The sequence below is a fragment of the Gorilla gorilla genome, chromosome 2 (assembly GCF_029281585.2).
Source record: "Gorilla gorilla gorilla isolate KB3781 chromosome 2, NHGRI_mGorGor1-v2.1_pri, whole genome shotgun sequence".
Taxonomy (NCBI): domain Eukaryota; kingdom Metazoa; phylum Chordata; class Mammalia; order Primates; family Hominidae; genus Gorilla; species Gorilla gorilla.
This window is the reverse complement of record NC_086017.1, coordinates 132,889,210-133,026,856: the sequence shown is the minus strand read 5'-3', so window position 1 is coordinate 133,026,856 and position 137,647 is coordinate 132,889,210. Positions and strand designations below refer to the sequence as shown.

Below are 137,647 nucleotides of genomic sequence, written 5' to 3'. Positions count from 1 at the left end.
TGTGTCCATGTGCTCTCACCATTCAGCTCCAACTTATAAGTGAGAACATGCAGTGTTTGGTTTTCTGTTCCTGCATTAGTTTGCTGAGGATACTGGCTTCCAACTCCATCCAGGTTCCTGCAAAGGAGATGATCCTTTTCCTTTTTATGGCTGCATAATATTCCATGGTGTATATCTACCACATGTTCTCTATCCAGTCTATCATTGATGGGCATTTAGGTTGAATCCATGTCTTTGCTATTGTAAATAGTGCTGCAATGAACATATGTGTACATGTATCTTTATAACAGAATAATTTATATTTCTTTGGGTATATACCCAGTAATGGGATTGCTGGGTTAAATGATATTTCTGCCTCTCAATCTTTGAGGAATTGCCACACTGTCTTCCACAATGGTTGAACTAATTTACACCCCCACCAACAGTGTAAAAGCGTTCCTTTTTCTCCGCAACCTCTCCAGCATCTATTGTCTTTTAACTTTTAATAATCGCCTTTCTGACTGGTATGAGACAGTATCTCATTGTGGTTTTGACTGGCATTTCTCTAAAGATAGTGATGTTGAGTTTTTTTCATGTTTGTTGGCCACATGTATATCTTCTTTTGAGAAGTGTCTGTTCATATCCTTTGCCCACTTTTTAATGTTTTTTTTTCTTGTAAATTTGCTTAAGTTCTTTGTAGATTCTGGATATCAGACCTTTGTCAGATGGATAGATTGCAAAAGTTTTCTCCCATTCTGTAGGTTGTCTGTTCACTCTGATGATAGTTTCTTTTGCTGTGCAGAAGCTCTTTCATTTAGTTAGATCCCATTTGTCAATTTTTGCTTTTGTCACAATTGCTTTTGGCGCTTTTGTCATGAAATCTTTGCCTGTGCCTATGTCCTGAATGGTATTGCCTAGATTTTCTTCTAGGGTTTTGATACTTTAGGGTTTTACATTTAGGTATTTAATCCATCTTGAGTTAATTTTTGTATAAGGTGTAAGGAAGGGGTCCAGTTTCAATTTTCTGCATCTGTCTAGCCAGTTCTCCCAGCACCATTTATTAAATAGGGAATCCTTTCCCCATTGTTTTTGTCAGGTTTTTCAAAGATCAGATGGTTGTAGGTATGTGGTCTTATTTCTGCATTCTCTATTCTGTTCCATTGGTCTATGTGTCTGTTTTGTACCAGTGTCATACAGTGTGGTTACTGTAACCTTGTAGTATAGTTTGAAGTGGCACAAGGCTGCTCATCAGCTCTCTCCCAGCAGCATTTACTTCCCAAAGCCAAACACTTCAGTTCTTTCAGTAGTCCTTTCCTCATATGGCAAGAATCTCTCTCGTCATATTATCTGCTTCCCTTAGTAGATGGCTCTGCTTTGCCAATGTTTCTTTTTCAATTTGAACTCCCCGAAGTTATTTGGCTAATGCATATGTTAAAGTTAGACTATTCCTTGCCTAAGCTGGCCCGCTTTTATTTACTGTCATACTATTAATGTACAGGAAGATTGTGATTGAAGAAAATTCCCCTGACTTTTTTTTAACACAAGTGTCTCAAAGTCAGGCTCTCTTCATCCTCTATTTTAAAAATAAAATTTAATTATTTTAACATAAATGTAGAACTTTTGCCAGAGGTAGCTATACTCTGAAGCTAATAAAGCTCAAGCTTCGGGGTCTTTCATTCGTATGGCCTCTGTGAATGCTGAGAGATTCTGGGACTTGTAGAGTGTTCTAGGTGGGGAATAAAAATTACATTATAATCAAGAAATATTTTAAAGTAAGCTTCTCTGAATAAAGGGACATAACTCCAAGACTGGTGATTTCTTTCCCATGCTAATAAATATTTACTTTTGTACTGGATTCTTTTTTGTCGTTATTCATAATGTTGTATTTTGTTGTTGTTAAAGAGGGGGTTTCAAATTCTATAGGCTTCAGGCCCTATACAACTTGAATTGGTTCCTGCTAAATTTTGTGGGATTTTTGTTTGTTTGTTTTAGAGATAGGGTCTTGCTAAGTTGTCCTGGCTGGAGTGCAGTGGCTATTTGTAGGTGCGATCGTTGTGCAAACTCCTTGGCTCCATCGATCATCCTGCCTCAACCTCTACAGTAGCTGCAACTACAGGCATGCATCACTGTACCCAGCTTGAACCTGCTGGTATCTTAGCTAGATATCCTAGCACCCCAGTTCATTGAAATCACTTTGAGTCCTGACCACTGTGGTTCATTTTATTGAGCGTGTGCTCGCTTCATGTTTTTATGTCACATTTTGGCAATTCACACAGTATTTCAAACTTTTTCATTATTATTATATCTGTTACACTAATCTGTGATCAGTGGTCTTTGATGTTATGATTGTAAATTTTGGGGGGTGCCATAAATCTTGTCCATATAAGATGGCAAACTTAACCAATAAATGTTGTGTGTGTTCTGACTGCTCCTCCAACTCGTCCTTTCCCTATCTCTCCACCTGTCCTTCTTATTCCCTGAGACACAAAAATATTGAAATTAAACCAAATAATAAACCTGCTATGTCCTCCAAGTGCTCCAGTGAAAGGAAAAGCCACACATCTCTCACTTGAAATCAAAAGCTAGAAATGATGAAGCTTAGAGAGGAAGCCATGTCAAAAGCCAACACAGGCTGGAACTAGGGCTCTTGCACCCATTAGCTAAACTGGGAATGCAAAGGAAAAGTTCTTGAAGGAAATTAAAAGTGCTACTCTGGTAAACATATGAATGATAAGAAAGTGAAACAGCCTTGTTGCTGATATGTAGAAAGTTTTAGTGGTCTAGATAAATCAAACCAACCACAACATTACCTTAAGCCAAAACCTAATCCAGAGCGAGGCCCTAACTCTCTTTAATTCTATGAAGGCTGAGAAAGGTAAGTAAGCTGCAGGAGAAAATTTTGAAGCTAGGAGCTTGGTTCATGAGGTTTAAGTAAAGAAGCTGTCTTCATAATATATTAGTGCAACCAGGAAGTGGTAATATAGAAGCTGCAACAAATTATCCAGCTAAGATAATTGATAAAGTGGCCACACTAAATAGATTTTCAGTGTAGATGAAATAGTCATATGTTGGAAGATTTCATCTGGGACTCTCATAACTAGAGAGAAGTCAGTGTCTAGCTTCAAAGCTGTGAAGGACAGACTGACTCTCATGTTAGGGGCTAATGCAGCTGGTGACTTTAAGTGGAAACCCACGCTCATTTACCATTCCAAAAATCCTAGGGCTCTTAAGAATTATGTTATATCTATGCTACCTGTGCCCTATAAATTGAACAAGAAAGCCTGGATGACAGTACATTTGTTCACAGCATGGATTAATAAATATTTTAAGTCCACTGTTGAGACCTACTGCTCAGAAAAAAGGATTCCTTTCAAAATATTACTGCTCACTGACAATGCACCTAGTCACCCAAGAGCTCTGATGGAGATGTTCAAGAAGATGAATATTGTTTTCAGGCCCACTAAACATCCATTCTGCAGTTCATGGATCAAGAGTAATTTTAAAGTCTTATTATTTAAAAAATACACTTTGTAAGGCTATAGCTGCTATTGATAGTGGTTTCTCTTATGGATGTGGGCAAAGTAAATTGAAAATTTTCTGGAAAAGATTCACCATTTTAGATGTCATGGGAGGAGGTCAAAATATCAACAATAATAGGAGTTTGGAAGAAGCTGATTCCAACCCTCATAGATGACTTTGAGGCCTTCAAGGCTTCAGTAGAGGGAGTATCTGCAGATGTGGTAGATGTAGCAAGAAAGCTAGAATTAGAAGTGAAGCCTGAACATGTGATGAAATTGCTGAAATCTCATAATAAAACTTGAACAGATGAGGTGTTGCTTTTTATGGATGAGCAAAGAAAGTGGTTTCTTGAGATGAAAACTACTTCTGGCAAAGATGCTGTGACGATTGTTGAAATGACAGCAAAGGATTTAGAATATTATATGAACTTAGTTGAAAAAGCAGCAGCTGGGTTTGAGAGTACTGATTCTAGTTCTGACATAAGTTCTACTGTGGGTGAAATGCTATCAAATAGCATCACATGTTACAGAGGAGTCTTTTGTGAAAGATCCAATCTATATGATAAACATAATTGCTGTCTTACTTTAAGAAATTGTCACAGCCACTTCAACCTTCAGCAACAACCTCATTGATCAGTCAGCAGCCATTAACAGCAGGCAAGACTCTCCACCAGCAAAAAGAAAACGATTCACTGAAGGCTCAGGTGATCATTAGAATTTTTTAGCAATAAAGTATTTTAAAATTAAGGTATGTATATGTTTTAGGCAGAATATATTGCACACAAAATAGATTACTGTTTAATGTAAACATAACTTTTGTATGCATTGGGAAACAAAAAAATTCATGTGACTCACTTTACTGAGATATTCACTTTATTGGGGTGGTCCGGAGCTAAACCTGCAATATCTCCAAAGTATACCTGCATTTAGTCTGAGATAGTAAAAACTAGCTATTAAAACATCATAATTCTTGCAAATCTATTACATAGCTTAGGGACTGTAATACATCATAAGTTAGGTTTGTGAAATGCAGGCATGTACAACTCAAAACATTCAACTCTAATATTGAATTTTATTTTCTTCTGTTTTCTTTTCTGTAGCAGTTTTCCTCCCTTGAGGCAAGAAAGATCTAAGGTCTGGTTTGAAGGGAGGAAGAAAAATCGGGAAAGAAGACATTACCAAGAGCAAAAAGCACATAGATAATATACCAAAAATTATCTTGAAACATAGAAAATTTATTGGAAGAACAAAGATAATTATCAGATTAACATTCATAAAAGGGGAATTAAGACATCTTTTTAAAGAAATTAAAAGATTGGGTAGATAAAAAATGAATAAGAACATAGAGTACATGGACAACACGATTAAGACTGATGAAACATTCACATATATGTACAACACTGTATTCAACATAGAATAGTTCTTTCAGCCTCTGAGCCCAAGCTAAGCCATCATATCTCCTGTGACCTGCATGTATACATCCAGATGACCTGAAGCAACTGTAGAATCACAAAAGAAGTGAAAATGTCTGGTTCCTGCCTTAACTGATGACTTCACCTTGTGAAATTCCTTCTCCTGGCTCAGAAACTCTCCCACTGAATACCTTGTGACTCCTGCCCCTGCCTGCCAGAGAACAACCCCTTTGACTGTAATTTTCCATTACTTACCCAAATCCTATAAAACTGCCCCACCCCTATCTCCCTTTGCTGACTCTCTTTTTGGACTCAGCCCACCTGCACCCAGGTGATTAAAAAGCTTTATTGCTCACACAAAGCCTGTTTGATGATCTCTTCACACAGATGTGCATGACAAGTTCTTTTTTGATCACCTCTAGAATGTATTTTTTAAATTGTCCATGTATTACAAAAAACCAAACACCGCATGTTCTCACTCATAGGTGGGAATTGAACAATGAGAACACATGGACACAGGAAGGGGAACATCACACACCGGGGCCTGTTGTGGGGTGGGGGAAGGGGGAAGGGATAGCATTAGGAGATATACCTAATGTTAAATGACGAGTTAATGGGTGTAGCACACCAACATGGCACAGGTATACATATGTAACAAACGTGCATGTTGTGCACATGTACCCTAAAACTTAAGGTATAATAAAAATAAATAAAAAAATAAATTGTCCATGTATTAGACTACATAGAAGACAACACATTCTCCAAAGTAGACCTCATAAAAGTCACATTTTAAAAATTATTTATTCTAATTACAATAACTAATTATAAGTATGTGCACACTGCAATTTAAAATCTCTACACTTGAATGTTAACAAAAAGTATTCTAAATAATTCCTATGTTAAAGAAGAAGAAATCAAATTGACATTATAGATGATCTAGCAATAAGCACATATAAAAACCTGTTGAATTTAGCCAAAGCATTATTCAAAGAAAAATTTGTAGTCTTAAATTTACTCCTTGGAAAAAAATAAGTACTACATAAAGTAGGCAAATATTTAAGTCAAAAAAAGAACAATACATAAGCCTAAAAACATAGAAGACAGAAATCAATAGAAGTTAAAGACTGAAATTAATAAAATAAAAACATATAAAAAATCCAGTGCTTCAATAAACAACTAGTATTCTTCCAAGAAAACAATAAAATGGAAAAATTTTGCCAAGTCAAAAAACACAAGAAGAGATAAGTCACAAATGTCATTAGAAACAAAAAAGTACGCATAATTATATTAATAGAAGAAATAAAATTCATTATGTTAATATATTTGGCAATGTAAAGTGGAAAAATCAATAGAAAAATATAAATAATCAAAATTTAATCACGCACTTGACTTCTGGGGAGGAGGAGCAAATGGCAAAATGGAAGCCTCCGCTGATCATCCTCCCTGCAAGAACACTCAATTGAACTGTTGCAGGCTGAAGGAGTGAGGATCGTGATCAACTCAGTATACCACTGGAGGCTATATGAGTAAACAGCAAACTGTTCTCATGAAAGCAGCATGTTGGAAAACTGACAAACTGTGTCTGTCACCCAGAAGGAATGCTGAGGGCAGTCACGCCCCAGGCACAAGTGTTTCTTGTGATTAAGCACATCTGAAGCCTGTTAGCAACAATGTGAACCTATGATCAATTAAACAGCTGATCAATCATTATTTCCTCCTCCCTACTCTTTCTACCCAATAAATACGAAGGGCTGTAGAGGTTCAGGTGGCTGCCTTTGCTCACTAGAAGCAGGGAGCCCTCTTCTTCTCTCTTCTTCTTCCACATGTTACCTTTCCTTTAAAATAGTGACTTTTGTCTTAAGTTTTCATTTCTGCATACGTCCCCCTTCATTCAGTCTTGTAATGATGGTCTTAAGTAGTAACAGTAGTAACTGTCATAGTGATGGTCTCAAGCAGTAACTGTGGCAGTCAGCCACATTCAACAACTACCTACACTAAAATATCACCTTCATAAGAACTAAAAATCATGTGAACAAAAACAGTACCTGGTTTTAACTTCATGTCACTGAAAGAGGCACTGAGGAGGGTAGGATAGACAGTCTTGAATTGCTGATGTCACCCTTCTCCCATCCTCACAGTGGCTGTGTACCATGAAGACTCTGTGCACTTGGAGGAGGGAGAGTGCAGCAATTATGGGACTTTGCATTGGAACTCAGTACTACCCAGTCACAGTGGAAAGCAACACAGCGCAGAACTTAGCTGGTGCCCATGGAGGGAGCATTTAAACCAGTCCTAGCCAGATGGGAACCACTCATCTGAGTGGTTGGAACTTGAGTTCCAGCAAGCCTCACCACTCTGGACTAAAGTGCTCTGGGGTTCTAAATAAACTTGAAAGGCAGTCCAGGCCACAAGGACTGCAACTCCTAGGCAAGTCTTAATGCTGTGTTAGGCTCAGAGCCAGTGGACTTCACGGACACAGGACCTAGTGAAACACTAGTCAGGGTGGATAAGGAAGTGCTTGTGCTACCCTTCACCGAACCCCAGGCAGTGTAGCTCACGGCACCGAAAGACTTTTTCCTTCCACGTGAGGAGAGGGAAGAGTAAATAAAACTTTGTCTTGTATCTTGGTTACCAGCTAAGCCACAGTAGGCTAGGGCACTGGGCAGAGTTGTAAGTCTCCTATTCTTGGCCCTAGCACCTGGACAATGCTTCTGGACACACTCTGGGCCCAAGAAATCTTGCTGCCATGAAGAAAAGGACCCAGTCTTGCCAGGATTCATCACGTGCTGACTAAAGAGCCCTTGTGCCCTGAATAATCAGGGGCAGTAGCCAGGTAGCACATGCCATGGTCCTTGGGTGAGACGCTGAGATGTGCTGGCTTTAGGTATGACCTACTACATTCCAACATGGCTATGAGGAGAGACTCCTTCTGCTTGAGAAAAGCAGGGGTAAGAGTAAAGGGGACTTTGCCTGTAATCCCAGCACTTTGGGAGGCCAAGGTGGGTGGATCACCTGAGGTCAGAAGTTTGAGACCAGCCTGGCCAACATGGTGAAACCCCATCTCCACAAAAAATATGAAAATTAGCCAGACGTGGTGGTAGGTGCTTGTAGTCTCAGCTACTCGGGAGGCTGAGGCAGGAGAATTGCTGGAACCCGGGAGGCGGAGGTTGCAGTGAGCCAAGATCACACCATTGCACTCCAGCCCAGTGGACAAAAGCAAGACTCCTCAAAAAAAAAAAAAAAAAAAAAAAAAAAAGAATAAAGGGGACTTTGTCTTGTGCTTCAGGTACCAGCTCAGCCACAGTGGGGTGGAGAACCAAGCAGGCTCTTGGGGGTCCCCAATTCCAGACCTTGCCTCTTGGATGCCATTTCTAAGCCTGCCCTGGGCAATCTACAAAAATAACACTTCACCTACATAGACACACATAGACTGAAAGTGAATCTACCCCAGGGGAAGACCGGTGCCTTGAAGGGCGAGTCCTAGACCTGGCAGCATTCACCACAAGCTGACTGAGGAGGCTTGGGCTTTAAGTGAACATTGGCGGTGGCCCGTCAGAACTCCTACTGGACCAGTGGTGGTGGTAGCCACTGGGAGAGGCTCCTCTGACTGTGGTAAGTTAAGGGTGCAAGGGGAAGGGCCTTGTCTTGTGGTTTGAGGGACAGCTTAGATGCAGTAGAATAGAATACCAGATAGATTTCTGAAGTTTTTGATTCAAATCCTGGGCTCCCAACTGCATTTCTAGACCTGCCCAGGGCCTGGGTGGGGGGGGAATTTGCTGCCCTTAAGGGAAGAACACAAGCCTGGTTGGCTTCTTCACCTGCTGATTGCAGAGCCCTAGGGCATTGAGGAAACATAGACAGTAGCCAGGCAGTGGTTACATCAGGACTTGGGCAAGACAAAGTGCTGCGCTGGCTTCAGGTCTGACCCAGCACAGTCCCAATGGTGGTGGCCACAAGGGTGCTTGTGTCATCCCTTCCTCAGCTCCAGGCAGCTCAGCCAAGAGAGAGACTGCATTTGTTTGGGGGAAATAAGGGACAAGAACAGGGTCTCTGCCTGGTAATTCAGATAATTCTGGATCTTAATCAAGACCATCAAGACTGTACCTCTACGAGTCTCCAAGAGCACTACTGAGTTCTGGGTGCTCACTAATGCAGATATGGCTGTAGTGACACAAAAACATAGATTACAACACTCAGGTCCCTGCAAATACTTGGGAAACCTTCCCAAGAAGGATGGGTACAAACAAGCACAAACTACAGAGACTACAATAGATACCTAACTCTTTAATACCCAGACACTGACAAACATCCACAAGCATTAAGACCATCCAGTAAAACATGACCTTACTAAATGAACTAAATAAGACGCCAAGGACCAATCCTGGAGACACAGGAAAATGTGGCCTTTCAGACACAGAATTTAAAATACTTGATTTGAGGAAACTCAATGAAATTTAAGACACACAGAGAAGGAAACTAGAATTTTATCAGATAAATTTAGCAAAGAGATTGAAATTAAAAAGAATCAGGCAGAAATTCTGGAGTTGAAAAATGCAATTGACATACTGAAGAATGCAACAGAGTCTCTTAATAGCAAAATTGATTGAGCAGAAGAAAGACTTAGTGAGCGTGAAGATACACTATTTTAAAATACACGGTCAAAGGAGACACAAGAAAAAAGAATAAAAAGGAATGAAGTACATCTATAATATCTAGAAAATAGCCCCAAATGAGCAAATCTCAGAGTTATGGCCTTAAAGAAGAGATAGAGAGGGGGACAGGAGTGGAAAGTTTATTCAAAGGGACAATAACAGAGAACATCCTAATCCTAGAGAAAGATATCAATATCAAAGTATAAGAATGTGATAGAACACCAAGCAGATTTAATCCAAAGAAGACTACCTCAAGGTATTTGATAATCGAACTCCCAAAAGTCAAGGATAAAGAAGGAATCCTAAAAGCAGTAAGAGAAAAGAAACAAATAATGGCTTACTTTGGGAGGCTGAGGCACATGGATCACTTGAGGTCAGGAGTTTGAGACCAGCCTGGCCAACATGGTGAAACCCCATCTCTACCAAAAATACAAAAAATGACCAGGAGTGGTGGTGCACTCCTGTAGTCCCAGCTACTTGGGAGTCTGAGACAGGGGAATTGCTTGAACCCGGGAGGTGGAGGTTGCAGTGATCCGAGATTGCACCACTGCACTCCAGCCTGGGCGACAAAGAAGACTCCATCTCAAACAAAACAAAACAAAAACACACACACACACACACAATCATACAATGGAGCTTCAATATGTCTGGCAGCAGACTTATCAGTGGAAACCTTATAAGCCAGGGGAGACTGGGATGACATATTTAAAGTGCTAAAGGGGCCAGGTGCAGTGGCTCACGCCTGTAATACCAGCACTTTGGGGGCTGAGGTGGGTGAATCGCTTGAGGCCAGGAGTTCAAGACCAGACTGGGCAACATGGCGAAACCCCATCTCTACTAAAAATACAAAAATTAGCTAGGTGTGGTGGTGTGTACCTGTGGTCCCACCTACTTGGGAGGCTGAGGCACAAGAATCATTGGAACCCAGGAGGTGGAGGTTGCAATGAGCCAATATCATGCCACTGCACTCCAGCCTGGGCAACAGAGTGAGACTCTGTCTCAAAAATAAATAAATAAATAAATACATAAATAAAATAAACAAATAGTGCTAAAGGAAGATGTTTTTTAAACCCTAGAATAGAATACCTGATGAAAACATCCTTTAAACATGAAGGATAAATAAAGACTTTCGAGACACACAAAAGCTATGGGATTTCATCAACACCAGGATAAGAAATTCTAAAGAGAGGTTTAAATCTGAAAGAAATTGATGTTAATGAGCAAAAAGAAATCATCTGAAGGTACAAAACTCACTGGTAATAGTAAGTACTCAGAGAAACACAGAATATTATAACACCATAATTGTGGTGCATAACCTACTCATATCTTGTGTAGAAAGACTAAAAGATGAACTGATCAAAAATAATTACTACAACAACTTTTCAAGACATACATAGTACAGCAAGATATAAATAGAAACAACAAAAATTTAAAATGCAGGGGGATAAAGATAAAGTATAGAGTTTTTTATTAGTTTTATCTTTGCTTGTTTGCTAGCTGCTGTGTTTGTTTATGTGATTAGTGTTAAGTTGTCATCAGTTTAAAATAATAGATTATAAGATATTATTTTAAACCTGACAATAACCTCAAATCAAAAAGCATACAATGAATGCACAAAACATAAAAAGCAAGAAATTAAAGCATACCACCAGAGAAAATTGCCTTTGTTTAAAGGATGATAAGAACAAAAGGAAGAAGGAAGTGAAGACCACAACCAGAAAACAAATAAGAAAATGGCAGGAGTAAGTTTTTATTTTCAATAATAACATTGAATGTAGTTGGACTAAACTCACCAATCAAAGACATAAAATGACCAAATGGATAAAAAATAAGACTGAACAATCTACAAAAACAACATGTTACCTATATAGACACAAGTAGACTGAAAATAAAGCAATGGAAAAATATTTTATGCTAGTGGAAATCAAAAAAGAGTAGGAGTGGCTATGCTTATATAAGATAAAATAGATTTCAAGACAAAAACTATAAAAAGGGCAGAGGAAGTCATTATATAATGATAAATGGGTCAATTCAGAAAGAAGATATAACAATTTTAAATATCTGTGCACTCAACTATGGAGCACCCAGATGTATAAAGCAAATATTGTTAGAGCTAGAGAGAGAGATAGACCCCAATACAATAATAGCTGGAGACCGCAATATTCCACTTTCAGCATTGGATACATCTTCCAGACAGAAAATTAACAAAGAAAAATCAGAGTTAATCTGCACTACTGACCAAATGAACCTGTAGATATTTGTAGAATATTTCACCCAATGGTTGCAGAATACACATTCTTCTCTGCAGCACATGAATCATTCTCAAGGATAAACCATATGTTAGGCCACAAAATAAGTCTTAAAACATTCAAAAAAATTGAAATAATATCAAGCATCTTCTCTGACCACAATGGAATAAAACTAGAAATCAAAAATGGGAGGAATTTTGGAAACTATACTAACACATAAAAATTAACAATATGCTCCTCAATGACCAGTGGGTCAATAAAGAAATTAAAAAGGGAATTTAAAAATTTTGTAAAACAAATGATAGTGGAAACACAACATACCAAATCCTAAAGGATACAGAGAAAGCACCACTGAGAGGGAAGTTTATAGCGATATGAACCTAGATCAAAAAAGTAGAATACTTCAAATAAACAACCTAACAATACATCTTAAAGAACTAGAAGAGCAAGAGCTAACCAAACCCAAAATTAGTAGAAGAAAATGAGTAATAAAGATTGAGCAGAAATAAAGGAAATTGAGATACAGAGAACAATTTTTAAAATCAATGAAATGAAAAGTTGGTTTTTTGAAAAGATAAACTGAATTGACAAAGCTTTAGCCAGACTAAGAAAAAAAGAGAAAAACCCAAATAAATAAAATCAGACATTAAAAAAGAGATATTATGACAACTATAACAGTAATACAAAGGATGTTAATGGCTACTGTGAGCAACTATATGCCAATAAATTGGAAAACATAGAAGAAGCCAATAAATTCTGAGATACATACATTGTACGAGAAAGAAATTCAAAATCTGAACAGGTCAATAACAAGTAATGAGGTCAAAGCCATAATAAAAAGTCTTCCAGCAAAGCCAAGCTCAGGACCTGATAGCTTTGCTACTGAATTTTACCAAACATTTAAAGAGCTAATGCCATTTCTACTGTAACTATTCCAAAAAATAGAGGAGGAGGGAATACTCCTGAATTCATTCTACAAGGCCAGTGGTACTGATACCAAAACCAGACAAAGACATATCAAAAAAAGAAAACTACAGGCCAATATCCATGATAAATATTGATGCAAAAACCCTCAACAAACTACTAGCAATCTGAATTCAACAACACATTAAAAAGATCATTCATCATGACCAAGAGTGATTTATCCCAGGGATGCAAGGATGGTTCAACATATGCAAATCAATTGACATGATCTATCATATCAACAAAATGAAAGACAAAAACTATATGATCATTTCAACTGATGATGAAAAAGAATCTGATAAAATTCAACATCCCTTCATGATAAAAATCCCTCAAAAAACTGGATATAAAAGAAATATAACTCAACATAATAAAAGCCATATGTGACAGACCCACAGCTAGCATAATACTGAATAGGAAAAAACTGAAAGTTTTTCCTCTAAGTCATGGAACACAACACAGACGCCCACTTTCACCACTGTTATTCAGCATAGTACTGGAAGTCCTAGCTAAAGCAATCAAATAAGAGAAAGAAATAAAGGGCACCCAAATTGGAAAGGAAGAAGTTAAATTACCCTTGTTTGCAGATGATATGATATTATATTTGGAAAAACCTAAAGAGTCTGCCAAAAAGTTATTATAACAGATAAAAAGTTCAATAAAATTGCAGAATACAAAATCAACATACAAAATTCAGTAGCATTTCTATATGCCAACAGTAAATAATCTGAAAAGGAAACAACAAAGTAATCCTATTTTCAATAGCTACAAATTAAATAAAATACCTTGGAATTAGCCAAAGAAGTATAAGATCTGTACACTGAAAACTATAAAACACTGATGAAAGAAATTGAAGAGGACACACAAAAAATAGAAAGATACTCTATGTTCATGGATTGGGAGAATCAATATTGTTAAAATGTTTATACTTCCCAAAGCAATCTACAGATTCGATGCAATTCCTATCAAAATTCCAATGACATTCTTCACAGAAATAGAAAAAAACCACTAAAATTTATATGGAACCACAAAAGACTCAGAATAGCCAAAGCTACCCTGAGCAAAAAGAACAAAACTGGAGGAATTACATTACCTGGCTTCAAATTATACTACAGAACTATAGTAACCAAAACAGCATGATACTGGAAAAAAAAAAACGGACACATAGACCAACGGAATAGAATAAAGAACCCAGAAACAAATCCATACACCCATAGTGAATTCATTTTCCACAAAGGTGCTAAGAACATACTTTGGGGAAAGGGCAGTCTCTTCAATAAGTGGTGCTGGGAAAACTGGATATCCATACGCAGAAGAATGAAACTAGATCCCTATCTCTCACGATGTAAAAAATCAAATCAAAATGGATTAAAGACTTAAATCTAGGATCTCAAACTATGAAACTACTAAACAACAACATTGAGGAACCTCTCCAGGACATTGGACTGGAAAAAGATTTCTTGAGCATATGCCCCACAAGCATAGGCAACCAAAACAAAAATAGATAAATGGGATCACATCAAATTAAAAAGCTTCTGTACAGGAAAGGATGCATCAATAAAGTGAGGAGACAACCCACTGAATGGGAGAAAATATATGCAAAATACTCATCTGACTAGGGACTAATAAGCAGAATATATAAAGAACTCCAACAACCTTGGCCAGGCGTAGTGGCTCACACCTGTAATCCCAGCACTTTGGGAGGCCAAGGTGGGTGGATTACTTGAGGTAAGGAGTTTGAAACCAGCCTGGCCAACGTGGTGAAACCCTGTCTCTACTAAAAATACAAAAATTAGCCGGGCATGGTGGTGTGTGCCTGTAATCCCAGCTACTAGGGAGGCTGAGGCATGAGAATCACTTCAACCCAGGAGGCAGAGGCTGCAGTGAGCCAAGATCAAGCCAATTCACTCCAGCCTGGGTGACAGAGCGAAACTCTGTCTCAAAAAAAAAAAAAAAAAAAAAAAAAAGAACTCCAATAACTCTATAGGAAAAATCTAAAATTTGGTTAAAATATGGGAAAAAAAATCTGAATAGACCTTTCTCAAAAGAAGTCGTGCAAATGGAAAACAGGTATATGAAAAGGTGCTCAACACCACTGATTATCAGAGAAATGCAATCAAAACTACAGTGAGATATCATCTCACCCTCATTAAAATGACTTTTATCCAAAAGACAACCAATAACATATGCAGGTGAGAATGTGCAGAAAAAGTGACACTTGTATAGATTTGATGAGAATGTAAATTAGTACAACCACTTTGGGGAACAGTTTGGAGGCTCATCAAAAAACTAAAATTAGAGTTACCATGTGATCCAGTAATCCTACTGCTAGGTATATATACCGAAGAAAGGAAATCAGTATATCAAAGAAATATCTGCACTCCCATGTTTATTTCAGCACTATTCACAATAGCCAAGATTTGGAAACAAACTAAGGGCCCATCAGCAGATGAATGGATAAAGAAAATGTGTACATATACACAACAGAGTATTGTTTAGTGATAAAAATGAATGAAAGTCTGTCATTTGCCACAGCATGGATGGAACTGGAGGTCATTATGCTATGTGAAATAAGCCAGGCACAGAAAGACACATTTCACATCTTTTGACAATTATGAAACTAAGAATTAAAACAACTGAAATCATGGAGATAGAGAGTAGAAGGATGGTTACCAGATACTGGGAAGTGTAGTGGGGGTGCATTGTGGGGAAATGGGAATTGTTAATGGTGACTAAAAACAGTGAGAATGAACAAGATCTAGTATTTGATAGGAGAACAGGGTGACAGGGTGACTACAGTCAATAATAATTTAATTGTACATTTCAAAATAGCTAAAAGTAAATAATTGGATTGTTTGTAACACAAAGAATAAATGTTGAGGTGATGGATACTCCATTTACTCTGATGTGATTATGCATTGTATGCCTGTATCAAAGTATCTCATGTACCCCATAAATATTGCACCTTTTATGTTACTACAAAAAATAAGAATTTTAAAAAGTTCACAACTTAAAAGAAAAACTTGACTTCTGGAATGGCACAGTAAGGACTTCTGCAATAAAAGTAATTCTTCTCTTCTAAAAAAGCAATTTGAATGCTGGCAAAAAACCGTCGGGTGGGAGCAATAGCTCACGCCTGTAATCCCAGCACTTTGGAAGGCTGAGGCAGGCGGATCACCTGAGGTCAGGAGTTTGAGACAAGCCTGGCCAACATGGTGCAACCCTGTCTCTTCTAAAAATACAAAAATTAGCTGGGCATGGTGGTGGGCGCCTGTAATCCCAGCTACTTGGGAGGCTGAGGCAGGAGAATCGCTTGAACCTGGGAGGCGGAGGGTGCAGTCAGCCGAGATCGTGCCATTGCACTCCAGCCTGGGAGACAAGAATGAAACTCCATCTCAAAAACAAACAAACAAACAAACAAACAGTCAAAACCAAGACTTTTAGAACTCTGGAAATTCGAGGTTTGTAACAATCAGAAAAGTGTTTATTCAAGAAAACTGGCTGAACCTCAGTAGAAACTGCAGGCCTTGTGGCATTTCAACTTGCTTTAATTCTATTATAACTTCCTTTTCCCAGTTCTGTGTAAACCTTGAAAGCCAAGAGTCATACAATTATGGTCATTATGAAAACCAGCAGCCTTAGAAATCACTGGAGGACACAGAAGGATATTGGAGTTCCCCAAATTTTCATCTCTAGAGAATAATTACTGTTTTATTTCCCAAAACACATTAAAAAAACTCCATTCTCATGGTTTGTCTTATTCCACCCGACTCATAGCTCACCTTGAACAACTATACACTAACAAAGTGGACAAATTTCTGGAGACATACAAGCTACCAAGATTGAATCAGGAAGAAATAGAAAACCTGAATAGACCAACGAGTAACGAAATCAAATCAGTAATAAAAAGCCTCCCAAAAAAGAATGTCCAGGACCATATGGCTTCACTGCCAAATTTTACCAAACATTCAAAGAATTAACACCAATTCTAATCAAATTCTTCCAAAAAATTGAAGAAATGAGAATTATTCCTAACTCATTCTTTGAAGCCAACATTACCCTGATACCAAAACAAGACAAGGATACAAGAAAGAAAGAAAACTACAGGCCAATATCCCTGATGAACATTATGCAAAAATTATCAGTAAAATACTAGCAACAGCTTATCAAAAATAATAAGAATACACTGTGATCAAGTGGGATTTATTCCAGCGATGTGAGGATCATTCAACATATGCAAGTTGGTAAATGTGATACATCACAATAGAATGAAGGACAAAAATCATATGGTCACCTCATAGATGCAGAAAAAAGCACTGGACAAAACTCAATATCTCTTCATGATAAAAACACTAGGCCAGGCGTGGTGGCTCACACCTACAATCCCAGCACTTTTGGAGGCTGAGTTGGGTGGATCACTTGAACTCAGGAGTTCAAGACCTGCCTGGGCAACATAGTGAAACCCTGTCTCTACAAAAAACACAAAAATTAGCCGGGTACCGTGGTGTGCATCTGTAGTTCCAGCTACTCAGGAGATTGAGGCAGGAGAATCACTTGAGCCCGGGAGGCAGAGGTTGCAAGATCATGCCACTATACTCCAGCCTGGGCAATGGGAGTGATACCTTGTCCCAAAAACAAAAATGAAAACAAAAACAAAAAAACTCTCAACAAACTAGACATAGAAGAAACACACCTCACGTGGTAGTCCATTTCCATTGCTATTAAAAAAAATACCTTAGCCTTGGTAACTGAAAAAGAAAAGAGGTTTATTTGGCTGATGGTTCTGCAGATTATACATGAAGCATAATGAGGATCTCAGGAAACTTACAACCATGGCAGAAGGTGAAGGGGAGCCAGCATATCACATGGTGAGAGAGGGGGATTGTATGGTAGCTCTAATTTTAGTTTTTTGATGAGCCTCCAAACTGTTCTCCATAGTGGTTGTATTAATTTATATTCTAGTTTTCCAGTTTGTTAGTGTATAGTTGCTCATAATGTTCTCTAATGATCTATTATATTATTGCACTGGAATCTATTTCTCCCTTTGTAGCTAATAATATTTGCTTTATATATCTGGGTGCTCTGGTATTGGGTACATATATGTTTAGAATAGTTACATCATCTTGCTGAATTGATCCCATTATTATATAATGACCTTATTTGTCTCTTTTTAAGATCTTTGACTTAAAGTTTATTTTATCTAATGTGAATATAGCTACTGATGCTTGCTTTGGTTTTTATTTGCTTGAAATAGAATCTTTTTCAATCCCTTTACTTTCAGTTGTCTGTGTCTTTATAGGTGAGATGAGTTTCTCATAGGCAGCATATAGTTGGGTCATAATTTTTTATCTATTTGGCCAGCCTATATCTTTTATATTATATATGTGAGGGCTTATTCCCATAATTTTAGTAACTGATTTCTAATTGTTCTTTTCTCTTTTATTGTTTATCATTGTGGTTTGGCAGTATTCTGTGGTGGTAACATTTGAGTCTTTCCTTGCTTGTGTATTAGCTCTACCAGTGGTTTTTATTTTTGTGTGTGTTTTTGTGATGGTAGATACCATTCTTTCACTTCTGGGTGTAGGTCTTACTTAAACATTTCTTGTAGGTCTGGTCTAGTAGTGATGCATTCCCTCAGCTTTTGCTTGCCTGGAAAATACTTTATTTTTTCTTTATTCATGAAGGATAACTTTGCTGGGTGTAATACTAGTGCCCACAGTTTTTTTTTCTTTCTTTCAGTACTTTGGATATATTATTCCATTCTCTCCTGGACTGTAGGATTTCTGCTGAGAAATCTGCTGTTACTCTGATGAGGATTCCTTTATAAATGCCCAGATGCTTTTCTCTTGCTGATTTTAGAATTCTTCTTTTTGTCTTTGGTTTTGACAGTTTGACTATAATGTGCTGTGGAGAAGACCTTCTTGAATTGTGTCTATTTGAAGACCTCTGAGCCTCCTGTATCTGGATATCTAAATCTCTTGCTAGACTTGCAAAGTTTTCATCTATTATTTTATTAAATAGCTTTTCTAATTCTTTTGTTTTTTTTCTTTGCTTTCTAGGACACAAAAAATCCAAATATTTGGTCACTTTATGGTGTCCCATATGTCACATAGGCTTTGCTCATTCTTTTTCCTTTATTTTCATCTGACTGAGTTATTTCAAAAGACCTATCTTCAATTTCTAAGATTCTTTCTTCTGCTTGATCTAGTTGTTCTGCTTGATCTATTGTTGAAGATTTCATATGTATTTTGTATTTCATTATATAAATTCTTCATTTCCAGAATTTCTATGTGGTTCTTTTTTACTATATCTATCTCTTTGGTAAATTTTCCATTCATATCCTGAATTGTTTTTCTGATTCCATTGTATTTTTTTCTCTTGTCTGTCACTGAGTTTCTTTAAAATCAATATTTTGAATTTTGGGGGGATTTCATAAATTCATAAATTTCTTTTTGATTGAGATCAGTTGCTGGAGAATTATGCTGTTCCTTTGGAGGTTTCATATTTCCTTGCTTTTTCATGTTTCTTATATCCTTACATTCATATCTGCATATCTGGTAACAGTCTCCAGATAGCTTCCTGTGTAACAGTTGCTTCTTCCAGTTTTCTGAGTTTGCTTTCAGAGGGAAGGGCATTTTTCTTTCTTTTTTGAGACAGAGTCTCACTCTGTCACCCAGGCTGGAGTGCAGTGGCCTAATCTCGGGTCACTGCAAGCTCTGGGAAGGACATTTTTCTAAAGATGTATCTATAGTGTTGGTTGGGTAGGGTGCTTTGGCTTTGATTGTGGGTACACGTGATAGTCTAGCCTCTGTGTGATTTCTTCAGCTGTAGACAAGGTCAGTGGTATCTGCGATTTCCTCTTTGGCTTAGGGTGTGGTTCTTAGTGGAGGCTGTGATGAAGTTTTGCTGGGGACTGGAATGCCATGGCCAGTCCTTTGGCCCCATTGTTGGCAGCAGCAGTCTGAGCATGCCTGTCTTTGGGCACCAGAGCAGCATGTACTCACGCTAGTGTTGGTAAGTCCAGATGGGTTGATTCTTGGACCTCCAGGTGCCTTGCTTGGGTGCCAGGAGTGGCAGCAGTAGTCTGGGTGGTTAGGTAGATTCTTGGGGCCCCTGGGCAGCAGGAAGTGTGGGTTATGGCAGTAGCAATGGTGGGACAACCCTCTGGGACCCAAGTGTTCTTGGTCCATGTTAAGGTGTGACTGGCTAAGTGGGCCAGTCCCCAGGCCTGCAGGTGGCACATGGGGTTGGGTGCCAGCTGTGGTTGTCGTAGCAGTTTGGGTAGGCCTGACTTCAGAACCTGGGAGGAATGCTCAAGTACCAATGGTAGTGGACAGGGCTGGGCAATTCCCAGGCACCTGAATGGCATGCTTGAGTATTTAGGGGATGAAGCTGGGCTGGGCAGACCTGTCCTGAGGCCTCTACTGGTGCATGCAGGAACTTGCTCTGCTATGCTGTGGCAGGGTGATCTCCTAGGCACCAGTGGAATGGTTAGATTGTGTCAGCAGTAGCTATACTGCAGCCCTGCTACTAGGGAGTACAGGATTGCTTTCAGTGAGAACAGCTATAGGCAGGCAGCCGGGGGGCACACACTTTACTTACACTTCAGCCTCACAGCAGCCCGCAGCTGCAGAAATTGTGGATTGTGGAATTTGTCCTTGGGGCATGTGAAGATGCTTGGCCACTCCTTTCCTGGGGGTGTGGGGTTGCTGCCAATGGCTCCTGACTCAACCCTGGCAGTAGTGGCTACAGATAGAAAATGTCAACTGGGCTCCGAAGATGTGGAGATGCAAGGGCTATTGGTCCCCAGGGCAGGAAGCATTCTAATAGATATTGGGCTCCAAAAATGATGCCATGCTACAGCTACTTAGTACTCAGGGGTTTGTAGGCCTCAGCATGAGCTCCCTCTCTGGAGCAATGCCATTGCAGTCTCCAGACAGCTCCCTGTGTTAGTCTCAGGTCCTGTATGGGTTGAGGTGCTCTCTTGTGGTTAGACTTGTTGGAGTCCAGGTGGGAGTTTGGGCCACTAGGGTCTCTTACTGACCCTTCACGGCATTAGGGAGCCTCTCCAGGCTTCCAGTTGATCCCGGCTGAGTAGGCCACTGCACTTTCCTCTTCTTCCTTGGATTTGGTGCTTCCCATCAATTCTCTGTTGAATTCCAGTGCTTTCTCCTAGACAAAGTATTCAAAGTGTGATTATCCACTCACCATTTTGGTTTTTCTCCATGGAAGAGGTAAGTAACAGATGCATCTAGTCAGCCATCTTGAAGCCCCTTCCTTTTGCACTAACCACTCCTATTCAACATTATTCTGGAGGTTGTAGCAAGGGCAGTTAGGCAAGAAAAGAAATAAAAAGAATTCCAATTAGAAAGAAAAAAATAAAACAATCTCCATGGCATGATCTTATATATACAAAATTCTAATAAATACAAAAAAATTAGAACAAATAAATGAGTTTATCAAGGTTGCAGAATACACAATCAATATACAAAAACCAAGTGACCTATGTACACAAAAAACAATCTGAAAATGAAGTTCAGAAAAATTTTGATTTACGATAGTATCAAAAAGTGAATTACTTAGCAATAAATTGAACAAAACAAGTGCAAGACTTGTATTCTAAAAATGACAAAACATACATGAAAGAAATTAAAGAAACCTGAAATAAGCAAAAAGACATTTCCTGCTCATGAATCAGAAGAGTTAATATTGTTAATATGGCAACACTTCCCAAATTTATCTGCAGATTCAATTCAATCCCTATCAGAAATCCAGCTGAGTTCATTTAGAAATTGAAGAACTGATTAGAAAATTCTTATGAAGTTGCAAGGCACTCAGAATAGTCAAAACAATATTGAAAAAAAAGAACAAATTTGAGAACTCACACTTCTTGATTTCAAAACTTACTACAAAGATATAGTCATCAAGATTATGTAGTACTGGCGTAAGGACAGATATATAGATCAATGAAGTAGAATGGAGAGTTCATAAATAAACCTATGCATCTATGATCAACTGATTTTTGACATGGGTACCAAGACCACTCAAGGGGCAGGGGAAGAATCATCTTTTCAGTGCATGATACTGGGAAAACAGGATGGCCATATACAAAAAAAAAAAAAAAAAGATAGACCCCCCACCTCATTCCATATACAAAAATAAATAAATGTAGGTTATAGACATAAATATAAGAGCTAGAACTACAAAGCTCTCAGAAGAAAACATAGAAGTAAATAGTCAACAGGCACCTAAAAAGATGCTCAACATCATTAGTCATTTGGGAAATAAAAATTAAAACCACAATGAGAAATAACTTCGTAGTCACTGAGATGGCTGTAATTAAAACAAGAAGTCTTAGTGAAGGTGTGGAGAAATTGGGATCCTCATAAATTGCTGGCGGGAATATGAAATAGTATACCCACTTTGCAAGTTTGGAAAATTTAGCAGTTCCTCAAAATGTTATAGAGTTATCATATGACCCATTACTTCCAGGTATATATAGGAATAGATTTAAGTATGTATATCTATGTCCTACATATATACCCAACAGAATTAAAAACATGGCTAAGAAAAACTTGTACACAAATATTCATAGCAGTATTATTCATAATAACCTAAAAGCAGAAACAACCCAATGTCCATCAACTGAAGAATGGATAAACAAAATGTGACAGTCATAAAATGAAATATTATCTTGCCATAAAAGTAAGTTAAGTTTTAGTAATATTCTACAGCATAGATAAACATTGAAATAATTATGTTAAGTGAAAGAAGCCAGACATAAATGGCCACATGTATGAATCATGCATAGCAGTATGACTTCATTTATATGAAATCTCCAGGATAGGCAAATTCATAGAGATAAGAAATAGATTAGTAGTTGCCAGAGGCTAGGGCAAGGAGGAAATGGGGAATGATTGCTAACAGATACGTGGTTTCCCTTTGGAGTGATTAAAATCTTCTGGAATTAGATAGCAGTGATCAATGCACATCCCTGGGAATATACTAAATACCACTGAATTATACATTTTTTTAAAAGCGAACTTTATGGTATGTGAATTGTATCCTAATAAAGCTATTATTAAAAATTTAATCAAGATAAGGTGAAAAATTTGAAGATATCAATAAAAATAGAACAGAAAAGTAGTCCAATAAATCAATAAATGGAGAGTAATGTGATTTTCTTCATAGAAAGATTTAGTATTATAAAGTTACAAAAGCATAATGTGTTCACAAATTAATAGGTAAATTCAGTGTAATCTCAATGAAAATTAATAACTTTGAAAAATAATCCCCTTCAAAATGATTCTAAAGTTCATCTGGAACAATAAATGGACAAGAATAACCAACACAATTTTGAAACAAGATAAATAAGAGTAGCTTGCTTCACCAGAACAAAACCTATTATGAAGTTAATGACTAGAGAGTAGAAAACTGGATCCAAGAAGACTATAATTATTTCATGATAAATGAACAATTGCTAAAGTTTTGGGACAAAATCATACCTCACAACATATGCAAAGCTAAATTCCATATAAATTAAATAAATACAAAAAACAAGACTATTAGAACAAAACATTGGAGAATATTTTTATAACCTTGGGATAGTTAAAACCCTCCTAAACTAGATTAAAAACAGGTGTAAAATGGGAAAAACAGATGTATCTAAATATATACAAATTAAAATTTTCTGTCCAATAAAAGGCACTAGAATAAACAAAGAAAATGCGGGAAATATTTGCAATGTACATAACAGGCAATATATTTTGGTAAGAGACCACTTCTTTTCTTTTTCTTTTTTTTTTTTTTTGAGATGGAATTTCGCTCTTGGCACCAAGGCTGGAGTGCAATGGCGTGATCTCGGCTCACCGCAACCTCTGCCTCCTGGGGTCAAGCGATTCTTCTGCCTCAGCCTACTGAGTAGCTGGGATTACAGGCGCTGGCCACCATGGCTGGCTACTGTTTTTTTGTATTTTTAGTACAGATGGGGTTTCACCATGTTGGCCAGGCTGGTCTTGAACTCCTGACCTCAGGTGGTCGACCCGCCTCGACCTCCCAAAGTGCTGGGATTACAGGTGTGAGCCACTGCGCCTGGCCGGCAATAGACCACTTCTACAAATCAGTAAGTAAAATAGGAACAAACTAAGAATAATGAGCAAGATATATGAACAAGCAATTCACAGATAAAAAAACACAGGTAGCTAATAATATGAAAAGACATTTAGCCTCTCTAGGCATTGTGGAAATGCATATTAAAATAATGAGATATTTTTGATATTGGATTGACTAAAAAGTGTTATTTTAAGTTTGATACAACCCATGGTTGGAGATAGTGTGGAGGAATGAGTATTTTCATACATGGTTGATAGAAGTTTAAATGATATAGCCTATTTAGATGGTAATTTGACATTATCTACCGAAAGTTCAAATATGCATACTTTTTGACTTAGTAATTTTTACCTTTAAGAATGTAGCCTCTAAAAATACATGTCAATCTTAAGAACATCTCCCTCCAGAGAATAAGTGGTATTTAATAGTTTCCCTTGTGCAGAGAAACTGAGATTCCCAGGTGCAGAGAAACTAGGATCCTTATCAGTATTGATGGAAATGAAAACCACTTTATCACTATTTATCAAAAGTTCAAAAATTTCATGCTATCTAACCCAGTGAACTTCATTGCTGGGAATTCATCATGAGGAAGTTATCCTAATTGTGGTAAAAGCTTTCTGTCTAAAGATGTTCATAACACCATTATCCTTAATAGCTAAACATTTGAATTTATTTAAAAGTCCAAAATAGGGAAACATTAAATAAACCATGGCAAATCTGCTCAATAGACTATTATGACACCACTGAAAATGATGTTTACGATATTATTCACATAGAAAATGCTTCTGAGATTATATTTTGCAAAATGTCAGCATATTAGATTACACATGAGTTATCATTGCAGATGTCTTGGGCAAATATTCATTGAATTCAAATGTCTACCACTTGGAAAGCCCTTTTCATATATCAGAACCAAGGCAGTCTACCCCTTTTGGCTGTTTCCCCATTCCCTGCCCCTGTCAGCAAGCTTTCTCCTGTGTCTGCATTTCCGAGTTTGCCCACACTGCCATCTGTTTCTTTGCTGTTTCTTGGCTTCTACCATTTCTTCCAGCATCTGCAGTGGCTCTCCTCTCTCACACCATCTTTGCCTTCATTCCCCAAGGCTTCAGGATACTAGGATACTAGACTTTTACTGAGCATTTAGAGATAATGGAGTGGAGGGTTGAAAATGGCACTGAAAGGAGTATCAGAATGAATGTACATTACTGTTGCTAGAACTCACTGTTCTCTCCCCTCAGTGGGATTCTGGTGCCAACTGTCAAAATAGTAATGTGTTTTTTCCTCCCAGTGAAAAAAATCATATGCATCTTGAACTGAGGAAGTATATGATGGTTTCAATCAGTCATGCCTTCATGAGTGATTAAACAGCCAACAGCTCTGTTCTCTGAAGTTGGGCCCAGGTTCAGCTAGAAGGATTAGCACTGTCTGCTGCAGCCTGGGGAGCATCTCAAGTCAGTCATCTTAGTCAGATTAGTGTTAACATTCTGTGATTAAATAGGGCTATATGCTGAGCCCATTTCCACAGGCCAGAGAGGAAATCAAATTCTTCAGCCTTAGAATAGGGACAGCTTGTGTTGTGCCAGAACCATATTAGACAAAATAAAACAAAATTGTGTTTGCTTTTCTGCGAAATGATGCTGCCCTCATATCCACGTGCTGGAAGAAAGATGAGTCTTGTGGCTCTGTGCCCTGGTCAGCCATGTCCACAGGCTGCAGCCAGTGATCAAGGACAGGACAGGAAATGACCTTAAGATGCCCACCACAGTTTGCTGCTGGAGAGGAGAGCCGCCAGTGTCTTCAGGATATTTAAAGGGGCTGCAATCTTATTAAGCTCCTGTTAATAAGCACAACTTCCTTATTTATTAGGATAAAGTGGCCTGGGATTAGAGAGAGAACCTAGTCTTTAGCACTCAGCAAATAGAAAAATAGAAAAAACATTTTTTTTTCTGAATTATCCCACAGCTGTGAACCCAGGATTAACTATTTTACTGTCACAGTATTGACTTCAACTGTGATGTACCAAGCTCATTTCTGAGTGTTTATTTCTGTCTCAATTCTTGATTTTTAAAATTGTTGCTAACTGATTATTGAGAAAACCGTAGTTGCAAATATCAAACTTCCTTTCCAAATAGTGGCTTAGGCACATTTGAGAAGAAAAATTCCACCCTCATTTTTCTTTGTGGTAGAAAGCAAATGTCCTTGGATTTTAGAAGATCTATTGATTGAGTCCATCACATTTTCTAGCCTTTTCTAGGATGAAGCTTACCCTTTCTGGTAGAAAAGCCTGAAGAATGTCTCTCTTCTTCCCTGAGAATCCCTGTTTATTCCTTGTCACAGCCTGGTTTGGGACTGAGTGCGAGTCAGAGTGAGACCTCTTTCACCCCAGGGGCCAGGTCCCCGTGAACAGAGTTCCCCTGCAGAGCTTAAATTAGCAGTAAACACTCAGGGAGACAGCCAGAGGTAGTGGCCCTGCAGGCAGGCACCACCCCATCATCGGACAGTTCATGATTTGGCATATTGTGGCTGGGGAGGTGAAGCAGGTAACAGAATAGAAGAGCGAATTTCTGCAGCTCAATTGGGAGAGGCAAAACATGTGAGCTGACTCAGACCGTCAGAGCGTGGGATAGAGCTCTGGTCAGGAAAGAGAGCTCCAGATTTGAGTGTGGGGCCTGGTGCCAGGTTCGTGGCCTGCTAGGGAAAGCTAATGCCATGCAAACTTGTGTGCTGAGCAGTTGGTAGTGAAGCCTCTACAGCCAGCATGAGTTTTCCTTTTTGCTGAACATGTCTAAGAAAATACTCATAAGTATTACTTAGTACTTATTTATTTATTTAAACAAAGAATATCCAAATTGCTCTCTACCTAGGAAGGTGGAAGGACAATAGGTCCAGCAAGGAACTTGGGCCAGGTAAATGGAGGAACTTATTTCCTTTCCATGCCTGGAGGGCTTAGCTGGGCTTGGCTGTCTTGGAATGCCTCCAAGTCCGAGGTGGCAATTTGCAGAACATATTGACAGGCTCAGTGCTGAAAAAATTATACATTATAAAATTATAATGCCCATCATGTATTAAGCACTCAAAAAGACTCTAGGAGGCCCATTATTTATTCACATTTTACACGTGAGAAAACTGAGGCAGAGACAATGAGGTAAACCACCTGCCTAACATTATACAGCTGGTGGAGCAGAGAGTTGGCTGTAGATGCCAGGCCTCAAGTGCAAGGAAGACAGTGGGAGGCCCGTTCCTGCCTTTTCAGGGTTTCTTCTAAGATCTTGAAACCCTGAGGGTGTAATGGCTGATTTTCCAGATGGCAGTGACAGGGAAAATGTGGATTCATTGGCTCCATGTTCTATCTTCTGTTTTTTTTCATAGTCCAAATTTTATAGTTTGGTTCTGTGACAACATCTCCATTGTTACTATGAGGGCCTTTCTCAAGGTATAGAAGGTATTTACACATCACTGTTTCAAACAGTACTCAAAATGCACTTTTATTTAGTTTGCTATCTGATTGTTCATCCAAGCCCAGAGTATTTATCTGGATCAGGTTCATCTGACAACTCCAGAGTGATTTTTCCACCCCTACGTGCTCCAAATCCCTTACGCTAGGAGTTTTATTTTTCTGTCACCTGTTTGTTGGCTCAGTTTTCTCAGAACTTTGTTTCTCAGAGCAAGAGTGACTCATGCTATGCTAAGTCAGCAGAGCAGCAAGAGAGAGGCAGGCATAGTCAAACCTGGAGTCTGGCCCTGTCAGGGAAGATGGCTCTGGGGAAACTGGTGTCAGACAAACAATGTGTGGGGCCCATGGTATGAAAGCCACAGGGATCGGAAAATTAGAATACAGTATGATGCAAGCTGTCATGGAGGTCAGCTCAGCACAGTGGAAGTTCCAAAACCCACTCTCTCTCATAGCACCCTATGCTTTTCTTTCTTCATACTTGACAGTATGTGATGAATATACATGTTTAATGATTTGTTAAATGTATGTTGTTTTCATTAGACTGTGAACTCAATGAGGGCAAAAATCTTGTCTGCTTTATTCACAGCTGTATAACCAAGGCCTAGCACTGTGCCTGGCATATGATAACTAAAGAGTATTAATTGAATAAATAAATGAATGAATGGCAACCATTCTACCCTGTGAAGTCCCAAGGACTGCCTCTCACAGAAGATGTGCTAAATGTTGTAGGGTGGATAGTAAAGATCAGGTGGATCAGGTGGGAAGAGAGAGTCAGTAAGGGATTTATAGGCAAGGGAAGTCACAAGTGGCTTCTGATTTCTGCGCAATAAATTTATATTTAGTAGAGAATCTTGTATTTTCAATATAAGATACTAAAATGAAGTAAAGGAAAAGATCAGTGAATTTGACTATACCAAAATGAAAAACGTTGGTATTTTACATTGTGCCATAAACAAAAGACACAACACATTGGAAGTAAACGATTACAATGTGTATAATAGGTAAATGACTTGTATTATATATATGTATAAAATAATTCTTAATAAAACAATTCTTACAAGTCAGTAAGTAAGAGACAAACAACTTACTAAAAAAATGGTTGAGAGGCCAGGCATGTTGGCAGCACACCTGTAATTCCAGCACTTTGGGAGGCCAAGGCAGGAGGATCACTTGAGGCCAGGAGTTTGAGACTAGCCTGAGAAACATAGCAGGACCCCGTCTCTATAAAAAATTAAAGAATTAGCCAAGCATAATGAAATCAGCTATAAGGCAGGCTAAGGCAGGAAGATCCCTTGAGCTTAGGAATTCAAGGCTGCAGTGAGCTATGATTATGCCACTGCACTCCAGCCTGGGTGACAGAGCATGACTTTGTCTCAAATTTTAAAATAAAATAATAAAATAAAAATAAATTTATTTGAAAACTGAGTGGGAGAGGTAACATTAGTGATCACTGAAAATGGAAAAAAAAGTGCCTCTTTAGTAATAATCAGGGAATTGAAAATTAAAACAACGAGATACCATTTTCCTTTTTTTGGAATAAAAATTGTTAAAAGATTGTTAATGTTCAGTGTTACTGAGGGCCTAAGGAGACAGGTACTGTCATACACTACTTGAAGAAGTGTAAATTGGTGCAATCACTTTAAGAAGTAATTTGGCAGTACCTATTAAAAAATTAAAAGTTCCATCTCGCAATTCCACTTCTCAAAAGCTAATAGTCAAGAAATACTCCTGTGCCAATGAGGCAGATGCAAAGGTAGTCATTAACAATATTTGTATTAGTAAACAACCTACAGGTTCACCTGTGAAAGAATGAAATAGAATGAAGTGGATTTATAGTACTGACATGATTAGAAATCCAATGTACACTGTTGAGTGGGGGAAAAGTGACTAATAGAAATACTGAAATTTTTATATAAAGAGCAATTTGTACAAAATAATACTTTATACTAGATATTTTCTATACATACATACGCAAATGCAAAGAAGTAATCAAAGAATGTACCAAATTGCTAACTGTGATCACGTCTGGAGAGGGAAAGAGGACTAGGAATGAAGATGGTAGTCAAAGGAGACTTTTCACTTCTCTATAATGTTTCAGCTTTAAAAAAAATTATATGCATTACTTGAGGTATTAAATACTTAAAAATATACTTATCTGCCATAAGCATTTCATTGTCCTGTGTCCATTTGGAAGTGGGATATCCTTACATCAAAGCAGGGGTTTTGATCAGAGTTCTCATCTTTTTAGGAAGATGGCAACATTACTTCCTTTGTTTGGTTGAACATCAAAATACATTCCAGGTTCTTGTGAGAAAATAGAACTTTGAGTTCTTCATCAGCCAATTCTTATTGAAAATTTAATTTTGAGAGATAACAGTCACAGAACATTGCATAGAAGACATACAAGCCATCTATTCTTCAGATGGTTTGTATTTTATTCTTAGCTCTAGTTTGATAATCAGAGCACTTATCCTGGATCACATTGTTTTTGCCTATGTAAAGGTGCTTCAGTTTTTGTCATTGTTCGCTAGTGAGGTCATGGAATTTATGATTGTATCTACTACTGGGTTGTTATTAAAGACACTATCTGATACACTTCATGATCATCCCCTTTTAAAACCTTGGGAAAATTGTTTTCCTGTCTCAGTAACAAAACCAGAATTTGCTTCCCCAGAGCAGTTGGTTTATGAATATTTTACCTGATTGTGTTCTTAACTTTGCCTTACCAGCTATGAAGCACAGATTCAAATTGTAGCCTTCTTCTGGCACCCAAATTAATTCACATTTGCATGCATTTTGTGAATTAATTTACTTTTGATTTAAAACTTATTTTGCCTGCCTTGATTTTCCTTTTATTCTAGTTTCATCACCTATAGTAAACTATTCTGTAGACTATTTTAAAAGTGCATTTTTAGAAACTGCTTTAATGTTTTTGTGTTTTTAAAATTAAACAGAAGGATAAAATGAATAAAATAAAACCTCTCTTTTATTGGAACCATAAAAATAATCTAAAAAATTAGCACATTGCTGTTAGACAAAACAAACACACAACCACAAAAAACACCAATGTGAATAGGAACTGATTTGATAACTTTTCAAAGATCTCACAATTTTGTGTTCATCCACATATACTGGTTATGGGTCTTGGTTTCTATTAGAAATAGCTCAAATTCAGTAGATGTTCCTCTTCCTCAACCCAAGTTTTTTTTTTTGTTTTTTTTTTTTAAGGAGGCCAATCACTGGAGAAGAACAACGATAAGTGTAGTGGATTGAATGGCAGCCTCCAAAAAGATTGAATGGCTGACATAAATGGAAATGAAGAAGAGACACTAAAACACTGACTCAAGAAGCTTAATAAAGCCCAAACAACATAAATAAAAAGAAATCCATATCTACACACATTATCATGTAACTTTAGAATTTCAAAGACAAAGAGAAGATTTTAAAAGAAGCCAGAGGCCAGGTGCAGTGGCTCACACCTGTAATCCCAACACGTTGGGAGGCTGAGGCAGGCAGAACACGAAGTCAGGAGATCAAGATCGTCCTGGCCAACATGGTGAAACCCCATCTCTACTAAAAATACAAAAATTAGCGGGGCGTGGCAGCGCATGCCTGTAGTCCCAGCTACTTGAGAGGCTGAGGCAGGAGAGTTGCTTGAAACGGGGAGGCAGAGGCTGCAGTGAGCCAAGATTTCACCACTGCACTCTAGCCCGGGTGACAGAGCGAGACTCCATCTCAAAAAAAAAAACAGAGGGTGGAGCCAAGATGGCTGAATAGGAACAGCTCCAGTCTACAGCTCCCAGCGTGAGCGATGCAGAAGACGGGTGATTTCTGCATTTCCAGCTGAGGTACCGGGTTCATCTCACTGGGGAGTGCCGGACAGTGGGTGCAGTGCATCGTGCATGAGCCGAAGCAGGGCGAGGCATTGCCTGTCCTGGGAAGTGCAAGGGGTCAGGGAATTCCCTTTCCTAGTCAAAGAAAGGGGTGACAGACTGCACCTGGAAAATTGGGTCACTCCCACCCTAATACTGAGCTTTTCCAATGGGCTTAACAAACGGCACACCAGGAGATTATATCCCACACATGGCTTGGAGGGTCCTACACCCACGGAGCCTTGCTCATTGCTAGCACAGCAGTCTGAGATCAAACTGCAAGGTGGCAGCGAGGCTGGGGGAGGGGTGCCCGCCATTGCTTAGGCTTGAGTAGGTAAACAAAGTGGCCAGGAAGCTTGAACTAGGTGGAGCCCACCACAGCTCAAGAAGGCCTGCCTGCCTCTGTAGGCTCCACCTCTGGGGGCAGGGCACAGACAAACAAAAAGACAGCAGTAACCTCTGCAGACTTAAATGTCCCTGTCTGACAGCTTTGAAGAGAGTAGTGGTTCTCCCAGCACACAGCTTGAGATCTGAGAACGGGCAGACTGCCTCCTCAACTGGGTCCCTGACCCCCGAGTAGCCTAACTGGGAGGCACCCCCCAGTAGGGGCGGACTGACACCCCACATGGCCGGGTACTCCTCTGAGACAAAACTTCCAGAGGAACGATCAGGCAGCAGCATTTGCGGTTCACCAATATCCACTGTTCTGCAGCCATCGCTGCTGATACCCAGGCAAACAGGGTCTGGAGTGGACCTCCAGTAAACTCCAACAGACCTGCAGCTGAGAGTCCTGACTGTTAGAAGGAAAACCAGCAAACAGAAAGGACATCCACACCAAAAACCCATCTGTACGTCACCATCATCAAAGACCAAAAGTAGATAAAATCACAAAGATGGGGAAAAAAACAGAGCAGAAAAACCGGAAACTCTAAAAATCAGAGCACCTCTCCTCCTCCAAAGGAATGCAGCTCCTCACCAGCAATGCAACAAAGCCGGACGGAGAATGACTTTGACGAGCTGAGAGAGGAAGGCTTCAGAAGATCAAACTACTCCAAGCTGAAGGAGGAAGTTCGAACCAATGTCAAAGAAGTTAAAAACTTTGAAAAAAAAATTAGACGAATGGATAACTAGAATAATCAATGCAGAGAAGTCCTTAAAGGACCTGATGGAGCTGAAAACCATGGCACGAGAACTACGTGACGAATGCACAAGCCTCAGTAACCGATGCGATCAACTGGAAGAAAGGGTATCAGCGATGGAAGATGAAATGAATGAAATGAAGTGTGAAGAGGAGTTTAGAGAAAAAAGAATAAAAAGAAACAAACAGAGCCTCCAAGAAATATGGGACTATGTGAAAAGACCAAATCTACGTCTAATTGGTGTACCTGAAAGTGACGGGCAGAATGGAACCAAGTTGGAAAACACTCTGCAGGATATTATCCAGGAGAACTTCTCCAATCTAGCAAAGCAGGCCAACATTCAAATTCAGGAAATACAGAGAACACCACAAAGATACTCCTCAAGAAGAGCAACTCCAAGACACATAATGTCAGATTCACCAAAGTTGAAATGAAGGAAAAAATGTTAAGGGCAGCCAAAGAGAAAGGTCGGGTTACCCACAAAGGGAAGCCCATCAGACTAACAGCTGATCTCTCGGCAGAAACTCTACTAGCCAGAAGAGAGTGGGGGCCAATATTCAACATTCTTAAAGAAAAGAATTTTCAACCCAGAATTTCATATCCAGCCAAACTAGGCTTCATAAGTGAAGGAGAAATAAAATCCTTTACAGACAAGCAAATGCTGAGAGATTTTGTCATCACCAGGCCTGCCCTAAAAGAGCTCCTGAGGGAAGCACTAAACATGGAAAGGAACAACTGGTACCAGCCACTGCAAAAATACGCCAAATTGTAAAGACCATTAAGGCTAGGAAGAAACTGCATCAACTAACGAGCAAAATAACCAGCTAACGTCATAATGACAGGATCAAATTCACACATAACAATACTAACCTTAAATGTAAATGGGCTAAGTGCTCCAATTAAAAGGCACAGACTGGCAAATTGGATAAAGAGTCAAGACCCATCAGTGTGCTGTATTCAGGAAACCCATCTCATGTGCAGAGACACACATAGGCTCAAAATAAAGGGTGGAGGAAGATCTACCAAGCAAATGGAAAACAAAAAAAGGCAGGGGTTGCAATCCTAGTCTCTGATAAAACAGACTTTAAACCAACAAAGATCAAAAGAGATGAAGAAGGCCATTACATAATGGTAAAGGGATCAATTCAACAAGAAGAACTAACTATCCTAAATATATATGCACCCAATACAGGAGCACCCAGATTCATAATGCAAGTCCTTAGTGACCTACAAAGAGACTTAGACTCCCACACAATAATAATGGGAGACTTTAACACCCCACTGTCAATATTAGACAGATCAATGAGACAGAAAGTTAACAAGGATATCCAGGAATTAAACTCAGCTCTGCACCAAGTGGACCTAATAGACATCTACAGAACTCTCCACTCCAAATCAACAGAATATACATTCTTCTCAGCACCACACCACACCTATCCCAAAACTGACCACATAGTTGGAAGTAAAGCACTCCTCAGCAAATGTAAAAGAACAGAAATTATAACAAACTGTCTCTCAGACCACAGTGCAATCAAACTAGAACTCAGGATTAAGAAACTCACTCAAAACATTCAACTAATGGAAACTGAACAACCTGCTCCTGAATGACTACCGGGTACATAATGAAATGAAGGCAAAAATAAAGATGTCCTTTGAAACCAACAAGAACAAAGACACAACATACCAGAATCTCTGGGACACATTTAAAGCAGTGTGTAGAGGGAAATTTATAGCACTAAATGCCTACAAGAGAAAGCAGGAAAGATCTAAAATTGACACCCTAACATCACAATTAAAAGAACTAGAGACGCAAGAGCAAACTCATTCAAAAGCTGGCAGAAGGCAAGAAATAACTAAGATCAGAGCATAACTGAAGGAAATAGAGGCACAAAAAACCCTTCAAAAAATCAATGAATCCAGGAGCTGGTTTTTTTGAAAAGATCAATAAAATTGATAGACCACTAGCAAGACTAATAAAGAAGAAAAGAGAGAAGAATCAAATAGATGCAATAAAAAATGACAAAGGGGATATCACCACCAATCCCGCAGAAATACAAACTACCATCAGAGAATATCATAAACACCTCTACGCAAATAAACTAGAAAATCTAGAAGAAATGGATAAATTCCTGGACACGTACACTCTCCCAAGACTAAACCAGGAAGAAGTTGAATCTCTGAATAGACCAATAACGGGCTCTGAAATTGAGGCAATAATTAATAGCTTACCAACCAAAAAAAGTCCAGGACCAGATGGATTCACAGCCGAATTCTACCAGAGGTACAAGGAGGAGCTGGTACCATTCCTTCTGAAACTATTCCAATCAATAGAAAAAGAGGGAATCCTCCCTAACTCATTTTATGAAGCCAGCATCATCCTGATACCAAAGCCTGGCAGAGACACAACAAAAAAAGAGAATTTTAGACCAATATCCTTGATGAACATTGATGCAAAAATCCTCAATAAAATACTGGCAAACTGAATCCAGCAACACATCAAAAAGCTTATCCACCATGATCAAGTGGGCTTCATCCCTGGCATGGAAGGCTAGATCAACATATGCAAATCAATAAATGTAATCCAGCATATAAACAGAACCAAAGACAAAAACCACATGATTATCTCAATAGATGCAGAAAAGGCCTTTGACAAAATTCAACAACTCTTCAAGCTAAAAACTCTCAATAAATTAGGTATTGATGGGATGTATTTCAAAATAATAAGAGCTATCTATGACAAACCCACAGCCAATACCATACTGAATGGGCAAAAACTGGAAGCATTCCCTTTGAAAACTGGCACAAGACAGGGATGCCCTCTCTCACCACTCCTATTCAACATAGTGTTGTAAGTTCTGGCCAGGGCAATCAGGCAGGAGAAGGAAATAAAGGGTATTCAATTAGGAAAAGAGGAAGTCAAATTGTCCCTGTTTGCAGATGACATGATTGTATATCTAGAAAACCCCATTGTCTCAGCCCCAAATCTCCTCAAGCTGATAAGCAACTTCAGCAAAGTCTCAGGATACAAAATCAATGTGCAAAAATCACAAGCATTCTTATACACCAATAACAGACAAACAGAGAGCCAAATCATGAGTGAACTCCCATTCACAATTGCTTCAAAGAGAATAAAATACCTAGGAATCCAACTTGCAAGGGATGTGTAGGACCTCTACAAGCAGAACTACAAACCACTGCTCAATGAAATAAAAGAGGGTACAAACAAATGGAAGAACATTCCATGCTCATGGGTAGGAAGAAGCAATATCGTGAAAATGGCCATACTGCCCAAGGTAATTTATAGATTCAATGCTATCCCCATCAAGCTACCAATGACTTTCTTCACAGAATTGGAAAAAACTACTTTAAAGTTCATATGGAACCAAAAAAGAGCCCACATTGCCAAGTCAATCCTAAGCCAAAAGAACAAAGCTGGAGGCATCACGCTACCTGACTTCAAACTATACTACAAGGCTACAGTAACCAAAACAGCATGGTGCTGGTACCAAAACAGAGATATAGACCAATGGAACAGAACAGAGCCCTCAGAAATAATGTTGCATATCTACAACTATCTGATCTTTGACAAACCTGACAAAAACAAGAAATGGGGAAAGGATTCCCTATTTAATAAATGGTGCTGGGAAAACTGACTAGCCATATGTAGAAAGCTGAAACTGGATCCCTTCCTTACACCTTATACAAAAATTAATTCAAGATGGATTAAAGACTTACATGTTAGACCTAAAACCATAAAAAACCTAGAAGAAAACCTAGGCAACACCATTCAGGACATAGGCATGGGCAAGGACTTCATGTCTAAAACACCAAAAGCAATGGCAACGAAAGCCAAAATTAACAAATGGGATCTAATTAAACTAAAGAGCTTCTGCACAGTGAAAGAAACTACCATCAGAGTGAACAGGCAACCTATAGAATGGGAGAAAATTTTTGCAACCTGCTCATCTGACAAAGGGCTAATATCCAGAATCTACAATGAACTCAAACAAATTTACAAGAAAAAAACAAACAACCCCATCAAAAAGTGGGTGAAGGATATGAGCAGACACTTCTCAAAAGAAGACATTTATGCAGCCAAAAGACACATGAAAAAATGCTCATCATCACTGGCTATCAGAGAAATGCAAATCAAAACCACAATGAGATACCATCTCACATCAGTTAGAATGGCAATCATTAAAAAGTCAGGAAACAACAGGTGCTAGAGAGGATGTGGAGAAATAGGAACACTTTTACACTGTTGGTGGGACTGTAAACTAGTTCAACCATTGTGGAAGTCAGTGTGGCGATTCCTCAGGGATCTAGAACTAGAAATACCATTTGACCCAGCCATCCCATTTCTGGGTATATACCCGAAGGATTATAAATCATGCTGCTATAAAGACACATGCACACGTATGTTTATTGTGGCACTATTCACAATAGCAAAGACTTGGAACCAACCCAAATGTCCAACAAAGATAGACTGGATTAAGAAAATGTGGCACATATACACCATGGAATACTATGCAGCCATAAAAAATGGTGAGTTCATGTCCTTTGTAGGGACATGGATGAAGCTGGAAACCACCATTCTCAGCAAACTATGGCAAGGACAAAAAACCAAACACCGCATGTTCTCACTCATAGGTGGGAATTGAACAATGAGAACACATGGACACAGGAAGGGGAACATCACACCGGGGCCTGTTGTGGGATGGGGGGAGGCAGGACGGGGGAGGGATAGCATGAGGAGATATACCTAATGCTAAATGACGAGTTAATGGGTGCAGCACACCAACATGGCACATGTATACATATGTAACAAACCTGCACGTTGTGCACATGTAACCTAAAACTAAAAGTATAATAATAATAATAAAAAGAAAAAGAAAAAAGACAGATTGCTTTCAAAGAAGTAACAACTTGTCAGTTGGCTTCTTCATAATGAGGAGTGCTAAAAGACAGTGGAATAATAACCTTCAATGCACTGAGAAAATAATTGCCAACATACAATTTTACACCTGTCATGAATAGGGTAAATACAAACTAAGAGATTTTTCCAACAGCAGACCCTCACTAAAAGAATTTCTAATGTGTATACTCCGTATATAGGCAGAAAATAATCCTGCAGAGAAAGGCTGTAAGGTAAAAAGAAATAAAGTGCAGTGAAGAGTAAATATGCGGGTAAATCTAAGGGAAATGAATCAAATCAAGGAACAATGATGTTGTTATTGTTAGTAGAAGAAAAGATATTTAAATACATGAAAAAATAATATGTAAGTTGGAAGATGTTTAAATGATATTAAAATGTTCTGTGGACCTTGTTCAATAAGAGATAGTGATTAATTGTAGACTTCCATAAGTTAAGCTTGTATGTGGTAATTTCTATAGAAGCCTTTCAAATAATGGAAAGAGAATGTTTAATTTCACACCTAGTGGAGGAAAAAAACTAGTATGTTTTAAAACAATCTAAAAAACAGCAATAAAAAAGAGAAAACACACATGAAACAGGTGAGACAAATAAAAAGCACAAAATAAAATGATAGATTTAAGCAGAAATGTATCTGCAATTATAATAAATATAATAATAACTAATAAACAGGTGGTATGGTTTGAATATGTCCTCCAAAGTTTATGTGTTAGAAACTTAATTATCAATGCAACAGTGTTGAGAGGTGGGACCTGAACTTTAACATGTGATTAAGTTATGAGGGCTCTGCCCTCATAAATGGATTATGTCATGATTGCAGGAGTGGGTTCATTATTGTGAGAGTGAGTTCTTCATAAAAGCAGATTTGCCCCCTTCTCTCTCTCTCTGTCTCATGCATGTTTGTGCCTGTGTGCCTGTGTGCTCTCTTGCCTTTCCACCTTCCACCATGGGATGACACAGCAAGAAGTCCCTTGCCAGATGAGGGCACCTCAGCCTGGGACTTCCCAGCCTCCAGAACTGGAAGAGATAAATCTCTAATTTTTATGAATTTCCCAGTCTCAGGTATTCTATCAGGTATTCAGTACAAAACAAACTAATACACTTATCCCATTGATACTCTAAAGCCCACTTCTGACATAGAATTTGATACTGTCATTCCTGCCTAGAGATAGCAGATATTACTGGATTTTCAATAACCCTTATTCCCCTCTTACCAGGTCCTACAGCTCCTTTGGCATATTTTCTCTCTCTTCCCTTAGCAAGCCTCATACTTTCTCAATCAGGTTTTGCTGATTTTTTTTTCCCTTTCTAACTTTTATTTTAGGTTTGGGGGTACATGTGCAGGTTTGTTATATGGGTAAATTGCATGTCTTGGGGATTTGGCATACAGATTATTTCATCACTTTTTCCATCATTAATGGAAATGATGCAACTATGTGCATCATTTCTATTAATGCACATAGAACCCGATAGATAGTTTTTTGATTCTCACCCTCTTCCTACCCTCCACCCTTAAAAATGTTTCTGGAGGCCAGATGAAAGGTTAGGGCAGATCCTGAGTAGGGTAAGTATTACCTTATAAATAGGATTGCCAGATTTAGCAATAAAAATACAGGATACAGGAGATTATGATGCTGTAATAATTCATGAAAATTTAATAATTATTCACAGTTTATCTGAAATTAAAATTTAACTGGGCATCTTGCATTTTATCTGGCAACTTTATTTGCAAAGCATTGCCTCGTTTGATACCTCTTAATAGCCTTCAAGAAATAGAAGGTCTCTAACAAGGGAGAGTTGGTCACTTCTGCAGACCAAGGGGTTTAGGCAACTAAAAATTCTTATTAAAATCCTCAACCTGATCTTCAGTTGTGCAGCTCTCCTGCTGCAAGAAATGAGTGTCTTTAAATGCTTCCAAGGAGATACTTTGACTCTCACAGTTTGCTTAAACTTTTTTTTTTTAATTATTATACTTTAAGTTTTAGGGTACATGTGCACAATGTGCAGGTTAGTTACATATGTATACATGTGCCATGCTGGTGCGCTGCACCCACTAACTCGTCATCTAGCATTAGATATATCTCCGAATGCTATCCCTCCTCCCTCCCCCCACCCCACAACAGTCCCCAGAGTGTGATGTTCCCCTTCTTGTGTCCATGTGTTCTCATTGTTAAATTCCCACCTATGAGTGAGAATATGCGGTGTTTGGTTTTTCGTTCTTGCGATAGTCTACTGAGAATGATGATTTCCAATTTCATCCATGTCCCTACAAAGGACATGAACTCATCCTTTTTTATGGCTGCATAGTATTCCATGGTGTATATGTGCTACATTTTCTTAATCCAGTCTATCTTTGTTGGACATTTGGGTTGGTTCCAAGTCTTTGCTATTGTGAATAAACATACGTGTGCATGTGTCTTTATAGCAGCATGATTTATAGTCCTTTGGGTATATACCCAGAAATGGGATGGCTGGGTCAAATGGTATTTCTAGTTCTAGATCCCTGAGGAATCGCCACACTGACTTCCACAATGGTTGAACTAGTTTACAGTCCCACCAGCAGCGTAAAAGTGTTCCTATTTCTCCACATCCTCTCCAGCACCTGTCGTTTCCTGACTTTTTAATGATTGCCATTCTAACTGATGTGAGATGGTATCTTATTGTGGTTTTGATTTGCATTTCTCTGATGGCCAGTGATGGTGAGCATTTTTTCATGTGTTTTTGACTGCATAAATGTCTTCTTTTGAGACTTCAAACTATACTACAAGTCTACAGTAACCAAAACAGCATGGTACTGGTACCAAAACAGAGATATAGATCAATGGAACAGAACAGAGCCCTCAGAAATAACGGTGCATATCTATAACTATCTGATCTTTGACAAACCTGACAAAAATAAGCAATGGGGAAAGGATTCCCTGTTTAATAAATGGTGCTGGGAAAACTGGCTAGCCATATGTAGAAAGCTGAAACTGGATCCCTTCCTTACACCTTATACAAAAATCAATTCGAGATGGATTAAAGACTTAAATGTTAGACCTAAAACCATAAAAACCCTAGAAGAAAACCTAGACATTACCATTCAGGACATAGGCACGGGCAAGGACTTCATGTGTAAAACACCAAAAGAAATGGCAACAAAAGCCAAAACTGAAAAATGGGATCTAGTTAAACTAAAGAGCTTTTGCACAGCAAAAGAAACTACCATCAGAGTGAACAGGCAACCTACAAAATGGGAGAAAATTTTCACAACCTACTCATCTGACAAAGGGCTAATATCCAGAATCTACAATGAACTCAAACAAATTTACAAGAAAAAAACAAACAACCCCATCAAAAAGCGGGTGAAGGACATGAACAAACTTTTTTTTTTTTTGAGACTCACTCTGTGGCCCAGGCTGGAGTGCAGTGGTGTGGTCTCAGCTCAATGCAACCTCTACCTCCCAGGTTCAAGCAATTCTCCTACCTCAGCCTCCTGAATAGCTGGGATTACAGGCACCTGCCACCACGACAGGCTAATTTTTTGTGTTTTTAGTAGAGATGGGGTCTCACCATGTTGGCCAAGCTGGTCTTGACTTCCTGACCTCAAATGATTCACCCCCCTCGGCCTCCCAAAGTGCTGGAATTACAGGCATGAGCCACTGCACCTGGCCTTAAAGTTGTTGATTAATAGATCTGAGCCTGAGATTTTTCTTTCTGCCATGAATCAATAATAATTAACAATAGCTATCCAATTCCACAATCCTTTCTTGCAGGTACTATTACCCTACAAGCCCCAACTGCCTGAGGCAGTAGTTTCTAAACTTGTCAGCACATAGGAATAAACTGGGAGTGTCTAAAAGTACCGGTGCCAGTGTCCTAAACCCAGAGATTGTAATGTAATTAGTCTTAGGTGTGGTCTGGGCCTAGGAATTTTTAAGTTTCCCAGGTGACTTTAATGTGCAGATCACTGGAACCACTAGCCTAGGATATTGTACCAGTTAGCGCATCCCCTTGCACCTGTATCCCGTTACAGCTCACTACAGGTAAAAGCCTTAACAATCCACTTTCACAGTGTCTTAGTCGTTTTCTGTTGCCACAAAAATGCTTTTTGGTGTGTGGCACGCGGCATCCAGGCAGTATCAGCACCTAGTCCTACTGTTATCCAGCTGGTGAGTAATCCAACGACAAAATCCTCCATTTACTGTCTGCTTCCTAGGACCCTTCCTGGTATCAACTTTTTTAGATAGGCTTCCCTAGAAGCAGAACCTAAGGCAGGTAATCTTATCCAAGTGATATGTGTGGAACACTCTCAAGAAAAGAGAGTGAGGAAGGCAGGACAGGGTAAGGATGAAAGCAAGAATGTGGTCTTAGCTGGTGACTAGCTTTAGTGCCTGATCCTGGGGCAACTCTGGAACACAAATTCTACTACAGAGTTATCCCTACCTTGAGGCAAGGGGGTGACCTTTTGTACCCCTACATCAGTTAATCATTGGCTGAGGTCTGTCCCTAGAGGGGTGATGGAGGGCTGGAGTATAGCTTCTTAGCCAGGGCCAGGACTAGGGTGAAGTGAGCAGGGTAAAATTTGAAAGAAAGTAAAAAAACTCAACAATCAAGATTAATACGATTTTAATGTAATATATTAAATAAATAAAAATGAATTTAAAAATTCATGATGAACACAATAAAGTTTTAAATAAAGATAGAATTAGGGGAAGGGATTCTTATTTGGTCAAGGACAAGTCTTACAAAGAGAGCAACTGTAGGTTGTTAACAGTCAACACAGCATCTGGGGGATGGATGCCTTGGCCAGGTAAGCGTGGGGAAACAACAATATCTATTATACCACCTTTCTCCCATTCTATTTATTTAATTTTGGGTTAACTCTATTCTCCTAGGATTTGGGGGAGGGAGCAGAAGAGAAAAATACTTGGTCTTTTTAATAAAGTCAAAAATCTCTGGCCATGGTGATTGCTTTAGGGATGAACTTGTGACACAAATGAGCCCAATCTGCATCCTCCTCAAGGATGTTTTTGCTGGAGGTAACAGAAAAGATGCTGCAGACAACATACACTAGAGCCATCTGTGGTCATTCTTCCCAGCTGCACAGAGGAATCTTCCTATAATAGGAGAGACAGAGATCAACATGAAAAGAAAATCTGAGCCAAGAACAAAACCTGAGAGAGAAAGAGGGTGGGCTGAAAATATTGATTGTGCCTTTGGACTCAGCAAGGTCAACACTTTTCCATTCTATAATTTATCAATTAGGAATTATTTTTTGTATGGAATAGAAAGCTTGAATTGAGGAGCAAAACCAACTTGGGGAATAAAAAGGGGGTTGAAGGAGAGAAGGAGAGAGAGAGCAAGAAGAAAACAGTCTATTGGCTCACATAATGGAAAAGCCCAGGAGTAGATTTGTTTCAAGTGTGGCTGGAAAAAGTTTGTGCATGACATCACAATGATCCATGGATCTTCTTTCTTAGAACTGGCTCCATCTTCAGGTCAAATATGAATCAGACAATAAGCTGAGTGACAGATATTCTGGTTTCCTCAAAACTCTACTTATCCACTTTTGACAATGGTTCCATGATTCCTGAATCAAACATCCATGCCTGGATTCTGCTTTCTTCAGGATGGATTATTTCCTAGCATCCTCCTTTTCCCCACCAGTTTTCTCCTCATGATCACTTATACCTGAATCATAGTAGAGGACAACGTGGGCTCAAATCACACCTCTTCCTCCTGCCACAATACAACAAAACACTAGTTCACTGTTTTGCTGCTCTCATAATTTTTTTCTTCTCTAAATTCTCAGAATATCTCAATTCACTCTTCTTTCCATTTGATTCCCCCTTCTCTTCTTAAAACAACTTTTTAGACTTTTGCAAGATAGCCTTTTTTTTTCTTCCCAAGATAATGTATGTAAACTATTTAACACAGTACCTAGCATATGGTATGCTCAATAAACAGCACTGCGGAGGAGAAGGAGGAAGAAGAGGAGGAAGGGGCAAACAATAATGTACCTTACGTAGGTTTAAGAAGATATAAAATTTTTTTTTGTCTTTGCAACTTTACTACATTTTCTTTATTCAGTCCACCATTCATGGGCATCTGGGTTGATTCCATGTCTTTGGTAATTGTGAATAGTACTGTCGTGAACATATGTGTGCATGTATCTTTATGGTAGAACAATTTGTATTCCTTTGTATTCCAATTTGTATTCCGGTTTTATACCCAATAACAGGATTGCTGAGTCGAATGGTAGCTCTGTTTTAAGTTCTTTGAGAACTCTCCAGACTGCTTTACAAAGCAGCTGAACTAATTTACACTCCTACCAGCAGTGTACAAGTGTTCCCTTTTCTCTGCAACCTTGCCAGCATCTGTTATTTTTTGGCTTTTTAATAGTAGCCATTATGAGTGGTATGAGATGGTATCTCACTGTGGTTTTGATTTGCATTTCCGCAATGATTAGTGATACTGAGCATTTTGTCATATGCTTGTTGGCTACATGTATATCTTCTTTTGAAAACTGTCTGTTCGTTAATGTCCTTTGCCCACTTTTAAATGGGGTTGTTTGGTTTTTGCCTGTTGATTTAAGTTCCTTTTATATTCTGAATATTAGACCTTTGTCAGATGCATAGTTTGCAAATATTTTCTCCCATTCTGTAGGTTGTCTCTTTTCTGTGTTGATAGTTTCTTTTGCTGTGCAGAAGCTTTTTAGTTTAATTAGGACCCACTTACCAGTTTTTGTTTTTGTCGTAATTGCTTTTGGAGTCTTCATCATGAAGTCTTTGCCAGGGCCAATGTCCAGAACAGTATTTCCTAGGTTTTCTTCTAGGGTTTTATAGTTTTAGGTTTTACATTTAAGTCTTTAATCCATCTTGAGTTGATTTTTGTATATGGTGAAACGTAGGAGTCCAGTTTCAATCTTCTGCATATTGGCTAGCCAGCTATCCCAGCACCATTTATTGAATACAGAATCCTTTCCCATTGTTTGTTAATGTTGATTTTGTCAAATATCAGATGGCTGTAGGTGTGTGGCTTTATTTCTGGGTTCTCTAACCTGTTCCATTGGTCTATGTATCTGTTTTTGTAACAGTACCATGCTGTTTGGGTTATGATAGCTTTGTAGTATAGTTTGAAGTCAGGTAATGTGATGCCTCTGGCTTTGTTCTTTTTGCTTAGGATCACTTTGGCTATTTGGGCTCCTTTTTGATTCTGAAGTAGGAGGCAGGACTGGACTCTGGGCTCAGACATCAGACCAAATTGAGGACTAGCTCAATTGAGACATGCCCTAGGGATGGGGCACAAGCAGCTTTCCATTAGACATACCCACCAGTGTGCTGTGTCAGCTTACAATTTCCATGGCCACACCTGCAAGTTACTGCCCCTTTTCATGGCAGTGACCTGACAACCCAGAAGTTACCACTCTTTCTAGAAATTTCTGCATAATCCACCCCTTAATTTGCATGTAATTAAAAGTAGATATGACTGCAGAACTGCCTTTAAACTACTGCTCTCAGCACACCGCACATGGGGTAGCCCTGCTCTGCAGGAGCAGTCACAGAGCTGTAACACTGCCACCTCAGTAAAGCTGTTTTCTTCCACCACAAACTCACTTTTTTTTTTTTTTTTTTTGAGACGGAGTCTAGCTCTGTCACCCAGGCTGGAGTGCAGTGGCGTGATCTCAGCTCACTGCAAGCTCTGCCTCCCAGGTTCACGCCATTCTCCTGCCTCAGCCTCCCAAGTAGCTGGGACTACAGGCGCCAGTCACCACACCTGGCTAATTTTTTGTATTTTTAGTAGAGACCGGGTTTCACCATAGCCAGGATGGTTTCTATCTCCTGACCTCGTGATCCGCCCGCCTCGGCCTCCCAAAGTGCTGGGATTACAGGCATGAGCCACCAACTCACTTTTGAATTCTTTACTGAGCAAAGCCAAGGACTCTCCCAGGATAAGCCCCAATTTGAGGCTCATCTGCCTTGCATGAATTCCATCTGAATTTTAGAATAGATATTTCTAATTCTGTGAAAAATGTCATTGGTTGTTTATAAGAATAGCATTGAATCTGTAAATTGCTTTGGGCAGCATGGCCATTTTAACGATACTGATTCTTCCTATCTATGAGCATGTGATATATTTCTATTTGTTTGTGTCTTCTCTGATTTCTTTCAGCAGTATTTTGTAATTCTCATGGTAGAGATTGTTCACTTCCCTGGTTTAGCTGTATTTTATTTTTTTGTGGCAATTGTGAATGGGATTGCATTCTTGAGTTGGCACTTATGTACGATGTTACTGGTATATAAAAATGTTACTTTGTACCCTGGATACATTGATTCTGAGTCCTGAAACTTTGCTGAAGTTGTTTATCAGATCCAGAGCCTTTTGGAAGAGACTATGGGGTTTTCTAGATATAGGATCATAGCATCTGAGTGTTTCTAATGCCTAAGACCCTGATGATCAAGAGTTTTCTCATATCATAACTGTATTTCCTGCTGCAAATAAACCACTCCTAATAAGTTCTCCATATAAGTTATTTCTCAGGGAGAATGAAAACTCTTAAAATTCTCATTGCTATGCCATCTTGTTTCTTTAAGTCTTCTACAATATATTTTTTCCCAGCTAAAACACTTTAAACTCTGAGAACAGTCACACACGTTAATATGCATGGCTGGTTTAGACACAGGAACAAGATTTATTGTTTTTTAAAAAAGCATTCCTTCCTTTTCTTTTCTTTTTAAATTGATAACAGGAGTCTCAAAAATACTCCCAGACTGTAACTCCAAGAGAGTTCAATAAACACATTGAAAATTGGAGGAAAGCTAGTAAATGTGTTTTTTAAAAAATGTGTAAAGGAACTTATTTGATTGGATGGGTTGACTTTTTGAAACAAAAAGTGTAATAGACTTGTTTTTCTGTCAAGTGGACACAGCTCAACTGTTCTTACAGAGGTTGAGACCTGAAACCTGGGGGCAAATACTTGATGTGTGTAGTTAAAAAGTGGCAGATAGACTGGTGGAAACAGCATGTAACCAGTTTGTGTCACCAGTTAGCATTGTAACTATACCCTAATATGTTCTAATAATAAGCTTCAGGTATATGTTCTGGGTTGCGAAATATGAATTTAAGAAAATGTTTTAATTATTTGGCAGTTAGTGATCTGAAAGCAATCAGCTCCTGCTTCTTGCTCCATACTCTGTGCCTCTGGTCTCTCATGCCAGAAATTAGCCCCTACCTCACCCCTGTGCTGGGTCTATGCTAAAGAAAAGGATCTTTCCAACATGGTGACTAAATAAAAAACTGTGATTCCTAATACTATTTCCAATCTGCTAGCTATGCCTGGGCTATCCAACTTTTCCAACATTATATTTTAGGATTTCTTTTTCCCCATGTCATTTGAGTGCAGAAAGCTCCTGTGGTCCATCTCCAATAAAGCAGCTCCTGTTAGTTTCCGTTTCCCTCTGATTTGAGTTTACTTTTGTTATGGAGTCTACTTTGCCCTGCTCCTGGTCTGATAAGCTTGGGCACCAGGATCTAATCTAGAAATTTCAGGAGGCTTCTGCTAGTTCAGCTCCTTAGTAATGCCAAACTTGTTGAGGCTAACTATGCCTGTTTCCTAATTGGTTTACCTGCCTCCAATTTGCACGGCCCTCCCTGATACAAACCATCCTCTACATGGCTGCTCCTCAAGACAAGGGCTTTCCGAAATATTAACTGGGAGCCTTTGGTCCTTTTTATTCTCAGCTTAACTGCTTAGAATTTCATGTTATATTTAGTAAGGAATGAGCTTCCTGTTATCTTCACAAAGAAGTAGATATTATTGATTGTCTGGAAATAATCTTGACAAAGGAAAGATAAAGGTCCCAGGAACTTGGCTTTGGTCTCAGAAGGTAAAGCTGGAAAAGTTCCACGTGCATAAGGTGAGAGCATGAATCATCTCAGTCCCTAAGTTGAGATACTGAGAGTGGGACTTCATGTGAGGCTGATGCAGGAGGAGTTGTAGGAGCATTTCTGGCTTTCAGCAGGGTGTTTGGAAGACTTCTGGGCTGAGTGTTATATGAAAGAATCCAATCCCACGCCTGTTAATCCATGTACAGCCCAACCTACAACTCCTCCTACATCAGCCTCACATGAAGTTGCCATCCTCCCACTACTAATTCTCACTCACCATCCTTAAGCCCACCCTGTTGAAACAAGCTACCCAATTGCTTGTTTGTTGTGGCTCTTTTATTTTTCTTTCCTTTCCTTTTTTAAACAGTATAATCCTTATCTTTTAGATTGCCCTTGATCCTGTAAGGTAGGTAGATATTATTATCCCTGTTTTACAAATAAGAAAACTGAAAATCAGAGAGATTAAGTAATTAGCCCAAGGTCACACAGTCAAGTGTAGTGGTGTCAGGTCTATCTGACCTAAAGTCCATGATCTTCCTTCATTACGCTCTGTTGACACCCATTTTCCAGCTCTTCCAGTTAACAAGAAGTTTAGAGGGGCACAGTGGGGTGGGAAGAAACCTGGACTGAAAAATCAGGAACCTGAGTTCTGGTCATGGCTCTTTTTGGTGTTGGGTGAATTACTCCCTTCTCTGCCCTTATGTACCACATACAATGGGAAGGTTCTCCTCATTGCTTTCTGAATTTCTTCCATTTCTAATAGACTGTTAGGACAATTTAGTGACTTTTTACTTTGTACTTGGTATATTTAGGAAACTGAGTTCACAATGTTTAATCTGAGTCAATGTTATAATCAGGTCATGGGAAGAGAAACCACTTTGCCACATGCTACAAGTACGATAGGGCTATCGTACTAAAAACACATGGAGTAAGTACATTTATGCATACTGAATAAGGAATGCAGAGGTTCCATCGCTACTCACACCCACCCCTCTTCTCTCACTTGGCTCCCAAAATACTAGCAGCTATACCTCCACCTTCCAAGCAAGATACTGAAAAATTACCAGCTCAAAAAAGAAGATCTAAAAATGATTTCCTAAAAATGTCTTGCTCCAGATCCCTCTACCATGAAGCTAAAGTTGACAAACCCATCCATAAACTCAGATCCTCCAAACTTTTAGTTTTTCACTCTTAATTGTGAACAGACAGTCAAGTATCATCAGACAGCTGGGAATCCTTTAACATGGATGATATAGATCAAAGCAAACAAACAGGAAGAAATAACTTGGAATATAAAACTTAAAAAAAAACCTAATCGTTAATATCCTAAGAGAGTTAAGAGATAATATTTCAACCATTAGGAACAGGCTCCTTGCAAAAAGAAACATTCAGAAAACAAAAAGGAGCTCTGAAAATAAAACATGATAGCAGAAGTAAAAAGTACAACAGAAAGGCTGGAAGATAAACTTGAGAAAATCTCTAGGAAATGGAACAAAAGCAAAATATGGGCAACAGGAGAGAAAATAAAAAAATTGGAGGATCAGTCTAGGAGATTCATCATTCAGGAATCTGACATTCTAAAATGAGAGACTAGTGAAATAGAGGGGAAAAATAATCAATGAAATAATTCAGGAAAATTTCCCTGGAGGGAAGGACATGAGTTTCCAGAAGAAAAGTCCATCTGAGTGTTAATCACAATGGACAAACAGGCATTTCATGACAAAATCTTAGAACACTGAGCAGATTCTAAAAGCTTTCATGTAAAAAGATAAGGAGTCAGAATATTTGTAGATTTCTCAAGAGCAACACTGGAAACTATGGACAATGAAAATAATTTCCAACCCAAATTTTTATACCAAGCAAAATTATTAATAGTTAAGCAGGAAAGTAAGATAAAGACATTTTCAGATACATAAAATTTCATTAAATATATTTCCCACAGATCCTTTCTCAGAAAGCTGCTGGATCAAGCTACTGAAGGATATGCACCACCAAAGTGAGGGGGTAAATCAAGAAAGACAACTATATGGACATAGGAATTGGGAGATCCCTTCAGGGTAACTGTTGCTCACCAGACCTAGGGTGTAACTTGTTCAGATTGGAGCAGGTTTTAAACTTTGTGACTAAGGACAGTGAAGGATTCTATATCTGTAAGTATCTTTTCTTCTGAAGTGAACAGGTAGACATAGTAAAATCCAATGGAATCTCACTTTTATTATAAGATCCACAATGATGCTAGAATATTGGTGAGAATGAAAACTTATACATACAGATGTATGTTTTTAATATGAAGGATTACACTGAAGACTGATGTCAATCATCCTAGCAAGAGTATTCTGATTTCTTTAGACTGTAGTGTAAAGTAAAACCAAATCTTCTTGAATAGGGGGAATATGTGTATGTGTGTGTACACACACTTAAAAATAGGCATACTGTGACTATGAATGGATACCCAGGAAGCTGGAGATCAGAGTTGTGTGGCTAGGGAAAGGGAATGTGAGGGAGACCTTTTCACTATTTACCTTCTTGTTTCTCTTGGTGTGTTGGACAGAATGCAGGGTAAGAGAGATAGGAGACTGGGATCAGTTGGGAGGTGACTGACATGTTTTTGGTATGAATAAAAAAGGTCCTGAATGAGAAAATAAGAGGTGGGCGTGAAAGTGGGAGGAATGTTTTCCTGGCCTAGTGATGACTGATAGCAGAATGAGGCAGGAGCGAAGGGGTGAGCAGTGGGTGCTGAGGGAAAGGTTGAATGCAGTCATCAGAGATGACTCTTTGCTTTCAAGCCTGGGTTAATGTATTAGTTCCTTCTCACACTGCTAATAAAGACACACCCAAGACTGGATAATTTATAAAGGAAGGAGGTTTAATTGACTCACAGTTCAGCAGAGCTGATGAGGCCTCAGGAAACTTAAATCATGGTGGAAGGGGAAGCAAACATATCCTCTTTCACAGGATGATAGGAAGGAGAAATGCCAAGCAAAAGGCAGAAAAGCCTCTTATAAAACCATCACATCTCATGAGAACTCACTCACTATCATGAGAACAGCGGCATGGGGGTAACTGCCCACATGATTCAATTACCTCCCACTGGGTCCCTCCCACAACACGTGGAGATTATGGGAACTACAATTCAAGATGAGATTTGGATGGGGACACAGCCAAACCATATAATTTCACCCCTGGCTCCTCCCAAATCTCATGTCCTTACATTTCAAAATACAATCATGCCTTTCCAACAGTCCCCCAAAGTCTTAACTCATTCCAGCATTAACCCAAAAGTCCCTAGTCCAAAGTCTCATCTGAGACAAGGCAAGCACCTTCCGCCTATGAGCCTGTAAAATCAAAAGAAAGTTAGTAACTTCCTAGATACAATGGGGGTACAGGCATTCGGTAAATATACCCATTCCAAATGGGAGAAATTTGCCAAAACAGAGGGGCTACAGGCCCCATGCAAGTCCAAAATCCAGTGGGGCAGTGAAATCTTAAAGCTCCAAAATGATCTCTTTTGACTCCATCTCTCACATCCAGGTCATGCTGATGCAAGAGGTGGGCTCCCATGGCCTTGGGCAGCTTGGCCTCTGTGGCTTTGCAGGGTGCAGCCCCCTCCTGACTTCCTTCATGGGTTGGCATTGAGTGTTGGTGACTTTTCCAGGTGCATGGTTGGTGGACCTACAATTCTGGGGTCTGGCTGATGGTGGCCCTCTTCTCATAGCTCCACTAGGCAGTGCCCCAGTGGGGACTCTGTGTGGGGGCTCCAACCCCACATTTCCCTTCTGCACTGCCCTTGCAGAGGTTCTCCATGAGAGCTCTACCCCTGCAGCAAACTTCTGCCTGGACATCCAGGTGTTCCCATACATCCTCTGAAATCTATGGGGAGGTTCCCAAACCTCAATTCTTGACTTGTGTGCACCTGCAGGCTCACTGTGCTGAAGCTGCCAAGCCTTGGGGCTTGCACCCTCTGAAGCCATGACCTGAACTGTATCTTGGCCTCTTTTAGCCATGGCTGGGATGCAGGGCACCAAGTCCCAAAACTGCACAAAGCAGCAAGACCTCGGGCCTGGCCAGGAAACCATTTTTCCCTCCTAGGCCTCTTGGCCTGTGATGAGAAGGGCTGCTGTAAAGAGTTCTGACATGGCCTGGAGACATTTTCCCATTATCTTGGCAATCAACATTTGGCTCCTTGTTACTTATGCAAATTTCTGCAGCTGGCTTGAATTTCTCCTCAGAAAGTGGGTTTTCTTTTCTATCACATTATCAGGCTGCAAATTTTCCAAACTTTTAAACATAAGTTCCAATTCCAAACCATATTTTTGGGAATACATAAAACTGAATGCTTTTAACAGCATGAAAGTTACATCTTGAATGCTTTGCTGCTTAGAAATTTCTTCCACCAGATACCCTAAATCATCTCTCTCAAGTTCAAAGTCCCACAAATCTCTAGGGCAGGGGCAAAATGCCACCAGTGTCTTTGCTAAAACATAGCAAGAGTCACCTTTATTCCAGTTCCCAACAAGTTCCTCTTCTCCATCTGAGACCACCTCAGCCTGTATTTCATTGTCCATATTACTATCAGCATTTTGGTCAAAGCCATTCAACAAGTCTCTGGGAAGTTCCAAACTTTCCTACATCTTCCTGTCTTCTTCTGAGCCCTCCAAACTGTTCCAACCTCTGCCTGTTACCAAGCTCTGCCACTTACAAAGTTAACAATGTTGGGTAAATTACTCTGACTTATCTCTGTGTTTAGATTTTCTCATCAGCATAATGGGCATAATATTCCATTACCTACGTCACAGGGTCATTGTGAGGATTAAATAGGATAATGAGTTTAAAGGTTTAGATGAGTGACTGGTATATGGTAAATGTGAAATAATGTTAGCTAGTACTATTCTGCCTAATGACCTCTTTCAACCTTCTTTTTCTTTCCCCTAGTCTTAGAATACAGCAGTTCAGAGAATTTAATATACAAAGGAGGGATGTTCTCACCAAAGGGCATGTTAATATTTCATTCAATCTTTAAACAGATATGTTTTGAGAGAACAAAAAAGAATTCTGAAAAGAATACATGATAGCAGAAATAAAAATACAACAGAAGTTAGAAGATAAAGTTGAGGGAATCTTTAAGAAATACAACAAAAGACAAAAAGATGGACAATAGAATAGACAACTATCTTAGTTGTCTGAGGATCCATTGGTGAGAAATTAAACACATTCCTGCCCTCACAGAGTCTAGGTAATTTTCTTTTTTCCAGAGTTTTCCTGGCTCCTCTCACATGCTGTATGTATATATGCATTTATTTTATAATCATGGTGTTTTCAAGGAATATTTTTACATTAAGCTTTTGTTTAATGTACATGTAAGTACATAATTAAAAAATTACACACTACAGGTTACAAACTCAAAAGTAAGCTTCCCTTCCTTATTCCAGATTTCTTAGTTGTCCTCAAAAACAACCATTCTTACTTGATTTTTTATGACTCATTACTGAGATAAACATATAGAAGTATACAAGCCTCCTTTCGCAAATAATGGTAGGGGAAAGGGAGGAGGAGAAGATACAGGATGCGTGAGAGGCTTCTAGCCATAGAGATGTAAAGAGAAAGGAAGTACATTCAGAGGACAGAGCGGGGAACATCAGACCACAAGGGTTGAGTAGTACTCTTGAAGCCAAAGCAGAAAATGTAGACTTTTAAATGAATGTAACAAGCATTTATTAAAAACTGTGCTGCACGAAACATGTTAGAAACTAGCCAGGTGCTAGGAGTCTAATCAAGGCAGGGGCAGGGTACAAACATGGGAATATTACATGGACAAGCTTGTCTAGCATGGCAGTCTATAACCCTTGAGGGTTTACATAAAATAAAGGAACATTTTTGTGGCTCAGGCTCCCCAGAGTTCTCTTTATGTTTGGGCAGAGACTGCCCCATCCCTTACTGATCCCACCTTAGAGCCAGGTTTTCAAAGTCATTTCTCCCAGTATATCTGTCTCTGTATGCAAGTTTCCTCTGGTTGCCTTGAGCAAAAACAATCATCCAACTCAAATTTGCTAGCCCTGTGCTGGGCCAGCCCACATTCCGTAGGACATCTGTAGGCTAAGTAAGCCCCTGGGTGATCTGCGTCTTGGTCTTCCTAATTCCGTTGGCAGCTCTTCCTCTCTCAGCCAGGAGTGGAAAGTCCTAAGCCTCCTTCCATTCATCCCATTATCAAGGTGATGGCTCTCCCTCCCCAGCTCTGCTTCCAGGAAGATGACATCCTAATAACTTGGGTATCACCAAAACCCCTCCCTGACCACCAGGGAAACTGCTGTCTGTCTTATGTCCATTTGGACAGACTATCCATCTGTTGCTTGTTTCAAGACTTGTTGATGGGGTGGACAGACCGGACATTTCATGTATTTCTTTGGATCAAGATCTCTCTTTTTTTTCTCTCTCTCTCTTTTGAGTATTGTGATCTCTTTTGGTTCTTTCACAGCTTCCCCAGGCCATCTCACTAGTCAGTTCTTCAAGAGAAACAGGGTTCACAAGCTCCGGCATTTTCCTGTTTATTCAGTTCTCTCCACTAGGGCTTGTTGGGTGGGGCAAGCCTCCTCAATATTAGCAACAGCCCAGATAGAAGTGGCTCCAGGTTCTATCTCTGCCTCTCCTAATTTCCCCAAATTTAGGTTGGTCTGCTCATTGTTGCCTGTACCCTAGGCCACCGTTTTCCTTACTGACCCTGACAGAGGGATGAGAACTCCTTAGCAGGGGTAGACTTTTGTCTAGAGCATAGTAATCACACTATTACAGTACATAGATCTCTATGTTTCAAGATATTAACACTATAAGGTCATAAATACATAAGTCCCACCCAGACTGAGGAGGTAGTTGTTTAGTCACAGGTACACAAGATTCAGTGGGGCACCAGCTTAGAATTCTGGGCAGATAAAAGGCAGTTTTCCAGAAATTGAGAGGTCTATTTAAAAAAAAACACAATCTATGAAATTAAGAGAAGAATCTGATCTGGAGGAGGTATTGGTCCTAAATTTTATTTCGAGGTCATGAGCCATTAAGCTGGGCTTGGCCCATAAGTGTGCTCTGAAGTGAAAAGAAGCAGTAAGAGAATTAAAGTCTGCTCTTGGAATATGGAGCAGAGCTGGAGTTACAGGGAGGCTATTCCACTTAGAGGGAGTCCTGGAGCCCCCTTATTACCATGGTAATGTCTTTTTGCCTTCTGGAAGAAATCAAAAAGGTTGCCCAGGAACTTACAAAGGAAAGGGTAGAAAAAATGAATACTTGTATGGGCTTTACTCTTTAATTAAAAACATGTATCACTTTTGTCGCATGAAGATGTCTTCGAACTTTTAAAAACACGCTGGGCTTCATCAGATCTTTCAGGTATATGGATGTTTTCTCTGGAGAAATAGAAGAAAAGATTAGGTGATATTTCGCATTTGAGCTACTTTCTTTTTCTAGATTTCAATGATAGGGCAGAATAGAGGTTGCCATTGGAACAACAATGAGGAGAAACAAACTATTGAAGAGAAAGGTGGAGAAGGCAAGAGAAAAGAACCACGGTCTACACTGTCATCTATGCTTCAAGAGCTACCCTTTATTTCTGCCTGGCCCTTCCCATGCCCTCTGCTGGTTCTCTGCTGCCTGCCCTCTGCAGGCTCTTCCAGACCATTTCTGAAACTGAGTGTGACAGGGTAGGCAGGATTTCAGAGCCTTTCTCATTGTCCAAGGGTGCCCAGAATTATTAGTTTTGTTGCTAGAATCACAGTGGCTGGTATATCTGGATTAGTGCTGGGTACTCTCGGTTGTCTCTGCACCCTGGGGGTTATGATCCTATCTCTGAAACCAGGCTTGTGACTGAGGGTTGCTTTGATCCTATGGGTATGCAGTCAGAGCCTTGATATTCCTGAGAGCTTAATTTCTCAGGAGGGATAGAGGTACAGACTCTCTGATAGCTTCACGTTGTGAAAGGACTGATCACCACGAACTTTTATGTATTCATCATGCATCAATCATTCTTTCAACATTTATTGAGAACCTGTTATATGCCAGGCACCATGCTAAGTGCTAGCAGCACAATGATGAGCTTAACTGGTATGGTCTCTGCTCTTCATAGGATTTAGTTAAGTCTAGTTTATAGAGTTTAATAAGATAATTACACAAATATGTAAGCATAATCTGGTGTTATTAAGAAAAAGCCAAGGGATCCACATGACACTGTAACAAGTTGACATTTTCTAGTTTGGGAAAGGGTTTTTAAGAAAGTGCTGCTTGAGGCAAGATCTGAAGAATGAGGTAAAGAAGTGGCAGAAGAACATCTAAACAGGGCCATAGCAAATTCTAAGATGCTCAGGCTGAAGCAAACATGTTATCATTCCCCACTTCTTCATTTATTCATTCCACACACGTAGGATGCCCACTAATCTAGGCACTGTGCCAGGTACTGGGGTTACTGTGGCAGATAAGATGCAGCCCATGTTCACCACCTCTGAAGTCTTTGGTATTGACTTTTACTTGACCATGACAGAGCTTGTCATGCTTTCTGGGCATTGTGCATTGGATACCCTGTCATCCATTATCAGGTTATTTTCTTCTAGTTCTTAACTAGTTTTATTTTCCTCTCCCTCTCCATTAGTTCAGGTTTGCTGAGGTCTCAACATACGTTAGGCATAAGCCTATTCAAGTAACAGGCACTCTGGGGATTATACCTCTCTCATCAATGTCTCAGGGTCAGGATTTACCTTTTCTTGGTCTGTTCACTCTCTTCCCTCTCCATTGTGTTGGTTCCTGAAAGACACCAAGAACAATCTTCAAAAATGTATTCCTCATAGATACCAAAAGAAGGAAAGTTTGAAAAGGCTTCAAAGTTCTGGGACTCAGAGAGAAATTGTTGTGACTTTATATATGGAAGAGATAGTTACTCAAATGATGCAATTTCAGGGGGATTGGGAAGAAGTTTCTTGCATTCAAAAAGTATATGCCTTCCCTTTCTCACTGTGCCTTAAATTCTAACACTGGAAATAGATTTTTCACTTATATCTCTATCCTGGCTAACCAAAAAATACCATTGGGAGGGGTAATATATTTAGTTTTAGCAATCATTTTGTGATTGGAAGAGTTTCTAATCCTTTTCTGAAAGCAAGGTTTATAAGGAGGAGGAGAAGAAGTCTTGAAGATGTTGATGCCTAAATCGGCTAGCCAGATGGTGCTAAGAATATTACACAATGTTGCATGGGCAAAGCCAAGTGGGAAATTTCTAGCCAGCTAGACCTCACAAAGCCTGAGTTGCTATTGATAGGGGCTTGCTACTGACACAACTTGGGATGTAAATTTCTCTAGGCTGACTGTTGTGATGATGCTATTGTCCCACGTAAACCCCAACAGGTTGCTAACCTGGGTGTCCATGGAGGTATTTATAGACCACAAGAATCCACTCAACAATACCTCTGATGGTTTTGTGATTCTGTCTTTACTAAATAGAGCATTCTTGAACACTTCCTGTCACTGGAAGTTCTCTTTTATGTGTGTATGTGTGTATTTAAAAACAATCAGCTTTTATGAGGCCACAAAGTCATAAGAATGATATAACGGACTTGGGTACTTGGGGGGAAGAGTGAGAGGTGGATGAGGGATAAAAGACTACACATTGGGTACAGTGGACATTGCTCGGGTGACAGGTGCATCAAAATCTCAGAAATCACCACTAAAGAACTCATCCATGTAACCGAAAACCACCTGTTCCCCAAAAACTATTGAAATAAAATAAAAATAAAAGATAAAAACAATCAGCTTTATGGAGGTATAATTAATAAATAATAAAACCCAATCATTTTCAGTTTAGAGTTTGGTGATTTTAACGAATATATATAGTCACGTAACCACCACCACAATCAAGATCGAGAACATTTTTATAAGCCAAAATAGTTCGCTTTTCAGCTGATTCCTTTCCCCCATCCCATGGATAACCATGAATCTACTTAAAATAGTTTTGCTTTTTCTCAAATTTCATATACATGAAATTGTATAATGTGTATTCTTCTTGTGCCTGGATTGTTTCACTTAGCATAATGCTTTTGAAATTTATCTATGTTCTTGTGTATTATTAGTAGTCCATTCCTTTCTATAACTTTGCAGTATTTCATTGTATAAATATACCACTGCCAACTGATGAAAATTTAGGATGCCAGGTTTGGTATTATGAAGCAAGCTGCTATGAACATTTGTGTATGAGTCTTTATATATTTTTAAATTTTTTAAAATTTCTGTTTGGTAAATGTCTAGGATTTCTGGGTTGTATAGCAGTACATGACAGTTTCAGTTGCTTCATATCCTCTCCAACACTTGATGTTTATCAGACCTTTTAATTTTAGCCATTCTAGAGGGTGTGCAGTGGTATCTCATTATCGTTTTAATTTGTACTTCCCTGATGACTAATGATGTGACTGTGCTCATCGGCCATCTGTATATCTTCTTCTGTTATGTATCTGTTCAAGTCTCTTCTTCCTGCCTTTTATTAAATGGATTGTCTTCTTACTAATGAGTAGCAATATGTAATTATATACTGAATACAAGTCCTTTATCAGATATATATTTTGCAAACGTTTTCTCCCTGTCTGTGGTTTGACTTTTCGTTTTTTTTTTTTTTTTTTAGTATTTTTCTTTTTTTTTTTTTTTTATTATACTTTAAGTTTTAGGGTACATGTGCACATTGTGCAGGTTAGTTACATATGTATACATGTGCCATGCTGGTGCGCTGCACCCACTAACTTGTCATCTAGCATTAGGTATATGTCCCAATGCTATCCCTCCCCCCTCCCCCCACCCCACAACAGTCCCCAGAGTGTGATATTCCCCTTCCTGTGTCCATGTGATCTCATTGTTCAATTCCCACCTATGAGTGAGAATATGCGGTGTTTGGTTTTTTGTTCTTGCGATAGTTTACTGAGAATGATGGTTTCCAATTTCATCCATGTCCCTACAAAGGACATGAACTCATCATTTTTTATGGCTGCATAGTATTCCATGGTGTATATGTGCCACATTTTCTTAATCCAGTCTATCATTGTTGGACATTTGGGTTGGTTCCAAGTCTTTGCTATTGTGAATAATGCCGCAATAAACATACGTGTGCATGTGTCTTTATAGCAGCATGATTTATAGTCCTTTGGGTATATACCCAGTAATGGGATGGCTGGGTCAAATGGTATTTCTAGTTCTAGATCCCTGAGGAATCGCCACACTGACTTCCACAATGGTTGAACTAGTTTACAGTCCCACCAACAGTGTAAAAGTGTTCCTATTTCTCCACATCCTCTCCAGCACCTGTTGTTTCCTGACTTTTTAATGATTGCTATTCTAACTGGTGTGAGATGATATCTCATAGTGGTTTTGATTTGCATTTCTCTGATGGCCAGTGATGATGAGCATTTTTTCATGTGTTTTTTGGCTGCATAAATGTCTTCTTTTGAGAAGTGTCTGTTCATGTCCTTCACCCACTTTTTGATGGGGTTGTTTGTTTTTTTCTTGTAAATTTGTTTGAGTTCATTGTAGATTCTGGATATTAGCCCTTTGTCAGATGAGTAGGTTGCGAAAATTTTCTCCCATGTTGTAGGTTGCCTGTTCACTCTGATGGTAGTTTCTTTTGCTGTGCAGAAGCTCTTCAGTTTAATTAGATCCCATTTGTCAATTTTGTCTTTTGTTGCCATTGCTTTTGGTGTTTTGGACATGAAGTCCTTGCCCACGCCTATGTCCTGAATGGTAATGCCTAGGTTTTCTTCTAGGGTTTTTATGGTTTTAGGTCTAACATTTAAATCTTTAATCCATCTTGAATTGATTTTGGTATGAGGTGTAAGGAAGGGACTTTTCGTTTTTTAAACAAAGTCAAAGAACAAAAGTTTTCCATATTGATGACATCCATTTTATCTTTTTATGATATGGTTTTTGCTTTCTGTGTCCTATCTAAGGAGACTTGCCTAACTTAAGGTTACAAAGACTTTCTCCTCTGTTTTCTTTTGGAAGTCTTTTCATTTTAATTCTTAATATATAAGTTACTTTGTGTGTGTCTAGGTTCATACTTTTTCCATGTGGATATCTAATTGTCCCAACACTATTTGTTGAAAATACTATCCTTTCTGCATGGAATTACCTTGGTACCTTTGTCAACAGTGTGAATCTATTTTTGACTGTCTATTTTGTTCCATTGACTGATATGTCTGTCCTTTTACCAATATCACACTGTATTAATTACTATAACTATATAGTAAATATTGAAATTAGGTAGGTTAAGTCCACCTTTGTTCTTTTTTTTTTTTTTTTCTTTGAGAGGGAGTTTCACTCTTGTTGCCCAGGCTGGAGTGCAATGGCACGATCTCAGCTCGCAGCAACCTCTGCCTCCCAGGTTCAAGCGATTCTCCTGCCTCAGCCTCCAGAGTAGCTGGGATTACAGGCATGCGCCACCATGCCTGGCTAATTTTGTATTTTTTAACCTTTGTTCTTATTTTTCAGAATTGTTTTGGCAATTGTAGATTCTTTGCATTTCCCTATAACTTTTCGAGTAAGATTTTTAGTATCTATTAGAGAGCTTACCAGGATTTTGATTGTGATTACATTTAATCCATAGATCAACTTGGAGAGAATGGATATCTTAACATCTAGTCTTCTGATTCATAAACATGGCCTATGTCTCCATTTATTTTGGTTTACTTTAATTTCTCCAGTAGTAATATTGTATAGTTTTCAGTATATAGACCTTGTACTTGTTTTGTTAAATTTATTTCCAAGTTTTTAATATTATTTGATGCTATTGTAAATGCTATTAATTTTTTTCAATGTACAATTGCTTTTGTTAGTATATAGAAATAATTGATTTTGTGTATTGACTTTGTATCCTGTGTCTTTGCTACACTCACTTATCAGTTTTAATAGGTTTTTGATAGATTCCTCAGGATTTTCTACAAGCATGATCATTATCTGTGAAAAAAGACAGTTTTACTTCCTTTCCAATCTGTATGTCTTTTATTTCTTTTTCTAGTCTTGTTTCTCTGGCTATGACCTCCAGTACAATGTGGAACAAAAGTAGAGAGAGTGGACATCCTCCCCACATTCACCATCTTAAGGTAAAAGCAATCAGTCTTCTATCATGAAATATTATGCTAACAGAAGAATTTTTGGTAGATGTCCTTTGTCAGGTTGAGGAAGTCATCTTGTATTCCTATTTTATGAGAGCTTTTCTTTCCATTTAAAACTATGAATGGGTATTAATTTTGTCAAAAGTTTTTCCTGTATCCATCGACATGATCATATGTTTTTTTCTTTTTAGTTTATTTATGTAGTAAAGGTTATTGCCTGATTTTTGAATGTTGAGCTTACCTGTGTTTCTTGAATAAACCCCACTTGATCATGATGTATTATACTTTTAACATATTGCTAGATTTTTGTTGCTAATTTTGTTAAGCATTTCACGAGCGATGTTTGTAGTTTTCTTTTCTTGCAATGTCTTTTCCTAGTTCAGTATCAGGGCTCCCCTGCCTTCAGAGGGGCCTGGACACTGGCTCCAGGCAGCAAACTAGAGCAATCATAGGGCTTATCTCATTTTTTCTTTCCTTCACTCAGGGACTACAGTTTTCTGCTGTCTGTCATCCGATCTCTGAAAACAGTTGTTTCATATATTTTGTCTGCTTTCTAGTTGTTTATGGAAGGAGGGCAATTCCTATAGCAGTTAATCCTTTGTTGGAGGAAGCAGAAGTCTACTTCTTCTATACAATTTTAAAGACTATTTATTTATTTATTTATTTATTTATATTTTTTAAGACGGAATCTTGATCTTCTGTCACCCAGGCTGGAGTGCAGTGGTGTGATATTGGCTCACTGCAACCTCTGCCTCCCAGGTTCAAGCGATTCTCCTGTCTCAGCCTCCTGAGTAGCTGGGATTACAGGTGCCCACCACCACACCCAGCTAATTTTTGTATGTTTAGTAGAAATGGGGTTTCACCATGTTGGCCAGGCGGGTCTCGAACTCCTGATCTAAGGTGATCTGCCTGCCTCAGCCTCCAAAAGTGCTGGGATTACAGGTGTGAGCCACCACCCCTGGCCTAAAAGACCTTTTAATTGTTAGAAAAGTCTCTCTTAATTCCTTATACCCTCTCATAACCTTCATTCATAGAGATGCCCTTCAGAGTCATACCATCAAGCTCAATCTTTGCATCCCATGGTAGCTCTTCAGATATTTGAAGACAGTATCTCTGTTCTCTCCAGGCCTTCTTTCAGGTGAAGCATCATCAGTTACTTGAGCTATTTCTTAATTGACTGAGTTCCCAGATGCTTTATAAATCTGGTTATGTTCTATTTTTGTAAAGTTTCTTCTTAAAAATAATGGTGTTTATAAGGACATGAATAGACAATTCTGAAAAGAAAATATACAAATGGCCAACAAACATGAAAAAAAGTTCAATATCACTAACTATCAGGGAAATGCAAATTAAAACCACCATGAGATACCACCTTACTCCTGCAAGAATGGCCATTATTAAAAAATCAAAAAATAATAGATGTTGGCATGGATGTGGGGAAAAGGGAATATGTTTACACTGCTGGTGGGAATGTAAACTAGTACAAACACTATCGAAAACAGTATGGAGATTCCTTAAAGAACTAAAAGTAGAACTCTACTATTTAATTCAGCAATCCTACTACTGGATGTATACCCAAAGGAAAATAATTCACTATATGAAAAAGACACATGCACACGCATGTTTATAGCAGCACAATTTGCAATTCCAAAAATAAGGAACCAACCTAAATGTCCATCAACCCATGAGTGGATAAGGAAAATGTGGTAAATATCCCTCATGGAATATTACTCAGCCATAAAAAGAAACAAAATAATGGCATTTGCAGCAACTTGGATGGAACTAGAGACCATTATTCTAAGTGAAGTAACTCAAGAATGGAGAAACAAATATTGTATGTTTTCACTGATAAGTGGGAGCTAAACTATGAGGATGCAAAGACATAAGAATAATATAATGGACTTTGGGGACTCAGAGGAAAGAGTGGGAGGGGTGAGAGATAAAAGACTACACACTGGTGCAGTGTACACTGCTAGAGTGACAGGTGGCACCAAAGTCTCAGAAATCACCACTAAATAACTTATCCATGTAACCAAAAACCACCTAGTTTAGTTCAGTAGTTCCCAAAAAACTATTCAAATAAAAATTTTGAAAAAGAATCTTATAAATGTAAAAAAAAAGGTACTTATAGTTGAATACAGTATTTCAGATGTCTTCAGATTAACACAAAATAAATTATCCTTTTATACCCATGACAAAATAGTCACCATAAAAGCCACTGTCAAAAAAATGAAAGCAGACAATTAAAAGGTAGATTCTAAACTGTTAAATTTGCTTACAAATTTAGCATTTTGAAGGGGAAATGTGATGATATCACTAACTTTCAGTCTTTAAGCCTGTGAATATTTCTGTTTAAATGTTGGTTAAAAACGGATCATGAGGTCAAGAGATCGAGACCATCCTGGCCAACATGGTGAAAACCCATCTCTACTGAAAATACAAAAATTAGCTGGGCTTGGTGGCGCGTGCTTGTAGTCCCAGCTACTTGGGAGGCTGAGGCAGGAGAATCGCTTGAACCTGGGAGGCAGAGGTTGCAGTGAGCTGAGATCGTGCCACTGCACTCCAGCCTGGTGACAGAGTGAGGCTCTGTCTCACACACACACACAAAAAAATTAAAAAAAATAATAATTTCTTTTGAAAACGGCACTTTACCTTTAAGAAATCATTCCTGAAACAGCTGAGACTCCTAGGTTTGTTCTAGGGAGGCAACTTGTAAAAACCGTTGTTGCTAGGGCATTGTATACAGATTTCAGTCACACAAGACCCAAATGAGGAAGCAAAATTTCAGGGGGAGCTATTTTAGTTTTTCTCCCAATGGGTAAGCTGATAGGGTGATTTCTGTTTGGGAAAAGACAGTAATTCATAGTTATAAATTCTCATGCCTTATCTGCCCTATTTGACAAAACAAAAAAAGAGAAGAGAGATTGGAAACCAGCTAGAATAACTATGGCATTTCCTTTTTATTCATTTAAACAGCCTAAACTGGGTAAATATATACAGTTGAGGCATAGAAAAACTATAATGAGAAAACACTGGTTAGGACTTTTGGTGCCAAGTTAGTTAGTTTGAGGACCGTCTCCTCTGAGAAAGGGATTAACACTGGAATAGGAGGAAGCTCCACTTTTGGAGAAATTCCTACCAGTTATCAGTAAGCTTGTGTCTCTGTGGAGGGATCTGCTGTTTCCACATTGGTCTCTTGGCAGAATTCAGCTCCTTATAGTTGCAGAACTGAGATCCTAATTTCCTTAATGGCTGGCTGTCAACTGAGAGCCACTTCCAGCTTCTAGAAGCTACTTACATTCCTTGGCTCATGGCTTCCTCCTTCCATCTTCAAAGCTAGAAATGCTGGGTTGAGCTTCTCAAGTTTCAGATCTCTCCTTCTTCCAGTTCATTTCTCTATCCCAGCTAGGAAAGGGTCTCTGACTCATGTGATCACATTGGGCCCACTTGGATAATCCAGGTTAATCTCACCATCTCAGACTTGGTGCCTTAATCACCTATGTGAAGTTCCTTTTGCAATGTAAGATAACATATTACAGGTTCTGGAGTATAGGAGGTGGACGTCTTGTGGGGGGCATTATTTTACCTATCACATAGCCAATGCCAGGAGTACCCACAAAGCAATGGTAGATATTGCTGAAGTTACAGAATCCAAATTTACAAATATATCATATCTATAATGGCATAGTTATACCTGTTGCACCTCCCTCCCTACAGTGATAGCAAGGCTTCTCTCTTTGATCAAACTCAGTGGCATGGATGACTGTCTGAATAAATAACTTTTTCTTACCAATATTCTTCATTACATTCTTAGGGGTCATGTATGTGCCACTCATCCCAATCTGACCATCTCATCTGTACCTACAGAGCTTATTTAACCACCTTCTAACTTCTGTCATGTGAACACACATATCCTCTTTATCTCCCCTATCTAGTCTCCTGATTTTTTTCTGATTGCCTCATGGAGGAAGAAACATCCTTAATCTTTTTCTCCAACCCTTCTTTGTTTCATTTGTAAGCTGATCATTCTAATGTGAAGAAAAATCTAGCAAACAGCTTATTCCCAAGATGTAAGTCACTTCTTCATATCTGACTAATTTTAAATGGCAATGAGGTTGAAAGAAAGTGAAGCTCAAAACTCTCACCTTGAAAAGTCAAAGCCTGGACAAGCATGATATGTCTTTACATCTGTGCTATGAATTTTATACTTTTATATGATAGAAATCTCGCAGCACACTCCATACGTTGGCAGTTTGAATGGCTCTGCCACATGCTTTGTGTTAATTTATTTAAATTCGATCATTGCTCCCCAATTTCTTATTTTTAAAGTACAGCAGGATGCATTGAATGACTGCTAATGTAATCCATCTATTTTCTAGATAGATTTTAAAATCAGTATACTGAAAAACAAGATGCTGGCCAGAGGCAATACTCATCTTGTGCTTTCTACCATAAGTGAGTTAGAAGGTTACCTTAATTATTAGCACCAATCAAACTAATTACTACTGGAGGCAATTACTGAGATAAAGTCCAATCTTAGCTTAGAGCCAGACCAAACTACAAAAAGGCATGGCATTATTATAAAGTTAGGGACCACTTTGTCCCCATTAAACATTTTTATAACAGAAGTCAGTGGGGAGGGTGTTTATAATAACAAAACTATTGGACTAACTCAAGTGTCCAAAAAATGAGGTTGGTTAAATAAATAAATTATGGTGTATCCACAAAAGGGAATATCTTGCAGCCATTTAAAATGATGCTGTAGAATGATATTTATGACATTGAAAATTGTCTTGCTACATTTAGTATAACAAAGTTAGAACACAGTACATATATTATCCAAATTGTGAAAAATAACCCTTATGATAATCCCAATTACAGAAAACAACATAGATTGATACATAGAAAAATCTTAAAGATAGGCACCAAAAATGTTTGTGTAATCATTTTTTCTTATTAGTGGAGTTATAGATGATTTTATTTTTGGTATATATGATAATGGATATGTATTACTTAGAAATTAGTTAAAGTTAATATTGTTTGTTATAAGTCAATGGGCAATAATTCATCTAACTTATTTCATAAGAAACCTAGATTTTTTTAGAGACGAGAAGCTGATTCTTGTGGTCATTTAGCAAATATCCCTGCTTAAACACCGCCAGGTCCACAATCTTTAACATTTAGGAGTGGTTTCACCATTTTACTTTATGTATATGTCACAGTAACCTCATGAAGTGAGGTAGATAAAGCAAGTAATAATCAGTTTTCCCTGGAAACCAGAAGTACATTTGTAAACCAGAGGTTAGAAATGTCACCTTTCTTTGAAGTCCAAGAGCAGCATTATCTGCTACTGCCAGTCTGTATAGGCTCAAAACTCCAAGGGAAAACCTTTTTTCCCAACAACTTCCTGACTTTTTGCCAGTCTAGGCTCAGCCAACAAGCTCCAGAAGGCAGCCAGCCGATTGGGAAGTAGGTGCAAAGTGACAGTCCGTGGGGAGGACAAGGACTCACTCACCACATTTATAAGAGTTGCGAGGCTGCTTCTTCTTCTTCCATTTCCATAGAATTAGACAGAAAACCATCACACATATAATAACTGTTGGAAGTACTGCTGTAATCCAAGGAATGTGGTCTGGGGGAGGCTGAGGGTCCTCAAGCTCTACAAATGACCACAAATTTTCAATCAGCCAGGAGAGTCATTTACAAAAGGTTTCTGCTAGCTGCTCTTCTCTTTATTTACCTGCCAGCCTCTCCCCAGGGCTCTAAGGCCAGAGAAGCCTGAAATCCACAATAGGAGGCCATAGAAAGTCCCAGTCTCAGGGCCTCAGCAGCGACCTAAGAATCGAGCCCATGCCTCTGGCCAAATGCCTGGACTGAGCTGCCATGCCTTCATGGAGGTGGGGATAACACCGACCATGATCAGGAAGAAGAGGGTCAGCCTGGCCCGTGATTCTGGAATCTGGGTGAGGTGTCTGTGCTGAGGCTCTGCACATGCAGTCATTTGTGCCGTGCCTGCTATCCTGCCCCCCTCTGCAGTCAGTTCCCAAGCCCTGAAGTTCCTCTCGTGATGATTCTTCTGTCCACTATAATCTCCAGACACCTCTCACTTGGACAAATGGAACAGCTTCCACAGGCCCCTACCTCTAGTTTTCATTTGCTTGTTTGTTTAGTTTTTTCCTACTGAGGTCACAGCAGGTTTCCTCTGCATGGCTTTCAGCATATCTCATCTACTAAAAAACCTTTGATGTTTCTTCATGCCTTGAGGAAACTTCACGCCTTCAGGAACTACTTCCTTACATGAGAACTCCTAAGTTTCTGGGGAGTTGGAAAACAGGCTTTGTGGGGAAAACTTAGAACGGAGTCGCCCACTTTAAAGACATTTTTGGGAACAGTTCTGGTAGCTAATCCCAAATTTCAGGAAAATTACGACCAGCTGATCTATTAGCTTAGCTATAATTTGTAGACACATGCCCTGTTTCTGGGATGTTAAGAAGTTGTTGGCATTGCAGGCCATATTTAAACCCTTTTGAGTCTGTCCCAGTCTATTCCACTTGAGCCAGTTTGGCACTCCCAGTAAAGGGGGTTAGGGGTTATACTTACTAACGTGGAGGCTGCTACCTTTTAACATGCAAAAAAGGCCCCTTGACTCAGGGTCTAACCTATCTCTGATCAAGCGATAGAATGGGAAACCCAGAGAGGCAAGCCCCATCTTCCTGAGGCAGCTAGAGCTGAAACATTTCTGAAGATGGGGGTACCTGTTGAAGTTTGGCAGAACAGTAGTTGAGAAGCAGCAGGAAGGTGAGCCATGATGAGGTTATAGTGGTGGCAAGCCCCTGTTAATTTGTAGACTATGGGAGCCGTAACAGAGGGCCCTGGGGCATGTCATATATGGCCATCTTGTGGCCACCAATCAAACTAATTACACATTGAAGGAGGTACTGAACTTCAGGCATAGCTTGGAGAGGCTTCTATCTGGCCAAGAGAGGATACAAGAGAAGCAACTGGGACAGGATGAGTGGCTCCACCATTTACTGGATTCTCAGAGGCTGAAGTGTCTGAATAGGAAGAATTCAGTAGCAGGAGATGAGATTGGCCCAGTTGTAAAGTTGGTTTATGGGGACTGGCCCCATGGGCTGTTCACAGACCAAGTTATATCTGAACAACAAGACACTGGGAGAAAGGAGGTGACAAAGCCAGGGTATGGAGCAAGGAGTTGGATGGATGTCACTGGAGGGGGCAAGCCAAGAAATCATCACTGGAGAAGGGGTCAAGGTGAGAAGAAGGCAGATGTGGGTGTCAAGGTCAGCACAGGCAGTCATGGGACAGGGTAGATGCAGATCACCTTTATTCCAGGAGGGAATCTTGCAGTTACAGCTTCTTAAAAGAGGAGTCAAATATAGACACATGCCCTCCTGGGTAAAGCCAGGACTTTAAAATGTCAGGCTCCTATTAGTGGCTACCGCTTAGTTTCAATCCTTTCCTCCACTGAACTTGTCCCTGAAGAATACTTGTGAACACACAAGCATTTCTGCCTCCAAGGCTTTCTTTGACATACCTCCTGCGCTTATGTCAGATACAGCTGAGCCACTGTGGTCCTCTCACCTGCTTAGCCCAGATACTGGCTCAAATTTTTTCAGCTACGGAAGTCACCACAGTTTTGGGAACCTGTCATCCAGAATGCCCTCCCCTCCTCACCACATTTATTAACCCCAATAATTTATTTTACATGTTACAAGGTACCCCTTCCTTTAGGAACCATTCCCTGACCCTCAGGGATCTTGCCTACCTCTGAATGCCCATAAAACTCATTACCAGTCACTTTTATTTTAAATTTAGTCAGATATTTCCGTGGAATAAAATTTAGATTCCAATTCAACCTTTTAAAAATCCAGTTTTTCATGTGTGCACATTACAGGGTTCTGATTCTATTGGAAGGTCCTCAAGGGCAGAGGGGGTGTCATATCTTTTTGTTTTCACTCCTGTGACCAATAATGTCCCAAATGGTTCTATACTCACAATAAATATCATTTGTATGTCTGCATGTATGCATGGTGTGTGTGTGTGTGTGTGTGTGTGTGTGTGTGTGTGTGTGTGCAAGCGCATGTATGTGTTGTAATCAGAGAAAGAATTCTAGCCTGGAGGAATCCTGTATTTTTTAATCAAAACTTCAGACTCCTCCATCCAAAGGTAAACCAAGAGACTGAGTCAGTTTCAGGGCTAAAAGCATATTTCTTCAAGTGCAACATAGGCTCGTAGCCTCCTGGACCCTGCATCACTCAGGAGAAGCAGGAGACCTCCATCTGGGTCCTTCCTAACAGCGTCATAAAATGGCCCAGTTGGAGGTTTCCTAGCAAGTCGGGGACATTGGATGATCTGCCTTAAGCATTTGTGTATAATACCTGCTGAAAGAAATAGTCTTGGAAAACAGGTTTACCTATAGAGAAAGGTGAAGATAAAAGCCGTGTCTTGTCAGTTTCCAGAACACAGAAGATGGTCATATTGCTCGTAACATCAGGGAATGAAACAGACAAGCTGATGGAAACGTCGTACAGTTCTGTGACATTATCTTGAGATTTCCGCATAGCACCATCATACTCGATAGTTGAATTCTTGGTTCTTAGCAAAACACTCATCTTCTTAGGTTCTGGGTAACCATGTATAGATGAGCAGGTCAAATTTATGTACACATTTTCTGTTATATTAGAAATTGGTACTATTTCAGGTTGACTGAAGTTAGCTGAAAGCAGAAGAGAGATACAAAAAAATCAATCTAAGTTTAGATGTATCTAGGAGGGAATAGCAAATAACTGAGTACTTGATCTGGGGCTCATTGGGGCACACCTGGGAGCCTCAGGGTGTCTAAAATGTGACCCTCAGCCCAAGGTGAGTGCCACATAATGACTTCATGTTTATTTTTCAACAATAGAGTTTGCGGCCATGCTTACTTCCTGCTTATCCAAATCAAGGGGGTGCTCTGTAAGTGACAGGAGGGCTGTAATTGAGTCACCAAAGATTTACAATGAAGCCACTGTTTCCAGGGAGTAGAGTCTTTGGAAGGAGAAGTGGTCTGACTCTAGGGCCCAGGTGTCCCATGGGGCACATTCCAGCTCCCCAGACTAAGAGAGCAGGAAGGGATTGAGCTGGAGTCTCACCAGGAACTGACAGAGTTCATGGTGCTGAGATATCCTGCGTCATATATTTCAGAAACCCAAGCAGGATTGTGGTAAGTCAGTGGGTGGATATTTCAGAATTCGAAATTCAGAACACTGATTTTTGGCGTGAGCATCAAAGTGTCTTCATAACATACTCTAAGAAGAAGGCCAAATCCAGCTATTTTAGGGAAAAATACATGATCTTAATAAACACAGTGTTTCTCTTGCCTTTGCCATTCTCACTTTTCTGGCTGTTCAGGATCACTGGCATGGAGTCCCTAGACCTGTGTCACGTGCCTTCTGTCAGAAAAAATCTCTTGTTCTTTTATAGTTACTAGTTAGTTTGCAGGTTCTACAAACTAATTTATAATTTAGTGTATTCTTACTAAAAGGTCTGTCATTTGTGTGTCATCTTTATAAGTTTTGCTATATCAGTGTACTATTTGAGCACTCTTCTTGGACTCTATGTGGCCTATAGAAGGTGAATTGCCAGACCGTGTTTAGCTTCATTAACAAGATCTGTGAAATCACATGTTGAGTAAGTTAGAGTTTTTCTAATATACATTAAAAAAAATACAACATGGCTTTTCAAAATGCTTATCTGTGTCCCACCTAAAACATTTCCAATGGTACCTGACCACATTTTGCAAACATGGATTTAGCACTTGGTTAACTATTCCTAAAGCCCTGCAGCCTAGTTTAAATCACACAGGGTTCAAAGGGAGCAGCTCTCCATTCTATTTTTACTTTTGCTTCTGTTTTACTCTATGGTTTTAGAATAGGTGTTGATCTGCCTTTTCAAGTTTCATCAAAAATTAACCTGGATCCAGTAATACCACACCTGGGTATTTCCTCTAGAGAACTGAGAACTTATGTTCACACAAAAACCTGTACATGAACGTTTACAGCAGCCTTATTCATAAAAGCCCCAAACCAGAAACAACCCAATGTCTTTTACTGAGTTGAATGGATAAACAATAAAATGCTACTCAGCAATAAAAAGGGACAAGCTCGATATGTGCAACAACTTGGGTGAATCTCGAAGGCGCACTAAACGAAAGAAGCCAGTCTTAAAAGGTTACATACTGTGTGGCTTCACTTATGTGACACTGTCAAAAAGACAAAACTATAGGATGCCCAACAAGGGTTATGAGTGCAGACAGGGTATGACTCTATGAAGGGATAGTCTGAGGGAAATTTTTAGGGTGATAGAAATGCTCTACGTCCTGTGGCAGTTACCTAAATCTATACAAGATCTATACAATCAGTAGAACAGTATACCAAAACAAAAAAAAATAATTTTACTGTGTGATAGTTTTAAAAAAATCTGTAGTGGCATTTAGGCCTTCCAAGGTCTCGTGAAGCAGAGGAGCTGGTTTGTAAGTTTGTGGGTTATGTTTGTTGGGTTTTTTTCCCTTCTGCCTACCAGGCTCATGGTTGTGGCAGCAAACAACTCATAAGCAACCTAGAGGAGGCTGAAGGGAAAACCCAAATGTGTCAGCTGTCCCCTTTGCTAGGAGCTCCAGGCAAAGATTTAGTAGGTGAAAAATCTTGGACCCAAGGAAAAAATGAATGTAAGACATCTGAGGCCTTTATGGTTATATAAACTTTGTGATGGCCAAATTACCCATGGTTTTTACCATGGGTAATTAGCCATATTATCTTTGTTCAATTAGCTCTATTTTTTCCCCAAAGAAGATTTTTACTGATCCTTCAGAAGCAGACTATAAAAAGTACAAAAGACTTTCAGTTCCCTACTCCCAGACTCTACACTCCCTTCAAATGCACTTCCCAGAAGTGGCTGTCCTCTGCCTTCTCTCTATAGACCCCCCTTTTCCCCTGGGCCCCTCAAGTCCCCCTCCAGTGTTTTTCTAACTCATTTGCAGTCTCATCTGAGAAGGCTAAGAATCTGAACACACACCATTGACCACATACCAAGCACTGACAGTTCAGAATTCATCTGGTGGATGCGAATCATTCCTGTGGGCTTTTTGTGATGGATGATACATTGATACAAGCCCTTGTCCTTGATCTGAAGATTGTGAAGTCTCAGGGTCCAACTGTCCGAATCAAAACTTGTGCGGCCCATATACTTGGAATGAACACTGTCAAATTTCTCTTTGCCTAAGTATACCTCATTCAGAACCAAGTTTTCCTGGTCCTGCCAAAATACTACTAGCTCACTCAGGCTTCGGTTTTGAGAGTTTGCAAATTGGCATGGCAGGTCTGCAGTCTCATTGAAGTAAGCTTGAATCTTCAAGGGAGCAGCACCTAAAAAGGAAGGTTAAGGATTAGGGAGGGAGAAACAAGAGGAAAGGGGAAAAAACCTCCATTTCTCTTTATACAATACCCAGATACTATCTTATCAGTAATCATGCTGAAGAATAAGATATTAAGCTCTGGAACTGTGCACATCTGCTTGGCATCTGGAGATTAGGACCTTTGTCCTTGCTTCACTGCTGACTAAACGTGTGGCCTTGTACAAACTGCAATCTTTATGAGCCTCAGTTTCCTCATCTGATTAATGAAGTGGTTGACTAAATGTTCCAAGGGTCTTTCTAGTACTGTGGTTCTGTGAATTTAAATTGCAGGACAGGGAAAAACCAGTAGAGTTAGACAACCCATTCACCCACCAGTTACCTTCCTATAACCTTAATTTTAGTTCTCATCACTGTAGCTGTTACAGGTTCCATAACTTCTACACCATCACCAAAAGCTCTCCCCTCGCCTCCCATCCACATATTCCTTGGTCTGCTATGGTGAAAAGATTGCTGATAATGGTAATAAATTATAGCCCCCCTTTATTATACTTCATTAGTTGGGGAATCACATTGAGTAACATCTTTGAAATTCAAATAGCTCCCTTTACAGAACTTCCCCTATGACTGCTGCTCCCATGGCCAGCACTTCCAAGGATGTCAAATGCTTTAGAAATGACTTCGATAGTGAACCAAGGCCTTTATTTTCAGTGACCTCTCTAAGCTCTTTCAGAGATCAGAAAGAGAACTGGGCAAATTTGATGGTTGTTTTCGGATTGTGGTGGTCAATGACCATTTAAGGCACGTGAGTGAAATGCTGAAAATGAATCATAGATGGGCAGGTGAGGATGTGCTTTGGGAGTATTGGGGAAACCCCAGGCACCACAAACTTGCTGCTCCCAGTATGCACTGACCCTGGACAATTTTACAACCATAGACATCATGCTGGAAGGGTTGAGAGAAAGGCTTTAGTCCTTGAGGACACTTTGGGGTTTGTGGGAAGGATGTGGGCCACCCAACTACTTAAATGTGAATGATCACAGGGTTTGTGTAGGACCTTTTCTAGGTTACAGAATTACTTGAGACTTGGCAAAAAAAAAAAAAAAAAAAAAAAAAAAAAGTAAGCAGTGGTGGGTGAGAAGTGCGGGGGTGGAGAGTGGGAAGGCTGTTTCTTACTTTCTTACTTAATATGAAGTTAGATGCCACCTTGGAGAGGAAGTTAGTGTGAGTTCTAAATAAAATTTCATCATTCAGGATTTATGTGAAGGCATGTTGACATTGAGGAGGAAAGGGAGGAGATGGGTTGATGAGAGAGATGAGAGGAGCTTCATTTGAAGAGTTCTTAGTGGGGGAGTAATTAAATTGATGTGGTTTCTCTTGAAAGAGGGAATAGAAGGACAAATAACAGTGACATGCACTTGTCAAACTAAACTGTGTACAGAGCGGCCCAGTGAGAACACATAATCAAGGGGTTGGTGGTGGTCTTGAACTCTTAGGGAAGCAGACAGCAGGCATCAGTGGGAGTATGCACAAATATGAATCACTGCCTATTTCACTACACTCACTAGGACCCTGTGAAGTACTTGAGGTATAAAATGCACCACCTGTAGAGGATGCGTACCGGTATTGGAGGGAGGAAGGAAAATCTATATGCATACCCTGACGGTGAAAGGGAGACCTAAGGAACATTTAGTGTGTTTATTAATCACCTTACAAGGCAAACCTGAGGCTTCTGCATCTTCTTTGCTGAGCTCTTAATGTAATGCAAGAGTGCCACCTAATGTAAAAGCTTCTAGCATTGTCTCTGAGGAAATACTGGTTTTAGTCTAAATTGTCATGTAATATAGGACAGATGACCTGATGGAGAAACCAAACACATAGTTAAAAATTCTGCCAATTAACAGTCAATGTTATGTTATTACTCAGCTGTCAGTTGTGCCTTCTGGACCTGGAAATGACTTCATCTTTAGCTGCTTCTGTCTTCATGATTTACATATATATATATATATATTTTTTTTTTATTTATTTATTTTTTTTTCTGTAGAGCCTCACAGTAACTTCTTTCCTTCCCATCCATTCTGTCCACTCACAGACCAGTCTAACTCCGCTGACCCAGGCCCCTTCTCCCAAAGATTACAACGGCTTTCTCTTCCACTCATCGAGTGCTCCCTTCTTCACCTAGCAACTGAAAGTGTGATATATGGACCAATGAGATTCACATCACATGTGGGCTGGTCTGAAACACGGAATCTCTGGCCCCACCCAAGACTTACTGATTCAGAACCTCCATTTTAACAAGAGCTACAGTTTGAGCAGCTGTTGTAGAGAATCTCTGCCTCTGTCTCCAGAGTGGATCACAGAAAATGACATGAAAATTTTTTTTCCATCCATCCCTCCTCAGACTCCCTCTCCTCCCCATGGGGTGGAAATCACTTTGAAATCCATTCTGAGTGGAACTGAAAGTATTTTGCAATTTATACTCCATAGCACCTCACCAACCACTGGCTTCCATGATCTCACACAGAGCCAGGCATGGGGGATGCTGCTAATCCTTTCTCTGACTAAATGGGGAAAGTTTGGCTCAAGGTCTGTGATCACCAAATGACTTCAGGCCTTCCATTTTATGACCCCAGACCTCAAGCCACCTAGCAACTGGACTTACTGGGACTCCATAGGTGGGTAAGCATTGAGAATCTCTCCCTTCCCCAGCACTTGGGTAAGAGGAATGGTCGAAGTCTAGTTACAATGGGTTGCTATGATGTCAGGAACAAGTCGCTCAAGAATCCAGCTAGATGCCTTCGTAATCAGCTGAAGGAATTTGTTTCAAAGGATAATTAAGGACTTCCTGAGCAATACACTCTACTGTTTGAATGCCACTCAAAAACTGTAATTTGCTAGCCTTACGAAGTCTCTGACCCCACTGGGACTTCAGTGTTCCCTGGCTGCTATCCCCAAATGCATATCTTATATGTTTAAGAATTATCTCTTCTTTATGTTCCTATGCTTATCTGTACTAAAAAAAATTCCTTCTTTTACTAAACTTCCTCCAAAGTTTTACTTGGCCCTTTGGAAGCCTCATTCCATTACTTACTACTAGGAAACTCTCCCACATCTTTAACCCCTTCATTGACTGTTTCCCTGAGGTTATTATTTCAGTGAAATCTGGCTTCACCCAAAGGAAGCCACTTGCTCCAGCCCCAGCTACTGTTTGTTTTATCACACTTTGTGGGGACTTTGAGCAACACCCTCCCCTTTTGAGGTGTCTGACTCTCTCATTGCTTGTAGCTACTAAGTCACTACCACCTTGCTAAATGAGGATTTTGGCATTAGATGCAAGCTCTTGCTAACAATTTGGGTGACTTCTTCATGAATGAGTCTAACAACCTTGCCTCAGATTTCTTTGATCTTGTCAACTCCACAGGTCTTCACCCGCAGACTATTTCAGCAGCTGCCCCCCACCCTCTTATGACATAACCCTGAAACTTTTCACCTGGAGCAGCTCAGTCCCTAGAATCTTAATCTCAATATACTAATCTCTGTCCACAACCTCCTATTCATCTGGGTTTTGCTCCTGCTTACTCCTTCTACAACTGTTGTTCAACTTAATCAAGACCTCAGCTTTATCCAGACCCTGTAGTGCAGTGTTTTCCACAAGAACTCTTAGTGATAATGGAAATGCTCTGTCTCTGTGCTGAACAATATGATAGCCACCAGCCCCTGTGGCTATTGAGCAATTGATACATAGTTAGTATGACTGAGAAGATGAATTTTTAATCTTATTTAATTTTAATTAATTGAAATTTAAGTAGTCACATATGGCTAGTGGTTATTATATTGGACAATGCAACAATAGTATGTCTTTGTAATTATTCCTTTCCACAACTTCAATAAACACACCCCTTTGTCTCTATAAAATTTACCCTGGGGACACTCTACTTTTGGTCTACATATCTGTTCTTAAAACTGGGCAATTGAGCAGTTCTGGAGGAAATTATTCAGTTGTGTGGACTGGTGACATTCCAAATCTGCAGTGTCCTGTCTCACTTCACTCGGCCTCCAGGCTATTCACCTGGTTCACCACCATTACTTCAAACACAAACCTTGTGCTACTGCTTTTAGTTTCTCTTTCCCTTGGAGTCAAACTCCCTGAAAGAGTAAGCAGCAACTGCTGCCTTTATTCCCAGCCTCCCATCCCCGCCTCTCTACTGAAACTCCCTGACAAAGGTTGTTGGTGACTTCACACCATGGCCAAGGCTTGAGCTCTTTTCAGATCTCAACTCATTTGACCGCTGTGTCAAATGTAAGTGTTGGCATCTCTCCTCATTGAAATGCTCTATTCTTTCCCAATCTCTGATTTCCTTGTTAATTTTCTCAAATCACTCTTTAATTTTGGTAACCTTGAGTCCATGTTCTTGGTCTTCTTATTCTCCATACTTTCCTGGTTTTTCTCCTCTAGCCCCACGGATTCAACTGTCAAGTAAAAGCTAATAACTCCCAGGTGCTTATTGCCAGCCTATAACTTTCACTAGAGTTTCAGATACCTGTATTCAACTTCCTGCTGGATGTCTCTATCTAGATAGCAACAGGTACTGTCTTCCTCCCCTTCAGCCTTCCTCTACTCTATCTCAAGGAATGCTTCCCTGTCTGGGAATGACCAGACAACGCTCTTCTGTCTACAATCATCTAAATCATCTGTATAACCAAGATGAGTCATCTGTGTACCCAAAATACCCAACAGAGGCTCTACACAAGTGTGTCTGAGGAGATCTAGAACTACTACAGCCAGAGCTGAACTCCAATATGTTAAGAAAAGGGTGGAGAAGACTAATGTAATTGTCTCCTAACTCATCTGCCTGCTCCATCCTTGTCCCCGGGTCTAGTTTCTCAAGCCAAAATGATCCCTTAAAAATACAGCTCCAATCACATAATCCTCCTGTTCAGAAGCCTCTGATGCCTTCCACCAAACTGAAAAATATATCCAGATCCCTTCCCCTCACACTGAGAACTACATCCAAAGTCCTTCCCCTGGCCTTACAAGACCTCATGTAATTGGGTCCCCAGTACCTATCAGGCCTCTTTCCCCTGCTTACTCTCCCCAGCCACACTGCCTCCCTTGACATTCCTCCAAAAGATCACACGCTCTGTCTCAAGTCCTCTTCTCATGTTGTTCCCTCTGTCCAGAAGGTTCTTCCTCCAGACAGTCTCACAGCTTCTCCTTCACTTCGTGTAGGTCTTTCATTAAATGCTACCTCCCAGGGAGATTTCTCTAACCATTCTATTGAAGATAGCATCCTTGGCATTCTGTCCCTCATGCTGACTTATATTTATTGTGGTACTTATCATGACATGACATGACACGGTATGTTCGGTTATTGTCTGTCTCTCCTGAGAGGTCTGGGTTCTGATTAAAAATCTATGTGTGATTTTTCAGACCTGACCACAGGCAATTAAAGAGGCTTAATCTGACAAGCCTTGCTGAGGAAGTTGCCTTTTCTACAGCAGACTTGGTGCACAGTCAGTGCGTGGCAGTCTCTGAAGGGGGCTGCAATCAAGATCTCAGCCTCCCGCCAGTCATGCTTTTTCACATACTTGCAGTCTTAGCCCAGGCACCCTCATTCTTAGGTCTGTTTATCTGAGGCTCTGGGGTGAGGTCCTCAGGCACCTCTGCTGAAGCCTCCTCATCATAGAGAAGACACTTTTCTCCACTCGGACTCAGTACCTAGCACTTTTCCACTCCCTGCCTTGAAGACACTGTTTTCCACTCTGACTCAGTACCTAGTATTTTTTCCACTCCTAGCCCTAAAGACACTATTCCCCATGCTAACTCAGTACTTTGTACTTTTCCACTCCTAGCCGTCTCACCTCATTTTCCTCATGAATTCTCCCCACCCTTGGATTCCTCCACCCCCAGGTCCATAAAACTGCTAGAGCCTTTCATTTGGGGCTTCTTCAATGGTAAGGCGACCCCCTAAGTCTGCACTGATTACCTGACCCTCGACTGGTATACTCACTCTATGTGGGGAAATGGAACAGGCAGAGTCTGCCCTTCCTACCATTTTAGCCTCTTGATTATACCGTCGTAGTAAGAGATTAAAAGCTGAACTATCTTATTTTTGTTTTGCTGCTATAATTGGCTCCTCTGACACCTGACAACTCAGCTCTCTCTCTCCCAGCTCAGCTGAGCACCTGACATCTCCAATTAGAATAAGCTCCATGACAGCAGGGGCTTTGTCACTTTTCCTCACTGTGACATTTCCAGTACCTGCAATTGTCCCTTACAAATATGAAGCACTCAATAAGTAATTGTTGAAGAAAGGAATGGAAAAATCTCAAGAATAACTAGGGAAATGCAATTTAAACCTCAGTGAGAACCCATTCTTTTTGCCCATCTGATTGGCACATATTAAAAAAAATACTGGTAATACCCAGTGTCCGCGAGAGTGTTAGGAAAATGGGTCCTAACTGCTGAATTTACTGCTGGTAAAATTCTAAATTGGTACAACCTTTTTGGAGGACAGTTGGTAATATGTAAGAAAATTAATTATGGGCTTAAGCATTGACTTAGCAACTCAATTTCTTAAGAATTCATTCTACAAAAAGATACATGTGCACAAAATTAGAGGTACACAGGTATTCATTGTTTATAAGAACAATACACTGGAAATAAGTTAAATGGTTTAACAAATAATGATACATGCATACAAAGTAATGCCATGTAGCTGTGAAACAGAAAGCTATAGGGCAGTACACTATTATAACTAATAGTATGGATTCTGGACAGCGTGAGTTCAATCTCAGCTCAACTACTCACTGCCTGTGTTACTATAGGCAAATTACTTAACTCCCCTGTGTCTCAGTTTCCTCTTGCAAAAAACAGGAACAATAATGGTACCTACCTCATAGGTTTGTTGTGAGGATTAAAGAAATGAATATTTGAGTTAGTGTTGGATCAAATACTGGCCTGTGGTAAGCATTAATTGATTTACTTGTTTTTGTTTTTTTATTTATTTTTAACATTATTAATGATAGAGAACAATGTCTATCGACATAAAATCAATAATTTATAGATAAATTTACTCAAAAAAATTTAAATAAGTATAGTTAGGATACTTAAAAAGGTATTTGAAGTAACATCAAAAAGTACAAGAAATTATAAAACATAAAAATAGATAGGCCATGCCTATAATCCCAGGACTTTAAGAAGCTGAGAAGAGATAATCACTTAAAAGGAGTTCAAGACCAGCCTGGGCACAAAGAGAGACCCTGTCTCTAAAGCAAAACAAACAACAACAAAAAAAACTAGCCAGGCATGGTAGCATGTACTTATAGTGCCAGCTATTCACGTGGCTGAGGCAGAAACATCTCTTGAGCCTGGGAATTAGAGGCTGCAGTAAGCTTTGATGGCACCACTGCACTCCTCTAGCCTGGGTGACAGAGTTTTTTGCTTCCATAAATCTCAACAGTACTTCTGGGGACAAAATACCGGGTTACATATTTTGGAAATGGTATTAAAACTCCCCTCTCACAAAGGAAAAATAAGCCACAGTCTCTCAAACACTTGCTCCTTCCAAAAAAAATGTCTGCTTGCCTTGGGAGCCTCTCTGTTCCATACCAATTTCACTCTTGCTCCCAAACAACCCTATACACATCCTATTCAGTGACTCTCTTCCACTAAATCAACTTGTCTGATTGCTCATTTTCTCTGGAACCCACTAAAAGCCCTCCTGAAACAATCAACTAATTTGGGGGTAAGATACTCCCTACTAGATAACATATATCTATTTTTAAAAACACTGAAATGGTGGCTTAACATAAAGGGGTGAATCCACTAGAACTATTAGGCTCCATGACAATTCTTTGGGAATGGTAGGTCTCAACTGTCTATTCACCTCCAGATGATGGTTTTAATGAGGGCTATCAACAACAGCAGGAAATGGGAGTCAAAAGTAACCATCCACGCAGATATCTGCAAAAATCTGGTGGGGGGGGGGGAAACAGTGGACCTTTCCACAGGAATGAGTGTTTGAGCCAATCTTACATAAATCTTAAAGTGGGCCGGGCGCAGTGGCTCATGCCTGTCTGTAATCCCAGCACTTTGGGAGGTCGAGGCGGGCAGATCACCTGAGGTCAGGAGTTCAAGACTAGCATGGCCAACATGGTGAAACCCTGTCTCTACCAAAAATACAAAAATTAGCTGGGTGTGGTGGTAGGTGTCTGTAATCCCAGCTACTTGGGAGGCTGAGGCAAGAGAATCACTTGAACCTGGGAGGCGGGGGTTGCCGTGAGCCAAGATCATGCCGTTGCACTTTAGCCTGGGCAACAGAGTGAGCCTCCATCTCAAAAAAAAAAAAAAATCTTAAAGTGAAGAAATATTCCAACTACCACTCCAGGTACATGAAATTAACTAGAGGTGTTGTTCAAGAGAAATGAGAAAGCCCTAGGACCCAGAGGACCCTCAGACAAAAAGAGAGCAGCTACCAAAACTCAAACTGGAAAGATACTTCCTCCTGATGTGGGAGCTACTGATTTTTCAAAAACCTCTCTGGCTCCAGCCTAAAAGTGTGATGGAGGTGCCAGGACAGTGGCAAACAGAGCTTGAAAGTTAGAAGTGCCTCTGCAAGTGGCACTAGGAATTCCTTTCGCTTTATAAATACAAGGCACAAACTGTAACCTAATTCTGCAAGGCCACAGGTGCCCGTTTCAGTCTTAAACTCCCATCCAATTTTACCCTCAAGAGCAGGGGCAGCAAATACTACTGTGTCAAATTTCCATGACAGAGGACACAAAATATAAGGGAGGGAAACGTGAAACAGAATTGCTTCACTGTATTGCTATTTCTATGCCATGAAATGAATTATTCAGCTCTACATTTTGAGGGTGGATTATGTGGGCCAATTGCATCTCCTTTCTCCCTTTGGAAGCCTGCCCTGTGGCTAGGTCACTGTTCACCAGCCCAGTAAGCAGAGGTGCGCCCTGAGAAGAAAGAATTCAAATAGAATCTGACTTTTTGTTGCTTTCATCGTGTGTGAATTACTGGCAATGTTATTTTCTGATCTGATGTCATGGGCTTTCTATTCCACTTTAAAATTGTACTGCCAAAAATATAGTCACTTATTCTCTCACCACCATAAAACTTAAACGGTTACCATTTGAGGTTGTTGCTTTCAATATTGATAACTCTCTTCTCAGGAGCTAAGAAACTTCTAAGAAGTGTCAATGGCAAGTCAAGGGCAAAAGTGACACCTGAACTCAGTTTTCATAGAGTGTCTCGGCTTTACTTTCTCACTTTCAGTGTGCGGAGTCAGAAAATTTGGTGGGAAATGGTGTTCCAGTTTAGTGTTTTCTGGAAATGTGTTTCCAGGGCATTTTTCTTCCTTCTCTCCCAGATCTTGAGAGCTGGGCTGGTCACTTTGATGAGAAGGGCTTGGGCCCAAGCTCTTGGGTCAACTGAGGTGTCAGCTGCAGGTGATGGGGAGGAGGCACTGGATGAACATGGATGAGGTGGAAGCTATATTATCCACCAAAGCTGTTCAGGCCCCATGGAAGAAGTCTTACCACTTATTCATGGTTTACCACAAGAGTTAGGAGAAGAGTCAAGTGAACAAATGCTAAATCTACATTGCTGGGCGTGAATCCAAGCTCTGCCACTTAGTAGCTCTGTCGATCTTGGGTAAATTACTTCACCTCTCTGGGCTTTAGTGTCCACATCTTAAAATGGGAAATAACAACAAGACCTAAAGCAGAAAATTATTGTGAGGCTCAAATGAGTTAATATTTATGAGGTACTTAGAACAGTACCAGGCACAAATTAAGGGATATATATATATATATATGCATATACAGTCATGTATTGCACAGCCACATTTCAGTCATATACAATTGTGGTCCCATAAGATTATAACACTATATTTTTACTGTATCTTTTCTATGCTTAGATATGTTCAGATACAAAAATACATACCATTGTGCTACAACGCCTACAGTATTCAGCACAGTAACATGCTGTGCAGGCTTGTAGCCTAGGAGCAATAGGCTGTGCCAGGTAGCCTAGGTATGGAGCAGGCTATGCTATCTAGTTTTGTGTAAGGACACCCTATGATGATTACACAATGACAAAATCGCCCAACAATGTGTTTCTCAGAACGTACCCCTGTTGTTAAACGATTCATGACTGTGTGTATGTATGCATTTATCAAATAAATAAAATAAGTCATGTGCGATGGCTCATGCATATAATTCTAGCACTTGGGGAGGCTGAGGTGGGAGAATTGCTTGAGCCCAGGTAATCGAGGCCACAGTGAGCTGTGACTGTGCCACTGTACTCCAGCCTGGATGACAGAGAAAGATGCTATCTCAAAAAATAAAATAAATAAAATAAATAAATAAGAAGTGGGATGAGAAGGGAATCTTATTGGATAATGTTCTCTAGAGTCTTGTCTTCTTGCCTTGCTCTCTGACACACACATACCTCCCACATCCCCAGGAGCTAAGGTATCAGGTCATGGGCCCTGGGGGTTGGAAGCTGCTGTTGTTACCTAAGTCAGTGATCAGCTGGCACATCTACAGACCTCACACTCAAGGACTCCACAAGCTCAAGGTGCTAAGCAGAAAAACAGAAATCTGAAAAGGCTTATCCCAGCCAGCATGGATCTGAGGGACCATCTCTTTGTAGTTCCCTGACTCCTCATCATCCACAGCAGACATGGGGACAGTGGCCAAGAGCCTGGTGTGTGGCCATCTGGAGGAGGTGAACTCATGGCTGGTGGCCTGTGGGTGCTGTAGCCAAACTTCAGGCTCAGTTCACCTCCCTGTCTTAGTGGGGTGGCTTCCCTCTCAGGCCTGCAGGTGGAGACAAGGAGCAGCAGGAAGGGGTGGGCCAGGAGTAACTACAAGACACTGAGTCACATGGCAGGGACCGCAGCCAACTCCTGTTTATAGATGAAGAAACTGAAACTCAAAGTGGAACTGTAAACAGGGAAGATCCGAGTTTTGTGAGGCTGGATGCTGTTAAAATTTTGAGGGAAGGTGGTGGATAGTTAAGAAAAAGAATGCAGAATTCAAATACAAAATGCCCCTGACTGCTAACACCACCAGACAGGAGGAGAATGGCATGGAGGGAAAAGTTGCAGAGGAAGGAGACAGTGGTCATAACTTATTGTGGTTAAAATATCTTACTTATTCAAATTTTACCAAAGCATAAGACATGTGACCACACTGCTAGGGGGCCCTTCACAGGGTCTTGAGGGAGATTTAGAAAGGGTTGTGCAAATGGAGAGCTCTGAAGCTTCAGCTTCATTGGCACTATAAATCAGCTGACACAATCAGCTGAACATCCATAGTTGTCAGGAAGCCGTGGCAACCATGATGTATGTGCATGGGCTATAGGGAAGGGAGTGAGAGAGGGTAGGGAAGTCAGGGACATGAAAGCCAGTGCTCCGTATGAAGGGAGACTTTTGGAATTCTGTCAGTTGTTTCCTAGGAGCCTGAGAAAGACAGAAACAGGGTCAGAGAAGACCAGAAGAGAATATGTGTGGAACAAAAGAGTCAAGTCTCAGGGGCCTCAGTGCAGCAGCCTTCCCCCATCCCCATGGGATGGGCCAGGCTACCCTACTCTGAGCATCTAGGCTCACTGATGTGAGACTGCAGAGGAGGAAGAAGCACACAAGGGGAGAGCTCCATCCCAGCTGCCTGCCATCAGCTGCTTTCAATCATAACACTTCCTTCTTCTCCAGGAAAGTCTTTTTTGCATGTGGTCTTGTACAACGCTCAGTAGAAAGTGAGTAAAACCCACCAAGTCTCAGGCCTGGGCTTGCTGTGGTCAGACTCGTCAGGAGACAGTAGGATTCCAGGACTTAACAAAGCTGAAAGGTTCTTACCAGAGAGCAGGAAGGCCATCACAAAGAGAGTGTTACTCAGTCCCATAGTGCTAGAGTCAAAAAAAAAAGGTAAAACTTGATTAGAAAAGGAAACTGAAAACCGATGTTCACCAAAACATGACCTGGACGTGGAGTTTGGGATTCACTTGGGTTCTCGGGTGTGCAGAGACAATGCCAGGGCTTCATCAAAGCCATTTCCTTTTGCTCTTAGCTCCATTGATAGGTCACATTTCCCAGCCTCCCCTGCAGTTATACAGGCCATGAGACTGGCTTCTAGCCAATGGAATTGTGGGCAGAAAAGATGTTTCTTCCAGATCTGGCTGCTAAAGTCTCCTCTCTTTCCTCCCTCTCCTGCCTTCTTAGCAGCAGGGGATCCAGAAGAAATGTCCAAGGGCCTAGAAAATCGCAAAGTCTCACAGTGGAAGAGATCTGGTTTGCTTAATAAACTAATAAAGCAGCTCTCTTTACACCTCTCCCACAACTGATCTACAATGGATTGTGATATTGGCAAAAAATAAAATTTGAGGGATTGATTATTGCAGTAGCTAGTATTATTTATCTTGACCAACACAACAGGCATGATGGGGCAATTGGTTAGTATTGCATTTACGCTTAGAAATCAGCCTTCCTTTTGTTTTCCTGTGGTTCTCAAACTTGAATGTGAGTAAAAATCACCTGGAGAGTTTCCTGGGCCTCAACCACAGAAAGTCTGGCTTAGTAAGTTGGGATGAAACCCATGGATTTTTATGTTTAACAACATAAGGTGATGACAATGCTGCCAGCCTAAGGAGCACGCTTTGAGAGCAATTCACTTAATCTACATGATGAAGCCAAGAAAAAGGATATGCTTTGCTTGATAACCTCTATCTTCTTTCTTCCTCTCCCTCCTCCCTCCTTCACTACCCACGCACTTACCCTAACTAGCACCCAAAAGGCTGCTTAGTGGCTTATAAGGAAGCAAAGAATAAGGAGAGGTGACCAACATTAGATGCGATCAGGCACATTCAGGATGGTATGGCCATACACAGGAAAGATGACCAACATGAGAAACAGGCGGAAAAGCAAACCAAATACAGGAGTATGATACAGAGCCAAGGACAAGGCCAGTGCTGAATGCTTGCCCTAGAAATCTGCCCAATTTGCACTGAGGGGGACATAAATTTGGCTTATAGCTTTTTAACAGCCAATGTAAAAAGGAAAACCTAACCAGTGAATTAATTCACAGGTCTGTCCACTGAATTCATAGGTCTGTTGATAAAAACAAATCAATTCTTTCCAGGAAAAGATGCACAACTATTCTTGATCGAATAGCAGAAATGTATGCCCCAGACGGTGTTGTCTAGAAGCCATCTATGTTTCTTTCCTCTGCTCTCATAGCACCCAGTGCAGGGCATTGGGCTAGAAGTGACTGTTATGTTTTTTTTCCTTCTAGACTATACCTTTTCTTTTTTTAATAAATATTTTTGAATAGATCATGGTACTAAATGTAGATGGTACTAAATTTGAAAGATAAAGGTGATAAATAGTGGAAAGCAAGTCTGCCTCCCAGCCTTGTCCCCTAGCTGTCTAGTTTTCTTCCACAGAGGTAACAGGGGTGATCACTGTTACATGTTACCAGTTTCTTGCCTCTACTTAAAGTTACTTTAGACAAAACTAAACAAAAACATTGACCCATATTCTGTTTTCTTTTTATTTTTAAGCACAAATGGTAGCATACTATGTACGGTTTTGCACACATATGACTACCTTGGAGATTATTCTGTATCAGCATGTAATGAGTATCCTCATGCTAAAAGTTGCATATTAGTCTATTGTATTCTATTGGATGACAATAATATATATATATTTCCAGACCACTAGTGATGGATACTTAACGTTGTTTCCAATCTTTTGTTGCAATGGAAAACCTTGATTATATGCCATATCACACAGGTGGGAGTAAGCTACATTCCTAGAAGCAGAATTGTTTGACCAAAGGGTTGAAGAATCGTTGCAAATTGTTCTCCCCTGAGATTATACGTTTATGCTCTGATCAACACAAGAGTGCTTATTTTCATGTACCTTTTGCCAACATGTTTTCTAATTTGTGATCTTTAGCAATAGGAAACGGTGAAATTACATCTCATAAGTTTTAGAAATCTTTATTATTTAGAAATCTTTATTAGTTTATGAGATTATACGTTTATGCTCTGATCAACACAAGAGTGCTTATTTTCATGTACCTTTTGCCAACGTGTTTTCTAATTTGTGATCTTTAGCAATAGGAAACGGTGAAACTAGATCTCATAAGTTTTAGCAATCTTTATTAGTTGTGGCATAATACACATAAAATTTGCCATCTTCACCTTTTGAGTGTACAGTGGTATGAAATACATTCACATTGTTGTGCAGTCATCACTACATCCATCTTCAGAACTCTTTCATCTTGCAAAACTAAGCCTCTATACCTATTAAATAATAACTCTTCTTTCTCTCCTCTCAGCTCTTGCCAACCACCATTCCACCTTCTGTTTCCATGAATTTGACTGCTTAGGGTATAAGTAAACTCATACAGTATTTGTCTTTTTGTGACTGGCTTATTTCACTTAGCATAATGTATTCAAGGGCCATCCACATTGTAGCATGTGTTTGAATTTCCTTTCTTTCTAAGACTAAATGATATTCCACTGTATGTACATACTACATTTTGTTTATCCATTCATTTTTGATGGACATTTGAGTTGCTTCCACCTTTTGGCTATTGTGCATAATGCTGATATGAACAAGGCTGTATGAATATCTCTTTAAGACTCTGCTTTCAGTTCTTTTGGGTATATACCCAGAAGGGGAATTGCTAGATCATGTGGTCATTCTATTTTTAATTTTCTGAGGAACTGCTACACTATTTTCCATAGCAGCTACATCACTTTACATTCCCATCGACAACTGGAACAAGAGCTCCAATTTCTCCACATCCTTGCCAACGCTTGTTCAATTCTCATATTCTGTGATAAGTAGGTTGCTGTTGGTGATTTAGTATGAGGAAGCTCACAGAAATCAGACAGAGAACTCTGTTCCCATGATCTGCGCTTGTGTGGTGTCAGCTTTGGCTCAATAGGTAATGCCCAAACTCTGAAATCTATTGGCTGGAAGGGAGGGAGACAGCAATCAGGAACCAGCTGTTCAGCTCTTACATGGAACACCTACTGTGTATTTCAGCAACTGAAAATATTTGCAACTAGTCACAAAGTATTAATCTTCTATGTATAAAAGAGCTTCTACAAATCAATAAGAAAAAGGCCAAAGACCCAAATTAAAAGCGGGCAAAAGAAATGTACAGATAGTATGTGGAACTGGAAATAACTATCTCATACATTTGAAAAGATGGTCATACTCAAAATACAAGAAATTCAATATAAAATGATAGTGAGAACAACTTCCTACTGATTAGGCTGGCTACTACAAAAAAAAAAAAAAGAAAAAAGAGGGCCCTTTGAATCTGAACTCCCACCTAATATGGGAATCGCTCATGGTTTGCAAACCAAAAAACCATTATGTTCGACCTAACCAAAGACAATTTTTCTTCTGGGGTGGCATGACAAACAGGGACACAAATCAAATTATATTTTACTATAAATTTAACAAATCACCTTTCATTCAAATAATTACATGAAATCAGTATTGCTCTGAGGAATCTTGGACAAATGGCCCCTGTAATTCACACTGTGGGGAGAAGCACTGACCCTGACAAGGAATCAGTACCATTTTTGATTTCTCAGTTTGGAAACTCTCTCTTCCCCTGGGTTAGAAGCTGCTTCTCCTTACCTTCCTTCCGTCAATACTAGTTTTGTCCTCTGAAGCTATCCAGAGTAAGCCTAACACACTTCTGCCAAAGTCTGTCAAGGATTTGGTGACAGCAAACACATCTCTCCTCAAAATCCTGGCCTGGCCCAGGAGTAACAATCCTTCCAGTAAGCTTCACTAATGTTAATTTGGAGACCACACACCATCCTAGAAAACACTCTGGACACTTAGTTTATCAGTGACCCTGCTGTAATAGGATGTTAAAATACTCAAGATTGATATGATTTTCTTTTATGAAGTACAAGTGCCCCATATGAAGAATTTCTCTCCATTCTAGCCATGATGTGTGATGTGTGTGTGTGCGAGGGTGTGGGCTGGTTTAGGAAGCCAGTTTCTCCAATGTCATTGGCCGTGAAGAAGTGTAGAAATGTCCCCACTCCCTCAGGAATGAACCTCCAACCACAACCAGAAGCCATAACTTTCTCCAGTGGGCCTGTAAAGTGGAAACTCTTGCCTTCGGAGGGAGAGAGCAAAAAGGGGAATGGAAGAGGAAAGAACCTAAGAATTTACCGGGGGGATTCTCTGAGAGGAGATTTCTGTCAGCTAAGCACAGAATAAGGTCTATGAATAACGTGGGTGAACTAGTCAGAAATCTAAAAAGAGGAGCCTCCATGTAAATGGAGGTTCACTCCAGAAACCATGAAGAGCACCTGCCATAATCCACTTTCACTTACTTTGTATGTCTGGCCCATCAGAGAACATGAATAAGAGTTGGCTAAATGATTAATCATACTATTACTGCTCACAACAGGGTGAGATTATTTGTCCCCATGTTACAGATGAAGGAATGGAGTCTCAGAGAGGTCACAGTACTTGCCCTAGGCTGCCCAGCTAGTAAATGGTACAGCTGAGATTTAAACCCATGCAGCCTCACTGTGTTTCTTTCACACTGGTGTAGCACCTTTAAAAATGCCAACCAGTTTTTGCTCTGCCACAGGAGCCAGTGGAAAGGACTCTGATGTTATCTAGCCTCTGAGACAGACGGGAGCAGCACAGCCTAGGGCCAGGTGTGATGGTGGCTCCTGGAATCGAGAGGACTCTCAGAGAGACAGACTGGGGTGGGAGAAGAAGGGGCCCCAAAGCATCCCTTTGCATCAAGAGGGTTTCTGCCCTGAGCTGCTGTTCATTCTGCAAACACTGCTCGAATACCCACTGTGTGCCAGGTACAGAGAGTTCTTCTCCACTTTAACCTGGACAGGCACCAGCTTCCCAGCGTAGATTTAGGCCTCAGGTGCACACTATTGTGGACCGTCTAAGCCACATCTAGAAGAGCTCTGGGGAAATATGACTACTTGGGCAGAAAAGGAAGGAACTAAGAAGGGGTATCTTTGTATCTGAGGTCTGAAGGAGCGTGTGGGCTCTCATTCAGGCAAAGGGCAGGATGAGGGAGGTGGAATGGCAGCAGCCAGTAATGGGGTGGGACAGGGGAGTGCAGAGAGGATGAAACAGGAAGTGAGAGGAGGGGTCCACAGTAGATGTTGGAGAGCAACAAAGAAAAAGATTTATTTCACAACTTTGTCTAGAATGTTAGTGGTAGCCGGAGTATCAGGAAAAATGCTGAGAAGTTTGCTGGTGCCTCAGAAGGTTATTTATTGAGGTAGTCTTTCAGGCAAACATTTGCTACATCTACTCAGTGTCAGACTTGTTCTAGAGATTGAGGGGTTGTAAAGACATGTAGGCCTTGGTCCCTCACCTGGCACTAAAAAGAAGAAAAAGTGTCCACAAATAACTACAATGAAGGCTCCAGGGCCAGTGTGGAAGGTGGTAGGTAGTCCTTGGCTTCTCGTGAGGTATACAAGAGTTCTTACCCTGAGCAAAGCAGGGGACACCACAGTCTCTGTGGAGGAAGGATTAGGTCGGCCTCAGCCCAGCAGCACTCAGGGCCCAGCTCATTGCCTTCTGCCGATTCATACTTGTGGTTGGATAAGCCAGGCCTGCTGGACTGGCACGTCACCAGCTCGATGAGAGGAGAGTAGAGCTCCAGTGCAACATCAGCTCCCTGGGGCCTTGGTTTGCCTCTGGGTGTGATATGCTGCACAGCGTTACTTCTCAGAGCACCAGGACCTGAAGTTTCATCCTCTGCATTCCCCTGTCCCACCCCATTACTGGCTGCTGCCACCCCACCTCCCCTCATCCTGCCCTTTGCCTGAACAAGAGCCCACACGCTCCTTCAGACCTCAGACACAAAGATACCTCTTCTTAGTTCCTTCCTTTTCTGCCCAAGTAGTCATATTTCCCCAGAGCTCTTCTAGGTGTGGCTTAGACGGTACACAGTAGTGTGCACCTGAAGCCCAAACCCATGCTGGGAAGCTGGTGCCTGTCCAGATTACAGCGGAGAAGAACTCTCTGTACCTGGCACACAGTGGGTATTCGAGCAGTGTTTGCAGAATGAACAGCAGCTCAGGGCAGAAACCCTCTTGAGCAGCTCAGGGCAGAAACCCTCTTTGAGATACTGGGAGGAGTAAGATAGGCTTATTTCCTTCTTTATAAAGTTTCTGAACTACAAAATAAGAAGGTTACTGGGAATCAAATATATTTGAATTTTAGCAAGGCTTCTGACAGAGTATCTCATGATATACGTGACAGCAATATGGAGAAATGTAGGATTAATATTGATACAGTTATTACTGATTCATTCATTTGCTATTGGTTCATTCATTCATTCGTTTCTTCCACAAATATTTATTGAACCAGGCATTGTGTTTGGTGCTAGGAATATAATGAGCAAAACCAGAAGCAGTTCCTCTTCACGTGGTTGCCTACAGTTTAGTAGAAAAGCAAGACAGTGATCAAGTAATCATACAGAGAAATGTAAAACTAGCTATGACAAGTGCTACAAAAGAGAGGTTCATGGTACTTTGAGAGCCCATAACAGGACCAGCCTAAACTGAGATCTGAAGAATGATATAATAGATTAAAAAGAAACACATATCCTTGGCTACTCCTCCTCCCATGAAGAGGTAGAGTTGGATCTCCTCTCTTTGAATCTGGGCTAGCCTGAGTGACCTGTTTGACCATAGAATACAGTACAAGGGATATTCTGGGACTTCGAGAGCTTGGTCATAAGAAGCCTCACAGCTTCTATCTGTCTCTCTGGGAGTACCTTATCTGGAGTTCTGAGCCACCATGTAAGATGTCCCACTACCCCGAGACCATCATGCTGGAGAGGACTGTATAGCTGTTTGGGTCAATGGTCCCAGCTGAGCCTTCCACCTATCCCTGCCAAGCCACCAGACATATGAATAAAATCTTGGATCTTCTAGATCAGGGGTCAGCAAACTACAGCCTGTAGGTCAAATCTGGCTACCACCTATTTTTATTAATAGTTGTACTGGAACACTGCTATGTCTATTGTAAATTATTATCTATGGCTGCTTTTGCAGTACAATGGAAGAATTGAACAGCTATGATGGAGACTGCATGGCTTGCAAAGTTGAAAACATTTCTATGTGGCCTTTCATAGAAAAAACTGCTTGACTCCTGCTCTAGATCAGCACTGTCCAATAAGAATATAAAACAGGCCAGGTGTGGTGGCTCATGCTTGTAATCCCAGCACTTTGGGAGGCCGAGGTGGGCAGATTACCTGAGGTCAGGAGTTTGAGACCAGCCTGGCCATTATGGGGAAACCCCGTCTCTACTAAAAATACAAAAATTAGCTGGGCATAGTGGCGGGCACCTGTAATTTCAGCTACTCAGGAGGCTGAGGCAGGAGAATCACTTGAACCTGGGAGGCAGAGGTTGCGATGAGCAGAGATCACGCCACTGCACTCCAGCCTGGGCAACAGAGTAAGACTCCATCTCAGAAAAAAAGAATATAATACAAGCCACAATTACAAGCCACAGATATAATTTGAAAACTTGTAGTAGTCACATTAAAGAAATTAAAAAGGAATAGGTGACATTAATTTTAATGACATATTTTATGTTATCTGATGTATGTGAAATATTATACTCTCAACATGTAATCAGAATACAAATTATTAACGAATATTTTAAATTTTTTTGGTGGCACCAAATCTTCAATAATCATGTGGGTGTTTTATAGTTATAGCACATCTCAATTAGGACTGGCTGCATTTCAGGTAACCAGTGGCTACCAAACTGGACAGTGCATCTCCAGATCAGCCCATCCATCAGCTTAATAACATCAGGTGATATCAATTGATGGCATGAGGAACAGAAAAATCAGCCAAGGCCTGCTCAAATTCCTGACCCCAAACATTGTGAGAGAGGGTAAAGGATTCATTGTTCTAAGCTGCTAAGTTTGGGGACAGTTTGTAACGTACCAATAGGCAAACAGAACAGATTGAATAGGTAGGTGCTAAGTAGGTGAACGGCTTGGGAGTTGACAGGAAGAGTTCTCGGCAAAGGGAACAGCATATGCAAAGGTGCTGAGGCAGGAGGGCACGTGAGAGAAGGTACGAGGAGGTCCCTGTGGCCAAAATGAAGAGACAGGTGAAAGACAAGGCTGAAGAGGTGAGCAGGGGCCAGATCACACGTGTGTTATGGGTCAGTTAAAGATTTCCGTCTTTATATGTGAACCACCAAAGAAATTAGAGCTGAACTGATGTCATCAGATTTGCATTTTGAAAAGATGACCATGGTTTCTGTGTAGTAAATGGATGATAGGGAAGCCACGACAGATGCAGGAAGACCAATCAGTTGGCTACTGCAATTGTTTGAGTGAAAGAAGATGGCTGTTTGGTCTGGGATAGTAGCAGGTGAAGTAAGGGAAAAGTGGATAGATCAAGAAATATTTAGAATTATAATTAACAGGATATGGTGATAGATCAATATGGGAAATGAGGACAAAGTATTGTTTGATTTATTCATTTATTCATTTGACTCAGCAACTGCATCATTCTTGTCTAAAAGACTGATCCCACAGTGGATGCTACAAGACTCTGTGTTTCACTATTTCACTTTTATGTATTTAGTAAAACTACTAATAAAAGCAACAGAAATCAAACTTATGCTGTGCAGATGGCACAAAATGAGACAGATAGCTCAAAAATGGGTTAGCTGAATTAACATTCATAAAGCCTGAAAAGAGAGACTAATACTAACATGATGAATCTCCTGAGGGTAAGTGTAAGAATCTGTACTTCAGTTTTGAAATAACAACTGTGTAAGAGGAAGAAGTGGACACAGGAGAAATAGTCTATCCATAGTAAACATAAAAATCACATAAGCGTTAGTGTGGTATGGCTAACTAAAATTTCATCCAATCCTAGTGTAGGATTCATTCACTGAACTCTGTGCTAATCAGACCACATCGCTTGTGGTATCACGTTCTGTGAGGTCAGTTATACTTGAATGACACTGACAAATTCGGTTTATCAAGGGGAAGGGCGGCAAGGTTCACTAGTGAATAATGAAATTATGTCAAATGAAGAACAACTAAAAGGACTAGGGTAATGAACCTGAAGAAGAAAAGATTGCAAGTATATGCTGGGTGTCTGCAAATATGTAAGGGCCCTTCCACGGGAGGATACATACACTGTTGCTGAAGGGCAAGTAGTTCCAATAACTAAAAGTTACAGGGAGCCAGATTTCAGTTCCAGATGATGGAAAACTTTTAATAGAGAGCTACAATGACTGGATTTTCTTGTGAGGTGATAAGCTCCCTGTCACAAGTACTATTCAAACCAAAGTGGGGGTAGTAACACAGAAGAGACATTTTAGGAGCGAATCTCGAATTGAGTAAGTGATTGAACTCATAACTTTTCAGTTCACCTCTAAGATTCTCATTACATTTCCAGGAATAAGCAGAAATAAAGGAGAACATCTGGACACTCCATCGCTCTCACCCTGAGTCAGTTCCTCTCATTTTTAACACAGTAGACAATATGGTACATTTAAAGGATCCCTGTCTGGGTAGAGTCTGCTGAGCTGGCTACAAGTGATCCAGGGCTTCAGAAGACATGGAGAACAGCAAGCACTCCTACAGCTTGGAAGGGTGGTGTAAAGGTGGTAATAGTTGAGCTGAGCTGTGACAGGTGAGTCAGGCTTGGTCTCAGAACTGTACCCTGCATGTTAGAACTTGCACGAGTTGATTTCTGTTATAGCGGATGAAGTTCCACCCTGTATTGGTTCTAAGTAATTAAGTCCACTCATTCTGATACTCCCACTTATGAGGGCTGTTAGCCTGGGCCACTGCACTGTTTAACAGTCTTCCTCTGAGAAACGCTGTCTTCCTTTAACAATAACAATTGTTAATTTCCTAGAACTCAACGTGGTAGCTATCTTCCTCTGCCCTTGAAAGGCTTTGCAAGCTTCCAATAATTCTTCCCTAGACAGATTCCTGATAATACATAACCCTGCATCCGAGGCATCTGTTTAATGGGTCTCAAAGAACTGATGCTTCCGAAAGAACCACTTTTTAGTGTTGATTGAGTTTCACTGGATAAATATTTCAGCCATATTTTTGATACACACATAACATCAAGTATAACCTTTTTGATGCTTTTCATTGGTATATATTCTTTGACAACTTTCTGAGACACAATCAAGTAACAGTTTTTAAGGACACGTGGAAATGGAGGAGTGACCATGGAATTTTTATAGGACAGTAAGAAAAGCTGACTGGACTGCAGCAGAGGTTGTCTTTGGATAAATAATGGGAGATTAGTTTCTATAAGTAAAGCAAGGAGCGAGATAGCTTAATAGGGCATGGAAAGTCAAATAAGGAATTCATATTTAATTTAACAGAAAATTGGAAGTTTGGAATTAATAGTTTGGGAGCAGAAAAGTGGTGTAATGACAGCTTAAAGAAAATAAGCCTGTCAAGAGGTGACGGCTGGTATCAAGGTGATCAAGAAAGCCAGTATTATGGGCTCGTCGACTTGAGATGGTGAGCCTGAAGCAGTACAGAGGCAGTCGGCATGATGAGGAAGGGATGGGTGTGAGGGCTGCCTCGATGGAACATGAACACTTCTTGGTGTCTGGTGGACAGAGGACATGACTGGAGGTGGAGACGTCCTCCATCCTGAGCTCTGTTTTCCTCAAGCTCCCACCAGCCATGTCTCCTTCTAGCTTAGGCTGGATTTTATGTCTGACTTGGTTTCCAGTCTCTCCTTGGAGCAAATCCCCCTTATCCCCCATTTGTGGAGATTTTTCTGACCGAATGCTTGTTTTCTTTCGTGAGTTGTTCTTTCTGAAACTCATTTGAGAGCACAGTGTTTCCATACAGACATGAGGAGAGCTGCATCAAGGATGAGTAGGTGCAGAGAAGAAATGTCTTCGCAGATTTAGAAGGAGCAGAGGGTGCTTTTATCCACCTTCCAATATTGTAGGCAACTGAAATATTAAAATGAAGAGTGCGTTCCCCTCACTGGCCTAGAAGAAGGAGCATAGCATGGCGATAGCATTTAGCTTTTCCGGTCCCCCAAGAGCAAATCTGTGTACAAGACATACGCCTAGTTCTCCGAGTTGTATCTAGAATCGAAACTTTCTGAATCAAGACACACCCTATTTCAAACTATTGATGAATTTGAGAACGATTTTTTTTCCTTTTTGCCAAAAAGGTAAGGATCATGCAAAGTTTCACAGTGCTTCTTCTAGTCTGTGCTCATCCACTCGAGGGCTCTGACTGCCAGGTATGAGGCTCATAGAACTCACTAAAAGAGAGCCATGCCCATCCTGGTCCCCTAAGGTAGCCTGATTCTTGTTTTCTCAGAAACTGCATCATGGTCAAAGAGAGGAAGCCAACATTTCAGGGCCACAACTTGAGGGGCCTTCTCTCCCCATTCTGTGCATCAGTCCTACCCTGCTGCTTGGAATTCCCACATTACTCATTCCTTGGGCTAAGGCATTTTTTGAAAGCCCCTGTTAAAATGCAAATGCTAGCTGGAAGGAAGAGGGTTTTTTTTTTTGTTTTTAAGCCATTAGGCATTAGGTTCAAGTTAATTTATCTAAAAAGGACATGGAACTTAGAAAGGAATCATATCCATCCATGAATAAAGGAGGACCGATAGGGAACGAGATGCTTCCCGGTGTTGAGGTCTCAGGGCCGCGATGGGGAGGTGGAAAGTGCTGAAGACACACTTTTCTTCCTCCACACATATTCAAAATGGCGCCTATTTCCCAAACCTCAGCCCGAGTGTAAGCCAATGTACAGTTCGGAAACAGCACTCTATGGGAGAAGAGAGGAGAGATAAGGGCGAGTAAAGGGCTGTGTGCCCAGCCTATGGCCCTGTCCTTTCTCCCACCCCACAAATACTCTTACCTGCCTGGCCATGAAAGGTGGATTGCCAGCACTAGAATGGACTGTGGAAAAATGCCCAGGGACCTCTCTGCCACTCTCTGTGCTTGCTTTTGCTCTAGTTTTATCTCTTTGAAGCTTCAATCCCCTGGCCTAGGGACCCCTAACCTCAACTCCCACCTCAGTCTGATTTTTGAAACATGGTATTTCAACCTTGATTTTTCTGCTGAAGAATCTGGCTTGGCTTATCTCTTCATCTTTCTCATGTTTTCTCCCTACCTGCCCTAGCCTCAACTCCATAAAATCCCATCCTCACCCCCACCCAGGAAGAGGCATATAAAATTCAAGAAGAATAGACTAACCAAAATATCAAATGCAAAGGCTTAGTAATTAATCAGCTGATATAGTCACATAGAACAATTTCCTTCCCTTTAAAGCACTATTGCTATGTAGTCATGTTTAGTGTGATTAAATTAATGTGATTTCTCCACTAGGCTAGAAAACAAGAGTGCAGCTTTTCCTTATGTCTTTTATGCTACCTGTTAAGTCCCTAGTACCTGGAACATAGCAAGCACTTAATAACTATATTAGGAATAAATAAATAGAGATTTATAAAAGCTTCCATTATACACAGGATAGCTCACATAAATAATATTAATGGTATCTGCAGCAGCAGACATAACACAAACTGCAAGTCTGAGCACATAAATAGACGCATTTTAGTACAGGGCCTTAGTCCCAAGATTGAGGTTACATGTAAGATAAACAGTTCATTTCCTTCATTATTACAGTTTAAGGGGAGTAGGAAGTTCCCTTTGTCAAAAACTATTTTCACCTGGCTCTCCAGAACCTTAAATTACTATTAATAGAGATGATATTTTAAGCCCGTTTGCAAATGCAAATGCAAATAGGTTCACCGTATGTGAAACACAGTATGTTCAATCACTTGCTTGGGCTCTTTTTTGACCCAAGAATATTTCTTTTTAAATTAGATCTTGTTCTCTGGTGCCAAGTGGGGCTAATATTGGGATGGGGCACTTGGATGGGAAGAAATATTGGGGAAGGGTCTCTGGACCAGAGAAGGGAAAGGTCAAACAGGAAAGCCAAGTAAGTCCATTGCAGAGAGGCTGCAAGAGGAGGAAATCCCCCTTCTCTGGATTTCCCACTGGCACAGGGGACTCAGGCGAGGCCAGCTGACATCTTTGGACTGTTTCTTCTAGAGCAGAGGCTGCTCGGAGACCCCAGCACCCCAAAGCCAAGAACAGCTGCCAATTATTTGGTAAGTGGCACCTTCTATTTCCTGCCTATTTTGTCTCTTAGCTCACGAAAAACAGATGAAGGGATCTGGCAGGAAGAGACAGATTTTTGTAATATCCCACCTCCAATGTAGTCAATCTGAGAAGCAAACCTGATGGTCAGAGGTTTTAAGCATGCTCTCTGCAATCCCTTTTACTCATTCTCTGGCCGGCCATTAGCACATCAGCATTTCTGCCCCAGATGCAGCTTGCGGCTTTATCTCATGCCACTCCCTAGGCGTCTGAGCCTCCACAAACATACCTGTCACAAATGCCTGTCCACTGCAGCTCCAAAAAGAGACCAGATGCATAAGCACAGCAGCATTCCCAAGGAACACAGAAGCAAGGTGGTAAGAATAAACCAAAAGGAGTATTTGCGAGCTCCCCGTACCTCCTAAGGCTCCTTGTAGAGAGAGAAATAATGCCAGGACTGACGGTAGAGCTCAAATACAGAAAGGGGAACTGACTAGAGAAACAACACCACAGCCAGGGACAGTGCTCTTGCTTGGTTCCAAATAACTTCTGCCGGCAGGTGGGCATTTCCACTGATGAGAATGACTACAAACGTACCCTCGGAGCATGAGTGTAAAGCCCTGGGAAACCCCCAAAGGGAGCCCCATCCACAAACATGACAAAGACACCTTCCCTGACAGATTCCCAGAGATTCCAGAGTACACACAGCCTTTGAAGCCCATAGATGAAAATGCAGTTCAGTTCAACAAATGTGGGCAACCATGTGGCAGGCACTGAGCTCCACAGGGCTTCAGAAGACAGCCTTCAATGAGTGAGGGCAGAGAGGCCATGTGCTTCACTTCTAGCCCTTCCCCAAAATCATTCATTAAGTACATCTCTCCACCCATCCTGTTAGAAGGCAATTGACATACACAACCTTCATTTTCAGATGATCCTAATCCAACCCCAATTGTATGAATCTAGAATGTTTCTGTTACCTTGGTACACTATTCCTGGAAGTGGGTGGTACTCTTGAGTTTGGCTACAAGTCATAAGCAGAAGTGGGAAAGGTGTGTAAATGCCCAGTAGATTTCTCCAAACCTAGTGCTTCAGCGGGGACAGGTTTCACTCGTATGTGATCCTCCCCCAGGTGCATGCCTCCTTTTTCTGCCCTGATCAGGCACTGCAAAGTCCTCTGCTCAGTGTGGGGGACATTTATGTGCCTCTGAGGTCTGTGGCACTTGAGCTTAAAAAGAGAGAAGCAGCACCCTCTGGGCATGCCTCCCTGATCTCTTGGAGGCTAGCTGTGTCCTGTGAAGCAGGAGACATTAAAAGTGACAAAGTGACAGTTTGTTGTTGACAGGGTTGGGGAGGCTCATCCACACAAAAGCGTGTGGTGCAAAGGAAGGGGTGTAGGTTTGGAACTGGTGGTCCGAAGTCCAGTCCTGGCTTGACCACTGGACCGTGGGCCAGTTATTGAACATGTTTGAATGTCAGTCTTCTCACTTATGAAATGTGACTCATAATCACTTCTTTGCTGCATTGTTGTGAAAAACAAAGGAAACCTTGCCTGTAAATCATGTGGCAGAGTATGCCAAGTAGTTATTTCATCTTCATTATTACTTTCCTGTTTTCTTTTCAGACTTTCCCAATTCTTACTTTGACCTTTGCACAAAGATCTCCCTTCTGTCACTACAGAGGTCTGTAAACAGGTCTGTAAAACCCTTCACCTTTCACCCAGGGCTTCTCAAACCCACAGGGCTCCCCCAGAGTCCAGGGTCTTGACTCACAGGGTCATCACTTCCTCTCAGCCATTCTATGTTCAGACCTTGGAAATTTCATCCTTCATACAGATAGATCCCACCTGGGGTTTTCCTCTGGATTTTACAATCACAGATTTTGCTGTTGTTTGAAAGGGTTCATTTGATTTTCTTATTGTGACATATGATCAATTACCCACCTATCAGAGCACAGGGGAAGTAACTCATATTTCACTTAATTTTCATGTTTCCTTCTTTTCCTTGTACTCAGCAGTCCAAATATAAGACAGGCTAAATTGAAAGGCTAGCTATCAAAATATTTGGAGTAGTATTCCCCAAACTTTCATCATTCTAGCTACTAATACCACTTCATACTCATGTAAAATCTGTTTCATTATTTATATAGTATTTTTATAACATACTTTAAGTAAATCTATTTAGAAAAAAATCTTTGTGTTAATACTAAATTAGAAAGCAGTATCATTTTCCATAAACAGATCAGTAAAAATAACATATCACACTGCGCTTTGGAGTCATAGAGACCTGTGTTCAAACCCTGCTCCACTACTTAATGCCTGTGTGTTCTTGGGGCAGTTATTTAACCTCTCTGAGCTTTGGCTTCCTCACAGAAGTAATACTAAATATCTCATAGGCATGTCATGACGGTTAAATAGCATGGCATATATATGGTGCTTAGCACAGATCCTGGCAATAGTAGGCTCTTAAAAAAACAAGTTGTTTTATTGTTTTCCCTTCCATAGCACTTCTTTAATCTGCTTATTTCAGTTCCTATTTAGAGCAGCCTCCTCCAATGCTGTAACGTAGAATGATATTAAAAGGAGTAAAGAGAGATGAATGGTGAGGCAGGCAGCAGAAATGAGGGGTGATATGGTGTCATGGAATTCTCTTATTCTCCAACTTAGCTAGAGTTGCTGGACTGTAAGGGACCTCAAAACTCATCATTCCAGTCTCTCACTCAAGCAAGGACCCCTTCAGTGTCATGACAGATGCGTGTCTAGCCTGTGCTTTCTTACTTGTGAGGTTGGGAAATTCACTATTAAAAAAGAGAGTTAACAGAAAAATGTCTTTTTTATAAATAATCCCCAAACTACTGCCACTCACTCCTCCAATCCATAAGTACCAGCTACTTGTCTCTGTCCTGTTTTCTAGAACTACCAGAACATATTATTTTATCCTTTTATATAAACCCTTCCAAATAGCTGAAAGCTGATTTTGTAAATTTTATTAACAGTCTCTTCTCTCAGCTAAATACTACAGTGTTCTCAACTGCCCCTCATGTCGATAGTCTCTAGGACCCTCACCCATTGGCAGCTCTGCCACCAGCACCCTTCTCCCTGAGTCAGTCAACCTACCTCCTAGCAGAGAAGGCTCTCAGGGCAGAACAGGCAGTGAACAAGATCACTTTTGTTAAAGAGTCAGAGATTGAATTAGCCTTTCAACAGTTGCAGGGGGTTGCTGACCACAGCTTTTTTTTTTCACATGTCAAGTCAGATCGCAACCCCCTTGCCCCATCTTGTTTGTGTGACAGGCCAGCAGTCAGCCAATCAAAATTCCTCTGACTCCCACATATGTCATCAGAGCCAAGGGTGGAGTGGGGCCAACTGTGATGGTGGTCAACAGTGTTGTCCTTGGCTGACCAGAGGCCGAGCCCAGTGGAGAAGATCAGTTCCTTGTGTTTGGTGAGGAGGAAGTTGCTGAGGTTACTTCAGAAACTGCTTTCTGTGTGGGGCTGCTTCCTCCACTGCCTCATTCTCCAACGCTCTCAGGACTGAAGAGGCCAAGGCTGCAAGTAGAAGCAACCAGAGGAGGACAGGCTACATACAGTAGCTGGTGTGTGTGGGTGTGGAAGTTGACCTCACCAAACTTCACCAGAGAGAGTCCCCTGAGGACCACACAGTCAAGATCTACTCCATGTGCCAGAGCCAGAAACCCGTGGGAGTCTAGAAACATCTGAACATTTAGCTGAGTTTTCCAATTTCAGCCATCTGTTTGTTGTTATATGGAAGTGGCCTCCTGCGGCCAGTGGTCAAGTCTAAAAGCACTCTAGGAGACGGTGCTGATGGTAGTTCTAACACAGAATAGTTTCCACAAATAATTAGAGCAGCATTATTTATTGAAACGTTAATTAGTGTTTGTTTTCTAAGCTTTCTTGATGCAGAGGTTTGTGCAAGGGGGAAAGCAGAAGACATACAAGTTCAAAGGTTCATCCAGACTTTTGTGAAAGCCCATGGAAGAGATGATACCGGTGGCTTAGAGGTGAAAGGAGAGGAAGAGAGTGCTTTTGAAGTGCAAGAAGAAGGGAGGGCAGCGGATGGTTGTCTGGGTCCTGTGAGCAGTAGAAACCCAACTGCCCCTCCATCAGTGCTCCCGAGGGGGTAGCAACCTCATGTGTGATGGCTCATGCCTAGAAAGGCAGCATGCTTTGCTCATGGGGCCCAGCATCAGTAGATATTCTCATTACCCACTGTGGCATGGGGGCAGGGAGCTGCCGGACTTCACAGACCACTGTGGGCTCAGATAGTAAGGGTGCCAATGGCAACCAGGACAGACTAGGGACGTGAGGCCCTTCCATCATTTTCCAGTTACCAGGTGAACTTCTTGAATTCTGACTGGGCTGCAGGAAAGGAAGGAGACTCCTGCATGACCCAGTTACAGTCTCTTGTTCAACTGGCAGAATTGAAGCTCACCAGTGGGATTAAGTTGAGTTAAAGGAAATTTTCAAAGTGATGATTTCATATGTACTTGGATTCATGGACAGAAATTCATATCCTATGCATAATATAATCTATGTGAGAAGGGCCAGGATTGCACTGTAAACACAGTTCCTGAATTATTCTTAATTTAGAAGTGATGCAGCTCAGGACTGGGTTGTCTTCTTACTCCCAGCCCTGCTGCACAATTGCCAATAAAGGAGGATTGTCAGCCACAGCCCCCAGGACTTGACACTCCCCTTTAATTAAACCCTGCTGAGTCCATAGTTCCCTGACATCACCTGAGAGTGAACATAAGACATTTGCAATAAATTTTTATTTTTACTGCTACTGTAAATTGTATTTTTAAAACCCTTCCTCCTTAAAGCAGAAACATGTATCAACCATTATATGAATAAAAAGACACACCAAAGATTGGGGAAAAAATATTTGCAAAAGATATATCTGATAAAGGGCTGGTATCCAAAATACACAAAGAACTCTTATAACTCAAAGATAAAAGAACAAACAGCCCAATTTAATAAGGAGCAAAAGATCTGAACATATACCTCACCAAAGAAGGTACACGGACAGCAAATAAGCATATGAAAAGATGGTCAGCATCATACCTCATTAGAGAACTGCAAATTAAAACAGTAAGATACCACTACACATCTAGTAGAATGGCTAAAATCCAAAAATCTGACAATACCAAATGCTACTGAGGATGTGGAGCAATGAGGCTTCCTGTTGCTCCACATCCTCAGCAGCATTTGGTATTGTCAGATTTTTGGATTTTACCCATTCTAGTAGATGTATAGTGACAGAGCCCTCAGAAATAAGGCCGCATATCTACAACTATCTGATCTTTGACAAACCTGAGAAAAACAAGCAATGGGGAAAGGATTCCCTATTTAATAAATGGTGCTGGGAAAACTGGCTAGCCATATGTAGAAAGCTGAAACTGGATCCCTTCCTTACACCTTATACAAAAATCAATTCAAGATGGATTAAAGACTTAAACATTAGACCTAAAACCATAAAAACCCTAGAAGAAAACCTAGGCATTACCATTCAGGACATAGGCATGGGCAAGGACTTCATGTCTAAAACACCAAAAGCAATGGCAACTAAAGCCAAAATTAACAAATGGGATCTAATTAAACTAAAGAGCTTCTGCACAGCAAAAGAAACTACCATCAGAGTGAACAGGCAACCTACAAAATGGGAGAAAATTTTCGCAACCTACTCATCTGACAAAGGGCTAATATCCAGAATCTACAATGAACTCAAACAAATTTACAAGAAAAAAACAAACAACCCCATCAAAAAGTGGGCAAAGGATATGAACAGACACTTCTCAAAAGAAGACATTTATGCAGCCAAAAGACACATGAAAAAATGCTCACCATCACTGGCCATCAGAGAAATGCAAATCAAAACCACAATGAGATACTATCTCACAACGGTTAGAATGGCAATCATTAAAAAGTCAGGAAACAACAGGTGCTGGAGAGGATGTGGAGAAATAGGAACACTTTTACACTGTTGGTGGGACTGTAAACTAGTTCAACCATTGTGGAAGTCAGTGTGGCGATTCCTCAGGGATCTAGAACTAGAAATACCATTTGACCCAGCCATCCCATTACTGGGTTTATAGCCAAAGGACTATAAATCATGCTGCTATAAAGACACATGCACACGTATGTTTATTGCGGCACTATTCACAATAGCAAAGACTTGGAACCAACCCAAATGTCCAACAATGATAGACTGGGTTAAGAAAATATGGCACATATACACCATGGAATACTATGCAGCCATAAAAAATGATGAGTTCATGTCCTTTGTAGGGACATGGATGAAATTGGAAATCATCATTCTCAGTAAACTACCGCAAGGACAAAAAACCAAACACCACATGTTCTCACTCATAGATAGGAGTTGGACAATGAGAACACATGGACACAGGAAGGGGAACATCACACTCTGGGGACTGTTGTGGGGTGGGGGGGGGGGGAGGGATAGCATTAGGAGATTTACCTCCTAATGCTAACTGATGAGTTAATGGGTGCAGCACACCAGCATGGCACATGTATACATATGTAACTAACCTGCACATTGTGCACACATACCCTAAAACTTAAAGTATAATTAAAAAAAATAAAGAAAAGAATGCAAAATGGTAAAACTACTTTGGGAGATAGTTTAGCAGTTTCTTAAAAAACTAAATATACTCTTACCATATGATCCAGCAGTCACACTTCTAGGTATATTTACTCAATTGAATTGAAGACTTATGTCCACACAAAACCTACACGTGAATATGTATAGCCACTTTATTCATAATTAGCAACTAAGATGCCCCTCAGTTGGTAAAGCTGTGGTATCTCCAGACAATGGAATATTATGTGGTAATAAATAGAAATGAGCCATCAAGATGTGAAAAGACATGGAGAAAACTTAAATTCATATTGCTTAATGAAAGAAGCCAATCTGAAAAGGGTACATACTGTATGATTCCAAAGATAGAACATTCTGGAAAAGGCAAAACTGTGGAGACAGTAAAAAGATCAGTGGTTTCCAGGGGTTGGGGAGGGGTGGGAAGGGTCAACAGGCAGAGCACAGGGGATTCTTAGGGCAGTGAAGCTATTCTATATGATACCATAATGGTGGATACATGACATTGTGTATTCGTCAAAATCCACAGAACTGTACAACCCAAAGAGAGAAACTTAATGTAAATTATGGGCTTTAAATAATAATAATAATGAAGCAACAATGGCTTAATTGTAAGAAATACATCACACTAATGCAAGATGGTAAAAATAGGGGAAATTGTGTGCCACCAAGGGAGTAGATGGGAATTCTCGTACTATGTGCTCAATTTTTTGAAAATCTAAAACTGTTCTAAAAATAAGTAAAGTCTGTTAATTAAAAAAAAACACACATGCTAACCACATACACGGATTTCTGGTAAAGTAACTAAATTAATAATGTGACATTTTAGAGGGCTGCTAGACTAGTGGGAAAGAAAATTAGCATCAATTTCACAGTCCACATGTTCACTTCCCCATGTTGCACCCTTGGAATCAAATGCTATACATAGAACGTTGCTGCAAAAAGTCTCCTTTTGTATTTCTGCCTTTTATTTTGACACTTTCTTCATTTTTCTGGTGCAGAACCCTAGACTTTTATGTCAATTCCTTAGGTAAATTAAAGAAAAGGCCCCAGTTTTCTAAGGGCCAGATCAATTTTTAAAAATAGCTTTCAGTTCCATGTTTCTGAAGGAACATTCTTAGAAATGTAATGAGTTTCTTGTTTCTTTGAGGGGCGATACCATTTTAACTTGTACTTTAAAAGCAAATTTTACATAGTTAAGCATTAGAAGTTGAGTATTTTTCTTTGTGTGAGCCAAAATTTTGCATTTATACCATACCAGTGAGTTACCGAGGTGGGGTGGGATGGACACTCACTCTCATAACCTCTAACACGTCCTCCACTCCCATCCTAGGCTGGCTTTTTCTGCCTCCCTAGCTGCCCTGGGGAATCTTCTTTTATTTACTTTCTCATGATGCAAATTCACACCTACCATTCATGCATGCTAAGGAAGAGGCAATGTGTATTGTTTTCTTGCATTCGATCAATTTCTGAACCCAGAAACTAGGACCCAGGGACACATTTTTGTCTAGATGTCTTCAAGCAAGAAGTCAGAAAGGCAAGGGACACCAAGAGGTATTTTCAGGATTCTACAAGTGAATGCAGAAGACTGTCTGTCTTCACTATCTCTCAAAATCACATGGTGGTTTCAGCAGCAAAATACACTTATTTGGATTGAAGACTGAATTTGCTTATATTAAAAGGTAGGTTCAGGAAAAAATTGTCAAAAGGGTAAGCATTAGGGTGTATGCATTTCAGAAAAAGTACCATTGTACTAGGGATAAGTATAGCCTTCAGATGTGCAGTTGCTTTAGCAGAAAGAGCAATGAGGAAGATGAGAAGGATGGACAGAGCTCAGGATAGAGCTCAGGCTAGTGACAACCGCAGCAAGTGGAGAACCAACAACCCCATACCCAGGGTCTAAGTGAGATCTCTGGTCTGATGGAGACAGGGCAGAGTGGAGTTGAGGTGTTCTGGGGCATGCCCAGAATCAGGAGCTCCTGAGAAGTGTGTGGAGGAAGGTCCATCCCTGGAGGAAGGCCACAGGGGCCAGGGGTAACCTGGACCACAGGACAGGGAAGGAAGGCTAAGCCAGAGAAGGACTGTAGTGTGGGAAACTGATGGGCTCACAACTCACCCCATGGACATGGACACTAAAGACCACAGTCTAGGGGCAAGACTACATCCAGAGCACCCCTCCTTCCTCACCTGCCTGTCGTGTATCTCAACACCTAATGGCAGGGGATGACCAAGGTTTCAGAGGTGGTGCCAGGGCTGCATAGGAACTGGCAATCACTATTGACTCTGGCAACACACAAATATGCATATTTTCATGCTTTACCTTTTTTCCTATCCATCTTCGAATCTCAGTAATTTTTCCCATTTTCCAATAACACCTTAAAATTCACAGATGTAATTGCACAATTTGGAATTTCTAGTTTTTTTTTTTTTAATTTCCTTAATTCAATTAACAAATGCTTAACTAGCTCTGACTGAATGAAGGCCTTGGACTGGTCTTGAGATCCAAGGTGAGCTAAGAAGTGTGGTCCCTGCCCTCCTAGAGACCATAGTTGAATGCAGGAGACCTACACTGATTTAATAAAGTCAAGGTACTTGCCACCAAAAGATTTTCAACATTATACAATTTCAGTTATGTATGATATCCTCATGGTTAAACACCATCTTAAGAGCATGAGGTAGATTCTAGCTAGTTGTGTAGGTTACAACTAAGAAAAGTTTTCCCCTGGTCTCTTGTTTCAGGAATAGTTTTCTCGATATATCTGTTCTCCTTCTCTTCGTATTTTAAATGGTTAGGGTGCCTGCATAAACATTTGTCATGGATAACACTGTAGAGAGGACTTCCTGGGGGAAGGATGGTCTAAGTGATTTAACTTCCTTTCCAATTTAATAATTCTGTATTCTAGTTATTCAATAGGATTTACAATCTAATCTTACAATCTCAGAACTTCTTCTGATAGGTTATACAAAAGATGGTCTATTATTTAACAAATAACATAACTATGTAACATATTTCTAATCAAATGAAATATATACAGCTGCACATTTAAAAATTAAATATCAATAAACTACCAACACCTGTGATGTCACCTTTCAGAACTCAAAGTAAACACCTGATTCCAAAACTTGTTATCTTTTCAATCTTTATCTGAGAATATTAAACCAATATTCAAAAGACTGTGATTCTGAATTTAAGTGGCCTATTTGTCTAAGGGTGTGCATTTACATATTCTGAGAAACTGTCATTTCTTTACAAAGCACATGACATTTGCCATTTTCTTTATAACCTCAGTTAGAAGAAATAAAATGAGGTAATATTCTAAACGTAAAACTTGCTTGAAGGTTAAGTTCATATTTTTTTTTCTATGTGTGCAGGGGAAGGGATATAATACATAACAAAACTAACACATTTTAACAAATGGGCAGCATATTTAATATTTAGGGAAGCATGAAGATCCGTGAAAGCACCTTATGTAAAATATTTATTGGAGTATAAATTAAATGTACACTACAAAGTAAAATAAAATAGATTGGGGTATATAGAACACAGGCAATATGACTAAACTTGTTAAAAAACAAAACCAGTGGTTTTTTAAATCAGTGATTTTTTTTTTAAAGTTTCCATTTCACAACAGAGCTGGGGACGGGGCACTGCACATTCAAAAACTTACTTCCCTGTGGCATCTTTGTGACCAAAGCAAGGCACTTAAGACTTCTCTGAACAATTAAAATGTACATTTGTCAACCTGGGCTTGTAGTTTTCAAGTCGGTGATGCAGAATCATAGAGTTGCAATTTTTGCAGCTCCCTGCTACTTCCATCACATGCTTTATCTGGAAGACTTGAAGGGTCTGCCACCACACAAAAGGCATTACTGCCTGAAAGAAATTTTCCGATAAAAGAAGGTGTCATTCTTTCTACTCTTCAGCAATGTGAGTAAGGGATGGCCTCTTTTGAAAAGTGTCTCAATTTCAGCTTTACTCAGATCTTATTTAAGATTGCAAACAATCTTAACTTGCACTAGCTGGCTACAGTTTTAATGTGAAGAGTTGGAATTTTTAAGAAGGACAGCATTTGTAAACCAATTTGATCTTTGCATTTGGTGGACTGCAGATAAAATATTGCATTTGAGTTGCATTTTCACTGTGGATGGCCTATTTGCATACAAACAAAAGAGATTATTTTTAAAAGAGATTTTCTGTGTTTTTGTTTTGGTCTCTTGGGATGACTGTGGTAAGGACGAAGGGACCAGGCCATTTTCATACCTTGGATTTTACATATTGTGTTTATGTCACCCTGTATTCTTTCTTCCTCACCATCCACTTTCAATTCATTGGTGGCCAGTTTTAGAGTCTTTGTCACCTCTTGTTTGGACGATTGATTGCAACAGCCTTGTGGCTGGCTCCCTTCATTATCGTTCATGGAAAACAATTTGATTATGAAACTTCCTTCCTTTAAAGACCCACGCCTTACTCCTCATGAGTTAGTGTTCACGCTTCTCAGCAAGACACACAAGGCCTTTCAAAGCGTGAATTCAATTTTTCTCTTCTGATTTTATCACCCAACCCATAAAACTGCCCTCACAACCCATACAACAGTTTCACTTGAACCATTCACTATTCCGTGACCATCTTCCCCACCATCCCCCACCCCTAGAACCTTTGAAAACGTTTTGCCTTCTTTACCTTTGTGGAAGCTGTTTCTTCTGCCTGCAATGTCTTCCCTGCTTTCTCTACTGCAATACTCTACTCTTCCTTGCAGATCTAGATCATGCCACAGTTGGAGCCTGAACCCTTCCCTCTTTTTTTCACCATATCTTTATCTTCCTCAGTCCCTCTTCACACTATTTATTTTTGCATTATAACAGTTTCCTCATCGTGTTAAAAATCTACTACTCATACAGTTGGCCTGCTCTGAGTTCCACAAGTTTGGGGAACGTGTTTCATTTCCCTTTTCACTCCTGGTACTTAGCATAGTAACAGGCCCAGGGTGGAGGCTCAGTTAAGTATCTGTTTATTAAAGTCAATATCTATTAACTGATTACTATGAGCTATGCACTGTGCTGGAACTCTAAGGCACCCTAAATATTTTAAATGCATTACTTCATTTAATCTTCACAATAAATATTTTTTAAAAATTTATAGGTGAGGAAACTGCCTTTCAGAGGGTTTTGGCCAGCTGCCAAAGATCACACAGCTAGTGTGACCCTCAAGCTTTTAGCAGGATATAGAATTGAATCTGTTTTCATTTCTAGCTGATAATGCTATGTGACTGCTGTTAGAATGTTGGAGAGATGTCAGTGTCCCTTTTTTGGACAGAATGCTGAGCAGCTGGGCACCTTTTGAGTAAGTTCTTAGCCTTGTCCCTGGTCACTTCTTTCTTCCTACTCTGAGCTATGCACTTGATATTTCTTCATTCGCTCTCGTATTCCTTACCCTCAGAATATGGAAACCATTCAACCTTCTAAGTGACAAAGAAACTGAGGCTCAAAGAAGGTAATAACCTGTCCAAAGTTCCTTTAATCATAGGAAATATTTTTCTTAAGGCCCCCAGAACTGAATGGTTCTTGACTGGGACCCTCAGCCAATGCCTGAAGAGTGTGTAAAGGGATTACTCTGCCTGATTGTTTGAAAATAAAATTAGAAACATTTAAGGAGCTGGGTTTCGGCTTGTTTTTCTTTTTTTCTAACTTTTCCCCTGCAACCATGAACACTTAACAAGCCAGAGAGGTCTTCTGGAAAGAGAATCTTGGGTCAGCCATAGAATGGACACATTAACTTTTCTACTGCCTGTCATCTAAACTCTCTGTTTCCTTCAAATTTACATGTCTGTATTGAGCCCCCAGTCAAGTTTCCCCCTCTCCCCCAATTCAGTTTCTTCCAACACCCAGAGATCTTGGAGAACAGAATGCAAACGGCCTTTTCCTTAGAATCTTATCTCCTCAAAGGAGTGGAATGGCTGGGTCCAGACTTACAAATAACCTTCATTTCTGGACTCCCAGTTCTCCTTGATCCATAGGTTATTCCTTCTTCCTTGTTAGGGCCTCACTTTCCAGACCAAAGCTCTTAGATTCAAGCATCTGCAACATCCAAGCAGCTCATATAAATGAGGCAGGCAGGTTGCATAGGAAGACGAGAGCTTATACACCATTGGAAGCTGGGCAGCCTCTGCCAGATTCACCAGTTGTTACCATGTGGGATTATTAGCACACTGTTACTAGATATTCTAATTCTCCAGAAGAGCTGGAAATCTAAACTTATGTGAATTCTCCAGACTTTTGAAATATTGGCAATTAATTATGATTAAGGTTTTTGTTTTGTTTTGTTGTTTTGATGACTCTCTGTCTATGGACCATTTTTAGTCCACCAGCTTTCGCTTTTCAATCTCTGGCTTTTACCTTTATCGTATGGTTGCCAGAAATTGTTTTGGACATGGCTCAACACAGCTCTCTCCAAGCTCAAATCTTTTCATCCACAAATGTTTCTTGCTGCTAGAAGTAATGTCTTCCTTCCCTGATCTGCCATAATATATAGCATGGTTGTTCATAGCTTGGCTCTGGAATCAGACTAGCATTTGGAATCCTGGTTGTGTTGTCAGCTATGTAACTAAGCGAGACTCAGTTTTCACTTATGGAAAATCAGGGATAATACTACTTACCTCCTGCAGTTATGATGATTAAATGAGATCATATATGATACAATATAGTATGCCATAATTCCTGTTAGAGGCTAAGACATATTAGCTATGGTGATATCTCTTCCCATAGAAGCTTCTAAACAGGATTTCTATCTGATTCATCTTCATCTTTCCAACATTAAATAAAACTTTATTGAATAAATTAATAGTCAAATAGTTTCAGCCCCCTACTTTCTCGCTCTGACTCACTACAGCCTGGGCCCCAATATAATAGTCCTAAAATATTCCGTTTACAATTTTCTCACTCTCTCCTGAACCTCTGATGCACTAACAGAGGTCAGAGGTAAAACTGGTGATTTATACCAAACCAGCCCCTCCAGATATTGAGCTATTATATAAATATTAGGATTTCACTGGTAAGTTTGTCTTTCTGGCTCCTCTTGAAATATAAGACTTGGCTGTTCTGAACCACATCCTTATACACAGGACAACAGAGTGGTGACCAGAAGCACTTCTTGAAATGGGGCTCGCCTGTGGGCATACACAGCTTCTGCCATTCATACGTCATGGAGCTGTACATAAACCACAGGCCTGCATCACTCACTTCTGTCATCTGAGGATCTATGTTGGCCATTCGTGGCATACGGGCTGTACCTCACTACTAGATTACTTTTCAACTTGATTTCATCCTGCTCAGCAGAGCAATGTAATTGTACTGAAGATCTGGCAATTTTAGTCAAAGAAATAACCCTATTTCCATAATCCCACCAATCAAGAGGTAACTACTATGACTATTTTGACATATTTGTTTGCTATCTTATTTTTATGCTTTTTTTTTCCTCTTGGTGCTCCCCCTTGCTCCAGCATCATCCCCACCTTAGGAGCAGCTACCCTTCGTTGTCCTGCTTTGTCAACCCTGTGTCACAACTGTCTGGTCTGGATGGTGGAGAGGCGTGGTTTATGCACTGCCTCAAAAGCTGCCTGTGAAAAGACACTTTCCCTTCCCCTTTCTCTCTTGTTTGGCTGATTCATCTGTCCTTGGATGGTTTTGCATGAGCTGACTTTTTGGAGTTGTTGGGCAGCTCCTGATCCAAGATTAAAGAACATTACTTTGTTTGTTTGTTTTGTAAACCAATATTTATGCCAAGATTTTTCTGTGCAAATATATTCTCAATTAAAACACCGGCTTCTCAATTCCTGATATGGAGCTTTCTTTCTAAAATTCTTCCTAGGCCAGGTGTGGTGGGTCACACCTATAATACTTTAGAAGGCCGAGGTGGGCAGATCACTTGAAGTCAGGAGTTTGAGACCAGCCCCATGATGAAACTGTGTCTCTACTAAAAATACAAGAAAATTAGCTGGGTGTGGTGGCGTGTCCTGAACCCGGGAGGTGAAGGCTGCAGTGAACTGAGATTGCACTACTGCACTCCAGCCTAGGTGACAAAGTGAGCGAGACTCTGTCTTAAAAAAAACAAAAACAAAAACAAAAATTCTTTCTATGTACTTACTTAGTTTTAGGAACGATTTACCAAAATAAAACACACATTCTGTGGATTATTTTCTTTACAATTCTGTATGTAGCCTTATGTTGTCTTCTCTCATTAAGGAGTCATTATTAACTTCATTTTTAACTTACTTACCTATTCTTCTACTTATTTAGGTTGATTCTTATTTTTCATTATATTAAATAATGTAATAAACATTTTGGTGCACAAATATGTTTCCGTAGCTCTTGTTATTTAACTAGCTAGATCCCTAGAGGTGAAATTATTAAAGCAAGATATATAAACATTTTTATAATTAAAAAATGGTAGTTTATATATCTTCTAGAATTAGAAGTGTAAGTTTGAATACAGTTCATGATTACTAATGAGCAAAAAATTCTTCGTAAATGAAAAGCAAACTTAGAATATTTGAAGTCCAGAAAGCGAAAAAGAAAGTTTTCATAGACAACTTCATGAAAGCACTTACGTGATTACTATTATAGAATAGAATTTTATTTTAATGATTTTGGCACCGTACCTTACATAAAATTTATTTTAGGTGGCTTTGTTGCTTGACTTTCACCTGATTCAACTGCATTCGGCATGCCCTTCTCTTATCTATAGTTAGGAGGTCTACTATAGCAACTTCTAGGTTATAGGTAAGAGTCCATCTGCTGGAAATCAATCAGAAAAGGCAGAGCTAAAGAACTCTGACAATTAAAAATATAGGAAATAATAGATTTTAAAGCAAAGAATGTGAGTCCTAAAATATCTTATATCCATAGGACTTCCTGTCCATTATAAATTGTTATATTCCTCATGGCATTGGCAAGTGCTTAGTAGCCTCATCTTACAGAGGACACTGAAGTTCAGGAAGCTGATAGGTTTCCCAAAGTGATACCACTAATAAATAGAAGATGATTTATTAAGTACTTATTATTTGATACCAACCAAACTAGCTCAAAACCCTGACATTTATCTAAGACATCATACTGCCTACAGACAAATAGGAAACAGCTACCTTCATGCTCCTATGAAACGTCACACCCTGTTATAAAAAACTCTTATAAAAAATCACCTTTGATATATTTACCACAAAACTGAAATTCTTGAGAACAGAAATCATGTTTACTCATACTCATCTTTGGTGTATTTTTAATGTTTAGCACAGTGCCTGGAACAAAGATGCTGAATGAACTGAAAAAAAATGTACTAAGGACATGGAGAAATTGGCAGTGCCCAGAATGGGTGTCTGCTTGTACAACCATTTTTAAGACTCTTGATATTGTTGACATATTGCTTTCCAGAAATGTTCTCCCCATTCATATTCCCACAATCAGTAGTATATGAAAGTATCCTCTTATTGCATACTTATTAGCATGATTACTCCCAACCCTCCCAAAATCCACATAAATTGTTAATTTGTAAAAGGAGAATATCTTGTGTTTGAATTGGCATTTTTTAAAATATTTAGTGAAGACGAACATTTTTAGTTTTTTTTTTTTTACTTTTTAAACTTTTCATTTTTAAATAATTATTGATTCAAAAGAAGTTGAAAAAATATACAGGGAAGTCCTGTGTACCTTCACCCAGCTTCCTTCAGTGGTAACATCTTGCACACACAGTTTGTGTTACGATTCACCCACTGAGGGACTTTTTTCCCCAGTTTTTTACTATTATGAATAAAGCTGGCATAAATATTCATATACTGATTTTTGCAGGAGCATAGGCTTTTATTTCTCTGGGATCAAAACCCAAGAATGCAGTTGCTGGGTCATATACTAAATGCATGTTTGATTTTATAAGAAACTGCCAAACTGTTTTCTAGAGTGGCTTGACCATTGTACATTCCCAACAAGTAATGTATGCATGATCCAGTTTCTCTGCATCCTGCCATCATTTGGTGTTGTCATTATCTTTTATTATTTTAACCATTTTTATAGGTAGGTAGTGGTTTAATTTTTTCATAAAGGCAAATGATGTTGACTCTCTTATATGGTTGTTCACCATCTGTATATTTTCTTTGGGGAAATGTCTTTTTATATCTTTTGCCCATTTTTCTGATTGGTTTGTTTGTTTTACTGTCTAATCTGATACAGGGAAATATCTCATTGGTGTTTGAATTGGCATTTCTTTAGTATTTGGTGAGAATGAACTTTTTGTCATGTTTATTTCTTTTTAAAACAATTACTGAATTATTAACTGCATTAATTGTTTTTGTCATTTCATAATTGTGGGTTTCTATTTCTAAATAGACTTAAAAAAAAGTATCAGCAATTTCATTTGTATTCATCACAGTACCTTAAACTATCAGGCTCTTGATAAAGATTTATTGTTTAGCTGGTTGAAAATAGTTGTAATATTGGGATGATAATCTAGGTTGGCCTTGATTAATCTAGGTAGTTGAGTATTTTAGGTTTATCCAGTTTTACCATTTTCTGGCGTGTATTGACTAATTGGTTCACTTAACCAAATGTTCATTCCTTTTATTTTTACTTGATGTTTTAGTGCAAATCTGATTCATTGGACACCTAATAATATAGAGCTGTGACATTAGGGTTGTTTGGCTTATCATATTCCTGCCACTACAGAAAGATTAATTTTGACTCAAAGCTTTCTAAGAAAGTGTTTTAATACTTCTCTATTCCAAACTCTAATGGTTTTTTTTCCCATTCTGTTTATTGATGTAAATTATAAATGATCCCTGAAATTCCTCTTGGGCTTGTTTTCTTCTTTATCTCACCAGATTCACCAGAGGCTTTACCTCTGCGAAGCCTCAAATCTCAACTTGCCTCTGAACTGACAATACAGAATAGAATCTGTATGTTATGTGCACTCAAAATCCAACATGTAAAATGACTGCACAAATTATTTTCTTCCAGAAATCCTTCCCAAACTAGTTTTGGGTGGGAAAAATAAAGTATTGGATTTTATTTTTGGTTAGCCTTTTTTTTTAATTTAAATTAAAATTTTTTTAGGAATGGGAGTCTCGCTATGTTGCTCAGACTGGTCTTGAAGGGAACTCCTCGCCTCAAGCCATCCTCCCACCTCCGCCTCCTGAGTCACTGGGATTACAAGCATGAGCCATTGACCTCAGCTCTGTTTAACCTTTAAAATGGAGGAAGGAAGAACTCCGGGTCTGGCTGGCTTGGCTCCAGATTATTTCCACGGACAGCAGAGGTGAGTTTACTCCAGTGAGGAGGTCTCATTTTATCACCAGACTTTCTGCAGGAGACCATCTGTGCTGCCTCCATTTTCCAAGCTCTCCAAAGTCTACTGCCTCCACTCAACTGGAAGTGTTCTGCAAAGGTCACTGAGGGCCTCTGGATTGACATTTTCAGTCATTCTCCTACTTCGCCTTTCTGCAGAATTTGACCTGTGACTACACTCTGCTTTGTGAAATGTTTCTACTCTTAATTTAAGTGATGTAATCCTGTTTTGGTTTCTTTCCCTCCTCCCTGATGCACTTATTCACAGCTTCTTTCTCTGGCTGTATGCACTCTCACCAAGTGCATTAGTTTGCTGGGGCTGTGGTAACAAAGTACCACAAACTGGGGTGGCTTAAACAACAAAAATTTATTTTTTTTCTGGAAGCCAGGAGTCCACACTTAGGGTTTCCACAGGGTTGGTTCTTTCTGAAGGTTGTGAGGAAAGAATCTGTTGCGAGCCTTTCTCCCTGGCTTGTATGTGGATGGCCGTCTTCGCCCTGTGTCTTCACACCGCTTTTCCGCTGTGTGTTTCCCTTCCTTACAATAAGCACAACAATTGTCTTGGATTAGGACCCATCCTAATGACCTCATTTAAATTTTATTATCTCTGTAAAGACCCTATCTCCAAATATGATCAAATCCTGAAGTCCTGGGAGTTAAGATTTCAACATATGAATTTTAAGGGAGCCACAATTCAACGCTTAACATGTAGTCACTGCAGTTACCTTTCATGTCACATCTCATGTGTTCAACATGGAAAGCTTGGTAAATATGCTCTTTCCATGAATGCATTCTCCTCTTTCTTGCATCCATCTCCCCACTTGATTTATTTCTTTTTTTTTTTTTTTTTTTTTTGAGACGGAGTCTCACTCTGTCACCCAGGCTGGAGTGCCGTGGTGCTATCTCAGCTCACTGCAACCTCTGCCTCCCGGGTTCAAGCTATTCTCGTGCCTCAGTCTCCCAAGTAGCTGGGACTACAGGCCCACTCGATTTCTATGACACCACTTTCCTCCTGGGCTGCTCTAGTCTCTCTAGCCCCTCCTTAGTATCTATTGTAGATTCTTCTTCCTCATCTCCCTCCTTAGATGTCAAGGTTTTCCAGGTTCTGTCCTTGGCTTCCTCTCAATCATCCATCCTCTCTGCTACTGAATTGACCCACAATGAGAATTTCAACTGTCAACCATACTTATGCAGAAGACTGTTCATGTGCATTCCAGGCCATCCCTCTTTTTTGAACTTGCACCTAAATATCTACTTGTCTGCTTGGACATCTCTATCCAGTTGCTGCACAGGCACCTCAAACTCAACATGTTAGAGAAGGAATTCACCATCTGTCTTTTCTCTCTGCCTGGCGCAAACCCACTCTGCTTCCTATACCTTCCATTTTGTGAAGGATGCCACTATGCACTTAGATCTCTCCTCCTCTCCCAGTGTCTACATCTGTCAAAAACCAAATTCTGTCAATTCTGGTGCTAAAATATCTCTTAAATGCATCCTCTCCTGTCTGATCCCACCATAACTGCCCTGGTTTCATGCCCTCACCATTTCTCCTTGGCTTACTCCAATAGTCTCCTAAATGATCTCCTTGTCACTCCAAATCAGTTTTCATTCTTCTGCCAGGGGATTTTTTTTAAAGTAAATTTTATCATGTCTCTATTTGTTTATGATTCTTCAAACTTAGGCTGTTCCTTTAGGATGATCATAGCTGGATGCCTGGACTGTGGGCTCCTTGTTCTGGCCCCACCCAGCTTCATTCTCTATTATTACTCCCCATTAGGCATCTTCTCAAAGCTATACTTAAAATTCCCCCATGCACCTAGACCCCATTTGTCTATTTAATTACCCAGGCCTTGAGACTTTAAACCACATTAACCTCCCATGAAGCCCATAGCTGGTGGCCTACAAAAGCCCCAGTGTCTCTGAGTCATCTGCTCTCTCTTGCACTAGCTCTTTGCTACAGGCTTCATTCCTGCTCCTAAGTTGACTCTCAGTTTCCTTAACTTCACCTGCCTTTCTACCATTTGGCTTCCCACTGTCATCAGTCACTCCCTGGAGGCTGGCCTTGTCCTGGCTACTGCTTGTTTTAGATCAGCTCCTCCATCCCAAAAGCACAACTTGGGGTTGTCCTGCCAGGCTCAGAGGATACTGAACATTTCTGCTGGAAAAAACCTTCCTCCATTCTGTTCTTAGTAATGCCATTAAGTGGTTGTATAATCTTGGACAAATCACTTTTCCTCTGTTTCTTAATCCAAACAGTAATAGTAATAAAAACTACTAACAATTCCTGAGTACTTAGCAGGATATGGATTATCTCATTAAAATCTCACAACTACTTTACGACATATTACCATACTCCCATTTTACAGACAAGAAACTGGGAATTACAATGGTTAAGCAACTTGTCCAAAATCACATAGCTAGGAAGTTGGGGAACTGGCATTCAAACCCCAGCAGCCTGGCTTCAATGTGTGGCCACTTAGCCACTGCACTGTCCTCCCTCTCAATATGCAACTCACCCTAGAGAGCCATGCAATCACTTCTGTAAAATAAGGGAAGAGTGCTCCAGCCTGTTCTAAATATAAAATTCTATCAGAACACGCCTTTCAAGATCTAATGAGTTATGGGTAGAGTGGGTGTATTTTGAAGAGGATTCAAGAGATGAAGAAAGATAAATGCAAAGGGCTAAAGCTCTAACTATGGAATCTCACAACTTATAAATTATCACACATCACTAGATGGTTACTTCTCTGAAAAAAACCAGCTATTTTTTTTTTCATCTTAAATATTTAACTTTATTTTTCTGCCTACAGATGGGACTCAAATTGAAAAGCACACAGTAGAAAATACAAACTACCTATATTTCTGATTAATATTGTTTGTATACATGTATCATGTATAAAAGTGATAGCACTGTTCGTTCTGCATTTTTCCCCTTTAACTAAACACATTATGAATTGTTCTACAATGGAATTTTAAATAATTACATGGTATTCCATTATGGATGTTCCATAATCAACCAATCACTTGTTTTTAAACATGTAAATTGTTTCTAAGATTTTCCTTATTAGAAACAATAGCAAGAAAAATATCCATCACGAAAACTTTACAAACATGTATTATTATATCTTAGAATAAATTCCTAAAAGGTGAATTGCTTGGTTAAAGGGCATATACATTTTAAAGGCTTTTGATATGTATCACTAGATTATTGTCCAGAAAGATGATATCACCACTAGTGCGCAACTAGGGTACAAATAATCCTCCCTTCTTAGCAAGATAGAGGATTCTTGATTGCTTACTTTTAAAACTTAATATTTATCTCTTTGATAAAGAAAAAATGATACTTCACTGTTGTTTTAATTTGCATTTATTTCATCTCTTATGAGAGCAAACATTGTTTAATGGCTATTACTGGTTCATGACCAATCTTCAGGCACTGTGAAACAAAAGGAATCTTAACAAGTTCAATATAGACAGCAGCCTATGGTTTTTTAGACCTCTGCAGACAGTGCTAGCATAATTAAGTAGCATCCCCTCTATGGTACCACAAAAATTATAAATTTTGAAATTCTTTTTTTCTTCATACAAGTATAACGCTTCAAAATTCCACTGGAGCAAAAGGAATCTTTACTGGAAAATTAAATTTTAATCTTCTGAAATAAAAGCAACAAAGCCTTTTCTCAAACCAGTAAGCACTGGGTAGATGAAAGTTACTTCGATTTTCAAAGAACAGTAATTATAAATACATAGTGACGGCCAGGTGCGCGGTGGCTCACGCCTGTAATCCCAGCACTTTGGGAGGCCGAGGTGGGCAGATCACAAGGTCAAGAGATCGAGACCATCCTGGCCAACATGGTGAAACCCCGTCTCTACTAAAAATACAAAAATTAGCCGGGCGTGGTGGCGCGCGCCTGTAGTCCCAGCTACTCAGGAGACTGAGGAAGGAGAATCGTTTGAATCCGAGAGGCGGAGGTTGCAGTGAGCTGAGACTGAGCCACTGCACTCCAGCTTGGCGACAGAGCGAGACTCTGTCTCAAAAATAAATAATTAAAAATAAATAAATAAATAAATACATAGTGACTGGCGCCAGCTGCCACCATCCAAGAGAAGGGCGGGTGTGACTCCTTCCAGGAAGTCTCCGCAGCATGGAGAAACCTTCTGGCGCACCACGAAGCGGGCAGGAAAGATTTTAGCTCTACCCCTTATGAATAGTGTGAACTTGGGCAAGTTTTTTAAGCCACAGTTACCCCATCTGTCAAAAAGAATGATGATGTCTTTCCAAAAGTCATTGTGAAGAATAAAATTCAATGAAATAACACTAGTAAAGTACCCAGCACATCATGCATGTTCAATACATGGTAACTAATTTAATCACTCTACCTCCTTCCACTATCCAACCCTGCCCAGAATCTCCCATGGCCTGACTATGACATATTAACTGAGTTTTGCATTTTCTCCTTATACCTCTTTTTTCTCTTTCTTTTTCTTGATCTCTCTCCCTCTACCTTCTCTATCTCATTCCTCCACCCTCAGACCAAACTGACCCTGGTAGACAAAAAACATATTCCCTGTTATTTGTCATTCTTATGCAGATATTTTAAAAATTCCTGATTCTTCACTAAAATCAATGACTGTAACATTCAGTATTTGAATAACAGATTTACAAAACCAAAATTAGGCACCTAAAAATATATATAACTACCACCAATGAACTGCTTTGGGCATTGCAAATAATTCTTGCCTTCATGTGACAAAGATCTTTTGTAGAAAAAGAAAGCTTCTCCACTTAGGAACTAAGTGAAGGACACACATCAAAGCACCATCTTCAACCTCAGCCTTTCACTGCAGTCACAACTCATAACTTCTCTGCAAAGAATAAGAATTATTACTCACCACTGGGGATCCATTTTGGCTGCTTCTGCTGTGACCTAATATCTGGAAATAACCCCACTCATCCGTGCATCTGTGCTAGTCCCTGTTACAGCAGCAGAGAAGCAAAGCTTTCACCCTGTGCAAGCCTTCCTCGGCAATGACTGTATACCTACCCAGCTAACTTTCTTTAAGAGAAGCTGTTCCTCTTTTCTCTACAGATTTTGACCACACTTGAGGAAGAAATTTAACCCTTTCCTTGCAGTTTAAATTCATTGACGTAGGTCTACATGTATTAAAGAATATATAATTCAGTAGCTTGAGTTCCAGACATGACGTTAAGATGAGCCTGAATAAAAAACCTCCCCTCTTGAAATTCCCTCAAAAAACCTAGAAAATAAAATAATTAGAAAGAGAAAGCAAACCTCCGCAGCAACAAAATAGAATAAAGAGGCATTCTACAGATTTTGGTAAGATAATAAAAAGTGATTTATTGTGGATGTGGATTGGGAGTGAGTAGCCACCTAACCCTGCCAATTTCCACAACCAAAGTGTGGAGAGTTTCACTGAGCTGGGGTGGGGGGTGGGAGATGGGGAGATGTTCTGTAAGGACTGCATAACCAACGAGGGCAGACAGAAGCTACTGCTTTTATTATTTCATTCCTACTATAGCCAAGGATTACATTGATGAAAGTGAATATTCTGAAACAGAAGTCTGAAAAAAAGGCAGCATTATAAAATTAATAGATGTCCCTAAGAGACAAACATATAATTAATCAAGCAGAAACTATACTAGAAGATATTTCCTCATATGAATTAAAATGGGCATCATCTAGAAACTCAAACTGTTTAGTGTATCAAAGCAAAAGTTATGAAAATCGATTCTCATCCAGACAAATCAATGTGAACATTTTAAATTCCAAAGGCAAAGCTAAAAACAAAATGAAAACAGAATGACTACAGAGAAACAAAAAACAACTTGGCATCTTATTCAACCCTAAATGGCAAAAAACAACAGAACAATATCTGCAGAATTTTGAATTAGCATTATCTACCTAGATGAGATGCCAGTTAAGTGTCAAGTCAATAGAAATATGTCACCAAGCAGGCAAGAAAACAACAACTGCAACAGAAATACCACCACCAAGACAGCCTTCCTAAATAAATTATTTAAGGATATATTCCAGAATAATAAATGAATTAAAATAGAAAGCCTTAAAATGGAGAAGCCATGGCTGAAAACACCAGTGCTGAGCTTTAAAGCAAGTTAAACATGGAGAAATAAGGCTAAATAATTATAAATTAGTTTACACCAAAATGCTAAATAAGAAAAACTTATTAGAAGTAGATTACATATATTATTTCAAGGAAGTTTAAAAATAGCAGATGACATCACTGCTAACTAGAGCAAGGAAGCAAAATCAACACAATTATTAATCTTCAAATAAGAAGATAGAACAATGATTATTTTATCAACTTTGATAATTTCATCTGGATTTGAGAATTTTAAAAAATGAAGACAGCAATAATATAAGTTATCTATCATCAAAATTATTGCAGAGCAGGAGTGCAAATAAAATAGTATTTATAACTACATGACACATCAGAAATAAGATGAGATAAAAAAATCCATGTAAACCTCATTTGTTATAAATATTAAATATTAAAGGTATGGGATGTCATTTTTCAGTTTCTTGGTAGCAGTGTACACACTCAAATTTCCATTTCTTGGTATCAATGCATACACTCAAATTTTTATTTAAGATAGCATAAGCATTTTCTCCTGTTATCATAAACTTTTTAGTAGTCATTAAATAGTACATTAATAGTACATCAAGTATACACTGTGAAAGCTGGCTGTAATGGCACATACCTGTAATCCTGGCTACTCAGGAGGCTGAGGTGGGAAGATTGCTTGAACCCAGGAGTTTGAGACCATCTTGGGCAACACAATGAGACCTTGTCTCATACACACAAAAAAGGTATATATTGTAGTAAAATTATCTTCCTAATATCAGACAGTTTTAGCTTTTAGTATTTTTATATTACAATTTTCTAATTAATATATTTAGTATATACATTTAGGAGTTTTTAGTATTTATTAGTTATCCATTGCCGTATAACAAATTATCTCAAAATTTATTTCCTTAAAACAATAAATGTTTAGGGATTGATATCCAGAATATGTGATTAAAAAAACTCCTACAACTTTGCAGAAGAAACAACAAACAATTAAAAAGTAGGCAAAAGAGTTGAACAGACATTTCTTCAAGGAAGATATAGAAATGGCCAATATCACATGAAAATGTGCTCAAAACCACTAGTCATTAGGGAAATGCAAATCAAAACCACAGTGAACGTCAGCAAGATGGCAGAATGAGAAACCCCAGCCTGTGCTCCCTCCCACAGAGACACTAACTTAACTATACACAGACCAATTCCTTTCGTGAGAAATCCAGAAGCTGGCTAAGAGGCTACATCACACTAGGTGAGCAAAAAAAACAACTGCACTGAAGCCAGTAGGAAAATTCATGGTATACCCTCACCATAGTCTGTCCTCTCGGCACAGGGCCACATGGTTAGGAGGAAATTCCCAGTTTTTGGCTTCTCCCTGAAGAAGAAATGAGAAGACTAGACCATATATCCAAAGTTCTGACTTTTTGGCCGGGCGCGGTGGCTCATGCCTGTAATCCCAGCACTTTGGGAGGCCAAGGCAGGCGGATCACTTGAGGTCAGGAGTTTGAGATCAGCCCGGTCAACATGGTGAAACCCCATCTCTACTAAAAATACAAAAATTAGCCAGGCATGCTGGCACATTCCTCCCAGCTACTTGGAAGGCCGAGGCAGGAGAATTGCTTGAACCCGGGAGGCGGAGGTTGCAGTGAGCCGAGATTGCGCCATTGCACTCCAGCCTGGGCGAAGAAGCGACACTCCGTCTCAAAACAACAACAACAACAAAAAAACCAAAGTTCTGACTTTCTTGGGGGCTGCCTGAGGGACTAGCCTCTGTCTTACCTGTCTTAGAGAGTTTATAGGACCCACTATACTCTAGATGCCTGGGGGACACTGAGAACAAAAAAATACTGGGCGATATATTGCTGTCCTAGAGGGTTCTTGCTACAGCAGATACAGACTGATACAGTTCAGTGGCCTATCCCTAGGGGACATGGAAAAGAGTGAAGCATGCAACCAATATTCCTGCTTTTTGGGGAAATGGGGAGATGCCCATAGGATTGGTTTCTTTCTTGTCTGTCTTGAATCACTGGCGTACTCTAAATGCCTGGGGCCCCATGAAAAGAAACCAAAGAGCTAAATAGCATGATGCTATTTCAGAGGACCTGTGGCACAGCAGAGGCCAATACAGTTCAGTGCCCTCTTCTTCAGGAGGGCAAGAGAAAAATAGAACATGTGTCCAGAATTCTGGCTTTTCAAGGGGCTGCCAACGGGACTGGTTTCCATGTAGCCCCACTTAAGGCAGAGAAGGCCTAACATACTCTAGAAGACTAGGGGCTGCCAAGAACAAAAAAAAAAGAGCTGGACAGTGTGCTGCTACTTTGGAGGACACACACTATAGAAGATAGACAACAGATGGAGCAAGAGATAATGAACTCTTAAAAAAGAGAAGCCAGAAAATCTCTCTACTTAGGAATCTACGTGCACAAGCCCAGAGAAAACGTATCCACAGAAAATGTTTGAGAGGTCCCCAGAATCTTTAGCCAGGCTAAAGATTATGAAGGTCTTTCCCAGTACAAAGCCAGCTGGTAAAGACTGGAAGAAGTGGCTGGTTTGTTGTTGTTGTTGTTGTTGTTGTTGTTGTTTGTTTGTTTGTTTTGTTTTTAATGCGCAGATACCAACACAAAGTTCTAAGAAATATGAAGAAATGGGAAATGGTCAAGTCAAAGAAACAAAATAAGTCTCCAGAAACAGATCCTAAAGAAACAGAGGTATATGAATTATCTGACAAAAAATTCTAATGATGCTCTAACATATTGATGCTCAGTGAGTTCAGGAAAGTGATGCATGAACCAATGAGAAATTCAATAAAGATAGAAAATATTAAAAGGAACCAAATAGAAATTTTGGAGCTGAAGAATGCAATTTTAACTGAACTAAAAAATTCACTAGAGGGGTTCAACTGCAGACTTGATCAAGCAGAAGAAATAATCAGCAATTCAATTACAAGTCATTTGAAATTATCCAGAGGAGCAAAAAGGAACAATAAAAATAGCAACAAAGAAAATAAGTAAAGAAAGCCTGAGAGACTTATTGGACACCATCAAATGTACCAATATATCTATTAGAGCAGTCCAAGAAAGAGAAGGGTTGGAGAGCTCATTTAAAGAAATAATGGCTGAAAACTTCTCAAATCTGAGGGAGAAAATGGACTACAGATCCAAGAAGCCCAATAGGCCTAAATAAGATGAACCCAAACAAATAGACACTGAAGCACATTATAATCAAATTGTCGAAAGCCAAAAAGAGAATTTTGAAAGCAACAAGAGAAAAGCAGTTCATTACATACAAGGACACTCCTATAAGATTGGCAATGGATTTCTTAGCAGAAACTTTGAAGGACAAAAGGGAATGGGATGAGGTATTAAAAGTGCTGAAAGAAAAGAATCAGCCAACCAAGAATACTCTCTCTGGCAAAACTAGCCTTCAAAAATGAGAAATAAAGACTTTCCTAAACAAACAAAAGCAGAATAAGATCATCACTAGAGTTGCCTTTCAAGAAATGCTAAAGAGAGTCCTTGAAGTTGAAATGGAAAGATACTAAACAGCAATACAAAAACATGAAAGTATAAAGCTAACTGGTAAAGATAGATATATAGACAGGTACAGAATACTGTAATAGTGTAACACTATTGTGTAAATCACTTAATTCTGGTATAAAAGTTAAAAAAACAAAAGCATAGAAGTAATTATAATTATAAAAATATATTAATGGCTGTACATTATTAAAAATATAATTTGTGACATCCATAACTGTGTGGGGGGGAAGTAAAAGCAAAGTTTTTATATGAAGCTGAATTTAAGTTTTATCGGCTTTAAAAAGATAGTTATATCTATAAGCTGTTTTATGTAAGTCCCACGATGAGCACAAAGAAAATACCTATGGAATTTCCACAAAAGAAAGTAAGAAAGGTATAAAATCATGTCACTATAAAAAATCAATGAAACACAAAGGAAAATAGCAAGAGACAAAAAGAGCAACAGAATAGCTACAACACAAAAAACAAATTTCAAAATGTTGATAATAACCCCTTTTCTATCAATAATTACTTTAAATATAAATGGACTAAGCTGCCCAAATGACATAGCACAGTTGAATGAGTTTTAAGAAAATAAGATCCGACTATGCACTGTCTACAAGATTCACTTTAGATTTAAGAACACACATAGGCTGAAAGTATAAGGATGGAAAAATATTCCATGCGAATGATAACCAAAAGAGGGCAGGAGTAGCCATACCTACAAAAGATAAAATAGACTTTATCTTCGTCTGTTTGTGCAACTGTAGTAAAATATCTGAAACTGGGTAATTTATAAATAACAGAAATTGATTTCTTACAGCTATGGAGATTGGGAAGTCAAAGGTGCTGGCATTCAACTCTTGTGAAGGCTTTCTTGCTGTAACCTCACATGGTGGAAGAAGGACTAAAAGAGATGAATTGCTGTGTCCTCACATGGTGGAAGAGTAGAAGAGCAAAAAGGGCCTAAGCTAGTTCTCTCTAGGCATTTGATGAGGCTATAATCCATCCATGAAGGCAGATATTTCATTATTTAATCACATCCCAAGAGGCTCCACCCCTTAAAACCACCACAATGGGGATTAAGTTTCAACCCATGAATTTTTGGGGACATTCAGACCATAACAGACTTTAAATCAAAAATTGTCAAAAGAAACAGAGAAAGACATGATATAATGATAAAAGGTTCAATTCACCAGAAAGATATAACAATGATACATTTATATGCACCAACATCAGAACACCTAAGTATATGAAGCAAACATTGGCAGAACTGAAGGGAGAAACAGACAGCAACATGATAATAATAGAGGATTTTAATACCCTAGTTCCAATAAAGGTTAGAACATCTAGACAAAAGATCAATTAGTTAACAAGGGGCTTGATCGACACTATAGACCAAATGGACCTGATAAACATACACAGAACATTCTACCTAATAGCAGCAGAATTCACATTTTTCCGAAGAACACACAGAACATTTTTTTTAATAGATCACATGCTGGATCACAAAACAAGTCCTATCACATTTAAGATTGAAATCATACCAAGTACCTTTTCCAATCACAATGGAATGAAACCAGAAATCAATATTAGAAGGAAAATTGGAAAATTCACAAATATGTGGAAATGCAACAACATATTCTTGAACAAATGGATCAAAGAATGAATCAAAAGGGAAATTAGAAAATATCTAGAAACAAAGAAAATAACATACCAAACTTTATGGAATGCAGCAAATGCAATACTAAGAGGGAAGTTGATAACAATAAACATATTAAAAATATCTCAAATAAAAAATCTAACTCTACATGTTAAATAACTAAAAAAAGAAGAACAAGCTAAGCCCAAAGTTAGCAGAGAAAGGAAATAATGATTAAAGCATAATGGTGGCTTATGCCTGTAATCCCAGCACTTTGGGAGCCCAAGGTAGGAGGATCACTTGAGGCCAGGTGTCCAAGATCAGCCTGGGCAATGTAGCAAGACCCTGTCTCTATACAAAAAAAAGAGAAGACTCAGATAAGATGAAAAATGAAACAGGAGACATTGCAATTGATGCCACAGAAATTAAAAAAATATTGTAAGAGACTGCTGTGAACACTTACGTTCCAAAAAATTGGATAACCTAAAAGAAATGGACACGTTCCTAGAAACAGAACCTACCAAAGCTGAAGCATAAAGAAATAGATAATCTGAACAGACCTGAAACTAGTAATCAGATTGAATCATCAATCAAAAGCTTCCCATTAAAGAAAAGCTCAAGACCAGATGACTTCACTGGTGAATTCTATCAAACATTTAAAGAAGAATTAACACTAATCCTTCTCAAACTCTTCCAAAAATTTGAAGAGGATAGAACACTTCCAAACTCATTTTACAAGGCCAGTGTTAACCTGACAGCAAAGCCAGAAAAAGACACTACAAGAAAAGAAAACTACAGGCCAATATTCCTGATGCAAAAATCTGCAATAAAATACTAGCAAACCAAATTCTATAGCACATTAAAAGGATTATACTCTATGACCAAGTGGGATTTATCCCTGGAATGCAAAGATGATTCAACATATGAAAATCAGTATGGTACATCATTAAAATCATATGGTCATCTCAATAGACACAGAAAAAATACTTGGTAAAATTTAACACTCTTTCATCATAAAACCCTCAACAAACTAGGAATAGAAGGAAAGAAGGAATTTACCTCAACATAATAAAGGGGATATGTGAAAATCCCACTGCTAGCATCACACTTAATGGTGAAAAACAGAAAGCTTTTCCTTGATGAGGAACAAGGTAAGTGTGCCTACTTCATCACTTCTATTCAACACAGTGCTGGATGTCCTAGCCAAACAATTGGATAAGAAAAAGAAATAAAGGGCATTCAAATTGGAAAGGAAGAAGTAACATTATCTGTGTTCACAGATGATGTGATCTTATATATAGAAAACTCTAAAGATTCCACCAGAAAAAAAAAGTTAGGTCTAATAAATGAATTCAGTAAAGTTGCAAGATACAAAATCAACACACAAAAATCAGTTGCTTTTCTATACACTAACAATGAACAACCTGCAAAGGAAATTAAGAAAACAATTCAATTTATAATAGCACCAAAAATTCTTAAAAACTTAGGAATAAAACAAAAAGGTAAAAGACCTATATGCTGAAAACTGCAAAGCATCAATGAAAGAAATTAAGAAGACAAAGATAAATGGAAAGATAGCCGTCTTAGTCTGTTTTGTGCTGCTATAACAGACTACCTGACACTGTGTAATTTATAAACAATAGAAATTTATTTCTCGTGGCTTCACATGCTGGGAAGTCCAATAACAAGTTGTCAGCATCTTTCAAGGGGCTTCTTGCTGCATCATCCCATGGCAGAAGGCAGAAGGGCAAGACAGGGAGACAGTGAGAGAGAACAAAAAGGGACCTAATTCACTTTTATAACAAACTTATGGCAGTGATAACAAACCCACTCCTGTGATAATGACATTAATCCATTCATAAGGGAGGGAGTCCTCATGACCTAAAATTATCCCATTAGGCCCCATCTCCCAACACTGTTACATTGGTAATTAAGTTTCCAACACTGGCTTTTGGGGGGATACATTCAAAGCACAGTATTTGCCATCTGCGTATCTTCTTTGGTAAGGTGTCTGTTAAGGTTTTTGGCCCATTTTAAATCAGTGGTTCATTTTCCTATTGCTGAGTTTTAGGAGTTCTTTATATATTTCGGATAACAGTTTTTTAAAAATTAAATATGTCTTTTGGAAATATTTTCTCCCAGTCTGTGTCTTGTCTTTTCACACTCTTGATGGTGTCTTTCACAAAGCAGAGATTTTTAATTTTAATAAAGTATAACTCATCAGTTCTTTCTTTCATGCATTGTGCCTTTGGTGTTGTACCCACACAGTCATGAATGGACCCAAGGTCATCTATATTTTCTTTTATGTCATCTTCTAGTATTGCAGTTTTTCATTTTAAATTTAGGCCTATGACCCATTTTGAGCTAATTCTTGTTTTTTTTTTCTTTTTTTTTTTTGCATCTGGATTTCCAGTTGTTCTAGCATTATTTGTTGAAAATGGTATGTTCTTCATTGTATACCATTTGCTCCTTTGTCAAATATCACTTGACTGTATTTTTGTAGGTCTATTTCTGGGCTCTCTATTGATCTATAATCTATTCTTTTGCTAATACCACACTGTCTTGACTACTGTAGCTTTATAATAAGTCTTGAAGTTAGGTGTATCAGTCCTCCAAGTTTACTGTTTTTCTTGTTTTCTAAGATATTATTTTTTATATTTTCCTTTCCAAACATGTTTGCATTAAGACATTTTTTAAATTCAGATATTTTATATATTTTGTAGTAAAACTATGGATATTTTTTATGCAACTTCTTCCAATCCCTTTGAATCTGACAAAACCCATTTCCCAACTTGAAATAAAACTTTTCAATTTTATCTTTTTTTGGTTTCCAAGATTGCAGTTTTACATGTAACTTTATGTAAAATTGACTTTACTAAGTTGGTGAGGTGAGAATGCAAATAAATCCTTTCCCTCATTTTAAACCAGTTGTTCCCTTGTTATTTGTTTAATTCTGGTTTACTCCTCCACTGATTTGTGATGTTTTCTTAGTAATATTGTAAAATCTTTCATGTATGTGAAGTAATATACAGCTTGGGGGCAATTATGTATCATACTCTTAATTAACATAGATTTAAAATATCTTATAATAATTTTAGTATCCATTAAGGCTATCTCTTATTAATTTATTTTCAAAATCTTCAAAAGTCGTAGTAATTATCCTTTCTATTTACATTCTGAAGTAATTTTATCGTATTTTAAAAAGTAGTCTCTCTTTAACTGAGTCTTTTAAGAACTTGTCAGTAAATTTTACAATTGTGCTATTATCATTTATTTTATTTTTACCCATGTTATAAACACATAATACATTGTTATAATTTTGCTTTAAACAATCAATTCTTTTAGCACATTGAAATATAAGTAACAATAAATTTTATCTTACCCTCATTTATTCTGTTTTCAAATCTCTTCATTTCTTCGTGTATATTCTAGTTTCTAACCCATATTATACATCATATTTCTTCTGCCTGAAAAACTTTTTTCCTTTAAAATTTCTTGCAGTGTATGTCTGCTGGCAATGAATTTTACCAGTATTTGTCTGAAAAAGTCTTTATTTCTCCATTGCTTCTGAAAAATATTTTTGCTGCATAAAGAACATGGGGTCAACAGTTTTCTTTCTTACAGCACTTTAAATATATCCCTTTATTGTCTTCTTACTTACATGGTTTCTGGAAGAAAATGTCTGCTGTAATTCTTATCTTGTTTTTCTACATGTAATATCTTTTTTCCTCTACATGTAATATCTTTTTCTGTCTGGCTACTTTTAAAATTTTCTGTCTTTGGTTTTTAGTGGTTTGAATCTAATGTGCCTAGAAGTGAGTTTTTTGCTTTTGGTTTTTGGTATTTATACTTCCTGGTGTTCTCTGAGCTTCTTAGACCTGTGGTTGGAGGTATGCTATTAATTTTAGCAAATTCTTGGTTATTATTTCTTCAGATATTTCTTATGTCTTATATTCTGTCTCTCTGATCCTCTTAAATTTCAGTACATGTATGTTATATCACTTGATGTTTTCCTCCAGCTCTTAGTGGTTCTGTGTTTTATTTTCACTCTCTTTTTCCTCTCTGCATATCTGTTTGTGTAATTTCTGTTGACCTATTTTCAAGTTCTCTTTCTTTTTAAAATTTTTTCAAAATTTTATTTTTTAATTGGCAATTAATAATTGTATACACAGGGTACATAACAATATTTTGCTACACATAATGTATGATGATCAGATCAGAAGTTCCCTTTCTTTTGCTCTGGTCTGACAGGCTGGTTTAAGGCATTATTTATTTCTGTCCATGCATTTTTTTATATCTAGCATTTCTATTGATTCTCTCTTATAGTTTTTGTCTTTCTGCTGAAAATATCTGTCTGAGCTTACATGCTATTTACCCTTTCCAATAAGTCATTTGATATATTAATTATAGCTATTTTAAATTCCATGCCAGTTAATTCCAACATCTTTGTCATATCTGTATCTGATTCTGATGATTCCTTTGTCCCTTCAAATTTTGTTATTTCTTGCCATTTTGTGTGCCTTATAGTTTTTTGTTGCAAGTTAGACGTGTTGTATAAGATAGTAAATACTGAGGTAAATATATTCTGTGCTGCAGATAAACATGCCTTTCCTTCTGCAAGGCCTTTAGTAGTATGGGGATTTACATTAATTTAGCGTGGAGTTCAGTTGGATTTGAAGTTTGTTGTTAGTATCATTGACCTCAGTGCACTATAGGCTTCAGATTTCTTTAGTAATACCTATGCTAGGGTATGGGCTATTTGCCAGAGTGTTTCTCTAAATGTCTGCTCCCCACTTGGCTTTGTGTTTCCCTGCTTTGTTTTGGATCTTCCCTTCACACTGCTCCACAGAATGAATTTGTCTCTTGCAACTCTCTGAGCTATATTCTGTTCTTGTTTTACTTGGTTTATTAGAGTGGTTATGATGGTGGGGGACAGTTCTCTGATGTTCTGATCAGGTTTTGTAGTAGTCCATTTTCACATTTCTATAAAGAACTACCTGAGACTGGGTAATTTTTGAAGAAAAGAGGTTTAATTGATTCACAGTTCCACAGGTGTATAAAAGCATGGCTGGCAGGCCTCAGGAAACTTACAATCATGGTAGAAGGTGAAGGAGGAGCAAGCACATCCTACCATGGTGGAAGAGGAAAGAGAGAGAGAGAGAGACAGAGACAGAGAGACAGAGAGACAGAGAGAGAGAGAGAGAGGAAGTACCACACACTTTTAAGCCATCATACATCATGAGAACTCATTCAATATCATGAGAACAACAAGGAGGAAATCTGCCCCATGATCTAGTCACGTCCCATCAGGCCTCTCCTCCAATTCAACATGAGATTTGGGTGGGGACACAAAACCAAACCATATCATTCTGCCCCTGGCCCCTCCAAAATCTCATGTTCTTCTCACACTGCAAAATACAATTATCCCTTTTCAGCAGCCCCCTAGTCTTAACTCATGTCAGCATTAACTCAAAATTCCACAGTCCAATGTTTCATCTGAGACAAGGAAAGTCCTTTCTGTCTACGAGCCTGTAAAATCAAAAGTAAGTTAGTGACTTCCAAGATACAATAGGGGTACAGGCCTTGGGTAAATGCTCCCATTCCAAATGGGAGAAATTGGCCAAAACAAAGAGGCTACAGGCCCCATGAAAGTCTGAAACCCAGCAGGGCAGTCATTAAATCTTAAAGCTCCAAAATAATCTCCTTTGATTCAATGTCTCACACCCATGGCACACTGATGCAAGGGGTGGGCTCCCACAGCCTTGGGTGGCTCCACCCCAGTGGCTCTGCAGGGTACAGCCCCTTTGGCTGCTTTCATGGGCTGGTGATGAGTGCCTGAGGCTTTTCCAGGTACACGGTGTGGGCTGTTGGTGGGCCTACCATTCTGGGGTCTGGGAATGATGGTCCTCTTTTCACAGTTCCATGAGGCAGTGCCCTAGTGGGGACTCTGTGTGGTGGCTCCAACCCCACAATTCCCCTCTGCACTGCCCTAATAAAGATTCTCCATGAGGGCTCCACCCTTTCACCAGACTTCTGCCTGAACATCCAGGTGTTTCCATACATCCTCTGAAATCTAGGCAGAAGTTTTAAAACCCCAACTCTTGCCTTCTGCACACCTGCTGGCCTAACACCATGTGGAAGCCACCAAGGCTTGGGGCTTGCACCCTCTGAAGCCAAGGCCTGAGCTGTACCTTGGCCCCTTTTAGCCATGGCTGGAGCTGGAGCAGCTGGGATGCAGGGTGCCATATCCTGAGGCTGCACAGAGGAGTTGGGCCCTGGGCCTGGCCCATGAAACCATTTTTCCCTCCTAGGCCTCTGAGCCTGTGATGGGAGTGGCTGCTATGAAAGTCTCTGAAATGCCCTAGAGACATTTTCCCCATTGTTTTGGTTATTAACATTCGGCTCCTCTTTACTTATGCAAATTCCTGCAGCAGGCTTGAATTTCTTCCCAGAAAATGGGTTTTTCTTTTCTACCACATGGCAAGGCTACAAATTTTCCAAACATTTATGCTCTGTTTCCTCCCTTTTTTTTTTTTTTTTTTTGAAATGGAGTCTTACTCTGTCACCCAGACTGGAGTGCAGTGGCATGATCTCGGCTCACTGCAAGCTCCACCTCCCGTGTTGACACCATTCTCCTGCCTCAGCCTCCTGAGTAGCTGGGACTACAGGTGCCCGCCACCATGCCTGGCTAATTTTTTGTATTTTTAGTAGAGATGGGGTTTCTCTGTGTTAGCCAGGATTGTCTTGATCTCCTGACCTTGTGATCTGCCCACCTCAGCCTCCCAAAGTGCTGGGATTACAGGCATGAGCCACCACGCCTAGCATCTGCTTCCCTTTTAAATATGAGTTTCAGTTTCAGATAATCTCTTTATTCATGCATATGAATGTATGTTTTTAGAAACAGCAAGGTCACCTCTTGAATACTTTGCTACTAAGAAGTTTCTTCCACCAGATGCCCTAAATCATCTCTTTCGAGTTCAAAATTTCACAGATCTTTAGGGCAGAAGCAAAATGCCACCAGTTTCTTTGCTAAAGCATAGTAAGTGTGACCTTTACTCCAGTTCCCAATAAATTCCTCATCTCCATCTGAGACCACCTCAGCCTAGACTTCATTGTTCATGTCACTATCAGCATTTTGGTCAAAACCATTCAACAAGTCTCTAGGAAGTTCCAAACTTTCCCACATCTTCCTATCTTCTTCTGAGCCCTCCAAACTGTTCCAACCTCTGCCTATTACCCAGTTCCAAAGTCACTTACACATTTTCAGGTATCTTTGTAGCAATCCCCCACTTTCCTGGTACCAATATTCTGTATTAGTTCATTTTCACACTGATCTAAAGAACTACATGAGACTGGGTAATTTTTGAAGAAAAGAGATTTAATTGACTCACTATTCCACAGGCTGAACAGAAGCATGGGTGGGAAGCCTCAGAAACTTACAATCATGGTGGAAGGCAAAGGGGAAGCAAGCACATCTTACCATAGTGGAGCAGGAAAGAGAGGGAAGAGGGAAGTGCCACACACTTTCAAACCATCAAATCTTGTGAGAATTTACTCACTATCATGAGAATAGCAAGGAGGAACTCTGCCCCCATGATCCAATCACCTCTCACCAGGCTTCTCCTCCAATTTGACATAAGATTTGAGCAGGGACACAAATCCAAAACATATAAGGTGTCTTTTTTTTTTGGAGAAAAGGCATACAGATTTATTGATGTATACATAGGGAGAACCATAGAGTGATTATCCTAGGTTTCCATTCCAATCAGGCATTGTGAACCTGCTTCATGGGGGGCCTTCACTGGTGTTACAAGCCCTCCTCTAGCTCTAGTACTAAGCCTAGAACCTATACTTGCCCTTCTCCCAGGGATAAACTTTTTTTTCTTGTTTTCCTCCCCCAGTGGCAATGGGTTGCCACAAGCACCCTAAGAACGAAATTTTTTGTTTCCTTTATGCCTACAGAGTAAGCGTTCTGTTCCATAGGGAAGATAGAGTAGATGAGTCTGGGCAGAGTTTTGGCAGTAGTTGCTGTCCCCTCACCAAGCCAGCCTGGTGATGAAAACTTTCTAAGAATTTTTTCCAATTTTTCTCTTGAGCTCCTAGTGGGATTTGACATGGTTTGGCTGTGTCCCTACCAAAATCTCATCTTGAATTCCCACACGTTGTGGGAGGGACCCAGTGGGAGGTGATTGAATCATGGGGGCAGGTCTTTCCCATGCTGTTCTCATGACAGTGAATGAGTCTCACAACATCTGATGGTTTCAAAAAGGGGTGTTCCCCTGCACAGCTCTCTCTTTGCCTGCTGCCATCCACATAAGATGTGACCTGCTCCTCCTTGCTTTCTGCCATGATTGTGAGGCTTCCCCAGCCATGTGGAACTGTAAGTCCAATTAAGCCTCTTTCTTTTGTAAATTCCCCAGTCTCGGGTATGTCTTTATCAGCAGCGTGAAAACAGACTAATACAGGGTTCTTATAGAAAAAACAACAACAACAACAACAAACCTGCGAGAAAGTGTGAACTCTAAGGGGTTTACTGTATCACACTAGCCCATACTTAGCATTTAACAATTTATTAAAGTTTTCTAGCTTGATTCTTGTTACTGGCTTACATGGCATCTGGAAGCATCAGCTAAGGTAATAAAATGCTCTGGTCTTGTTTTTCTGTATATGAGCTTGCTTTTTCCAGATTTTGTTGAATTTTTGCCCTGTGACCTCAGTTCTCTTAGGGATTCAAGAAATTTCATTTGTTTGCAGTTTGTCCAGGATTTTCTTGTCATATGGATGAAAATAACTCTCTACATCTCTGAAGTGAAATCAGAACTAATATCTATAACTTTTAGTATATAATTTACTATATACTATATACTATAATTTAGTATATAATTTAGTATATAATTTCTAGAACTCAATGAAAATTAACCAGACACAATAAGTTGCTGGATTTAACCTTGTGGTCAATATATTTAAAAATCAACTGTACCTCTATATACCAACAACAAATAAAATGTTAAAAATTAAATAATACTATTTAACATAAAGGGTATGTGAAATTTCTTTTAAGTTCTTACATTGGAAGGCTTAATAACATAAAAATTCCAATTCTTCCCAAATTGGTCTATTGATTTAATGCAATCCCAATGAAAACCCTAGCAGATTTTTATGGAAATTGACAAGCCAATTCTAAAATCTATGTAGAAATGCAAAGAACCAAGAATAGTTAAGTCATTCTTAAAGAAGAAAAATGAGGTGGAAGGACTTGTTCTGGTAGATATCAAGACTTTTGTAGAGTCATAATAGTTAAAAGAGTGTGATACTGGCACAAGGACAGGCAAATAGACCAATGGAAGAGAATCCAGAATCAGATTTACACATGTATGGTCACTTGATTTGGGGTAAAGATGACACTGCTGGGCAGCAGGGAATAAATTTCATTTTCAATGAAAATGTTCTCAGAAAATTGTTTATCCATAAGAGAAACAATAATTAAACTTAACCCCTATCTCACAGCTCAGTTCCATGTGGACTGTAGATCTAAATGTAAGAGGCAAAATATAATAGTATTAGGAGATACTAAAGAAAAAAATCTTCATGACCTGGGGAATACAGCATTCCTTATATAAAACACAAAAATCTTGAGGACTTTAAAGGAAAAGATTGATAAATTAAACTTTATTAAAATAAATAATAAAAATATCTGTTTATCAAACAATAGCATTAAGAGAGAAAAATGGCAAGTCACTAATTGAGAGAAGGTACTTTGAACTTGTAAAATCACAAAGGCACTATATCCAGGACACATAAGAAACTTCTACAAACTCCAGTGAGAAAAAGGAAAGTGAATAAAAAAAAAAAACAAAAGATTCCACCGAGACTCAAGAAAGGATATCCAAAAGTTCAAGAGTCCAATAAACATGAAGAAGTGTTCAATGCTATTAGTCATTAGGGAAATGCAAATTAAACCACAGCAAAATACCATCTCACACCCACCAGCAGAGCTATAATTGAAAAGACTGTTAGCTCCAAATGTTGCCAAGGATGTGGAACAACTAAAAATCTCAAACACTGAAAATGTGTAGGTAAATTTGTAAAAATCTTTGGCATATCCTACTAAGTTTGAACATATGAATACTACATTGGTTATCTATTGCCACATAACAAAGTACCCTAAGACTTAATGATTTAAAACAACAAACATGTTTCCTCACTGTTTCTGTGTGTCAGGAATTTGACAGCAGCTTGGCTGTATGGTTTTTAACTTAGTGTCTCTCATGAGTTAGAAGTCAAGGTGGCAATTCTTCCGAAGACCGGACTGCAGCTGGAACATTCCTTTTTAAGATGGCTCACTCCCTTGATTATTGGCAGAAATTCTTGGTTCCTCAGATGGCAGTGAGCCATCCTTTCTCACCATGTGGACTTTCCATAGTACTGCTTGAGCATTCTCACGACATGGCAACTGACTTTTCCCAGAGTGGACAAGGAAGAAGCTATAATGCCTTTTATGACCTAGGCCTGGAGGTAATACACTACCACTTCTGCTATTCTATGTACTAGAAGTAAGTCACTAAGTCCAGCCCACACTTGAGGGTCATGGATTTAGTCTCCTCCTTTTCAAGGGAGGAGGGTTGAAGAATTTATGGACATATCTTAAGATCACCATACATATCCTATGACCAAACAATTTTACCCCGAACTATAGAAGCAAAAATGGATGGATGGGTGACCCTCAAAACAATGTAACATGTCAAAGAATGTTTATAGCATCATTATTCATAATAGCCAATTAGCAGAAATCAAATGTCTGTCAATAATAGAATGGATAAACACATTGCAGTATATTCTAATACAATGGAATACTATTCAGAAATGAAAATAAACTACAAATACATGCAAAAACACAGAAGAATCTCACCAACATATTATTAAGCAAAAGAGATAAACCCCCAGAATGTGTACTACATTGTTGTTTTATATAAATGTTAAAAGGAGGCAAAGCCAATCTAAAATATAAGAAGTCAAAATGGTGGTTACCTTTGGGGAGAAGCAAGGAGGGAATAATTAAGCAGGGTTACAAGAGAGTTACAAGAGGGAGCTTCTGTTCTATATTTTGTCCTGAGTGGTGGTTGCAAAGGTATATTTACATTGTGATAGCTCGTTCAGCCATGCATTACTGATTTGTACATATTTTAGAATTGCCTTATACTTCAATTTTAAAAAATTGTTAAGATATCAAGGAAATAAACAGTACTCATCCAGCAAGAAAGAAAACAAGTATGTGTGCAATTTGGCTTGAAAGTAGCCAGTGTGTAATGTCTGCTTTAGACCCAGGGTTGGTGTCCTATTGCATTTGGGCTGCTATAAAAAACTACTATAGACTGGATGGTTTATAAACAACAGAAATTTGTTTCTCATAGTTCTGAAGGCTGTGAAGTCCAAGATCAAGATTCTGGCAGATTCAATGTCTGGTGAGGACAGACTTCCTGGTTCATAGATGGCTATCTTCTCTCTGAGTTCTTACATGGTAGAAATGGTCAGAGAGTTCTTTGGGGGTCTCTCTTATAAGG

General features: G+C 39.5%; 1 protein-coding gene across 2 annotated transcripts; it reads right to left on the bottom strand.

Moving 5' to 3' along the window:
* Nucleotides 1-52,845: 52,845 nt before the first annotated feature.
* Nucleotides 52,846-119,864, bottom strand: CD86 (CD86 molecule). Of its 2 annotated transcripts, none has more exons than XM_004036163.3 (7): nt 119,718-119,864; nt 83,555-83,604; nt 71,356-71,691; nt 68,703-69,005; nt 65,784-65,927; nt 55,883-55,928; nt 52,846-54,541 (listed from the first exon to the last, which is right to left on the bottom strand). In XM_004036163.3, exons 1-7 carry the CDS (start codon nt 119,729-119,731, stop codon nt 54,445-54,447), a joined length of 990 nt encoding a protein of 329 aa, XP_004036211.1. In that variant the 5' UTR covers nt 119,732-119,864; the 3' UTR covers nt 52,846-54,444. The 2 variants fall into 2 exon arrangements, with proteins under 2 accessions (XP_004036211.1, XP_055239757.1); XM_055383782.2 differs by lacking the exon at nt 119,718-119,864 and adding an exon at nt 97,158-97,419.
* Nucleotides 119,865-137,647: the final 17,783 nt, after the last annotated feature.

What these genes read in the sequence shown, in the direction of transcription:
- CD86 (XM_004036163.3), bottom strand. An exon ending in TCGCAACTCTTATAAATGTG is followed by an intron (nt 55,929 to 65,783) that starts GTGAGTGAGTCC and finishes GGTGTCTTTCAG; the next exon opens with GAACCAACACAATGGAGAGG. An exon ending in AGTGAACAGACCAAGAAAAG is followed by an intron (nt 54,542 to 55,882) that starts GTAAATCCTGAC and finishes CTATTTCTCCAG; the next exon opens with AGAAAACATCCATATACCTG.